The 115177-nt window shown below is 55.3% G+C and overlaps 3 protein-coding genes and 1 long non-coding RNA gene across 21 annotated transcripts; 1 reads left to right on the forward strand and 3 right to left on the reverse strand.

Moving 5' to 3' along the window:
- Positions 1 to 7411: 7411 nt before the first annotated feature.
- SLC43A3 (solute carrier family 43 member 3) lies at positions 7412 to 26268 on the reverse strand. Of its 5 annotated transcripts, none has more exons than XM_081538951.1 (13): positions 26233 to 26268; positions 25236 to 25526; positions 24735 to 24864; positions 22196 to 22242; positions 19222 to 19298; positions 18906 to 18998; positions 18076 to 18215; positions 16950 to 17047; positions 15756 to 15923; positions 15438 to 15557; positions 9752 to 9938; positions 8867 to 8990; positions 7412 to 8434 (listed from the first exon to the last, which is right to left on the reverse strand). In XM_081538951.1, the coding sequence occupies exons 2-13, from the start codon at positions 25429 to 25431 to the stop codon at positions 8333 to 8335; spliced, it is 1482 nt and encodes a 493-aa protein (XP_081395077.1). In that variant the 5' UTR covers positions 25432 to 25526; positions 26233 to 26268; the 3' UTR covers positions 7412 to 8332. The 5 variants fall into 5 exon arrangements, with proteins under 5 accessions (XP_081395077.1, XP_081395076.1, XP_081395080.1 ...); XM_081538950.1 differs by having other exon boundaries at positions 26189 to 26250; XM_081538954.1 differs by lacking the exon at positions 16950 to 17047.
- Positions 26269 to 52763: 26495 nt separating this feature from the next.
- On the forward strand, positions 52764 to 67992 carry RTN4RL2 (reticulon 4 receptor like 2). Its single transcript, XM_081538972.1, has 3 exons — positions 52764 to 53096; positions 58687 to 59165; positions 66620 to 67992. Exons 1-3 carry the CDS (start codon positions 53066 to 53068, stop codon positions 67367 to 67369), a joined length of 1260 nt encoding a protein of 419 aa, XP_081395098.1. The 5' UTR covers positions 52764 to 53065; the 3' UTR covers positions 67370 to 67992.
- Positions 67993 to 74376: 6384 nt separating this feature from the next.
- SLC43A1 (solute carrier family 43 member 1) lies at positions 74377 to 103759 on the reverse strand. 14 transcript variants are annotated; one of them, XM_081538966.1, is made up of 16 exons: positions 103471 to 103759; positions 102029 to 102195; positions 96466 to 96615; positions 90440 to 90617; positions 90272 to 90327; positions 90064 to 90140; positions 86786 to 86878; positions 84636 to 84769; positions 82935 to 83110; positions 81183 to 81329; positions 81053 to 81088; positions 80732 to 80849; positions 79584 to 79725; positions 79287 to 79360; positions 76576 to 76699; positions 74377 to 75054 (listed from the first exon to the last, which is right to left on the reverse strand). In XM_081538966.1, the coding sequence occupies exons 3-16, from the start codon at positions 96515 to 96517 to the stop codon at positions 74908 to 74910; spliced, it is 1554 nt and encodes a 517-aa protein (XP_081395092.1). In that variant the 5' UTR covers positions 96518 to 96615; positions 102029 to 102195; positions 103471 to 103759; the 3' UTR covers positions 74377 to 74907. The 14 variants fall into 14 exon arrangements, with proteins under 14 accessions (XP_081395092.1, XP_081395097.1, XP_081395091.1 ...); XM_081538971.1 differs by lacking the exon at positions 103471 to 103759 and adding an exon at positions 102872 to 103041 and having other exon boundaries at positions 74377 to 75020; XM_081538965.1 differs by lacking the exon at positions 103471 to 103759 and adding an exon at positions 102872 to 103041.
- Positions 103760 to 111349: 7590 nt separating this feature from the next.
- LOC145525571 (uncharacterized) lies at positions 111350 to 113696 on the reverse strand. Its single transcript, XR_014068296.1, has 2 exons — positions 111893 to 113696; positions 111350 to 111778 (listed from the first exon to the last, which is right to left on the reverse strand). It is a non-coding gene; the product is annotated as an uncharacterized LOC145525571 (long non-coding RNA).
- Between the last annotated feature and the right edge of the window lie 1481 nt (positions 113697 to 115177).

Genomic DNA, 115177 nt, shown 5'->3' on the forward strand with positions numbered 1-115177 from the left:
CTGAAGAGGACTGAAGGGTCCCACAGAGAGGGGGGACCTGGGCCCCCCAGGGGCTCCCCCCAGCTAGGCCTCTTTCTTGACCGGTTGTGAAGGGACAGCATTCTGATGCTAAGGATCGGTGCCCCCTTCCATCCCCTTGTTGCCAAAGAAATCAATCAATAGTCAATCTAAGCAAGAAATGAGAGATTTTATCTGAGCCAACCTGAGAATTATAACCCGGGAGACAGTGTTTCAGAAAGCCCTGAAGACTCTTCTGCCTGTTAGGGGTCAAAGCAGTGACATCGTTTTTGAGACAAAAGGGTTGAATGTCGTATGACGCATTATTGACAGTTTGGGCTTCCCAGCTGGGAAGGAATCTGCCTGCAATGCAGGACACCCTGGTTCAGTTCCTGGGTCTGGAAGATCCCCTGGAGAAAGGATAGGCTACCCACTCCAGTATTCTTGGGCGTCCCTGGTGGCCCAGACAGTAAAGAATCCACCTGCAATGCAGCAGACCTGGGTTTGATCCCGGGGTCGGGGAGATCTCCCGGAGGAGGGCATGGCAAACCACTCCAGTATTCCTGCCTGGAGAATTCCATGGACAGAGGAGCCTGGCGGGCTACAGTCCATGGGGTCAGAAAGAGTCAGACACAACTGAGAGACTAAAACTTTCACTTTCATTGACAGCTTCCACAATCCAGATCTACACGCATAGTGAGTAATGGGTCCCTGTGACCTCTTCCAAGTTTAAGAAGGAAGGTTATCGCCTAAGGAGTTGTGACCCTTTGTGAGATTAAGAAAGAATGTTGTCTCCTCAGGAGGTCCTATATTAATGCCTACACACAGCACACACCTTCACTAGCAGAGGAGGGAGGCCAAACACATGGAGAAAATTTTTACGTTTTTTATGCTTCAGTCTTTCTTGTCTTGTCATAAAATATACAAGGATTTCATCCGCTTCCCCAACGTGACACCCCTAACCTTCTCCAAAACCTCCTGGTTCAAGTCATCCTGCAGTTTCCGCAAGCAAGTGTCTGCAAACGGTGAACAGAGATCTCAGGGAGGTGGAGGTAAAAGAGGCCCCCCCTGCCTTCAAGCATTCATTCATTCCTTCCCTCCTTCTTTCTTTTTCCCCTTCCTTCCTTCCTTCCATCTCTCTGTCTCTCTTTCTGTCTCTCTCTTATATCTAGTATTTCTTGAACCTCCATACTGTGCCTCCTTGGAAGAAAAGCTACAACAAACCTAGACAGCGTATTAAAAAGCAGAGACATTATTTTGCCAACAAAGGTCTGTATAGTCAAAGCTATGGTTTTTCCAGTAGGCACGGATGGATGTGAGAGGTGGACCATAAAGAAGGCTGAGCGCTGAAGAACTGATGCCTTCAAACTGTGGTTCTGGAGAAGACTCTTGAGAGTTCCTTGGCCTGCAAGGAGATCCAACCAGTCCATCCTAAAGGAGATCAGTCCTGGATATTCATTGGAAGGACTGATGCTGAAGCTCCAAACTTTGACCACCTGATACAAATAGCCGACTCTTTGGCTATTTGACCAAAGACCCTGATGCTGGGAAAGATTGAGGGCAGCAGGAGAAGGGGACGACAGAGGATGAGATGGCTGGACAGCATCACTGACTCGATGGACATGAGTCTGAGCAAGCTCCGGGAGAGGTGAAGGACACGGAAGCCTGGCGTGCTGCAGTCCACGGGGTCACAAAGAGTCAGACACGACTCGACTGAGCGATTGAACGACAACAGTTCCGTACCAGGTAGTGAAATTCACTCAGTCGTGTCCGACTCTTTGCGACACCATGGACTGTACAGTCCATGGACTTCTCCAGGCCAGAATACTGGAGTGGGTAGCCTTTCCGTCCTCCAGGGGAGCTTCCCAACCCAGAGATCGGACTCAGGTCTCCCGCATTGCAGGCGGATTCTTTACCAGCTGAGCCACCAGGGAAGCCCTCTGTGCCAGGTAGGGAGGGGGTGAAGCCCTGAGGATACAAAGGGTAATAAAAGACACAGGCATTGGGCCTCCCTGGTGGCGCAGTGGTTAAGAATCTGCCTGCCAATGCAGGGGACATGGTTGTGATCCCTGGTCCGAGAAGACCCCACAAGGCACAGAGCGACTAAGCCTGTGGGCCATACCTACTGAGTGGAGCTCTAGAGCCTGGGAGCTGCAACCACTGAGCCCATGCACCTCAACTACTGAACACACAGCCTGAGGACATGAGAACAAGGTGCAGGGCTGGCTGTCTGCACTCCTGCCTGGACCCCAGCCATCCCTGACCCCTGGCCCTGGAAGGAATCCACAACCCAGTCCCTGGTGATTGACAGTTCTGTGCTCACAGATTCCCTGCACTGACTACTGCAGAAGCAAAGAGTAGTGCAAAAAATGAATATGAAGGTTGACATTTTTCACTGGCTTAAGGTTTGGGATAATTAGAAAGTCTTTTTTTTTTGTCTTGACGCTTTCCCATTCTGCACCATTCAAGAGGATCTGCACTGCTTTGGCAGACAGAAATGAGTTCCGGCAAATGCTTGCAGGCTGGTTTCTGCCCCAGACCAATGCAGTGACATTTCAGGCTCCCCCAGGCCTGGAGCGTCTGGCTCTGTCCACCCCCAGGGAATCACAGATGCTACTGATAACATGCGGGTGCTTGCCTGCCACAAGCCAGGCAGTTTATGTCATGTTCCCAGTGCTTTGAAGTCATTACTTCACTTAACCTTCCCAACCCCAAGATATAATTCTATTGTTATTCTCAGTTTACAGATGGAGAAACCGAGCAGCCTGAACCAAGTCCAGAGCTCTGGTGGGAGAGAGCTGGAAGCTGGTCTTGGAGACTCTAGCTGCCTGTACGTTTTATTCCCGGAAGTCCTCTCTAGTCTTTCCAACCAGCCCTCTGCCGTTTATTGTCTCCATCACAGGTGAGGAAACTGAGGCTCCAGGGATGGAGGGATGCTTTGAGGTCACACAGCTGGTCCGTGTCTGGGACGCCCAGAGCCTTTTCCCCGCACCCATGGCTTGAGTCTGCCTTCATGCTTGGGAGGTGACCCTGGACTGGGGAACAGGAACGCAGAGGACCCTGAGCATGGTCCCGGCGAGTCAGCCCTGCGGTGGGCAGCAACGGGCCAGGAGTGGTCAGACGTGGCCCATCTGGAACTCCTCACCACCAACAGAGGACCGGAGTCTGGACGGGAGCCTGTGGGCTTGGAGCCGGAACGCAAGCATTCTTCCCGCAGAACGTTCAAGGAGGGACTCAGGGCTGTGCCCGAGTCACACTCGATGCATTCGGGGATCATCTAGGCCCTGAGAGACCGGTGGAGAAAGGAGCTCCAGGCCATCCCTGCGGGGACCCCGGGTTTTGAATTAGCAGAGGATCAACCGCCCTGTGAAGCAGGCAGCCAGCACCTTCAGGCTGAACAGGCAGCACTAGACCACGTGAACGGCGCTCAGTCGTGTCCGACTCCTTGCGACCCCGTGGATTGTCCAGTCCACGGAACTCTCCAGGCCAGAGTACTGGAGTGGGGAGCCTTTCCCTTCTCCAGGGGATCTTCCCAACCCAGGGATCGAACCCAGGTCTCCCACAGTGCAGGCGGATTCTTTACGAGCTGAGCCACCAGGGATGCCCAAGGGAAGAGGATTAACCGCTGTGATGGGGTTCCCCCAGAACTCCCAGGGGGCTCCTCTGGCTGTTGTTCACAGCCCCAACCTGCTGCCCTCCGCCCCTCTCCCGAGGCACCACCACCTGGGACCCCCACCCAGGCAGCACCAGGGGACAGAAGAGACAGAGGCACCTCGTCCCAGGGTGGAGCGGGGAGGTCACTGTGCCATGGCCATCAGACGGGGGTGTGAGTGGCCGTTTAAAGTCGCGATTGTGACAGCAGCGTGATGCCGTAAAGAAGGGCTTGGAAGATGGTCTCGTCATTACACACACACTGCACTGTGGGGAGCACACAGGCCCCCGTGCTAACCACGGGCATCTCTGGGTGCTGAGATGAATGGTGGTAAGTCTTTATCACGCGGTTCTTGATTTTCTGACCTGCTTTACAGCAGCCGTTTGTTTCTTACATAAGAACGAACGCCAAGAGTGGGAAGAAAAGGCCGCGGCTTGCGTGGCGTGAGCCGCCTTATCCTCCATCTCCAGCCTCTGCATCTTTCGCAGAGCTTCCAGCAGCGTTGGGCGGGCACAGGGCAGCCGCAGGTTCTCAGCCTCTGCGGTCCACAGGAGCCAGCTTGAGGAGTGTCCAGGGAAGAATATACCACATTCAGTGGGAAACAAGCGGAGGTGACTAGCTGTGATGGCTGTGTTCTTTGGGTCTGGATGCTCAGCACCTTTCTTGATAGTAAGACACCAACTGCTTAACAAATAATCCATGAGACAGATGTGAAGAAAAGTATATGAAGAGGTGCAACCTCTAAAAAAAGAAGGATCAAAGTCATCCTGCTGCTGCTGCTAAGTCGCTTCAGTCGTGTCCAACTCTGTGCGACCCCATAGACGACAGCCCACCAGGCTCCCCCGTCCCTGGGATTCTCCAGGCAAGAACACTGGAGTGGGTTGCCATTTCCTTCTCCAAAACTCATCCTAGATGTTTGCAAATAAACTTACAGCATTAAAAAAAAAAAAAAGAACGTAAAGAAAAGGTCACACCTAAAAGGAATGTGACCTTAGGAGTCAGACAGATGTGGGTTATTTTTTTTAGTATCTGTTTATTTACTTGGCTGCACCAGGTCCTAGTGGCGGCGTGAGGGGTCCAGCTGCAGCGTGGGAGCCTCGTTCCCTGGTCAGGGGTCGAACCCCAGCCCCCTGCACTGGGAACACAGTCTCAGCCGCTGGAGCCCCCAGGGAGTCCCCGGACGTGGGCTGAAGCAGCAGCTCCACAAGGCACCAGCTGGACGGTCCTGGTGAAACTTGCCGTCAGAGCCTCGCTGTCCTCATCCACCAGCTGGTGGTGAAAGGAGCCGGTCACACACAGCCCCTGACTCACGCACTCCCTGTCCTGGGGGCAGCGGTGCCCTCCTCTTCCTCCGGGTGGACCGTCTCCTGCCCCAGAGAAGAGAAGACCCCGCCTGGCACCGCCTGCAGAGGTCCCTGTCCACTGAGGCTGGCAGCAGATAACAGGTGGCACTGCCCGCCTGCTGCTGAGCAGAGCCAACCCTCGTGAGCCCCCGGCGAGCTCGCTTCCTTGTTGGAAAGGGCGGTTGATCGCCTCTGACAGGGAACTCACAGAAGGGTTTCTAGGATGATAAAAATGCTCTAAACTTGACAGTGGTGCCGGTGGTACAACTCTGAATACACTACAAATCGGCGCGCTGTGCAGCTTAAACGGGTGAATTGTACGGTGTATGGATTCCATCCCAATAAGGCTGTTACTATAAAAATTAAGGTGCCCGGCTCTCTCAGCAAGTGCAGAGAACACCTACATCCAGAGTCAGGGCTGATTTCTGGGGAAGATGAGTAGTGAGAAGCAGCTCCCGCGCCCAGCCCTAATAGTTCTCATTTCCCTTCTGCGAAAGGCACTCAGTCGTGTCCGGCTCTTTGCGACCCCATGAACTACACAGTCCGTGGAATTCTCCAGGCCGGAATACTGGAGTGGGCAGCCTTTCCCTTCTCCAGGGGATCTTCCCAACCCAGGGATTGAACCAGGGTCTCCCGCATTGCAGGCGGATTCTTTACCAGCTGAGCCACCAGGGAAGGCCTCTGTGGATTTTCCTGCTCTGGATGTTTCATATCTGAATGAAAATCACACTGCGTCCGTGGTCTCTGTCTTCCCTCCCTCTGCATGTTTTCAAGGTTCATGCATGTGGTCACATGTATCAATACCTCACTCCTTTGTATCACCAAGCAATAGTCCACTGTATGGTCATACCATTTTAGTAATTCGTTCACCAGTTGGTGGACATGAGGCAATCTTTCCAAAATTTAATACATTACCTGTAATGATAGCTTTGGTCTGTTAGGCACACACCATGTCTGGGCACCTGACGTAATTTCTAACCCAGTCCAGAAAGGCAGGTCTATTTCTCCGATCACAGTGATAAACTGCGAGGTGGAGAAGCGGTCCATCCAAGGTCACACGGGTGACAGGGCCGGGATGCCGAAAGGCTTGGCTTGGCTCCCAGCCCACTGTTGCCCACCCCACCCCGTGTGCCCTGCTCTGTCCCTCATTAGAGCTGAAGCCAGAGCGAGACTCCACTCATTGAGTGACCAGCCAGGCAACAACTGGCACGGTGTACCTGGCAAGCAGGCGCTAGTCCCTGAGCTGGGGGTGAGGCCCAGAGGCTGCCCCCGGGCCGCTCTGTCCAAATGGGAAAAGGTCACAGAGGAGGCGGGGGCCAGTCTCCAAGAAGGGTGTGACCAAGGCCCGGGAACTCAGGGCTGCTGAAAGCCATGGAAAGGCTTTCAGAGGAGATGGCGTTTTAGGCCAGACCCCAGTGGCCCCGGCAGAGTTCCCTGACAGAGACGGGCTGAGCGGGAGGAACTGGTGGGCTCGCAGACGCTAGAGCACACACCTGGGCCCGCGGGGATGAGCTGTGCCCCCGGAGGTGCGAGGTGAGGAGCGGAGGGCAGAGGCTGGAATCACGTTGCTGACCGTCTGCACTGCCAGGCTGGAATCTAGGCTTCGCCCCATGGGCGACAGGGAGCCACCAAAAGCTTTTGAGCAAGATAACCAGATGAAAGCATCTATTAGCCTTCGTGTCGTCTGCAGACCCAGGCCCGGGCCCCGGAAAATTACCCCTCGGCAGCTCAGAGAAGGGCTGGCTTCAGGCCCTCGGGCACCTCTCTCTGACTCCGCAGTGCCTAGAACAGACCCTGCAGCAGCTCAGGGTCTGACTGAAGGCGGGAGTCCCAGCTAAGAGGAATCAAACCCCTGGCGCGTTCCAGATTTTCTCCCATCTCGCCCAGCCGGTCCCTCACCCCCTCTCCCTTAATGACCCACCTCCTCCCAGGTCTGAGTAAAACGAACGCTCCAGGGTGCCCAGCACACGCGAGGCAGTGGAAACCGCCTTCAATTCTCACAGGCTCCCTCCGGGTTAGAGATGACTTGCCGCAGTCAGCAGTTAAGGACCTTGTGGTTCAGAGAGGCTCGGGGGCCTACCCAGCTGCTGCGAGGGGAACTGAGACTTGGGTCAGACCTTCTGATTCCAGCTGGGGGGGTTGGGGGGGGCGCGTGTGGCAGTAGGGGTGGAGGTAGGGTGGAGACCAAGAGGAGGCAAGGGAAGGGATTCCTGGGGGCTTCCTAGCCCAGGCCTCAGGACCAGGTGGCTGGACCCCAGTCTGAGGCCTCACGCCGTGTCCAGCTGCCACGCCTGGGGCTGCAGTCAGACGCCTCCACGCCACCCGCGTCCACACCCCCGGGCCGGGTCTGGGGTGGGAACGCGCAGGCACTCGCGCACACACATCAGCAGGGCCCCAAAGCCTGCGAGCAGCAACTGTCTTAGACAGAAAGGCTTTATTTCTTTTAAAAAATGACTTAGGACATAACTCAATATGTAATAAAAATCATTCCCCAGAGGATGTTTTTATATCCTAACCGAAGTAAATGATCATCTCCCTTCTTGAAGAGAAAAACCTCCCCGAAAGGCTTCATCAGAAATCCTTGGGTCCAGCAGGCCAGGTGGTTCTCAAGGCTCTGAGGGTGGCCGGGCTGACACTGTTCTTAAAACTTTCTACTGGGTTGGCCCAAAAGTTCGTTTGGGTTATCTGCCCCACCTCCCGCCCCCCGTAACATCTTATGAAAAACTCAGATGAACCTTTGGGCCAATCCAATGGAACACGCAGGCCAGAGGACAGCCTGACTCCAAACCCCTTCTCCTTTCACAGATGGGAAAACCAGCGTTCAAGGGGAGAAGGGTCTGCTCAAGGCCGCTCAGCATCAGTGGCAGAGCCGGGACCCCCGCCCCAACCTGCCTGCCTCTCTTTCCCCCCAGGCTCATTCTCTGGGCCGCTGGGGGCACGCTGGGTGCCACTGCTGAACGCTGGGTGGGAAAGCCGAGGCCGGGACAGCCTCAGCCTTCACCGGGAAGCGTATCCAGCACGCAGGCTCCAGGCAGGCGCGGGGGACAGAGACCCTGAGATGCAAGAGACACACCTCACCATCCCATCACCCACCTCGTGCCAAGCGTCCACCAGGGCCAGCTGTTCCCACCTCTGACACTGAGAACCTCTCTGTGCCTCTGCTCCTGTCTTGCAGATAAGAAACCTTGGCAGGCAGGTGAATATGGCTTTTTGTCTTAAGGAAAGAATAATGGCTACTTAATAAAAGCAGCCTGGGTGGGCCAATTCTTTCTGGAAGTGGGGTCCTCCAAGGGGGAGGAAGATGATGCATCCTCAGGGCGGCAAAGGGGGGGCTTCTGATCTAGGCGACCTCAGGGGGGCTTTCCTTCCGCTGGCACTCCCGGTCCACCAGGAAGGGGTGGACGAATGTCAGGAGAGTCAGCAGCACCAGCATCACGTTCACCTGGAGGGTGAGGGGGCAGTGAGGCCAAGTGAGGCAGTGAGGCAGTGAGGTCCGGGGAGGGACCAGCCCGCCTGCTTTCTCCTCTGCATTCCACTCAGACCTGACGCTGCCCTCTTGGATGGACTCCGGGTGACTTTTCGTTCCGCCCCCTAGGGCGGGGCAAGGAGGAACGCTGTGCCCATTTCACAAGTGGAGAAACTGAGGCCTGCAGAGACCTGGGAGGCCATCCATGTTAACCTTTTGGCTTTGGGGATCCCCGGAACTCGGCAGGGTTCTCCCACGGACTCCCGTTGGAGAAGCAAGACCCAGGATGTAGCCATGTGCAGAAACGTTCCCGTGGGAACCACACCCAGGCCACCTGCCCCTGCTGGAGACCAACACAGTCGCCCCGATCTGAGTCTAAGGCCAGAGTTCCCGCCCCCCAGTACTCACGTATAACGGGTCATTCTGGAGAGGGCCTTTGATGAGGGTGAAGAGGGGGAACTGCAGCAAAGACACAATGGCCGACAGGGCCATCACGAGTCCAAACAGCTTCCCGAAGTGCTCCGAGGGGAACCTGGGCAGGGGGCAGAGGAGGTTCCGGCGGGCCCTGGGGACCCTTGCTGCACAGAGGAGCCTGGCTCTGGTGGGTCTTGGTCAGCCCCCTGCTCCCATCCTTCTAGTCTAAACCAGCCGTCACTTACCGACACCCCCAGGACCCCCCTTTCACCTCTGCTCAGGCTTTCAAGCCACAGAGCACAGAGATGGCCCCGCGCTCGACCCGGGGAAAACAGCAGGGCCCCAGGCGCAAGCTGGGCCCCAGGAGGTCTCAGGAAAAAGACACAGATATATCCACCATATGCTAAATGATGCATGCACCAGCAGAAGAAGCAAGAATAATGACTTCCTTGGTGGTCTAGTGGGTTAAGACGCTACACTTCCCATGTTAGGGGTGTGGGTTCAATCCCTGGTCAGGGAACTAAGATCTCACAAGCAGTGCGGCAGGGCCAAGAAAATATAAAAAAAAAAAAGAAGAAGAAGAAAGAAGAATAGAGTGCCACAAGGAAAGAAAAAGCTTTCTTTCTGTTCTTCCGTGGGAGAGCTACAACAGAAGTGGGCTTTGAAGGGTGAATAGGAGTTCGCCAGGCAGACAACAGAGGCAGAGGGGAGCAGACATGAAGGGCGTTCATGGATGTGAAGGCTCTGCCCCTCCCACAGCCTCCAGTGTGCCTCCCCCAACCATGTCTGGGTCTCCTCCCCTGACTTCTCTGCCCCCAGCACACCTCCCTCTGCCCCAGGGGGGTCCCCCATCGGGGAGCGCACATCAAGCCCACTTACGCAAGCGTGAGGAAGGCCGCGTTGCACCCGTAGAGGAAGGAGCGGCTGACTACTTGCAGGATGAAGGTGGCGTACTGCAGGGGGAGCACTGGTATGGAGGCGCAGACGGCAAAGCCCAGGCACAGCAGGGACGTCAGGGCCAGCGAAGGCACCGCCGAGCGCAGGGCAGCGGCCTTGGCCGGGGCCCCTGGACCGAAAGGGAGACAGGAGGCTGACACGCCCATGGGGTGGGGGGGCCATGCCGACCCCTTCTCTCCATACGCCCCATCTCCAATCCGTCAGTACGTGCGGATAACTCACTTCTAAACATTCAGAGAAGACTCTTGAGAGTCCCCTGCACTGCAAGGAGATCCAACCAGTCCATCCAAAAGGAAATCAGTCCTGAATATTCATTGGAAGGACTGATGCTGAAGCTGAAACTCCAATACTTTGGCCACCTGATGCGAAGAGCTGATTCATTTGAAAAGACCCTGATGCTGGGAAAGATTGAAGGCAGGAGGAGAAGGGGGTGGCAGAGGATGAGATGACTGGATGGCATCACCAACTCAATGGACATGAGTTTGGGTAAATTCCGGGAGTTGGTGATGGACAGGGAGGCCCGGCGTGCTGCGGTCCATGGGGTCACAAAGAGTCAGACACGACTGAGCGACTGAAGTGAACTGAACCAAAACATCATTCAAACGTGTACCCATGCCTCCACCCCCAGCGACTCATCCTAATCACAGGCCAGTGTCAGCCACTCATAGATGATCACAAGGGCCTCCTGACAGGGAGGCCCCTTAACCCACAGCCGGACACTCCAGGCAGGACCACGGGTTCCAGTAAAAGACTGGAGGCGTCCAAACAGGCAGCAGGAGGGGAGTGCGGCAGCAGTGACGTTGCAGCCTTGTAAAAGAACGAGGCAGCAGATAAAGGCAGAGGGGCTTGCCTGGTGGCTCAGGGGTAAAGAACCTACCTGCCAATGCAAGAGATGCAGGTTTGATCCCTGGGTCAGGAAGACCCCCTGGAGAAGGAAATGGCAACCCACTCCAGTGTTCTTGCCTGGGAAACCCCATGGACAGAGGAGCCTGGCGGGCTGCAGTCCACGGGGTCACAAAGAATCGGACACAACTGAGCAACTAAACGACAACAACAGTGGAAGGATGGGGTCCCCCTGTGGGGCGGCCCCAGGACAGAGAGCCACACAAAGCAAACTGCCTTTATCCAAGAAAGAGAAACTATTTACACAGAGTCTGTCTTTAAGGGTGAAAAAAAAAAAAATCAAAGCAATTACCCAGTGAGGGCGGGAAGGGAGGACAGGGGGGGAGGACGGGGGAGAGGACGGGGGTGGAGGACGAGGGGGAGGACGGCGGGGAGGATGGGTGGGGGACGGGGGGGAGGGCGGGGGGGCGGGGGGGAGGACGGGTGGGGGATGGGGGAGGACGGGAGGGGAGGACGGGGGAGGGGAGGGGGACGGGGGAGGACGAGAGGGGAGGACGGAGGGGAGGACGGGAGGGGAGGATGGGGGAGGACGGGGGGGAGGACGGAGGGGAGGACGGGAGGGGAGGACGGGGGGGAGGGGGGAGGACGGGAGGGGAGGACGGGGGGGGAGGACGGGGGGAGGACGGGAGGGGAGGACGGGAGGGGAGGACGGGGGGGAGGACGGAGGGGAGGACGGGAGGGGAGGACAGGGGGGGGGACGGAGGGGAGGACGAGGGGGGAGGACGGGGGGAGGACAGGAGGGGAGGACGAGGGAGGGGAGGGGGACGGGGGAGGACGAGAGGGGAGGACGGGAGGGGAGGACGGGGGGGAGGACGGGAGGGGAGGATGGGGGAGGGGAGGGGGACGGGGAGGACGGGGGGAGGACGGGAGGGGAGGACGGGGGGGAGGACGGGAGGGGAGGATGGGGGAGGGGAGGGGGACGGGGGAGGACGGGGGGAGGACGGCGGGGAGGACGGGGGGAAGGGAGGGGGACGGGGGTAAGACGGGGGGGAGGACGGGGGAGGACGGAGGGGAGGACGGGAGGGGAGGACGGGGGGGAAGACGGGGGGAGGACGGGAGGGGAGGACGGGGGGAGGGGAGGGGGACGGGGGAAGACAGGGGGGAGGACGGGAGGGGAGGATGGGGGAGGACGGGGGGAGGACGGGGGGAGGACGGGGGGAGGACGAGAGGGGAGGACGGGGGGGAGGACGGAGGGGAGGACGGGAGGGGAGGACGGGGGAGGACGGGGGGAGGACGGGAGGAGGACGGGGGAGGACGGAGGGAGGACGGGGGAGGACGGGGGGAGGACGGGAGGGGAGGAGGGGAGGGGGACGGGGGAGGAGGACGGGGGGAGGACGGGGGGAGGACGGGAGGGGAGGACGGGGGAGGACGGGGGAGGACGGGGGGAGGACGGGAGGGGAGGACGGGGGGAGAACGGGAGGGGAGGACGGGGGGGAGGACGGGGGGAGGGGAGGGGGACGGCGGGAGGGGAGGGGGATGGGGGGAGGACGGGGGGAGGACGGGGGAGGACGGGGTGGAGGACGGGGTGGAGGACGGGGGGAGGACGGGGGGGAGGACGGGGCACAGAGCAGGAGCCGCACGCAGTGGGCTGTGTCTTGTTTCGCAGTTGTGGCTTTGGAATAACGTCAACGTTTGATACAAAAATGTTTTTAAAAATTAAACCAGAGTAATAGGAAGAAAACAAGCAAAGGCATTCCCCCCCAAAACAATCCAACGACATGAAACCAATGGACACAACTTTTTATATCAAGTTGCTGACTCTTAAAATACCATTATTTTGACTGACGGCTCCTAGGGGATGTATGTTCAGAATGAGAAGGGGAGAAAGGAAGGAACACCAGCACTCAGCACTGGCACTGTTATTATTAACAGTACTGATCTTGCTAAACCAGCAATTATGCATAAAATATATTTTTTAAAAAGCTATATATAGAATATATATGTGTGTATATATATATAGTATACAGTATATGTATATGTAGCATATATGTATAGTATTTTAGAAACCATGATTTTCAGAAGAAAAGAGATACAAATGCAAAAATCAAGTAAAATTTGAACTAAACTATTAGTATTAGATATTCATGATTTATTTTTTTCATCCAAAAAATTATGTATATCTAACCTCTGAGGCCTAAAAGCAATGAGAGCCCAGGAGAATTAGAAACCCCAGCACCCAGACTGCCGTCTCTAAACACCATTTCTCATCCAAAGGGGGCCAGGACTATTTGAAGAAATGGCTGCTTTCACGTCTGGGCCAAGAAACACACCCAGTGAAAGGGACCCGAGCACTCTCTAAAACTAATGGGACTTTCTGTCAAGGCCACGGATGCTGGGCTGGTCACGCTCCCAGGGCCAAGGATGAGGGCATCTGAACCTCAAGAAGGATCATCACAGAGACAGACTGAAATATGTCAGACATACTTAAAATAAGATTTCAAAAGAGAATCTATGAGTGGTTACCCCTGGAAGTTGCTTAGATACCAACTCACTTTTCTGAAATTAGTAAAGAAGAGGAAAGTGCTCACTGCACATTCATGTCTGACTCTTTTGCAACCCCATGGACTGTAGCCCACCAGATGCCTCTGTCCATGGGATTCTCCAGGCAAGAATACTGGAGTGGGTAGCCATTCCTTTTCTCCAGGGGATATTTCCAACCCAGGGATCGAATCTGGGTCTCCATTATTGCAGGTAGATTCTTCACCATTTGAGCCACCAGAGAAGCTCAAACAGAGGAAAAAGTATGCATTTATTTCAGGGTAAACAAAATAGTTAATAAAGTTTGTATTTCTAGAGAAATTTTTAGCTATGAAAAGCAGAAGGAAAGACAGTAATAGAAATTCCCTGTTTTGCAACCCAAATAAAATAATGAGTCTAGGCATCAAGCATCAGTAGCTGCAAAGCCTGCAGCTGATGACAAACTTTTACAATGGGCGGATCAGACTGACAATGTCTGAGTGCCCTGATCAACGCTAACATCATAAGAACAAGGCAACGGGTACCCAGGGTCTGAGGATGAGAGCTCAGAGGAAGCCCACGGATCCACCTCTCGAGTTACTCTTGCCAAAAGATACTAGACTGAGTCTCCAATCTGCCTGTTTATGGACAGAACCCAATCAAAGGAACGTTTTAAAATGACATGAAAAGGATGCCAAATGCAGAATGTGGGGAACCTGACAGGACAAAGAACCCAGTCCCGTCAGTAAGCGAACCAAGGGGAGAAGGGGGTGGGGGATACAGAGACTTACTACACTGTGTGGCCGCTGTATGGATCCGAATTTGAACAAATCAGGGACGAAAAGACACAGACGAGACCATTAGCGAAATTCGAACAGGACTACATGAATGAATAGATGACACTGAGAAATTTTTATCGGAGGCTGTCTCAGGTGTCATAATGATATCCCTCCCAGGGATGCTTCATTTAAACAAAAGCGGTCTTATTTGTTGACACGACAAACTGAAGTGTTTACAGATGATCTGATGTCTGAGGTTTGCTTTAGAACTCTCCACCAGGAGCTGGAGAAGTGGCTCGGAGAAGCAGGGCAGGGAGAGACGAAGCTCTAGGGGTGCCGGCAGCTCCCTGGGGTCCAGCAATTAGCACTCCGAACACTCACTGCACTCACTGCCAGGGCCAGGCTCCAACCCCCAGCTGGGGAGCCTGGACCCCACAGGCCCTGCGGCTTGAGGCCCAAACAACAAAACCAACGGGCCGCCCTGTTCATCCGCTCTCGCCCCAGGATCAGGCCCCGGCTCCCTGGCCAGGCGCCGCCGCCTGCCCCTTCTCCCCTCTCCCCAGCCCCCGCCCCACCACGCCCCTGTGTCTGAACCACTTTGGGGGGGGGGCTCCTCGTCTTCCTCAAGGTTTACTCTCTTTCGTACCGTGAACAATGACCCCGCCCACTCCTGGGCCGCGCCCCCAGGGTCCACGCCTTCATCTTGCCCCTTCTTACTCTCCCTTTAGGAGCTCAGAGGCCGCACAGCGTAGGGTCCCTGCCTTGTGTTGCCATAGCTCCTTGCAGGTGTATTTCAGGGACCGCAAAGCTTGATCACTTGCGTTTCTCTACTCTCTAGACTAGAACAGCGTGAGAACAAGGACGTAACTGTTAGGCCTGTGACTGAATCTGAAACTATGGCTGGCACATAATTGGCACTCAGTGACTACTGGATGGCTGGCTGGATGGATGATGGATGGATGGTAGATGGATGGATGGGTGGATGGATGGGTGATGAATGGATAAAAGGACAGATGATGCATGGATGGATGACTGAGTGATGGGTGAATGAGTGATGGATGGATGGGTGATGGGTGGATAAAAGGACAGATGATGGATGATGGATGAATGACGGAAGGATGAGTGATGGATGGATGTGTGATGGATGAATGAGTGATGTGTGGATGAGGGATGGATGGATGGGTGATGGACGGATGAGGGATGGATGGGTGATGGATGGATGAGGGATGGATGGATGGGTGATGGACGGATGGGTGATGGACGGATAAGGGATGGATGGATGGGTGATGGATGGATAAAAGGACAGATGATGCATCAATGGATGAATGATGGATGGATGAATGAGCCATGGATGGATGAATGGACAGATACAAGTAGAAAAGGATTTAAGAAAAAAAGACGATGGGCATGGAGGTAAACAAAAATCTCTCCCACGCTGGCTCCCTGACTCTCCGGAGCCCAGGGCTCACCTTTCTTTTTCGCTTCCTCCTGGTACTTGTGTTTGAGCCGGTCCATGAGCAGGCCGTTCCAGGGTGCACACAGCACCCCAAAGAACTGAGTCACGGCAAAGGCATTTGTGTAGGTGCTGACTGCAGAGGGCAGAGAGGGGTTGGGCGGCGAGAGCTCTTCAGGACTGCCTTCCAGAGGAGGCCACCCTCCAGCCCACACCCCGGGCTCAGACCTCCCTCGGCACACAGAGCTCTGCTGACCTCAGCGCCCCACCACTCAAGGTGCCAAGTCCCCAGAGGCGATGCACAGAGAGGCTGCCTCCCAGCCCCACCACCTACCTAGTGCACTGTCCTTGCTGGCCAAGTTGTTCAGCAGGAAGTTGAGGGTGCCAATGAAGAGGTAATGCCACAACTGTATCACAGACAGCCACACCACGTGCCAGGCAAAGCGCTGAGAGAAGGCATGGCTCCAGAAGGAGCCGGGCGCCTGCTGCTGTCCCGGGGTCTCTGATGAGGGGGGAAGCCGATTTGCGCAAGAGTTACCATTAAATTGGGGGGAACAGCGTGCACAGGTCTTACCGGGAGAGCCCGAGCTCTGAGCTCACCCGCTCTTGCCTCCCCGGACTCTCCAAGGGCAACACCCCACCTCCAGGAAACATCCCAGCCCCACCACCAGGGAAGGCGCTCCCACGCTCTGCTGGCCACTACCTGACCCTTCACAGCTGGGACGCTTCTTGCACTACCAACCTTCCCGATCATTCTCAGGTAGGATGAGGAAAAGACAGACAAAGAGAGGAGAAAGTCAGAGGAGAGTGCAGGGATTTCAGCGGCTGCATACCCCTCCTCCTCTTTCAGGACCAGCATCCGAGTCTCCCACGGAAACCTTCCCCTCCCTGTTCTTCACGGTCCGGGCGAGCCGTGGACTAAGCGCTCTGCGCCTCACCCCAGGTTGCCCCATGGGATCGTTCTCCTCGAGGGGCAGACTGGCTAGGATTTGACCCTGGGGTCCCCAGGGGTGTCCTGCTTTGGCTCCTCCGGGATGTGGCCTGGCAAGCTCACACCTCCCTTCATTTGGTGAACTTCCCAGGGTCTGGCTCTTGTTTCTACCTCAGCTGGCAGTGCTCTGTGACATTTGTGACCCAAGACCCAAAACAGATAGAGGAGAGAAAGGCAAGATGGAGACAGGACAGTGAGAGAGGGCTGACCCACAGGACCTGCAGAGACTGGACGGATAAGGCACACTTAGGAGCAGGCAGGGAAGGGAAGGCGAATGATGGGGACTGAACTCTGGGGAGCAGGGGTACGGTGAGATGGGAAAGGAATCGGGGACGGAAAGGAGAGATGAAACGAGAATGTTTGCCCCTCTCTGGATCCCCTGTAGACTGAGGGGGTCGGGAAGATCCTACAGCTCTTTTCGCCACCTGACCTTCTCTGGCCCTGAGTCCCTGGCAAAGCTCTGGAGGTGAGGAACCACGCTGGCCGCAGAGGAAGGCCAGGTTCTGGGGGGAAAATGGGTTAACCAGCAGGCTGCACCTTTCTCTGGGGAAATGAACTCCTCTGACTGCAGCTCCAGGTTTTTGGACTCAGCTGCCTTCTTCTCTTCCTCTTGGGGGCTGTCCCTGGAGCACAGACTGGGGAAACAGAAGCCCTATCAGCCCAAGCCAAGGACCGGGAGCCAAGCCTGACACGCCCGCGGGATGCAGGGAAGGGAAACGGTCCCCTTCACTGCACACTGGAATCATCTTTTCACAGCCCCAGCGCCCACGTCCAGGCCCAGACCAGCTGAGTCAGAAGGTCTGGGTGTGGAAGGCAGGCTCCGGTATCTTTTTTAGAAACATCTCCAGGTAATCCCAGCAATTCTAATCTGCAGCCACATACGGGAGAGATGGAAGGGTGGGAAGGGTAGACCAGGTGTGGGTTCAAATCCCAGTTCTGCCTCTTTCTGGCTGTGGCAACACGGCTCAGACCTAACTCTTCTGAGCCTCGCTGTTCTCATCTGGAAGATGGAGATACGGATATGCATCTGAGGACGAACGTGAAATGAAATCAGTGAGCACGTGGGGCAGCCAGAGAGTAAGCGCGCTGCCAACAAGCGTCCCCGTCCCCACCGCCACCGCTCGCACTGAGCGGGAGCAAAGATGGTCCCGTCTCTTCACCTGTTCTGTTCTCAACTCTTTGCAAAGGAACTTGGCAGCTCTGTTTTCCCAACCCCTGAATCTGGGCTGGCCTCATGAGAGGCTTCAACCAAGATGACCCATCAAAAGTGACGTGCCGGGCCTCCCTGGGGGCTCAGAGGTGGGGAATCCGCCTGCCGATGCAGGAGCCACGGGTTCGACCCCTGATCCGGGAGGATCCCACGTGCTGCAGAGCAACCAAGCCTGTGTGCCGCGACTATGGAGCATCCAAGTAGCTCCCTGATCAGTAGAACTAGCCAGCTACCCCTAGACTTGGGAAAATAATAAACGCCTAATGTTTTAAGCCCTTAAGTTTTGGGATCGTTCGTTACGCAGCAGTAGCTAACTGATACATCCTTGGTCTAGTGCTCTTCTCCAGAGACTGGTTTCCTCTGCCCTCTGTACCCGTGTCCATCCCAAACCCTCTTCCCACACCAGGTCAGAGGAGGGCTCCAGGCACACTGTCCCCAGCTCACGGTCCTTACCCGTAGCGATAGTTGGGGGGCAGCGGGTAGGGGATGTGCCCCCGGGGCATCAGGAGGAAAGTGCGCCCGACATGCCAAGCGCTGCAGACAGAGATGAAGATGAAGGAGGCCTTGATGGTGACGCCCTGTTCATAAAGGAGCTGCAGAGAAAAGAGGGGAAAGGTCAGTGCAAGAGTCACGTTCACACCAGCATTACTCACGACATCCAAAATGTGGACATAAACCAACGTCCCTTCATGGATGAATGGATAAACAACTGTGGCATGTACATACAATAGAACAGTTGTCAGTCTTGAAAGGAAGGAAATTCTGATATCTGATAAAACAAACTTTGAACTTTGAAGATATGATGCTAAATGAAAATAACACAGTCACAGAAAGAAAAAAAAAAAATAGTATATGATTCTACTTAGGAGGTACCTGCAAGTAGCCAAAATCGCAGAAATAGAAATTATAATGGTGGTTGTCAGGGGCTAGGGAGTAGGTGGGTGAGGAGTGGGGAGTTTTGCTTCATGGACACAGTTTCAGCTTCACAGGGACAAGTCCCAGAGATGGACGCTGGTGATGGTCATACAACATGAATGAACTCAATGCTACTGAACTGCACACTTAGAAACAGTGAAGGTGGCAAAGTTTATGTTATCACAAACTGCGCGTTTTATCATACAAAAAGTCCACGTAAGAATCCGGGGCTGAAACTTATTTCTAAGAATGAGTCTTGGTCCAGGCTCTTGCCTTCTATGCTGGAAGCTGATGATGGACACCTGGAACTCACCCCAAGGCCCAACCAGCGGCAGGGGAGATAAACACGGGCTATTGCCACCCTCTACCTTGATGATGAGGAAGACCGCCGAGGAGGAGTCAAACGCCCCATTGTACATGGTGATGATGGTCGAGCGGTGTTTGCCAAACAGGTTCCCGACCTGGAGAACACAGGACCAGCCCGAGTCACTTACTCGTCCGTGAAACACTTCCCGTGCACCCAGCAAGTGTCAGGCCCTCATACGCAGACCCCCCTCCACCCCAGGAGCTGCCACTCCGGCGTGGGCCAACCCCATCAGAGGCCACCAAAGCAGTGGGGGTCTTATGCCTCCCCCATCTGCCCCAAGGTCCTGCCAGGCGCCCTCGGCCAGCGCGGGCTCCCACCTGCAGGTTGGTGATCAGGAACAGGATGCCCCCCACGGTGAGCATGGGCATGGCCAGAAAGAGCAGCACAGCCGAGTCTGCAAGGATCCAAGACAGAGGTGGGGTGATGCCACCCGGCAACTCACACACGGAGCCCCGCACTCTGGGGCTTCCCCCTGCTCCCCACAACCCTGCGCTCAGGGCCCCGATTCTGGGCAGCCCTTCCAGCACCCTTCAAGGGTCTCAGGGTACCGTCAAGGCTCCCTCACGTGCTCCTGCAAAGGGACCCTGAGGAGGTCTTCTAAGTCACCTTCCTCCCCATCAAAGATGACCCTTGGTCGATGGCAGGCTGGATGTCTACAGAGAGAGGCAGGACTCGACCCACTGCCCACTTCCTTCACTAAATCACACGCAATCCCTCTTTTAATCTTGACACTGCAGGGGAGAGGAGCCTGGACTGAGCCCACACACCCAGCCTCTAAGTCACTGCATTGAGCTGGATTATGAATCTGTGACTCAGTCATCTCATCTGATAAATGGGAACAACAGTCCCTGCTCTTCTGCCTTCCTAAGGCACTGTGAGATCTGAGTGAGAAAATGCCCGTGAACTGCGTTTCCTCTGTTCATTAGACTTCGAGCATTTCCTTTGTGGTAGGTGTTGTGCTGAATAAAAGAATTTCTTGCTCTTGAAAAGACCGACATGCAAAAAAAAAAAATATCATTCCAACAGCTCTGGCAAATGTTGGACAAGAAGAGCAGAACCAAGAAACAGCTAAGCGCCAAGGACTGGAGTTGGTGTTTAATCGCTCAGTCATGTCTGACTCTCTGCAGCCCCATGGACTGCAGCCTGCCAGGCTCCTCCGTCCGTGGATTTCCCAGGCAAGAATACTGGAGTGGGTTGCCACTTCCTCCTCCAGGGGATCTTCCCAACCGAGGGACTGAACCCACGTCTCCTGCACTGACAGTGCCCTTTGTAAATTAATCTTTCAGGTCACTGCCTTCTTTCTGCCCACCTTCATGATCTGGGCCATAAGCCATGCCTGTCCTGTTTGCTAAAAAAAAAAAAAAAAATTTTAATGTGAAAAGTAACGGGTGTTGCTTGTTGTGAATGTGTGTGTGTGTGTTACTCACTCAGTCATGCCCAACTCTTTGCGACCTCATGGACTGTAGCCCGCCAGGCTCTTCTGTCCATGGAAATCTCCAGGCAAGAATACTGGAGTGGATTGCCATTTCCTTCTCCAGGGGATCTTCCCGACCTAGGGATCGAACCCAGGTCTCCTGCACTGCAGGCAGGTGCTTTACAGTCTGAGCTACTAGGGAAGCCCTAACTATAAAAATAAGTACAATGAAAACAGTGTTAATACATTGTAACTGAATGCAGTTGCCTTAGAATGTTCAAAGCCTGAGTTTTGCTCTTGCCAGTGTTAAAATTACCCCAGCCCTACCACAGGCCTGAATGAGAAATAAAAACAGAATAACATTTCCGCCAGGTAATTTGACCTTAAGATAGCATATGTGTGCTTCCTAATAATATTCTCCAAAGTAACTATTATTCTAGAAACTACTGTTCCCTACCTCGAGACACACTGTAAACTTGCTCATTTTGGAGCATTCACACTTCTTACCATGCAATTTCTGTCTCTGAAAAGGTGCCTCCCCAAATGCCCTGAAGGTTGGCTGAGCTTCCTTTCAAAAATAGCATCACTGTGGCCTCAATACTTTTTCCAAAACCAAAAGGCCCCATTTTCTGGGGGAAGGGCAAATTGTGGCTCCAGTGATTCACAGATGGGAGTCAAAACAGCCAGCCGTTACCTCCACATTCAGCCACTTGAAAGTCACGTTCAGGTTTCAGGGATGAAGCCGGGCTGATGAGCAGAGTGGGTTTTAAATAACTGGCTTGAGGTGCCAGGCTACCTCCCGAGGTCTGCTCAGACAGAACCCCGCAGTCAGCCCGTGTTCACTGAACACCAATGGAGACAGCCAGCATCAAGCAGGCACTACTCACAGCAGAGTGAGGTGCTTTTACCTCCTAAGCCCAAAACCAAGCCTCACAAACTGACTCTGGGGAGAAGACCGAAAGGCATCTGTTGACCGCTATGATGAGATGCTAGTAGCAAAGAGCACGGCCAGGGGTCCCAGCCCCACTTCCCACTAGCTGGCTCTGTGGCCTTTGCTAAGTCTTTGCAAGGGGGTCTCAGACCTCAGTTTTCTCCTCTATACATTCCCCACTTTATTCCCCATGAAGAAAGTGGGGGATAAACCAGACTAGGCATTGAACGGTGGTGGCTCAGATGGTGAAGAATCTGCCTGTAATGTGGAAGACCTGGGTTTGACCCCTGGGTTGGGAAGATCCCCTAGAGGAGCGCATGGCAACCCAGTCCAGTATTCTTGCCTGGAGAATCCCACAGACAGGAGCCTGGCCGGCTACAGTCCATGGGGTCGCAAAGAGTCGGACACGACGGAGCGACTCAGCACAGCACAGCACCCAGACCAGTAAAATTGGAAGAGGAAGCTTTTGACCACCGTAGAGTTGTCAGCCTGTACCCTGCTAAGTCAGGATATTTTCAACGACTACCATTTCTATCATCATCCCTTTTCTTTCCTTTTCGGCCGTGCTGCACAGCTTGTGAAATCTTAGTCCTCCGACCAAGGATCACAAACCCGAGCAGTACCCGCGCAGAGTCCTAACCACTGGACTGCCAGGGAATCCCCTATTATTTCATTTTTTAAAAAGAGAGGACATTTTAAGACATAACAGAAGGATGCAATCTTTTGAATCAATTCCTTCTCTCTGAAGCAATTTCTCCCCCGTCCTTATTTTTCACATTTCTCACTAAGCGGTTTTTAGAGACCAGCAGTAAGGCCCTCAAGGGCCCTTTCCAGCTTGGAGTCTGTGGATCTGAGTAGTCGTGGGGCCAGTGTTCCTCCCATGCCCCTTCTGCCCCCGCCCCGTCCTCCAGGTGCCCGAGGTCACGTCCCTCCCGACAGCACTCACCTGCGGAGGTGAAGGCTATGGTGAGCGTGGCGCTGGTATAGAGAAATCTGGAATACAGAAGGCAAGACGGAGAATGTTGTCACAAAGAGAGGAACCTGGGGGACTTCCTTTGTGATCCAGTGACTAGGATTCGGACCTTCCAACGCAGCAGGCCCAAGTTCAACTCCTGGTCAGGGAACTAGACTCCACATACCGCAACTAAGGCCCAACGCAGCCAAACAAACATTTTTTTAAAAGACAGAGAGGCCTGGAGGGGCAAGGATGCGGGGATCCAAAGTCCTCCAACCTAGAAGTCCCAACCAGCCAAGCCCTTCAAAAGTGCGTGTCTGGTCTACAAAACCTTGAGTTCAAACGCCTCGTGCTGTGTGACCTTGGGCAAGGCACTGCACTCTCTTAGAAGCTTTTTTCTATCAAGGAAATGACTGGACTGATCCAGACCCCAAGATAAAGTTCTAGGATGCTATGATTTCATGACCAAGATCCCAAGGTTACTGGGACCTCTTAGAAGTTTGGGGATCTTGTAAGGCAGCAGGTAACAAAAACAGGGCTTATGTGTGAAGTTCTGATTTATAACAAGAACTACATATTTGGTCCTCGTCCCCAGGCCTTGACACAGGGGTTCTGATAATCTTATAAGCTCCTGCATAGAAGTCACTAAGAGCATCTTTTGTTCTCCTGTTCTGATGAGATAACTGTGGATGGGCTCCGGAAAAGCCACAATGAGATGCTTGGAATTTCCACCCCTGTGTCCACTTCTCTACAGAGAGGGGAGAGGGCTGGAAGTGGAGTTAATAATGGATCGTGCCTACCTGAGGGAGCCTCCATAAAATCCCCTAAGTATGGAGTTTGGAGCCAGGTTGGCAAACACCTCCATGTACCAGGGAGGTGCTGCACCCCAACCCCACAGGGATGCAAGAGTTCCTGGGCTCAGAACCACCGCCCACCTGGCCCTGTGTCTCTTCCTGTGGCTGTTTATCTATATCCTTTTTCCTGCCCTTTCAGGAACTGGTCAATGCGTCTCCCCACGTTCAGCGAGCCCTTTAGCAGAGAACTGAATCCAAGGAGGAGGTCAGGGGCATCTCAAGAGTTGCAGCTGACTCAGACAGACGTTGTGGGGAGCCTGGGGACCTACCACGGCAACTGGCATCTTAGGGGGGCGGGGGGCGGTCTGGTGGGACCCAGCCCTTAACCTGCGGGATCTGCTGCTAGGCCTCCAGAGAGAGTGTCAGGATTATAAGTTAAATTATAAGACCCCCGAGGGCTTCCCTGATGGCTCAATGGATAAAGAATCTGCCTGCAATGCAGGAGGAGACACAAGAGATGTGGGTTCGATCCCTGGCTTGGGAAGATCCCCTGGAGGAGGGCATAGCAACCCGCTCCAGTATCCTTGCCTGGGAAATCCCATGGACAGAGGAGCCTGGCGGGCTATAGTCCACGGGGGTGGCAGCGAGTCGGACACGACTGAGCACATGGCACACACATAAGACATCAGCTGGTGCCAGAGAATTGGTTTTGCCACTTCACTTCTGACACATCTGCTGACCAGAAGTACCTCAGAAGTGATGTGCTCTCTGTAAAAGTGAAGGAGTAAACACCAGTGGGAAGACTGGGCTTGGCTTCACACACTCAAGACTAGAGAAGAGGGAAAGGGCAAACGCAGGACAGGAAAGAGGTGGAGATAAGGAGACCGAAGTCCAGGAATAACGGACACGGTCGCCCAAGGGCTCAGAGAGCCAAGGACCTGCCACGCTATCGCTATCGGGCTACGGCCTGCCTGGCTGCCCTCCAGTCCCTCCGACAGCTAAACACCCCAGGCCTCCCGTGAGACGCTGGCGCTGGGTCCTAATCACGCCCCGCAGGCTGCCGCTTATCACAGAAGCCGGCCAGCTCGGCAGCATCCCTGGGAGCCAGTGTGGCCCTCCTTCTCCTCGACTTCTCGGCCTGGGAACCCCCGGCGGAGGGAACTTGAGCTCCCCGCCGCTGAAGACACCCCGGGTGCCATCCTGCCTAACTTCTGGGAAGTGACAGGGTGGCGGGGGAGGCCAGGAGGAGGGCGGTGAGGGGCCACTTGGGTGTGATGAAGACACGGGGGTCCCCCACACCAAGGCAGAGAGAGACAGCTCCATTTTTCTCTGTGGCCACTTAGCGTGCGGGATCTTGGTTCCCCACCCAGGGATCGAACCTGCGCCCCTGCAGTGGGAGCTCCGAGCCTCATGCGTGTCAGTGGCAACTCTAGGCTTTGCTAATTTCACAGCCCTGCCCCAGGCCAGCCCCACGGCAGAAAGCAGGCCTGGCTTCCTGCCCAGTTCAGCTTGTCCTGCGACCCAGTTTCCCATTGAACAGAGGAAGGAAGGGAGGAAGGGGAAGTAGGGGCTACGGAGACAAGGAAGGTCAAGCCGGGGTGCCCACACCCAGGCATGTTCCTGGCAGCGCTGCTGGAGCAAAGGTGCCCAGCTGCCTGGCCCGGGTCTCCCTGCAAACAAACCCGCGGCCCAAAGTCCTCTTGCCCAGCCCTGCCACGGTGCCCCCTAGGACCTACATGGCGACGAGGCGGGCCACGGTGGTCTTGAAACGGTCGAAGATGTAGCCCGTGGGGAATGTCATGAAGTTGTTCATGAAGGAGGCCAGGGTAAAGATGAGCGAGAACTGCTCGTCCCGGGCCCTGCAGTCTGCGGGAGAGACGGGCACATCTCAGGAGCCCAGGGCGGATGGGTCAACCCCCTGCCCGTCCCAGCCTTCCTGCCAGGCGGGCACCCGGCCTGGCCCCAGTCCAGGGCAGCCTCTTCCATCTCGGACAGCCTGCCGGAGGGAAAGTTAGCCCTTGGATGAGCTGAGCCGTGACGGCCGCTAATCACCCCTTGGGAGCGGGCACCTCCCTACCCAGGCACCTCTTAGGTCCAGGCTGAGGGTGGGGGAGGCTGACACCCCTTTTTCTCACCATAGAAAAGCCTGGCCGGGGGTGGGGGGGGGCATGGAGTCCTGTCTAGCCCTTCTCCCCACCACCTAGGAATCAGACTCAGAGAAGGTCCTGCTCCCTTACCATCCAGCCCGGTGGCATTGCCCACCGACCCGGCATCCGGTTCACACAGCTCCTCAAAGTAATGCTGCTCTTTGAAGACAAACACGAGGGAGGTCCAGCCAAAGAGGACGCCCGCGAAGCCGAGGCACTCCAGAAGCCCAGTCACCAGAGTGGCCACACGGAAGGGCAGGCTGTGGCCCTGCATGGTGCCTGGCATCTTAGCCCTTGGAAAATTCCTAGGGTCCGGGTGGCTCTCTGGTTTCTGGCTGTTTCAGGCTTGAGCAACAGTCATCCGCGGGGCTTCTCTGGAACCTGTGAAGTAAGGCAGAAGCTGCTTGGTCCACAGGGTGCTGTGGGCAAGGTAGGGCGGACCAGGGGTTCTTTGTGGGACAGAGGCTAACTGCTAGACACGGTTGCAAAGCTTCTCCATCCCACAGCTGGCAACAGCTGGGAAGGCTGGAGCTGAGCCCCAGGGTCAGAGCCTGGCCGCTAAGGAACAGAAGCAGTTCTGAGCCAGGCACAGAGGCTAGGGGACCCCGCACGAGTCCTCACTGAGCCTCCCGGTAACTTGGCTAAGCGGATGTTTTCCTATCTTCAGTTTACTGGCAAAAGCCTAGGGAATTTTGTCAACTTCCCCAGGTCACGTGGGCTGATGAGTCACGACGCTGGCAGGGCTAATGGCAAAGACATCCCCCCAATCGCCCCCCTCCAAGATCCCCCGCGATCCAAGGCTGGGACCCCCCAAAACCTCCACCCCCATCCTGCGCCCCTCTTCCCATCACCAGCCGCCGGGAAAGCACCCGGGAGCTGCTCCCCACCCCCACGTCGCTGCCCGCGGTTCCCCTCGCGTGGTCAGCCGCCCTGCGGACAGGGGCGCCCGGAGGTTTGCGCAGCCCCGGAGCGCGCCGCCCCACCGGCCCCGCGCCCTCGGCTCCGGCCCCCGCGGCCGCCGCGCCCCCGACCCTGCGCCCTACCCGCCGGCCGACTGGCTAAGCTCCCCTGGCGTCCCGCCGCTCACCCTTCCCGCTTTGCATTCGCACCGCCCCCCCGCCCCTCTCCCGCCCCCCGCCCCGCCCCGCCCCGCCCCGCCCCGCCCCGCCCCCGCCCCCGCCCCCGCCCCCCGCGCGCGCCCGGAAGCCCGGGGCGGGGCGGCGGGCGGAGATGCCGCGGCCTCGCGCTCTCCATCACTTCCTTCTGCCCGGGCCCTTGAAGTCTCTTGGCCTCTTTGACCACGCCCAGGGCGGGGCCTTCCCTTTCCCGCTCTTCCCTCCCGGCTCTTGTCTGACCGCGGCGGCGTCTGTTTTCCTTTCTGATCCTCTTTACCCCTCCCAGCTCCCGTGACCGACAGAGTTTTAATGCTGTTGCGCACACGGGCAGCACCACCCCCCCGCCCGCCCCACGGAAAAAAATCACAAACTCACAGCACACAGAGGGCTTACCTGCAGACAGACGGACGGGCGCGCACACACACGCACACACACACGCACGCACACACACACACACACACCCGCTTCCTTGGGCTCCACCTGGGACCACGTGGGCGGGCACAGGTTATATTTCTTCCCATTTGCCCACCAGCTCAATCCTTTCTCCTGAGTTTATGCTCCTCACGCCGTCAGCAAACTGTCGCCTCCCATTGCAGTGCGTGCCTGCGTGCTCAGTTCAGTCGCTCAGTCTTGTGCCACTCTGCGACCCCATGGACGGCAGCACACCAGGCCTCCCTGTCCATCACCAACTCCCGGAGCTTGCTCAAACTCATGTCCATTGAGTCGGTGATGCCATCCAACCATCTCATCCTCTGTCATCCCCTTCTCCTCCTGCCCTCAATCTTTCCCAGCATCAGGGTCTTTTCCAATGAGTCAGTTCTTTGAATCAGGTGGCCAAAGTATTGGAGTTTCAGCATCAGTCCTTCCAATGAATATTCAGGACTGATTTCCGTTAGGATGGACTAGTTGGCTCTCCTTGCAGTCCAAGGGACTCTCAAGAGTCTTCTCCAACACCATAGGTCAAAAGCATCAGCTTTCTTTGTAGTCCAACTCTCACATCCGTACATGACTACTGGAAAAACCATAGCCTTGACTAGACAGAAAGATAGCAGAAGCAGAAAATATTAAGAAGAGGTGGCAAGAATACACAGAACTATACAAAAAAGATCTTCATGACCCAGATAATCATGATGGTATGATCACTCACCTAGTGCCGGACATCCTGGGATTCGAACCCAAGTGGGCCTTAGGAAGCATCACTATGAACAAAGCTAGCGGAGGTGATGGAATTCCACTTGAGCTTTTTCAAATCCTAAAAGATGATGCTGTGAAAGTGCTGCACCCAATATGCCAGCAAATTTGGAAAACTCAGCAGTGGACACCAGACTGACAAAGCTCAGTTTTCATTCCAATCCCAAACAAATGCAATACCAAAGAATACGCAAACTACCACACAACTGCACTCATCTCACACACTAGTAAAGTAATGCTCAAAATTCTCCAAGCCAGTCTTCAACAGTACGTGGACTGTGAACTTCCAGATGTTCAAGCTGGATTTAGAAATGGCAGAGGAACCAGAGATCACATTGCCAACATCCACTGGATCATCAAAATTCCAAGAGAGTACCAGAAAAACATCTATTTCTGCTTTATTGACTACGCCAAAGCCTTTGACTGTGTGGATCACAACAAACTGGAAAATTCTGAAAGAGATGGGAATACCAGACCACCTGACCTGCCTCTCGAGAAATCTGTATATGGGTCAGGAAGCAACAGTTAGAACTGGACGTAGAACAACAGACTGGTTCCAAATAGGAAAAGGAGTACGTCAAGGCTGTATATTGTCACCTTGCTTATTTAACTTATATGCAGAGTACATCATGAGAAACGCTGGGCTGGAAGGAGCACAAGCTGGAATCAAGATTGCAGGGAGAAATATCAATAACCTCAGATATGTAGATGACACCACCCTTACGGCAGAAAGCGAAGAAGAACTAAAGAACCTCTTGATGAAAGTGAAAGAGGAGAGTGAAAAAGCTGGCTTAAGGCTCAACATTCAGAAAACTAAGATCATGGCATCTGGTCCCATCATTTCATGGCAAACAGATGGGGAAACAATGACAGACTTTATTTTCTTGGGCTCCAAAATCACTGCAGATAGTAACTGCAGCCATGCAATTAAAAGATATTTGTTCTTTGGAAGAAAAACTATCACTAACCTTGACAGCATATTAAAAAGCAGAGACATTACTTTGCCAACAAAGGTCCGTCTAGTTAAAGCTATGGTTTTTCCGGAGTCTTGTATGGATGTGAGAGTTGGAGTATAAAGAAAGCTGAGCGCCGAAGAATTGATGCTTTTGAACTGTGGTGTTGGAGAAGACTCTTGAGAGTCCCTGGGACTGCAAGGAGATCCAACCAATCCATCCTAAAGGAAATGAATCCTGAATATTCATTGGAAGGACTGATGCTGAAGCTGAAACTCCAATACTTTGGCCACCTGATGTGAAGAACTGACTCACTGGAAAAGACCCTGATGCTGGGAAAGATTGAAGGCAGGAAGAGAGGGGACGACAGAGGATGAGATGGTTGGATGGCATCACTGACTGAATGGACATGGGTTTGGGTAGACTCCGGGAGTTGGTGATGGACAGGGAGGCCTGGTGTGCTGCAGTTCATGGGGTCGCAAAGAGTCGGACACGACTGAGCGACTGAACTGACTGACTAGACGGACCTTTGTTGGCAAAGTAATGTCTCTGCTTTTTAATATGCTGTCTAATGTGCTCAGTCGTGAACTGTAGCCCACTAAGCTCTCCTTTTCCCCTTCCCAATCTATTGGACTGTAGATTCTCCAGGCAAGAAGGCTGGGGTGGGTTGTCATTTCCTTCCAGCACCCGCAGCCAACCAGATGATGCACTTAAAGGGGATTCAGAATGGAGGAAAACAGGATACTGGCCCTAGAGAGTTCCCGTCTTATCTAGGAATAACTTCAAGAAGCGGAGATTCTTGCCTGGTCCCCTACTTGTCTGGTTTTGTGATTGGCAGTAATCTTTTCCTGTGTGACAACGTGGAGTGGGTTTTCTTCTTGGAGGGGGGGGGGGTTAGGTGTGTGTGTGTGTTTTGTTTTTCTCCAGTAAAAACTCCTAGATATCCCCTCCCTTAGCTCTTTGGAACAGTTCCTCGGAGCTATCTGAGAGGCTGTGTCCCAGGCTGTCTCCTCAGAAAGATCCCTGAATGAAACATAACCCGCTACTTTTAGTTTTTGTGTGTTTTTTTTCTTTTCAGTGGACAGCACCTTTGCAGAGACCACCACCCGGAGAGGTGCTCTGCCTTTTCTCCACCCAGGACCCCTTTGATTACTTCCTGCCTCGCCCCCAGCCCAGGTTCTGAAAGAGTCAACCCACCAGACCTTGCTGATTAAGTATTCATTCACTGCTCCATTTTTTATTAATCAAAGACGTATATAATTGCCCATCGGAGCTTGTGATCAGCAGGAGAGAGCCGGCTAACGCAGCTGCCCCGCCCCCACTCCTGCCCAGACCAAGTGAGCTGTTGGCTTCTGCGGCGACCTTCTCCTGTTCCCCGTGGAGAAAGTTGAATTGGGTGAGAGAGCGTCTTGCATATTCAAGGCACTCTATAAACCCCCACACCCAGCCTCCTGGATTCCTCCTGGGGCTCAGGGACTCAAGCTATTCCAAGCCCACCCTTCCTTTTAACGAGGAAAAATCAAGAGATTAGGAGGCCAGTGGAAAGTCAGAACCAGGCAATATTTTCCGGTCGCTACCAAAACACAAAGGATAAACTGTAACCAGCCAAGCACATGGCAGGGGTGTCTCTGATCCCAAACCCAGGTACTCACGAGTTACTTGAGTTACAGAGCCCCAAGCCAGCCCTTTGGGGAGTCCCAGGTGGTACTAATGATAAAAAAAACTCGCCTGTCAATGCAGGAGACATAGAGATGCTGGTTCTATCCTTAGGTCAGGAAGATCCCCTGGAGGAGGGCATGGCAACCCACTCCAGTATTCTTGCCTGGAGAATCCCATGGACAGAGGAGCCTGGCGGGCTACAGTCCATGGGGTCACAAAGAGTCGGACACGACTTTTCAACTGAACAACGGCAACACAGGGGGACATTGAAGAAAACAAGTCTTTTCTAAAAAAAAAAAAAAAAATTAATTGATGGGCGGAAAACAAAGAAAGAAAATATAGCAGCTCAGGATAACCAGGACCTAAGATGCAAGATTTTCTATTTGATGGCAAGATACAAAGACACTGGAATGAATTCAAGCCCTTTGTCCTGCTCTGGCTTACATGTTGGTCTCTGGAGGACCCAAGGGATCAGCAAGGGAGGGAACACAGAGCCATAGCAGAGAGAGGGAGAGATTTTAGAATGTAAATCCAGGCCCGGAGCTGGGGCCGGACAGGCCATCGGGGCTCTGTCCGCGTGGCCAGTGCTTCTTTGCTCTCAGTGACCCCCACACACACAACCACAGCTCTGTCTGCAGAAGGCATCCCTCTGGTCAGGCGACCATCTTTGCTGACCCCACTGGGACTGAATAATAGGATATTCTTTGACCCATTCCCGTTCTATGTGGTTCGAGTTCCAGAAGCCAGCAGAGGCAGATGCTACTGAGATGACTCTCCAGCCTCACTCCGATGAGGACTAGTGGGGTGATTACAGTAACATCTGATGGTGGGCTGGAGGTCTTCCTTCCTTCCCTCTTCACCTCCTTCCCCTTCACCCTGCATCTTTTTTAATGGATGGATTCGCTCCACAAACGTCCGGGGGGCAGGGGCGGGGGGCGCTCTAGGCTTTGTGCCCCGTGCTGGGATTCAGAGACAAGAGATTCACCACCTGCCCTCCAGGAGCTCACGCTCTAGCTGGGGAGCCGGACAGAGGGGCCCAGGATTTCTGGATGGAGGGGACGGGCTTGCAGGCAGAGGCTGGCATGGAGCCGGGGCAGAGCTAGGGTGCTCAGGAACCAGCCAGAGCAAGGTGGTGGGACTCTTGAGGCTGGGGTGGCTGCCTGAGTACAGCCTTTGGATCAATCAGCAGGTCCTATTGGTTGTGCCCCTTAATAGCTCTCCTCTGCATCCTCGGCCACTGCCCCCTTCAGACACTCACCCGGAAGTTACCTGCTTCCAAACCGTCGCCCTTCCACTGCAAGACTTAATGTCCATAGTTCCTATTTGATGACACTGCTTACCTGTTCAAGGACTTCCCTGATGGCTCAGACAGTACAGTGTCTGCCTACAATGCGGGAGACCTGGGTTCAATCCCTGGGTCGGGAAGATCCCCTGGAGAAGGAAATGGCAACCCACTCCAGTACTCTTGCCTAGAAAATCCCATGGACGTAGGAGCCTGGCGGGCTACAGTCCATGGGGTCACAAAGAGTTGGACACAACTGAGCGACTTCACTTTCACCTGTTCCAACCCCTCCCAGGTCTCTTGCTTCCCACCCAAGTACTGGTGCTGGGGGGTGGGTTTCCTTCCCATTATGAGCGTGTCTGGATACGCAGGCTCCACCCGATGGATGTTATGACAAAGGGGTGGGGAGGCGGGTATGTTTACTTAGGTCAAGGAAGAACCGTTTGGCAAACAAGGCGATAGGAATGAGTTGCACTAGGTCACCCCCCCGGCCCGCCCCCACCCCGGCACAAGCCGTGACTGGCCCTCAGCAGCGTCAGCTTCCAGTGCAGCCCCACGTCTACACCGACCTCTCTCTTCCTCTGAATACGCTTAGCCAGGACCGACCCCACCCCCACCCTAAGGGCACCCTTGGGACAGCGTCCACATACTCTTTCCTGCCCCTCACTCCCTTCCGGATGTTTACAAGTGGGGACTTCCCACGTGGCGCAGTGGTTGAGACCCCATCTTCCGATGTAGGGGACCCAGGCTCAGTCCCTGGGCAGAGAACTAAGGTCCACGTGCTCTGGGTGCAGCCAAAACGGTTTTTGAAAAGACGATCATCTCCAAATATTTTTGTGTGGATAAAGCGTGAACCATTCCTATAAAGGGCTTTGATTTCTGACATACTGAGCACAAACAGAACAAAACAGAAACTTTTAGTCTGTTCATAATCTGGGCTTGCTGCAAATCAAACTGATTCTCCTGGCTATGGTCGTGAATGAGGTTTGAAGACCCTCCTTCAGAAGGCAAAATGCAAATGCACACATTCTCTGTTTCATTTCAACTGGGGAGAAAAATACTAATCATCTTGAGGCAATGAAAAAAAAAAAGACACTGTTATTGGGCCAGTTACTGCTCTTCCTGACCCTTCTGGGTTTCAGCATCCTGTTCTATGAAGTTGGAATCAGGTTGCTGTATGGATTAAAGATGCAAGGAAATTGTCCAATCAGTACACTAGCTAATTAATAAATAGCAGCTGTTGTTGTTAAGAAAACTTATTTAGTTACTGAAAAACAGGGAGGAAATCAGTCATATTTGAGAAGGATGACAAAGTGCCCCTAACAGTCTAAAGGCTGAGCTCTGTTCCAGAACCTCCACCCCTGAGATCTGAGCTGCAGCTGCTGCCAGCTGCATAGCCATGTGACCCAGGGTGACAGTTTACGGCACCGACTGGACTGGTCCAAAGCAGGGGCTGGGTGGACTGAACTCTGAGCTGCGGAAGGAAGTCTGTTGGGGAAGTCCGTTGAAACGATGGGGAGGAGCGGGGTCTCACCACTGGACCCTTGAGCGGGTCCTCTGGTGTGTTCAAAGCGGTCTGGGGTGGGGCAGGCACCCCAGAGCCCTGCGTGAAGACGAGGCCCCCTGCCCCGCTGGGAAGACCTTTCTCTTTATCTTAGAGTGAATGTGGAAGGACCCCTCCCCGCAAAGGGGCGTGGAGGAGAGGGGGGCGCTCTGGGGGAGGCTGGAGTCCACAGGTGTTAAGGCCAGCTCAGCCGGTCCGGCCATAGAAACGGGCGTCACGGCCCCCACCGCACTCAGCCTCCGGAGCCTCCCGCTACCGCCCACCCCCCTCCACTCAGCTCTCAGCTGATGCTCATCAAGCCACCGTTGGTTGGTAACTCGACCTCCTGCACAGACTCTGCTGGAACAGAGGGCCCTGGGTGCACTGTTGACTCCTGAATCTCCAGAGCCAAGGACCAGGCTGGGAGATGCTGTCAACACCGAGGCCTCTCCACTCCTGAGAGAAGGAGGGATGAGCGCCAGGAGCCTTCTTCACTGAGCGCTGACCGTCTGCAGGCATTCTTCTAAGTGCTCTGCGCTCGTTCTCTCTGAACCTCACGACAATCCTGTGGGGATCGGTGGTGTTATTAGCATCCATTATCTGGGCCAGCTGAGCCCCAGAGGGGCCAAGCAAGTCCCCCGGGATCTCCCCCGCAGTACGTGGCAGGGCTGGACCATAAACCCTGCTGCTCCAACCGAAACAAACATTCTTATTCTGTCTCCCACCCGTCCCCTCTGGCGGGGCTCCCGCAACTGCTGGACAGAGCATGCGCTGGAAGGAGGTGGGTGGGTATCAGTTATTAGTAATACGGATCGGGGTGGGTACCCGCTTCGGAAGGCAGCCTTGATTAAAAGGAGAGCAGAGCGTTGCCTCTCCATTCACCCACAGATCTGCGTCCCCAGCCTTACTTACCCGGCAACCCGCACCCAGCATCGTGGATTCTGCTGAAAGGAGAGATGAACCCAGGGGGAGAGATAGGATTCCCAAATGAAAATAGCAGGATTTTTCAGATGTCCAGCTCCGCCAGGACAAAAAGAACAGGGGCCGATGAAAACACATTTGTTTTGTGGAAAGGCAAAGGGAAGTGGAAAGAAAGAATCAGTCCTTAGGTTGATAAAAGTCCGGGAGGAGACTCCCCAAGGAGGAGATAGGGGTCTGGGGTTCTCAAGAAGGAGAAAGGGTTCTCCTTCTTTAATTTAGTCAATGTATCTTTATCAATGTATCAAACAATGTATATCGCTGGAGGACACGTTTCTCCTTACCAAGAACCTAATTAATCTCGTGATCTTAAAACTTGTATATGGGTCTGGTAAGACCTTTCTATTGTAAATTCTAATCTTGTTAATTTGAGATGTATGTTGGGGGAGTGGGTCTGGTAAATATACGTAAGGCCTTGCTTAGACTAGTGAGTGGGGCACTCTCTGCCCCCTTCTGATGGCTGTGCCAGAAGCTCTCTCTGTCCCTTATTCACTTTGATAAAACTCTGCTACATCAAAGCTCTTGAGTGGTCCCTGATCCCAAAGCTAAGTCTTCTTCTTCGGAGATCACGAATCCGACATCGTTCTCAGTAAGCTATCAGAACCAGAGCAGCTTCCATGGTGCTGGAGGGGTTGGGGGGGGTGGGGGGGGACGTACCGGGGGTGGGGTGGGGGGGTAGGGTTTCCGCTGCCCAGGAGAGCACGTGCACGCAGAAACCCTGGCGCCCCCCCTAACCTGTTCTCCTCTACCTCTCCTCCGGGCCCCCCAGGATCTGCACACAGAACACGGGACAGAGAAGCAGGAGGCCTGGGGGCCGGGCCCAGCCCTGGAGAACCGAGCTCGGTCATTGGGAGCATCTCCTCCTTGGGGAAAGCTGCACAGCTTCTGCAGAACCTGGCTCAGCTCTGACCCCCGGTGATGCTGGGATTCTGTACGGAGGCTTGACGGGCTCAGGGATCTGTCGGGGGGGGGGGGCAGCAGACAGCACCCCCTCCCACCCATGCAGTCCTCTCCCTCCCCACAGGGAGGAGGCCAGAAAAGGCCTCAGCGGTGAGTCCGCCCTGGGGCTTTCTGCTTGGAAGCTGAAATGGCCTGACAGTGACTCAGAAACCACGGAAGTTCTCAAGGCCAATGGGTTCTTATAGATTGTACAAACAGCTCTCCTCTGGCCTGGGAAACCGCAGGACAGGCTGTGACCACGCTCCGGAAGGAGCTGTGTACTGCAAAGAGCTTTCTGCCCTCCGGGTCTTAAAGGAAACACAGACTCAACTCATCCCTTTGAGACAAAATTGCCTCTGGGGATAGGGCAGGCCTTCACCTGCCTTCTGGATGATTTCTCCTCAATGAAAGCATCATTTTGGATGTTAACAATGGAACACTCCTGACAGCCATTCTGAGTGCAGTCTGTGGGCCCAGCACTGTGCCAAGAGCTATTTCTGTGTGATGTGTGATCATTTCATCCTTGCAGCTACCCCATAATGCGGCTACGATTGTTATGCCCACTTTAGAGGTGAAGAACCTAAGGCCTAGATAAAGGAACTTGACCGAGTCATGCAGCCAGTGAGGGGACAGAGACAGACTTGCAGGTAGACTCCACAGCCTGTGTCTCAACCTCTATACATTATCCCTCTTCCTATGCCAATGTCCTCCTCCTTCAGGAAGTCTTCCTTGAAATTCCTCCCCCCGCCCCGTCCTCTACATTCTCAAAGGGTACGTATTCATGCAATTCTCTGGACATCTTTTTTATATTACCCTGTTGGTGTTTCCCCTCCAGCCTCTCCCTGGGAACTTAATTGTTGTCATGGGGGCGGAGGGAGGGGCAAGGAGTGGGGGATGACCTAAACTAAACAACTCACAAGAGACTGATTGTTAAACCCGAAATGCAATTTATTAATTTACACTGAGAAATGAAACCATCTAGGAGACGAGAATCCTGAGGTTGGCTGGTCAGCACAATCTCTTCAGGAAGGACAGACTTTTGGGAAAGGAAATCAATACTTTGTTCAATCCAAAGTCAGAGTGAAGGGAATTGATGGGTTGACACTTAGGTGGAGGCTGACGTACTCCTCTAGAGCCTCCTACCTGCCAAGAGACCAGAATATCCAAGGCAGGGGGCCATAGGGGTGTCCTTTTCTCTGGACAGTGCTGGATTTTTCTGGCTTCTATGAAGATCCTACCTTTATGGCTGCATCATGTATCATGATCATGGCTGGCTTTTTTGTTTGATTGTTTGTTTATATTAAATTCTGCATATTTGATAGAACTGCAAGGCAGTTTCCCGTTGAGATCCACTGAGGAATTATCGGAATGTGCCGGCAGTACCGTCCTTGGCAGAACCTTCACTTCCTTGCTGTCATGTCGCCTCCACGCTGCCTTGCAATGGAGGGACAGCAAAGCATGGAGCCAGGCCGCCTGGGTTGAAATCCTGATGTCAGTTTCCCCATCTCTAAGTTAGGAAATAATAATAACACCCTCCTCATCATTTGTTGAGAGAGTTGAATGAGTTAATACATATCCAGTGCTTCGAACAGTGTCTGGCATCTGGTAAGCACTCAATACTTGTTAGCAATGATTAATAATTCATCCCATAGATGAAAAAATTGAAGCCCAGAGAGATAAAAAGTCAACCAATATCATACAGGCAGTAAGTGGTGAAGACAGAATTCCAAATCTAACTGGCTTCCTTCAGCTGCCAAGGTCTTTCCCCAAACCAATTTCTTATCCTTGATCCTTCATGAGAATCCCAAGGAAAGCCTGTTTTAAAAATGCAGATACCCACCTACTAGGATGGGGAAAGTTTGAAAGGATGAAAAGATCGTAGAATGATGAGGCTGCTGCACAAGTGGAAATAGGCACAGCCACTCTGAAAACTGTTCCGCAGGTTCTATTCGAGACAAGCACCGACACTATCAGCCAGGTTTAATCAGGGAAGCAGAAGTCCTGTGTATATGGATTTGTCCCGGGGGTTTCAACTTACCCAATATGGCAGCTGGTTAAGCAGTCTTACAAGACTGTAGTTTTTGCATCTCACATCAGAGCTTGAGTTCCATAGGTAAGAAAGTTGGGTACAGGAGGTGGATATAAAGTGGTGGAAATCAAAAACAGGCTGGACCTGGGGCTTCGCTGGTGACTCAGAGGTAAAGAATCCGCCTACCGATGCAGGTGGTAAGGGTTCAATGCCCGATCCCTGAAGACCTCACACGCCGCAGGAAGGCTAAGCCCGTGTGCCATGACCACTGCGCTTGAGCTCTAGGGCCTGGGAGCCGCCACTACTGAGCCCTGTCGCACTGGAGACTGTGCTCCGCAGCAAGACCAGCTGCCGCAATGAGAAGCCCTGAGGAGCAACTAGAGCGTAGCCCCTGATCACCTCGACTGCAGAAAAAGCTCTCATAGCAACCAAAGACCCAGCATGGCCAAACAGAGGAATAAAATTATCAAAAAAAAAACCAAAAAACCAGGCTGGAGCTCATAAGAGAATCCCACAAGGACAGACTGAATCCCTGAAACTCATGTCTGTTTTTGCTGTCTCTGTCCCTGATGCTGTGGGCATTTTGCAGGAGCCAACATCCTTCCCTACTGGAGGTAACGTTCAGCCAAGCCCTCACGTCACAAAGTCATCACGTCTATCCCTAGATATCTGCCCAACAGAAATGAGCGCAGCTCAGTTCAGTCGCTCAGGCGTGTCCGACTCTTTGCGACCTCATGGACTGCAACACGCCAGGCCTCCCTGTCCATCACCAACTCCCGGAGCTGGCTCAAACTCATGTCCATTGAGTTGGTGATGCCATCCAGCCAGTGCGTATGTTCACAAAAGGCATGTACAAGAGTGCTCCTACGAGTCTTCTTCAAAATAGCCTGGAAACAGCTCAAATGCCCACTGGGAAGAAGATGAATAAGCAGTAGTCCTATAGTCAGGCAGGGGAACACTGCTTCTCAATAGAGAGAACGAAGCCTGGGTACACATGACATAGATTAATCTCACAGACGTGATGTGAGCAGAGGAACCAGACACAAAGGGGACGTGATGGGGAGGACTTCCCTGGCGATCCAGTGGTTAAGACTTCGCCTTCCAACGCAGCCGGTGTGGACTTGATCCCTGAGGGGGCAGCTAAGGTCCCACATACCTCAAGGCCAAAACGCCAAAATATAAAACAGAAGCAATGCTGTTCAGTTCAGTTCAGTTGCTCAGTCGTGTCCGACTCTGTGACCCCGTGGACCGCAGCACACCAGGCCTCCCTGTCCATCACCAACTCCCAGAGTTTACTCAAACTCATGTCCATTGAGTCCGTGATGCCATCCAATGATCTCATCCTCTGTCGTCCCCTTCTCCTCCTGCCTTCAATCTTGCCCAGCATCAGAGTCTCTTCCAATGACTTGGTTCTTCCCATGAGGTGGCCAAAGTATTGGAGTTTCAGCTTCAGCATCAGTCCTTCCAATGAATAATCAGGACTGATCTCCTTTAGGATGGACTGGTTGGATCTCCTTGCAGTCCAAGGGACTCTCAAGAGTCTTCTCCAACACCACAGTTCAAAAGCAGCAATTCTTCAGTGCTCAGCTTTCTTTGTAAAAGTCCAACTCTCACATCCATATGTGACTACTGGAAAAACCATAGCTTTGACTAGACGGCTCTTTGTTGGCAAAGTATGAATTCAATAAAGGCTTTAAAAATGGTACACATTAAAAAAAAAAAAGCTTTAAAAAAGAGCATATGATGTACAATCTATTTGTGTGACATTCAAGAACAGACAAAATGAACTGATGGTGTTAAAAGTCAGAGAGGTGGTTTGGTTACAGGCTAAAGCGGAAAGGTGGGTTAATTGCCTCTAGCAGGAAGTGAGAAACTTGGGGTGCCTGGAGGGTTTCATGTCTTGATCTGAGAGGTAGTTATATAGCTCTATTCACATGTAAAATGTCTCTGGGCTATACACTTAGGTTTGTGCTCTATCCTATGCATGATAAATTGTCATTTAAAATGGAATGCAGACTCCGGCCCCCTCCCTCACTCCCCGCAGATTTCCGGTGCAGATTAAGGACCACTCTGGGGACATCTCTGCCCTCTACCTCATTTCTTCTCGAATCTGCTCCCCTTTCTGTAGAATCGGTCATCCTTGAATTCATCCTAAATCCAACTTCTTCAAAGAGACAGAACATCCAATTTTAATCCAACATCTCTGGGATTTGAAAAAAGCAAATTTCTGCTCAAAAAGACACCCTGAGCGTGGGACTTAATCAGACAAAGCTTCCTAGTAACGGCCTCAGAAGGTGTGTTAACAATCTCTGAAGTTGAATAGCACTTGGTTTTAAGACGCCAAGTAGCTTAATAGTTGCCCACTTTCAGGGACTGTTCCTTGGGGAACCGCTAGGAACCGGAGCCTCTCTGTGCTCATTACACTTGCCCACATCCCAGACCCAGCCGCCCCCTCCCGCTGTGAACAGACCCAGGACGGCTGCCTTCCTCTCTGGAAGCTGCGCGCTTTAGGGACTGGAGGTCTCACTCGCCGAGGGGAGAGACATCCTCCCTGGGGAAAGCTCTAGAAAACCCTCAGTCCTGGATGCATCTGCACAGTTCAAAACGAGCATCATCTGGGACTTCCTGGCGGTCCAGTGGTTAAGACTGGGCTCTTCCGCTGGAGTGGGGGCGAGGGTTCGATTCCCGACTGCGGAACTAAGATCCCAAATGCTGTGTGGCATGGCCAAATAATAATAAATAATACAGTAAAATTCAAAAGTGAACACAGCCCTCCTTCCCATCATTTAGAGCCTCCTCCTGTGGAGGAGATGATCCAATAGACGCTCAAGTCCCTGTCCAGTCCTCCCTGTACCCTCTCCCCGAGGCTGAGTTTCCATTCTTCAGAGCTGCACACGGGATGCGGCTTCCCGCCGGCGGAAAGGGAAGAGATAGAACAATCACTGGGATTTGCACAGTTCTCTACAATTCATCAGACGCTCCCCCCAGCCCCCACTCCCAAGCATCTGCCCCACCAGCGAGAAGAGATGCAGGCAGAATGTTTGCAGATGGGTTTAGACTTCCTTGTAGCTCAAACGGTAACGAATCTGCCTGTGATGCAGGAGACCAGGGTATGATCCCTGGGTTGGGAAGTTCCTTTGGAGAAGGGAATGGCAATCCACTCCAGTATTCTTGCCTGGAGAATCCCATGGACAGAGGAGCCTGGCGGGCTACAGTCCATGGGGTCGCAAAGAGTTGGACACAACTGAGCGACGAACACTTTTACTTTTCAGGAAGAGACAGACAATAAACAATAAACCAAGTAAATAAATAACTTGTGTAGCGTGTTGTAAGTGATGGAAAAAACGAGTAGAGAACACTGTCCAGCAATGATACGGCTCTGGGTTTGATCCCACCTGCAAGTCTGTCCTGATGCGTCCAAGATGATCATAGTGCTATCAGACTCCTTGCCAGGGACTGATTCAGGAGCCCCAATCCAAGTCAATCAGTATATGATACCTTTCAGGTGGCAGCTGTCTCCAGAGAGTTTTGACCCAAGATATCCCAGAGAAAAGGGAAAGACTTTTACCCTGTGGGAGGGTACAGCCTGCTTTCTCCTCCCAAAGGACAAGGAGACCCAGTTAAACCGTTTGGGTTGGATTTTCTGTAAAGTACTCTGTTGGATGAGGGGCATCCTTCCCATTCCCACTGTGTTCTGGTTTGACCCTCTCACAACTCAACATAAACATTTTCCCAAGGTCATACACAAAGAGGTCTCCCCACTGGCCTGTTCCCTCTCTGGGTACCGTGGTGAACCAAGGACGAAAGAGCAGATAAACCAAGGAGGGTCTTGGAGGGCAGGAAAGGAAAACCAGACCCTTACGGTCCTTCCCTCCCCCATGTTGTGACTGTCAGTGGAAGAGTACAATCTGTCTCCCCTTCTCCTCCGTAAGGAGAGGGCATTCGCTTACTTTTCCCCCCACCCAGTACACGCGTCTCATCCGATCAGCAAATGACAGCAAGACCCCTACCCCACTCCTTGTATGCTGGGTATAAAAGTGGACTAAGGACCCCTGTTCAACGTCAGTTCTCCCTTGAGCTGGCCTGCTGTTCTAACAGCGTCTCCCACTCTAATAAACTTTACTTCCCTCTCATTGTGTCTCATGTCTGGAAATTCTTTTCCAACCCACACCTGGACCAGGACAGGTACCACCCAGGACCAGCTGCCATCCCCTCAAACCATCCCATGAAGGATACATTATCCCCACCTTAGAATAAAGCCCTTAGACTTAGAGAAGCTACTGAAATGTGCTTTGACCAAAAGCCCACCTCTGAAGCCTCCCCGCTGCTGGCCAGAGAAGAAACCAGAGAAGGTTGTCGACTGAAAAAATAATAGAGAGAGGGCGCCTGGGTCCTTCCCATGCCGCGAGAGTCACGTCCTGCAGCCTGGAGAGCCACCATTGCTTAGGTGGGTCTTGCCTCAGGCAGGAAATTCTTCTTTTTTTAATTTAAAATTTTAAATTATTAAACAGGTAATACATGCACGGGGTGTTAAAACACAAGCATCACAAAAGGTTACATAGTAACTCCTAAGTCTCCCGGGATCCAGGGCAGGGCTGAGAGGCAGCTGAGGGGGGACCATCTCTAGAACTCTAATCCTCAAGCCCCTCAAATTACCCTGAGACTCCACACAGTTTGCTGGCCAGACAAACCCTGCACCAAGACCCTTCACGCCCGCTCAACCAGAGCCCTTCCAATACCAAATTCTGGGCAGCTACCTACCTGTTTTATTTATGTTCTTCCAGAGGCAGTCTATGTGTGTGTCAGTATATGTGTGTATAACTCCATATATATTTCATCCCACAGGGTTTTGATACAAATGGTAACATACTATTATACTGTTCTGCACTTTGCTTTGTTAACTTAGTATTTTTGATATCGTTCCATATAAGAACATATGTATAAATATATATATATTTTTTTTTACTGTGCTGGGTCTTTACTGCTGCTTGCCGGCTCAATAGTTGTGGTGCAGAGGCTTAGTTGCCCCAAGACAAGTGGGATCTTCCGGGACCAGGGATCGGTCTTCTGCATTGACAGGCAGATTCTTAACCTCTGGACCACTAGGGAAGTTCCAGAACATATTTGTTTTTGTTGTTTAGTTGCTAAGTCATGTCTGACTCTTTCGCAACCCCACGACTGTAGCCTGCCAGACTCCTCTGTCCATGAGATTTCCCAGGCAAGAAGACTGCAGTGGGTTCCCTAGGGAAGCTCTCTAGGGACTCTTCCCAATCCAGGAATCAAATCCTCATCTCTTGCCTTGGCAGGCAGATTCTTCACCACTGAGCCACCAGGGAAGCCCCTAAGAACTTACAGACCTTGTTCACTCTTTCTGACGGATGTACTAAAATTTATGTAAACAATTCCGTATTGATGATACTTAGGTTGTGTCTCCTACATCACACGTTACCACACACAAGGCTACGTTGACTATTAAGCTACAGATATCTCTGTGTACATTTCATGAATAACTGCAGGATAATTTTCTAAGCCTGAATTGAATGAATTTTGGAATCCACGAGCATTTTACATTTAATAGCTGTTGTCAAATCTCTTCCACAGTGGCTGTGCCCGTTAACAACCCCACCCATAATGAACGTGCCTCTTTTCCCCATACCCTGGAGATCCAAGACATTCAGGAGCCCACTTTGGAGGGCACAGAGTGGAGAGCTGTTGGTCTGTTTGTTGTATAACTCTCATCATTAATAAGACCCAGGACCAGAATGGTGAAAGGGACTTAGGGGTCAAACAGTATTAGACTCGGATCCGGGCTCCGTTTCTCGCCCTCTGTGTGACCTGAGAAAACGCTTTAAACTCTGCGGGCTTCGGTTTCCTAACAAAACAGAAATTAAAAATTATGTCCATTTTATAAGGTCATTATTAGGAGCCAACAGTAAAGTTTCAATTAGTCAAGATGAATACATTCTAGAGATGTACTGTACAACACTGTGCCTATGGATAATAATTTTGCCTTGTCGCCTTAAAAAATCTGTTAAGAAGGTAGATCTCACGTTAAGTGTCCTTAACACAGTACAACAAAAAGAATTCTGACCCAGAAAAGGAAAAAAAAAAGAAGAGCACCAACTGAGATCATGTGTATAAAGTTTCCAGTGTAACGCCTGGCACACAGTGGGGAGTTTAATAAAGTGTTAGTCACTCAGTTGTGTCCGACTCTTTGCAACCTCATGGACTGTAGCCCACCAGGCTCCTCTGTCCATGGGATTCTCCAGGCAAGAATACTGGAGTGGGTTGCCATGCCCTCCTCCAGGGGATTTCCCGACCCAGGGATCGAACCCCCGTCTCCTGCATTGCAGGCAGACTCTTTACTGTCTGAGCCACCAGGGAAGCTTAAATGGGAATTAATTATCGTGATGGACAGCCTTCTGATATGTGTCCTCTTTGTCCACTAATGGCTCGGTCTACATTTGGCTCAGGCAAGCCCTGGGAGCAGGGAGGGGACGCGGACAGGGCTGGGAGGAGCTGGCAGGTGGGGGGTGGGGGGGCTTGGCAGAGCCCTGGGAGGGGCTCCAGCCTCAGGAATGGCCGTAGCAGGAACAGCGGGAGCTGTGGAGGAAGGGAGACTGGAGCAGGAGACTGGGGCCAACTGTGGCATAAGGTAGTTCATTTTTCCCCCAAGAGAGGTATACAAGATGATCTTAGGTGATTTTTTTTTAATGCTATTAACACTTTTTTGTATTATTGCACATTGGAAAATACAACCAATACATTTAACAGATGATTCCAAGGGGATTCTTGCTTAGGATAATACCAGAGTAGGTATTCAAATGTTTAAAAATTGAGTTGATTTAAATTTTATTTTTGGCCACTCAGCAGGGCATGTGGGGTCTTCACTCCTCGGCCAGAGATTGAACCAGCACCCCCTGTGCTGGGAACACGGCATCTTAACCACTGGACGCCAGGAAAGTCCCCTAAATTTTAAACTTAAGTACATCTCAGTACATGATATATGAGCCATGTGCATGCAGGCTAAGTCAGTCCAGTCATGTCTGACTCTGTGTGACCCCAGGGACTGTAGCCCGCCAGGCTCCTCTGTCCATGGGATTCTCCAGCCAAGAATACTGGAGTGGGTTGCCATGCCCTCCTGTAGGAGATCTTCCTGACCCAGGGATAGAACCTGCTCTTAAGCAGGAGGATTCTTTAACGCTAGTGCCCCCTGGGAAGCTGGTATGAGCCACTGCTGCTGCTGCTGCTGCTAAGTTGCGTCAGTCGTGTCTGACCCCAGAGACAGCAGCCCATCAGGCTCCCCCGTCCCTGGGATTCCCCAGGCAAGAACACTGGAGTGGGTTGCCATTTTCTTCTCTAATGCATGAAAGGGAAAAGTGAAAGTGCAGTCGCTCAGTCGTGTCCAACTCTTAGTGACCCCATGGACTGCAGCCCACCAGGCCCCTCCACCCATGGGATTCTCCAGGCAAGAGTGCTGGAGTGGGGTGCCATTGCCTTCTCCGGTATGAGCCACAGTTATTCCCAAATCATGCTGGTGAAACACTAATGACTGAAGTTCCTTAAGGTGTGACATACAAAGGCGATCAGTGGGATTGAGCACAAGCTGTGGAGTCAGACAGCCCTGGGTGTGAAGTGATACAGGTGGCCTCACGTCACAGGATCTTAGGTCCCTAATCTGTAAAACAAGAATAATACCAGCTTTTATTCACAGGGTTGTCATGAAGATCCAGTGAAATCACATGGATGACTCACTCACTTCACTGCCTGGAATGTAGTAAACAACTAACAATGTGATCACTATTTTTAAAATTATTTCATTATTAATTAAAATTTTTACATCCATTATTAATATTTAAGTAATCATTGTAATGAGTGAAGGCTAAAGAGTTCTGGCTTTATTCTATAAGCAATAAAAATGTTTTTTTTTTATAGTGTTTATTCTGTTGCGAAAATATTTCAACAACATTAACAAAGAATGATTCTTAAACAAAAAGGAAAACTACTCATTTCCCCAACCTTAAATAATTTTCAATTTTGCATATTCTTCTCCAGACTTCGTCAACATGAATACTTACTACTTGTGGTTGCAATCACAGTATTCATGCAAATTGTGTATCCTGCTTTTTCTCAACAAACATGATGTTATGAACAGTTCCCATGCTTCTGCATATTCTTTACAATTATCATTTTTGTGGCAGCATAATGTTGCATTGACTACATTAGGCATGGTTTTCTTAACCATCTCTCTGCCTGGAGAAATACAGGAGAATATTGCCCGTGGTGTGCCTGGAGCTTTTTTCTTCTGTTGAATTGTGCTCTTAAGATCAGTTCCCAGGGGTAAGATTAATGGGTCAAAAGGTAATAATATTTTCAAGGCTCTTGTTACATTGAACTAGATTGTTTTGCAGAGTTTTCCACACTGCTTCCAGAGATGGAGGAAGACAGACTTCATCCAACCCTGCCAGTACCGAGGGGTGGGGGTTGTAAATTCTGCTAATTTAATAAGTATGAAATGCAATCTCCATACTGTTCTCATTTGCATCCCTTTGATCACTAACCAGCTGAACTATTTTCCAAGTATTTGTTTATTCTCTGCTTATCCTCTTGGGTGGAGTACTGGTCCATATCCTTCACCTGCTTATCTGTTGGAGGCTTTTCTTATCCATTTGAATGAGCATTTCAGAGTCGATAAATTTAATCATTTGCCAGTCAGACTTGGCCACTGGAGGCTTCTGAGCAGGAGGGTGCCTGATCACACGACACCTTGGGAAGATTCATTTTGAGATGAGTTGAGGAACGTGGGCTGGGAGACATAGAAGCCTGTCCACAGCTGGCCTGCCGGGGCTTGATCCCAGAGTAGGGGCTTGAGCACCCCCACGGGATTGGGAATGGCACGAGGGTCTGTGCGCCCCGTCTGGGAGCTCGTCGTTCTTTGCATAGTCCCCCACGATGCCCCTCGTGCTCCCTCGCAAATTCAGTGGCTTCGGCCCACAGAATTGCTGGGGAAAGGGACTGTTTTTGCTGTGCGGATAAGAAAAGCGTGTGGTCCGCGGGGGAACATGCGGTGAGGGCATGCCACGAGCACTCCCCTCATCTGGGGTCTCCAAGGGGGTGGGGGAGCGGTTGGAGAATTAGGGCAACCGGGAAAGGGAGTCAGGGGAGCCTTCTGTCCTACAGCGCGGGTGCCCAGGCTAATGGAGTCTAAGGCAGCTCGGCCAGTAGCCACCCCCCAGGCAAGGCTTCCTAGTCCTTCCCCCACCCACCCTCCAACCCAGAGTCCTCACCTGCTGGGTGTCAGCGCAGCAGCACCTCATGCCTCGAAGGTTTATTAGCATCCCCCTCACTAGTCGATGGTCCAGCGGGTCAGCCACACTTGCCAAGGGCCTCCTCTGGGCCCAGCTGTGCCAGGTTCATGAAACAGATGAGGTCAAAGAAGACACAGAGCTCACATCTCTCGAGAAAGGGAGGTTCTCTTCACCGGGAAGGGCACTCCAGCAGACACAACGGACAACCTGCTTTTGCTTTAAATAATTTTGTTTAGTTTTTTTTTGGCCGTGCTGGGCCTTCGTTGCTTTTCTCTCGTTGCGGTGGGTGGGGGCTTTTCACTGTGGTGGCATCTCTTGTTGTGGAGCACGGGCTTTAGGGTGCGTGGACTCAGTAGCTACGGCTCCCGGGCTCTGGAGCTACAGGCTCAATGGTTGTGGTGCACCGGCTTAGTTGCTCTGAGGCCCATGGGATCTTCCCAGACCAGGGATCGAACCCGTGTCTCCTGCCTCGGCAGGCGCATTCTTTACCACTGAGCCAGCAGGGACGCCCAGCACTCAGCTTTCCAACCGAGAGAACTCCAGGGAGCCAACAGCCTGACTTTGGCTCAGGACTGGCATGGAGCGTCACGAAACAAAGACTCACACAGACCTGCGTTCAGAGCCTGGCTCCAGGCTTCTTTGTCATGACGCCTCTGATGAAGCCACGTGACCTCTTGGCCCAGCGGCCCTTAAACTTTGTAAACAGAGGCTCTGGTACCATAGGCTGGCAGGGTCCATGCCAGGCAGCCCCTGCCCACAAGGTACCCCCAGCCTCCTACCACACCGGTATCACTCTGTCATGTTCTTCAAAATAACCTGACATTGGACGGCTAAGTTCAAGTTTAGAATGACCGACTTCTCGGAGTTCTCTACAGAAGTACAGCCAACTCCTCTTCTTCCCAAACACAGCTCCATCCCAAGCCAGGGGCCTCACCCAGATGCAAGGGAATATTTCTCTTACATGTCCAAGCTCCACCCACAGCCCCTCCAAACAGCTGCCTCCTAGCCAATCTAGGGGAACACTCAGGGGCGCAAAGGCAAACGGGAGAAGCTGCCCACACAGGTACTGGAAGTAGGCTCAGGCCATTTGATCGGGAGATTCCAGGGTTCTGGATACCCAAAGCATGGTATCAAAGGGGAATTCAGGGAGTTCTCTTGTGGCTCTGCGGTCAGGATTCCAGGCTTTCACTGCGATGGCCTGGGTTCAATCCCTGGTCGGTGAACTCAGATCCCGTTAAGTCACACGGCACAGCTAAATAAATAACTAATAAAAAATAGAAGGGGAACGCAGACTCTCTGAGGACACAGCTGCTTGGTTTCTGGACCTTTCTCCCCCATGGAAGGGTGCTGGCTGGAGGAGGACCACAGCAAAACCCTCTAATGCACGAGACCCAGGGCGAGACCCTTCTTGCCCAGATCTAAAAGTAGTACCATCTCTCCGAGTTTGTATCTCCATCTGTATGAAGGCGATATCAATAGACTCCCATTTCGTTAAGCTGCTCTGAATCTTAAATGAACCAGTGCACATAAATTCACAACACAAAGCAAACAGTTAGTAAAGGCCACTTATTAGCAGAAACGATGTAAATGAACAGAGACCCAGAAGCCAAGCAGGGGAGAAGGCACACTCTGACACCCTTGCCCTTTAAACAAGTCTAGCTTAGGATTTCTCCCGTTTGATTTGTTTTATGTCTTTATTGGCTGCACTGGGTCTTCGCTGAGGGGTGAGGGCTTCCCCAGTGTCGGTGTGCGGACTCTAGCCCTCTAGCCAGCCCAGGCGCAGTAGCTGTGTCACACCATGGGGGGTCTTGGTTCCCGGACTAGGGATGGAACCCACACCCCCTGCATTGAAAGGCAGATTCTTAACCTCCGGACCACCAGGGGAGTCTCCTTGTCTCCTGTTTCAGAAAGGATCCCTGTCCCCAGCACGCCAGGCAGAGGAGGATGGGGGGCTCATTGGCAAGGGTTCTGGGGCAGCTATTTCTCCCTCCCGCCAGAGTACACACAGGCCTGGCAGCCAGTGGGAGTGCCTGGGGGAGTGGGGTCTGAGGGATCCCTAGAAATTCTAATCTTCCTGTGGGGCCCCCATCACACCCCCAGAGCTGGGAAAGGCGGGAGCAGCATGGAATCTAGCTGAGAGGCTTCATTTTCAGTAGCTTCTGATTCCAGAGTCACAGAGGTGGGGTGTCACCAAGTCATGGCGTTGTGAGACTTTTCAAGGGTCCTGAGTCCAAGATGCACCTTTTGAAGGAAGGAGCTGGAAGCGCAGAGACAACAGCCCTCTGTCCCACATTGCACAGCCATTCAGAGGCAGGGTCCAGGCTAGAACCCAAGACGGCTAACGCAGATCTGGTTTGCCCTCGTCACACAGGGCAGACGGCCCTGGTCTGCGGCTGGGGCAGGCGGAGAGGCGGAGGTCAGACACGTGGCGTGGGAAGTTCTAGATAAGAACTGACTCTCAGACCCGGCTCTGCCACTTGGGACCTCTGAGATTTCAGGTCATAACTTTACTGTCTGCCCCTAAAAGTCAACATCTATGTCTTCTGGTTGCTGTTAGGCTAAACGAGAAAATTAATACGAATGTTATTAGCATTTACTGAGCACAGGGTCAGGCTCTCTGTTAGGTTCTTTCATGCCTTGTCTCATTCAATCCTTAAACAACCTGATGAGCTGGCAACTGCTATTGTTTTCATTGCCGTTGTCCAGGTGCTAAGTTGTCTCTGACGCTTTGTGATCCCATAGATTGCAGCACGCCAGGTTTCCCTGATTTTTGTTTTCCATTAATGTATTAATTTTTTTTTTTGTTTTTGGCTGTGTTGGGTATTCGCTGTTGCTCTTGAGCTTTCTACAATTGCAGCGAGCGGGGGTCTACCCTCTAGCTGCAGTCTGCGGGCTTCTCCTATTGCAGAGCACGGGCTCCAGGCTTAGTTGCCACGAAGCACGTGGCATCTCTCCTGACCAGGGATTCAACCTGTGTGTCCCCAGTGTTGGCAGGCAGATTCTTAACCACTGGACCACCAGGAAGTTCCAGGAAGTACTATTGCTTGCCACCCTCCTCCACCCCCATTGTTCGGAAACTTAGGAAATTTTAACTGCTAGCACAGGGTCATCTAGCTGTGACCGCAGCAAAGCCAGGACGTGAACCCAGCAAAGCTCTGCTCTTGACCACGGAGCCACCCCACCTTGTAGGCCAACTGCCCACCAAGCGTCCTACAGGGAGGTTGCCAGATAGGTGGAGAAAAAGAACCAGGAAGGTTCTGTGAACTCACCAGACAGAGTTGCCCAGAAGGAAGAGGGGCCCTGGGGTCACACTGAGAGTAGGGGTGATGTGGACAGGAAGGCCCTCATTGATGAGGTCAAGACCCATCTAGTCTGTGTCCACGTCCTGCTTCTTCTAGGTGACCTCCCAGGTCTCCACCCAGGGAACCCTCCTCCGGGAAAATCCATCCATCAGCCCGTTTGCTTGAGCTTCTGGGCGTCCCTTGGGGATGCAGATCTACCTATAGCCACCAGAGGGCGGGCCAGCTCTGTGCCAAGTTCTGGGGACACCCCACCCACAGAGCCCTGCCTGGTGTCCATGAGATGCCCCCCCTTTTACTTTGCCTCCAGGGCCATCAGCCTGGGCTTCCCCAATGGCTCAGTGGGCAAAGAATCTGCCTGTAAGGCAGGAGACCAGGGTTCCATCCCAGGGTGGGGAAGACCCCGCTGGAGGAGGAAAATGGCAACACACTTCAATATTCTTGCCTGAAAAATCCCATGGACAGGATCCTGGTGGGCTACTCACCCAAAAGGTCACAAAGAGTCAGACACGACTGAGCAACTAAGCAAGCGTACCCACATCAGCTTCCAACCCTTAGATCCCAAAACCTCTAACTGCAGAAGTTCGGTTCAGTCAGACATGGTGTCTGATTCTACCGAGATAAAGACCTTAGGGACACCACCCAAACAGTAATGACAACAGCTGCCACCACAGACACTGCGCAGAACCTCATTTTACTAAGCACTTTCTCATACCTTGACTCGCTGGAGACTTCCTGGCAAGCTGAAGCTTAACTGTGAGTGGTGTAATCCCATTGTACAGATGACAAAACTGAGGCCCCAGGAAAAGGAAGGCATTCTCTTTGGGTCACCCAGAGGACTCCGGTTTTCCGGAAGAGCTGTTTCCAATTTCCTGCCTGTCTGTAGGAGAGGCTGGGGGTTGGGGGCACTGCCCAAGGGAGAGGAGAAGCAAGGGGTCAAAAGCTCTCTTGGGAAGAGGAAATGCATTTGGGTATTTCCTGTAAACTGAAACCCCACAGTCCACCCACGCGCCATTCATCCACCCAACCTGTTCATTGAGCACCTGCTGGGGAAGCAAAGATGGATGAGGCGAATTTCCTGCCCTCAAAAAGCTGGCAGTCTAGTAGGGGAAAGTGGTGAGTCAGCAGATAATTATAGCCAACCGACGCCTGGGTAGTGGGGTACTGAGCGCAGGGAATGTTCACCGATTGGGACACACCCAAGTTCGGGGTGTCTTTTGGGGCTCCCAGGCCGGGATCATTGGCAAGGGCGCCCCCTTTTCTGCAAGTCACCCTGGGATGGGGGCTCCTCTGCCAGCTCCAGGACCCGCTTGTGTCGGGGGTCCCACGTCCCCCCTCCCCACCCCCTCTCCAAGGGCGCCGCCCCGGGACCGATGACAGCGCACACCTGAGTCAGCCCGCCGCCCACCCGCCCCTCTGCGTCTGTCTCCGCCTCGTGTGATATTTCGCTCCCGGGAGCCAGCCCCACCGCGCTCCGGAGGCAGCTCGGCAAACAAACCCAGCGACAGATTGTGCCGCGGCTCATTCCGGGGAAGGCCGCCAAATCCCACCCTGTTATCCCCAACACTCCCTCCCCGCCGCCCCCTGCGGGCCCCCCTCCCGGGAGCGGGCGCTCCGCGGGGTGGGTCCCGGGAAGCGCAGGGGCCGTGCTTTCTAGAGATGGAGGGGGGGACAGGGGCCCCGGGGACGTCCCTCTTCACTCCCACCCCACCCGAAGGCTGAGACGCGGGGAGAGGCGAGTTAGATGCTAAGACGGCCTGGGAGCCCGGGAAGGGCAGACAATGGAGCCAACTGGGGAGGCGTCCGAGCGCAGAGGGGCAAGAGGGCTGGGAGCTCCCGACTGAAACCGGGTGGAAAGGGAGCTGAGAGACAGAGAGACGACACCCAGAGCTAGAGAGACGGGGGGTCGCGAGGACCGGAGGCGAGGGACAGACACGCTGACAGAAAGAGGCAGACGCGGAAAGGGAGGGAGAGAGGGGAGACGGGGAAGGGCGCGAGGGGACGGAGACGGGACCGTGAAATGCGAATAGGCGCGGGGGGAGAGAGGAGAGGGATCGGACGGAATGAGGGAAGCATGGGATTGCGGCTGGAACCGAGAGTGAATGGAAAGCTGAGATCAGCATTTATAGAGCGCCGACTGTATGCCAGGCGCTAAGCTGTTGTTCTGGCCCGGCAGGGAGTGGAGGAGCCCGGCGGAGCGCCGAGGGCATCTGTCGCTTTGCTCGCGGGCGGTGCCGTCCGGACTCACGCGGGCTCTGCGCCGCCCGCCCAGGTCGTACGCGCCGCGCTCACAGCCCCCCAGCCCCACCCGCGGCCCCGAAACGGCGACCCCGAGGGCCCCCTCAACCCGTCCCACGCCGGGGCGCTCCCGAGCTCCGGGCGCCCGACGCCCTGGACCAGGTGAAGGCCGGGGTGAACTCCACCGCCGCCTTTATGAGAAGACGCCTCGGTGTCGGCCCCGCAGGGATCGCCCCGAACGAGGCCAGGCGGGGCGCGAGGGGGTCCAGAAGAGGTCGGAATGCACCCCTCCTGAGAAGGAAGCCCGCGCGAGGGTTCCACCGCCCTCGCAGAGGAGACACGCGCGCACCCAAACTTGCCCCCTTTGCGAGCGCATCAAGGGGCGCCCACACACTCTGGCCACCCCTCCTCAAGCTCGCTCGCGCCACAACCCCCAGCCCCAGGTTCCCCATCCGCGCGCATGAGCGCGCGGGAGGACACCTGGCGGCTCAGCGGTTCGCCCACTCAGGTGCCCGGGCCACGCCCTCCCCCCGGCCCGTATGAAAGAACACGTGCCAGCCTTGCCACACCTGCACAAGCATCCTGGAGCGCGCGCGCTCACGTGCCCCGGAGCTTGCACCCACAAAGTCTTGCTGACACTGTTCTTACACACTCAGGGCTCGGGGTCTGAGAACAGAAGCGAAGGTGGAATCTCGGAGTTCTCCCAGAGGGAGGAGCGTCCGAGGCCTGCGTTTAGGGGCCCGGGGCTGCGCAAAGGGGGGGAAGGTGACCCAGGAGCCCTTCGGGGTAGTTGAGGTGCGGGGGGGAACTGGGCGAGTCCACGGGATTCCCGAACACGACCGCACTCCCTCAGCCGGGGGTTCCTCCACCGGCGTGGCGATCCAACACAGCCCTCTGGGCCCCCCAGGCAGGGGAGGGGGCCGGACTGCCGGGGACCGGGGAGCCGCTCCGCCTCCTGGCGGCCAGGGAAGGGTTAAGCTGGCAAGCCGGGAGGCGAGGGCGGAGCCAGCGAGCGCGGGGAGGAGGCGGTGGGAAGAGCAGCCTCGCGGTCCGCACTCTCGCTCTGCGAGCGGCCGGGGCGCGCGGACCGACGGACGGGAGGACGGGCCCGCGCGCTGCCTGCGCTCCCGGGGGCGCGGGCCCCGAGCGTCGACAGCCAGCCCCAGCCCTCCGCGCCCCGCCGCGCCCCGCCGCGCCCCGTCGGGGCCGATGGCTGCTCCCGAGGCTCGCAGCCCAGGGGGCGCGGGGTAGAGCGCCGCGGCCCGGCCACGCCGCGCGGGGCCCTCCCGGAGCCCCGCGGGGTCCCCCGCCGTCCGTCCGGCGGGCTCGGGGAGCCCGTGGAGGCGCCCTCCCCCCGCCGCCCCCTCCCCCGAGCGTCGCGACAAGATGCTGCCCGGGCTCGGGAGCCTGCTGCCAGGTAGGGACCCCCGCGGGCGGAGGGGAGCCGGGCACCCCGGCCCTCAGGGCGCGCGGGTGGGGCCGCCGTGCGGGTGGGGACGGCCTGGGGCGGGGGGAACTTGCAGACCCGGGCCCCGCCCCCGCCCCCGGAGCCCGCAGGGCTGGGCGGGCGGCTCCTGAGCGAGGGGGGACCCGGGCCGGGGCGGGGGGTGGGCTCCGGTCCCGCCGTCCCAGCCCCACCTGCTCCGGGCGATGCTGAGGACTCCCGGCGGCCGGGCAGCGCCGACTCAGCAACTTCTGGCGCCCGGTGCCTCAGCACTTTCCAGTCGCCCGGGGGACGGTGGTGAGGGCAGGGCGCTGTCTGGGAGGGTCGGGGGCGCGGGGGGCGGGGGAGACCCCAACGGCCCTCCCCGGTAGGACAGCGCGGGGGGCTAGAAAGGGCACCGCTCCACGGACGGTGTGGCCGACCAGGGTGTGGGCCAGGGACCGGGGGTGGGGTGGGAAGGGGCTGGCAGCGAGGGGCAGGCAAGGACCAGCCAGAGATGGAGAGGGGTCCGCGGAGGGCGGCAGGGAGGAGGCGGAAGAAAGGTTAGACGGGGAAAGCTGGGAGGGAAGGGGGACCCGGGTGAGGACGGGGGGGGCGGGGAGGGGGGAGGCCGGGTCAGGGGCGAAGCGGGCAGACCACTAGGGTCCGGCCCGGCTCCTGGGGGTGGGAGGAACGGAGAATGCTCTGAGGACTGCGATCTAGGGATGCCGAGGGCGCGGGGAGTGAGAAGACCGGCGAGCCGAGGAGGAGGGGGTGGCGGACGGAGGTGCGGGGTCAGGGACAGGGGACCGTGAGCTGCAGGCTTGGGTTTGGGGAACTAGAGAGGAGCGGCGGGTCGGGGTTGATCAGGACGCGGCCGAGGGCTGGGAAGGGCCGAAAGGAAGGAGGCAGAGGAAGGGGAGAGAGACAAAGAGACTTCTGGTAAGCACGTCCACGTGGGGAACCCTCCATTTCCAAAGCGCCTGCCCGTCACAGGCCTTCTCGCAGGGAGTGGCCAGCCGGCCAGCCCCCCGCCCCGGGCTCTGCGCTGCGGGGCCTGGGGGGGCAGCTGTGAAGGGGTTTGGGGGAGACACCGGCATGGGGTGGCGGCCTCCAGGGGTGGGCGCCCTGGCTGACCGCACGCTGCCATTTATATCTCTGGGCCCCGCTGGCCGTCGGAGGAGGAGGATCCTTACCTCTCCGCCACCATAGTGGCCGTTTATTTCGGGGTGTTACATTCTGGAAAAGTGAGAAGCTGTTTGCAGCGGCTCTAAACCTCCGTCACCCGCGTCAGAGCCTCCCCGGGCCCCTGCATCATGCCATCGCCTCCCACCTCCTCAGCCCCTACCCCCTCAGCATCTGCCGGCAGGCCTCAGCCCATCTCAGCCCTTTGGGTGTCAGAACCCCAGGCCTTGACCCCCTTCCCAGGGAGCATTTTCCCTGGGGCCACTCTGCCCTGGCTCCTGCCTCTCCACTGGGTCCCCCACCTCCTCCTGCAGTTTCTTCTCTCCCAGCGATCTCTGGACCAAAGGGTGACTCCTGGGCTGAGAACTTTGGGAGCCTCGATGCCCCAGGGCGATCGCCCAGTGTCCTTGACAATGGGCCCACGGTGAATGGATCACGTTTGGCTCTGGGCCCCTTCGTCTTCCGGGATCGATGCCATGTTCTGATCTCTCTCCGTTCCCTCCCCGGGTCAGTTCTGGCCGCATCTTCTGGACACGGGGCCTCTCTTCCCGCCTCCCGGATGGGACGTCACCTAGAACAACCGGAGCCTGGAGCCCAGGGAGCCAAAGTTGCAGAGAGCCCAGGTCCCCCCCTCGCCTGGACCCTGAACAGGCAAACAGAACCGGCATCATTGCTGGCCCAGCCTTGTGCACCTGGGCGCAATTTCTGTGCCCTCTTTCCCCCAAACCTAGCGACTCTCACACTCAGGGGTGGCTCCCATGGCTGACCTGGGGTCTCCCAGAGAAAGGTCAGAGAGTCCCTTTAGACAGGGACTTGTCCAATCCAGGTTCTGCCTTGTACCAGCTGCATGACCCACGGCAACTCATTTCACATTTGAGAGCCTCCCTCTCCTCACTTGCAAATGGGGAGCCAGAATCTTGATCTCACAGGGGCGATACTGTGTTGATTCTGTGCACAAAGACACATACACAAATGCGGCGGCTTGCACACAGTAGGTGCTCAGTAACAGATGGTTTCTGCCCATCGCTGCTCTACGCTCCCCTGCAACTCAAGCATCACCTACCTACTGACTTTAGGGAAAAATGAAACAGAGAAGATAGGATGAGATGACCGGAGAGGGGGAGCTGTTGGAATGGGCTTTCCTTGGCCCAGATAGTGGCGGGGGGTCAGATGAAGCCTTGGAGAAAGAGGCTGAAGGCAGACTGAGATGCGGGTGAGAGCCTGAGCTGCTCACTCTATGGCGTGGCCAGTGAGATAAGGGGTCAGCCCTTGATGGCTGACAAGGTGTCCGCTGTTCTTGCTCTGAGACTCTGTACCTCTTGCCCCAGTCGTCACCAGGGATTCATGAGATGGGGCTGGGAGTGGACCTGTGGTCCTGGGAGAGAAGGCGGGGCCTGGGGGGGATGGAGTGCTGGTGGGGAGAGGCAGGGGGCGAGGAGGGGGTGGTGAGCTGGAGACACCATCCTCCCACCACCCCACCTGGGCAGGGACTGCGGGGTGCAGAGGGGGGAGAAAGGCACCACTCACCAGGCCCCGGGGGCAGAGAAGCCCAGAGCCCCCCAGCCTCCCTTGCGCCTGGCTTCCAGTGCGAGCCACAGCCTGAATTATGGATGAGGCTCCTTGGGTTTCAGCTGCCTTGCATGGCGGCGAGGGCCAGAAATGGCAACAGAGTCACTGTTAGGCAGCAGCCCTCACGGGGGGCCCCTGCCCAGGGCCCTGCATCCGAGAGGCCGCGGGAGCACCACCAGGCCGCGGGGAGGTGGGTCGGGATGATGGGGGAGATGGGGGCCGGCAGGGGGGCAGGGAAGTGTGGGCTAGAGGGGTCGAGGGGGGCCCTGCTGAACCCCCCGCCCCACCCCAGGCTGGAGGAGACCTTGGTGCACTATGGAATGGCATGCCTGCCTCTCCTGGGGGTTCTCTGTCCCCCTGTTCTTTGGGGTTCTCCTGTTCCCTCTGCCTCTCCTGGGGGAACAGTCGGCCGGGAGGCTGGGGACAGGGCTCCGTAATCCTCGGAGGGGGGGCGGTGGGGGGGGCTGGCGGCTTTCTGAACACACAGGCTGCGAGGTGATGGATCAGCCGCAGGATTAAGGACTCAGGGAGGGATTTGGCTTTCTCTGGTGTCCAGTCCTTGGGGAAGGGAGCCGGAGGGGGACCCCACCAGGAAGGGAACGGCCTGGCCGGCCACGGAGACCCTCCTCTCCAGCGCTCGCCGGCCGCTCTGCTGTGTGACCTTGGCCGAGTCACTGGGCCTCTCAGAGTCTGGCAGGTCAGCACTACCAGAACCTGAAACCGGATGAGCCTGGAGGGCTGCCCGGCTCTGAGCACCGCTGTCCTGGGCCCCAACGCTCAGCCCTCCTGAAACCCCCCTGGGCTCCCACCCCTACCTGGTGGGGCTGAGGGGCGAGAGACGCACCCCTGCAGCCCACGTGGCTCCCAGAAACCCCGGGAGGAGAGAGTGATCGTGAAACGCTGCTCGGGGGAGGGGTGAGAAGGGCCAGCAGCGCGGAGGCGGTGTGAACGAATGGAACAGCGGCGGCTGTGTCACTGAGTATTACATCACACCCGGCCCACACACGCACGGGGCCCGGCACTCACACACGCGGGGGGCCGCGGGCACACGCCTGCACGCTCGCGGGGGGCCGGGCGCCGGGGACGACCGCGCCTTTGCCGTCCTCCGGGGAGAAGGCTCCGCCAAGCCTCCCTGACGTCCCCGCCACGCACGCGGTCTGTGTGCCGGCCCGGGCGTGCGCCGTGCGCCACCCCATGTGTGCGCCGTGTGCGTGCCGTGTGCCACCCCGTGTGCGCGCCGTATGCCACCCCGGGCCCAGGAGTGCTCCGTGTACAGAGCAACTGGCTCACACACGCATTCACACCTCTGACACCGGCGTCACCGAAGCAGGGACCCCCTCAGGCTCTCCCCTCCCGCCCCTGCCCGCCGCCCCCCGCCCCCCAGGGCCCAGGATCTCAGGTCCTCGGGTCCAAGGGAGCGGGTGTTCCGCCGTCCCAGGCCTAGCGCGCTGCTTGGAGCAGAGGGTGCCCTTTCCCTGTGTGCCCAGAGAATGAGCACCTGGCTTTTGGGGGCTGCAAAACCTGCCAGAAGAAAATCCCAAGAGTTGTTGGGAAGCCAGGATCAAGGGTAGAGGTCAGGGTGGTTCCAGAACTTCCTCAGCTGCAGTGAGGGTCAGAAGGCCGGGGTCAGGATGGGAGAGGGGCCCACAGCCCCGCTGGCGCTCGGGGGTGTGGGGATCTAGACGTGACTCTTTAGCCCCCAAGCCCCTGGGCCTGCCTCTCCACCTGAACCATAGACAAGCTTCAAGAGTTACTTTGAAAAAAACAATTTTTAAAGTGACTTTGAAGAAGAGCCTGGGCTGTAAAGTGAGGTTCCCCGGCTGTCCCTCTCGGGGCGCTGATTCTGCCCAGGCAGGGCCCAGAAGCGGCATTCCTTCCAGGACACCCCCACCCCATTCTCCTGCAGGTGGCAGGTGGCCCCAGGGAGAGACCCCCTCCCCCTGGTCCCTGAGAGCCCTTCCAGGGTAGAGAGGGGAGGGAGGAGGCCTGCGGTCACCAGGGCCAGAGGGCCTTAGACTCAGAGGGTCTCGGTTTAGTGCCACCTGTTCCCAGATGGGGTCAGTTTTTCTTCCCAGGTGATACTGGCCAGGATGTCTGGAGACCTGGTTCTCGTAAGAGGGGAAGAGTGTTACACATCTAATGCGGACAGGACAGAGATGCTGCTAAAACCCCATATAGCTGCAGTCCCCCACCTTTTTGGCACCAGGGACCAGTTTCATGGAAGAAGGTTTTTACACGGACCAGGCGAGGGGGTGGTCTGGGGATGATTCAAGCACCTTATGTTTGTCGTGCGCTTTATTTCTGTTATTGTTACCTCAGCTCCACTTCTGATCATCAGGCATTAAGTCCTGGGGTGGGGGACCCCTGCTGTGTAGAACATCCTATAGGACCGCCCCACCCCATCCCCACCCCCACCCCCACCCCCAGACCACAAACCAGCGTGGTCAACACTGACATTTGGGCCGTTCTTGACAACTGGCCCAAAACCAGAGTCACCGTCAGACCCACCACAGTAAAAACCGGAATGAAAGGAGACGGCGCTCATTAAACAACTTTCAGCCTATCAGAGTGTCCTCTGGGCATTTATTTTAATGTACCAGGAGGCTCCAAAACCGGAAGTAGCCAGGGTCTCCTGCAACTCGTGGGCCCAGAATCCGGGCCCCTCCAACCTAGGAAGGCAAGGCTCTTGGCCCAGGTCCCCTTAGGGGTAGGTGGGCAGCGTCTGTGGCTGGCAGCGCCCCCAGAGCCCCTGGCCCAGGTCCCCTTCGGGGTGGGTGGATGGGGCCTGCTAAACCCCTCGGCAGCCCACCCAGCGCCCGTCTGCCCGCAGGTCCCCCGGCCTGCGTCCTGCTGCTGCTCCTGGCCGCGGCCCCCGCCGCCGCCCGCTGCCCCATGCTCTGCACCTGCTACCCGGCGCCGCCCACCGTGAGCTGCCAGGCCAACAACTTCTCGGCGGTGCCGCGGGCCATGCCACCCGGCACTCAGCGCCTCTTCCTGCAGAACAACCTCATCAGCGCGCTGCGGCCCGGCTCCTTCGGGCCCAGCCTACTCACCCTGTGGCTCTTCTCCAACAACCTCTCGGTCATCTACCCGGGCACCTTCCGCCACCTGCAGGCGCTCGAGGAGCTGGACCTGGGCGACAACCGGCACCTGCGCTCCCTGGAGCCCGACACCTTCCAGGGCCTGGAGCGGCTGCAGTCGCTGCACCTCTACCGCTGCCAGCTCAGCAGCCTGCCCGGCACCATCTTCCGGGGCCTGGTCAGCCTGCAGTACCTCTACCTCCAGGAGAACAGCCTGGTCCACCTACAGGTGAGCGCCCGGCACGCGCGCGGACACGGACACAGAAATCCTCTCCTGCTCGCCTCTCTCCCCCCGGGGACCCTTCCTGCCTCGCGCCCGGCCCGCATCTCCCTCCGTGTCTCAGCATCTCCAGGTCTCAGCCCCTCCTCCCGTGTCTCGCCCCTCCCTCCGTCTCTCGGCCCCTCCCCGCGTGGCTCACGCCCTTCCTCCGCGTCTCAGCGTCTCCCTCTATGTCTCCGTCCCTTTGTCCCTTTCGAAGGCTTCTTGTCCTCCCACTCGGTCCAAGGCCTTTCCTTTGTCCCTTCCGTTCTATCTTTCTCTGCTCTCCCACTCCCCCATCTGACTCGCTCTGTCTGTCCCTCCCTCGCGGACCCTCTCTGTCTCGCTCACTGACTCGCCTCCGCCGTCTGTCTGCCTCTGCCTCTTCTGTCTGTCTCCCTTCACGCGCCCACTCCACACACACTCCCCCAAGTCTGTCTGGGTGGAGCTGCGTGTCTCTTCCCGGGATCTCTCCTCTCCCCCTTGCCTCCGGGGGACTGCCTTTTCAGGGGCAGTCCAGCCCGAGGGCATCGTGGCGGCTTTTCTCACCCACCCGCTACGTCAGGGGCAGGGGGACGCGGAGGGCAGAGCCACTGCAGCTGGCACCCCACAGGAGGCTCCAGCTCACTGGTGCTGGGACCAGGGGAAACCCTACCCGTCCTAGATCCCATCCCCCCAAACCTACTGTCTCAGCACAATGGGAGAAGGAGACAAGAAAGGGTAATGAGCTGTGAAGTTGCTGGGAAATGGATGCTCAGAAAAACGGAACGAATAACCGTAATTGTTATTTATTGTTATTATTATTGATCTAAATATTGTTCATTGTTGTTCTTATGCTGACGGTCTGACAGTCAAGTCCTCCCACTGTTTCCCCAGGAAGCAATAACAGACCCTCCAAACCATCCGAGGAGAAAATCCTCCCTCTAGGTTTCAGGCCTCTGGATTTCCAACTGCGACCCTCTCCCCCCACCCACCTGGATGGCCCTTCTCCGTCCCCACCCCGTGTTGGGGCCTGACTGCTCAGCACTGTGTGCATCTGGTGCTGATAATGACAATAATGATAGCAGTAATAATCCAACATTTATTGAGCACCCAGTAAGTGCTTGGTGGTGAAAAAAGGGCAGTGAACAAAACACAGGAAACTCCTGCCTTTGTGGAGAGCATTCTAGGGGCGAGGAGAGACAGGAAGTAAAATAGATAGTACGTTGGGAAAATATGTTGTGTTTTATTCTTACTACATGTACTGTGCTTAGCGACTCAGTCATGTCCAACTCTTTGCGACCCCATGGACTGTAGCCCCCAGGCCCGTCTGTCCATGGGATTCTCCAGGCAAGAATACTGGAGTGGCCTGCCATGCCCTCCTCCAGGGGATCTTCCCAACCCAGGGATTGAACCCAAGTCTCCCGCATTGCAAGCATATTTGTTGCATAAATAATGATAGTAATAGCCCACTAGCCCTTAGCTTAGTGGCTCAGTGGTAATGAAAGCACCTGCTGTTGCAGCAGACTTGGGTTCGGTCCTGGGCTTGGGAAGATCCCCTGGAAAAAGAAATGACAACCCACTCCAGTACTCTTGCCTGGGAAATCCCATAGACAAAGGAGCCTGGCGGGCTACAGTCAGTGGGGTCACAAACAGTCAAACAGGACTTAGTGACTAAACAAGCCATGAGCGGGCACGCTAAGTGCCAGGTGCTGTGCTAAGGACTTCACAGGTATCAACTCGGTCATTTACAAGTGTGTGACATTTTTAACCTCCCTGAGCCTTAGTTTTCCCATCTGTAAAATTGGGGTAGTCATAGCATCCATCTCCTAGGGATTTTAGAAGCGTTAAGTACATGAATAATTTGTAAAGCACTTGAGATAGTGCTTGGCATACGGTAAGCATGCTATAAATGCTTGTTAAGATACTATTTTAAAAAGAGAAACCCGCTTCATTGAATGCTGGTCTCAGTGAAATGGCTCATCTTGGGCCCTATCCTGAAGATATGGGTCAACTTCAAGGATTCTGCTGAGACCACGGGTGGGTGCCACAACACTCCTTTTTTTTTCCCTTCCTAACTTGGCACCTCATGGTTTCCAAAGTGTACTCAGTCACCTCATCTCATTTCTGCAGCCCTGCTGGGGGACTGTTCACACCTCCTTACAGATACGGAAGCTGAGACCGAGGGTCCCAAAGACTGTCCCAAAGTCTTGTAAACACTGTCCCTGTGCCTGGGGACTTACATGTTCTCAGCATCACAGAAAGCCTCACAGCAAGCTGGGAGCAGGGACACGGAATGAAGTTTCTGAGGCCGCACAACCAGAAAGACCCAGTGGCACTTGAACCCTTGTGATCTGATGACGTCTCAGGCCATTTTTATCACTCAGAACTCTCCACGGGGGTCTGACCAGGTGCGGGGCGGTGGGGGTGGGGGGCACTCATAAGAACAGCAGAGTGGGCTCATTTCTGAAAGCACATGCTTTAGAATCTGCCAGACCAGAATTTAAATCCTGGCTCACATGTGACTTTGGACAAATTAGTCAACCTTTCTCCACGTCCATTTCCTCATCTGGCAATGATGATAGTACTTAACCATATCAATACTGATCTAAGAAGTTTTGTAAGGATTAAAATGTAGGGAATCCCTTGGCAGTCCCGTGCTTAAGACTTTAGCGCTTACTTAACCATATCAATACTGATCTAAGAAGTTTTGTAAGGATTAAAATGTAGGGAATCCCTTGGCAGTCCCGTGCTTAAGACTTTAGCGCTATCCTTCAAGGGACACAGGTTCGATCTTTGGCCGGGGAACTAAGATCCCGTGTGTCACGTGGTGCAGCCAAATAAGGAAAATAAAATTTAGCACAGGGCCACATCAATATACGGGCACTATCATTATTGTTGTTGTTAATTATTACTAGTAGCATGAGAACCACTATTACTGAGACTCTGACTTCCTTATCAACATATATCAGTTATGCCATGCAGGCTTTTTTAATGATCAGATCTTTTTTAATGATTAAAAATGAGCCGGGTGTCTCTACCACGCAGTTCCCCTCCAGTAGGTCAGCAGACCTGAGTGTGAATCCTCGCTCTGTTATTTTCTGACTTGACTTTGGCAAGTTGCTGCCCCCCACTCTGAACCTCAGCTTTCCCATCTCTAAGATGGGAATAGTAAAAAGAATACCTTCCATCAATAGCTGTAACGAGACAATGAATTCGTATTTGTCAAGTCCAGTGCTGAATCAATTTGCTCATCACGGCCTGACCCGCCATCACAAATGGCAGCTGGGGCCTGGGGTCAGGAATGACCTGGGCAAGGGGCACCTTGAGAGGTGCTAGGCTCTTCTGAAATGGGGCACGCCGGTTCTGTATGCCCCTGGCATGAATGGCACGGGCGTCCTGGGAAGGAAACACCTGGCCTTTCACAGACGGGAAGGACGCAGCTCTGCCTGTGAATGGCCTGGAGAGACTAGGCCAGGAGACGCACAGGCAGCTGGGGGTGCACGCGCGGGGGTGAGGTCCCCAGGGCGCAGGCATGACCCGCGACGGTGCCGGGAAGAGGACCGCAGCGTCTCAGGAGGAGGGCGGTGGCGGTGGGTTCTCCTGGACGTCCCGCCCTGGGGTAGGCCCGCGGCAGGCGCCTTCCTCATGGATACTCCCTGGGCACACGCCAGGCCGTGTCCTGGGTGCCAGGGGTTCAGACGTGAACGAGGACAGGGTCCCTGCTCTCCTGCAGCACCATTCTTACTGGAGCGGAAGTGGGCGATAGAGACACGGACCCTGTTTGAATCATTAGGGCAGCCTGCGTGGCACAAAAGAGCAGTCTTTCCATCAGGCAGATCTGATTTGCTCTGTGGCTTTGGGCAAATTACTCAACTGCTCTGAGCCTCAACGCACCCATCTGTGAAATGGGGACAATGACCTAAACCTCAGGAGTCTGTTGTGAGGATTAAAGGGGATGCTGCTTGAAAAGGGCTCCGCATGCCTGGTCCAGTGAAGTGAAGTGAAAGTCGCTCAGTCTGCCCGACTCTTTGTGACCCCATGGACTATACAGTCCATGGAATTCTCCAGGCCGGAATACTGGAGTGGGTAGCCTATCCCTTCTCCAGGGGGTCTTCCCAACCCAGGGATTGAACTGGGGTCTCCCGCATTGCAGGCAGATTCTTTACCAGCTGAACCACCAGGGAAGCCCCTCCAGACTAAGCATTGTTTCCCCCATTCAACAGCTAAGGACACCGAGGCTCGGAGAAGTTAAGGCATCCTGTCCAAGGCCGCCCAACTCATGAGCAGCACAGCCTAGAATCAGCCCAGGTCTGTCTCAGTCCAGAGTGCGGCTGTTTGGAGGCCTGGCTCCAGAGTTCACGTCTGCACTTCACTACCAATTGGCTGTTGCACCCTAGGCCAGTCGCTTGCCTTCTCCGAGCATCCCTCCCTTAATCTCTGAAAGGGGGAGGATAATATTTTCTGCCTCACAGGGCTGTGAGGATCTGGTTACTACATGGGATCTGTGTAGCACAGAGCCTGGCACACGGTAGGTGCTCGGTTAGTCAGCTGTTGACGCAAATGATGGTGATGATACCTGGCGTGGATGGATGAAGCCATCCGAGGGGGTGCCTGGCACAGAGCAGACACTCAGCGCAGCTTTGTTGAATGAATGAGGTACATTCCAGGACTCTCTTGCTCATTAATATCAGATGAGGATGGATCTTAATGATCAATGATCTCAAGTCCCTTGTTTCACCGATGGGGGTTAAAAAGAAAAAAGAAGAACTGAGGCTCAGAGAGGTGCCTGCAGCTGCCCAAGGTCACACAGCCCAGCAGCTGATTGGAGGCTAGGTTAGAAGGGGAGAGGCAAGGTTAAGAACAGGATGCTGACCAGGGAAGGGGGCAGGGAGGCTGCGCTGAGATTCCAAATGGATGCAGAGAGCTGTGAACCGGCCGGGGGGGAGGTGAGGGAAATGTGGTTTTTCCGAAATGGAAGAGGATGACTTTAGCAGATGCTCTCTGCCCAGAGGGAGGGGGTGAGAGGGAGGGTGGTGGGGGAGAGTGAGGGCTGTGAAAGTCAAGAGCTTATTAATGCACAGAGAACCGTTTTCACAGTGGGGAGGGGAAGGACTGCATCTCAGAGCTGCAGCCTAGGAAGTGGCAGTGGGATTTGGCAACAGCTTGGATGGGGTGGGTATGGACCCCCCCCCAGGCTGGGTCTCAGAAAGGGCAGGGGCAGGACTTTCGGGGGGAAAGACAAAGAGATTGGATTCAGGGAATTCTGTAGCAGAAAACTGGGGCTGCGCGTCAAGGCTGCCTGAGTTCCCTGGGGTCTCTGAACTTTGGGGCTCACCTTCCGGACGTCCGGAAGCCCCCAAAGTGCCCATCACCTCCGCCCTCTGCACCCCTCCCCCCATATCGATCCTCGGACCCAGCATCTCTGGGTGCATCTTACTCTTGCTGACGCTCCATTAAAGAGAAATGCTCATTAGGTGTTTGAGTGGAAGGCATTCAGCCTCCGCCCTGGGTGAGCCGAGAAGAGGACAAGGACGCCAGGCCCCGCTGGACCAGTCTGGAGGCCCCTGGAGGGAGACCTGAGCGGGGCGTGGGGCGGGGCGGCGGCCGGGAGCCTCAAGGTGGAGGGGGGCGGATCTCGGTGCGGCCCAGAGGAGGGTTCTTGGCAGCCGCGGTTCCTGTAGCGGAGAGGGCGGAAGCCAGATGGGAGGGGGCGAGACAACGCAGGAGCACAGGAAGGTGGAGGCGGTGGGTGTGGGTTGAGAGTCAGCGCCCGCCCCCCGCCCGAGAGCCTGAGACCGGGCTCCTGGGGAGGGGGGCGGGCTGGGGGGGTCATCTCGGTGGGAGAGGCACTGCCAGAAACCCGGAATCCAAGGGAGCTGGCGTGAGGGTGGAGGATGCTCCTGTCCCCCAGAACCAGACCCTTTGGGTCTGCGGACCACAGTGATGTCTTCCACAAGAGGGGGGGCCTCAGGACTGGGGCTCCGGTGCCCTCTCTGGCAAGCCCTTCATCTGTCTGGGTCTCAGTGGTCTGTAAAAAAAAGGAGGTTGGGCTGGCGCACCCAGAAGCAGTCACTGCCTAACCAGCTTGCCCATCACCAATACCTCGGTGAACCGGTTAAAATACAGAGCCCGGGCCCCCTGCTAGCTCCCCTCCATGGAGCATACTCGCCACTCCCCTCCCCTGAACCACAGTTCAGGGCCCTTCCAGCACTAATGCGACCTGATTCAGAGACTCCCCAGCCTTGGGCAGGGAGCACAGCCCCTCTGTCCCTGCGGGGTGGAGCTGACACGGTCCCCTTAATGTCCCAGCCTAGTAGCAGAACTTTGGGGCTCTAGGAAGGTCCTCTGCTAAAGGGGATGGGACCTAATTCTAACTAAAACTCTTAGTTCTTGTTTAGTAGCTAACATATCCAACTCTTCTCTGACCCCATGGACTGTAAGCCGCCAGGCTGGGATTCTCCGGGCAAGAATACTGGAGCAGGCTGCCATTTCCTTCTCCAGGGGATCTTCCTGACCCAGGGATCGAACTCTTGTCTTCTGCGTTGGCAGTGATTCTTTATCACTGACCACCTAGGAAGCCCCCATTGTCATAATAACCATCATTTATTGACGGTGATCTGTGTGCTGACTGGGTACCACATGGTACTGGATCTCATCTAGTACCCCCTCGGTCTGCTGAAAGTTGTTCTCTTGAGTTATACACACTGAGGAAACAGGCTAAATAAGTTGCAGAAGGTAATGCAGCTGCAAAGAGGGCAAAGCTGCATCTGAACCCGGACTTCACCCATCTCATCTGTACGTGGACTATCTTCTTTAACGCTCATAACAAACCCAGAAGGAGGTGCATTCACCCCCATTTTACGGATAAGGAGACAGATTGCTGGCCAAGTTCACAATAATGGCTAACTCAAGCAATGCCCGCCCCATGTACTAATACCTGTAGTTTCATTTAACCTCACATCTTACAGACGAAGGACTGAGTCACAGGGATACCGAGTGACTTGCTCAAGGGTCAGTTAATAGTAGGGCCAGGATTTGGAGTCAGAAGCCTATAAGATGTGCAGATGAAATGAAACAAGGTAAATGCTCAGCCAAATCGTAAGTTCCGTCTCCAAGTGTGGCCCTCCCACCTGCAGCATCTTCGTCACATGCAGCATCTCAGCGCCTCCCCCACCCCCACCCTGACTCCAGACCTGCTGAATCGGAAACTCGGGGGGAGGCAGGGCTCAGGGATCAGCAGGGGATTCTGATGCACCCCAAAGTTTTAAGAACTACATTGCTTTCCCTGCAGAAGTAGGTTAGAGGAGGCAGGATTCGAACCCAGGACTCTAGAAGGCGGCCCCCTTCCTGGTCTGCCACACTGCTTCCCGCCCTTCCCTAACGTTCTCCGAGGCCGTCTCAGGCGCACTCATCCGTCTTCTTCTCCCCCACGCCCGCCCCAGGATGACCTGTTCGTGGACCTGGCCAACCTGAGCCACCTCTTCCTGCACGGGAACCGCCTGCGGCTGCTCACGGAGCACGTGTTCCGCGGCCTGGGCAGCCTGGACCGGCTGCTGCTGCACGGGAACCGGCTGCAGGGCGTGCACCGCGCGGCCTTCCGCGGCCTCGGCCGCCTCACCATCCTCTACCTGTTCAACAACAGCCTGGCCTCGCTGCCCGGCGAGGCGCTGGCCGACCTGCCGGCGCTCGAGTTTCTGCGGCTCAACGCCAACCCCTGGGCGTGCGACTGCCGAGCGCGGCCGCTCTGGGCCTGGTTCCAGCGCGCGCGCGTGTCCAGCTCCGACGTGACGTGCGCCTCGCCGCCCGAGCGCCGGGGCCGCGACCTGCGCGCGCTCCGCGAGGCCGACTTCCAGGCCTGCCCGCCAGCCGCGCCCACGCGGCCCGGGGGCCGAGCGCGCGCCAACAGCTCCTCCAACCACCTGTACGGGGTGGCCGAGGCCGGGGCGCCGCCGGCCGACCCCTCCACCCTCTACCGTGACCTGCCCGCCGAGGACGCGCGGGGGCGCCCGGGCGGCGACGCGCCCACCGAGGACGACTACTGGGGTGGCTACGGCGGCGAGGACCGGCGGGGCGAGCAGACGTGCCCCGGCGCCGCCTGCCAGGCGCCCCCGGACTCCCGCGGCCCCGCGCGCGAGCCCGGGCTCGCCTCCCCGCTGCTTTGCCTGTTGATCCTGGCGCCCCACCACCTCTGACCGCGGTGCTGAGACTGAAGCGGCCGGCGTCTCCCGGCCCCCCATCCCCGACCCTCACCCTCCGTCCCCAGGGCCCACCGCGGGCTGGCGGCCTGCCTTCTCCTCCGCCCAGCGCCTCGCATCCCCAGGGACCCGGCCCTCTCTCCCCGCCTCCCGGGCCGCCGGCTGATGGCAGCCCCCGGAGGGCACGTCTGGTGGCCCAGCCACCCGAAGACACGGCCGGGGTCTTCTCCCCGTCTCCGGCCGTCAATCCGTGCCCATCCCAAGGCTGAGTGGGCACGCCGGGCCGCCGCGGACCCCGTCCCCCAGCTCCCATGGTGGACTCGAGAGGAGCTTTGTCTGCGGAGCAGCGCCCACCAGCGGAGCCCTCGGAAGCTCCAGGAAGGGCGCCGCTCTCGGGAACCCTTTGGAGGGACGCCAGGCCAGCCCTAGGCCTCTGCTTACCCTCGCCCCCCGCCTCAACTTCCCGACACCGGAGAAATACTTTTCTCCTAAGTCTACCCTGGACACTTTTGAGGGTGCCTGGAGAGAACGTTCCTCTCCACCATGGCCCCTGTGTGGTGAAGATCAACAGACATTGTTTGGGTGGGGGGGAAAGTTTATTAAAAAATTCTATTATTTTATCTCCTGTAAAGTTTATTGGCTCAGGATCTCAAAAGTGGGAGAAGGGCTTAGACCCATCATGCTTTCAGGGGCCTGGAGAGTTAGAAAGCAATCGGGAGCCATTCCACAGCATCCAAGTGCTTCCTGCTGTTGCCCCTATGAGAAGAAGCTGAAGGCTGAGGAGGAAGGGGGTGACCCTGGAGTCCCGGGCAGGTTGGGTGAAATCCAAAAGCCAGGAGTGGGTGCTGATGGCACCTCGCCTCCTCATCTGTCCAGGAGAAACGGCTGCAGCTGACCCCAAGTTGTCTGTGCCGGAGGAGCCAGGCCTGGGGAAGGCCTCCAGCCTGGCTAATGGTTCTCTCCCAGGCCCTGTTCCTTCAGGAAGGAAAAAGCAGCATCTCTCACTTTCCCCTGCAAGGAGGAGTGATAACATAGGCAGCTATGGTCACAGCTAGCCCAAACATGGCTTTGGGTAAACCTGAAAGAGACACTTCTTCCTTAGGGCAACACAGCTTCAAACCGCAGCAAACACTTTAGCAAGCATCATAAGGCTGGATTTCAGCTCACACTTGGCCCTTGTGCAGTGTACATCCTGCACAGCTGTACACAGCAACCCTGTAGACCAATGGGCTCTTCCCCTTGGCTCCTGTGAGGCAGAAGACTTCAGGAAGGAATCGGGTCAGAGAAGCAGTTCTCCAAACGGGTTAGTGGAGAAGCCAAGGGATTTTTGGTGATCAGAAGGATGAGAATCCCAAGTTGGGGTGTCTTGCTCGCTTGAGGTATGATGAGAAGCTTCATCTTTATGATGTGTGGAGGAGAGGGTAGGGAAAGGGGAGAGCCTTGGCTGAGAAGGACTTGGGTGAGTCTCGTCTGCCAGAAGCAATTGGGGGAGACATGGATGGTTTAAAGTTAGGGTTAAGAATCTAACTTGGGAGCCGGGGATGGAAAGAGGATACCGTGGTGCCAGGGCTCAAGGATGCTGAGGGTCTGTGGCCTTGGCCAGAGGTGTCAGAATGATGGCGGAGAGAGGAGGAGGAAATGGGAAAGAGTTAATGTCTAAGGCCTGAAGCAGGTGGACTTTGAATAAAGGTGTGAGGTTGGGGTGCAGTGGATAGTGCTGAGTCTGGGGTCTCATGGGGGTGCGTGTCACGCTGGGCTTTGAGGAGGTTGATGAGTGGGCTTAGGGGGCCAGCACACAAGAGCTCTGAAGGAGGAGGGACCGCTGGGGCCTGGGCAGGGAGCGGGGAGGAGGGAGGATGCTGGTAAATCAGAAGCAGGCTGTCCAGGTCACAGAATTATCGTCGTGAAATATTCATGGGCCTTTGGTCCAGATGCTATTTCAGAACGGTGAAAGTGAGCGGGGTGTGTGAGCCTCGGGAGGAAGCCGACAGCAAGGCCACTTTCCCCCACCCCCGCCCCCACCCACCCAGACAGACCCACGGATGCCCATCACGTGCATACCCACGCTCACACGCTCTCTCAAACACACTTGCACCCAAGCGGAGGCACGCCGACACCCACGGGTCCCACAAACAGGCAGATGCACCCCAAATACCAACGGGCGTGCACAGCACAGCCGCTCCCGTGACTCCCTGCACAGAGACCACCCCGGAGATCTCACACGCCCAGATCCCAGCCTCCCCAGACAACCTAGACGGATGAGCCTGAGCCGCACACCCTGGGACAGGAGGGCCTTGCAAGGCCATCCAGTCCACCCCCAGGGATGCTGCGAGGGGGGCAGTGGAGGCCCACCCAGAGAGAGCAGGGGCGTTTGTGCGAGACTGACTGCCCGGCCCGGAAAGGAACCTCCTGGACCCCCGCCCACCAAGTGCCCACCCCCAGCCTGTGTTTTCCAGCTGCCTGACCCCAGTGGCGGTGAGCTCCTCGTTTCTTCCTTGAATCTCCCATCAGCTCACCCACCCGGTCCCCCCCTCGGCCCCCGCCCAGCCCTTCCTTCCCATCGCCCAACCCCCCGCTCCCTGCCTGCTGCATCTCCTCATTACCTCATGCCTAGAATGTGGAAGAAAATAGCAGTAACCTCCTCTCCCGTTTTCCTGCATTCCATCTCTCGCTGCCTCCCACTTTGCTGGCCCATGTTGGCCGGATCCATCAGACCAGAACTCACGTTATGTCATTGTGTTACTCAGGCTCGTACCGCGGGCTCCCTGTTCCCCTGTAAGTTAAAGATAAAACGTCTTAGCAAAGCCTCAGAGGCCCTGCAGCGTCCGGGCCCCGCAGCCTTTCTATCTTTTCCCTCCCGGCCCCCCCCCCAACACCTTCACTCCAGCTGGAAAGATTGCACCACATGGGCCCTCCGCTACCATGAACGTGAACCCCTCAAACCCACTTTGCACCTCTCCTGAAGTTCCTCAGTCTCCCCCAGACATGGGACCCTCGCCCCCTGCCTCAGATAACAGACTCCAGAGCCCCTCCCCAAGGCCAAAGCTGCCTCTTGCTGACCTTAGCAAGGGGTCTGTTCTCCTTCAAAGCTGCTGGGAGAGGCCCAGGCTAGGGCCGGCTCCCCGGGGGTGGCTGCCCCTTACCGGCCACCGTGGGTATCACAGTCAGGCTCAGGAATCCTAAACAGAGCGTGAGCATCTCCCCACCTGGGGAGAGGCAGAGAAGGACACCAGATGACAAGGTCCATAAGCCCTTAAACCTCTAAGGTTCTTACACTAAGAGGCGGGGAAGGGTTCTCAGCCCTGCTTTTTGAGCTGCTGACTCCTGATGTTAGCTCCCAAATCCATGAGAGAACCCCTTTCCTATGAAAGGCAAAGATTTGTGGGGTGAGGGTGGTGGTGGTGGGCTCCCAGGACCCTGCAGAAGTGACATCTGTCTGCCAGGCTCTGAGACGCCGCCAGGCTGGGGACAGTCCAGGTGGCAGGCCCAAGGTCCAGCCAGGGTCAGGTTTCTAGATGAATTTTTAATGCTTCCAGCCAGACCTATCAGATGTTTCCCTTCCATCTCTGCACGGTCCCCTCTCCTGTCCCCATGGCCCTGGGGGTGGGGCAGGCAGGGCAGGCCTGGAGCAGCTCCCAGCAGCCTCCTGAGAAAGGCTTTGGAAGATGTAGAGGTGTGAATGACCGAGTTATTTTCCCATTTGCTGTGTGACCTTGAGCAAGTCACTCAACCTCTCTGAGCATCCCTCGTTCGGTTTTGCATTACATCCTGGGGGCGACAGGGCTTGCCTGCATGGAGCTGTTGTGGGGAGTGAGTGCAGGGCCCTTGGGAGGTGGCCCCTCTGCTTGCTGTTATCTTCCCCGAGCCCTGCCCCCCTCCTCCGGCTTTTCTTTCAATCCCAGGGGTGCCTCTGCCTCTTTCTTGGGGAGGTGGGGACTCAGGCTCTGCCGTTCCCTCCTGAGATCCAAACGGCCACCCCAGGAGCCTTTGGCCTTCCTAGAAACTCCAGATGAGGTGGGGAAGGGAAGAGAGACAGTGAGGCAAGGCTGGCGGCCTGACCGAGGACAGCAGAGCCGCTGTGGCTGAGGGCCGGGAAGCCGGCTCAGAGAGGAAGGCTGAGGAAGGCCCAGCTCAGAGGGGAGCAGCAGGCGCAGACTCACTGTTCCCTGCCTCCTTCCGTCCTTCCTGGCACCTTCTCTTCCCCTGGAAGCTGAGGTGGCTACACTGAGCAGGAGCAGTGGGCCGGGCAGGACCCTGCGAGAGGGGCTGGGAGCAGCCATTGAGGAAGGCCTGTCCAGTCCTCCCAGGCCCTGCCCAGTGTTTCTGAAAGTGAAGGTCTTTTCCATCTGATTCGGGTGGGAAACAGCTAAGACGCAGGTTCCCGAGCCCCTCAGACCCACTAGACCAGTTTCTCCCCGAGCCCTGGAATCTGCATTTTTAACACGTGGCGGTGGGTTAGGAAGGTCTCTGAAGGCGGAGAAACAGCTCCTCGGAGGTTGGGTGGTCCCGAGGGGGGCAGACCAAAGGGAGAAAAGTTGGATCCTGGCGGAAGCCACGGGCAGGACTCTTGAGTGGACAGGGCAATGCCGCGGCTGGGGGCGGAGAAGGATGCAGGAGACAGACGGGGCGGGGCCGCGGTGAGGGTCGCGCCCGAGGTAGGCCGCCACCGACGGGGACGGGGCGGGGCCGCGGTGAGGGTCGCGGCCGAGGTAGGCCGCCACCGACAGGGACAGCCACTTGCACGCTGCCCGCCCCCGTCGGGGGGAACCTGAGACCCCAGGCTTCTGGTCCCCCGACGTGGACATTGAGAGCCGCGTTCTTCTGGGGCGCAGGGTCGGGGGGCGGCCTCCTCTGCAGAGACCTGCGGGCCTCCGCGGTGGTCCCCCAACACTGCCCTGGCCGAAGCCCCCAGCCCGCCCCTCGAGTCCCTCGCCCACCGACCCCGGCACTGTGCCCTGCCCAGCCCCCACCCCAGCTCGACTGCAAAAGCTTCCAATTAGCATGTTTTCCCCCCCAGAACTCACGCCCCGCGTCCCGACGCCCCCTCGCCCCTCGGAGCGTGGGTGAGGACCCCCATTAACCCTTGCGACCCTGGGAGACTCCCGGCGGCCTGGACGCCGCCCGCTCTGCGGGTCCCGGGGGTGAGGAGCGCGCCCCCGGGGGGGCGGCGGGGTCTTCGGGGGCACTTGGGGGGAGAAAGGGCAGGCGCTTGCCCGCCCCCTCTTTCTGGGAAGAGGTGGGGAGGGGCGCTTCTCCTGGGAGACTCGGGGCGTCGAAATCCCGCGTTCCTCAGCCCCCGGCCCCCGCAGCCTCCTCCTCCCAGCCGCGTACCCTCCCCCCTCCCAGCCATCTGTTCCACTCGGCGGCGCCGCGACAAACAGGCTCCAGCTCGCGGCCGCCCCCGCCAGCCCCCTCCCCAAGCGCCCCCGCCCCGGGGACGCAGGGCGAGAAGACACTCCGCTCCAAGGAGGCCGAGATCCCAGCCTGCGTCCCCCACCCGGTCCCACGCCCTCTGGGCAGCGGCGGGGGCGCGGTTGAGACCCCCTTCTTCAGCCTCGAGGGTCGGTGGCGCCGTGGTCGGGGGGCACGGGGTATCTCAGGGGAAGGGTCTGGAGATGCGACCCAGGAGAGGTGGACGAGCCGGCAGGGGCTGTCGAGGGACGGTGTGGGGTACCCCCGGTTCCCCCAACCCGGTCCCAGTCGCAGCCACGCAGCGCCGCCTGCGGAGTGCAGAGTCCGGGGCGCACAGCCGGGCTCCTTCCGCCAGGCCCTCTCCGGTTCATCGCTTGTGATCCTTGTGATCCGCTTCCACCGGATCGGACGGAAAGTCAAGGTCCCCGGGCACAGAGTGGAGCGAGACCCGGGCAAGGCCGCTGGGAGCCCGTCCAACCCGTTGGCGGATGCGGTCCAAATCCGGTTTCGTACTTTGCGAAAAGGACACCGTGGGAAGCCAGGAGCCTGGGCTGCGAGCAGCCAGGGATGCGCCATGTGGCTTACTTAGTCACGTCTCCAGACCCCACTGGACATCCGTTAAATGGGTGGGTCAGTCTACTGTATCAACTTCTAAAGAGAGTTGCAGACAGAGGGAGGGCTCCTCTGTGATACTGTCCTCCAGGGCCACTATTTCAGGGTTCTCCTAGGTTTGGGGGGAGTAGGGTGGTGCATAAGGCCTTTGTGGTTCCTCTCCGCCCTGAGAGGGCAGCAGAGAGCTGGGCTGACAATCTTGGAACCTCCTTTCTGCCCGATTGCCTCGGCAGACTCAGCGGCCACAACACCCGGCCCCACCACCTACCAGCTCTGTGCCTTACCCTGTCTGAGACTTCCTCTCTCTACAAAACAACCTAGAGACACGACCTCTATGGTTAGGATGCAGTGAGGTACCTGTGTAGCAGAGCTTGACACACAGGCCCCACCCTGCCTCGGCCCTCCCTTCTGTGACTTTCAGGTTTATGTCCCAGGACAGAAATAGATACAGGAGCGGGATAAATGAGGTATAGCTTCCTGGAAGGCCCCTAGTGCTCAAAGATGGTATCTTCCCTTGATGCAGGTAACTTTTAAAGTCTCCCTTTATTTCTGAAAGTAAATATAAATATAGCACATGATGAAGCTTGAAATGTACATGAAGTTTTAAGATAAAACATGACTGCTCCCCCCAAAATGTTACTTTCAACAGACCTCCAGAGATGCCCAACAAGAAAGTTCAAGAGGCGCTCCTTAGCATTTTTTCCAAAGCCTCCTACCTTGGTCGTCGGTAGGGAGAAAGGCCAACCTCCCTCCCAGATGTACCCCAAACCCTGAGAAGTGGGGGGGGGGAGCAGAGGGCAGGACCTCCACCCCCTCCAGGGCACAGCTGAGAACAGGAAGCTGAGGCAGGCAGCTGGGGGTGGACGAGCTGGCACCTTAAGTGTCCTAGTTAATGCCCAGCTGAGCCTGGTGAGGAAGGGTGATGGAGGTGTGGGAAGACACTACCCCCCACCCCAAGACACAGGCAGGCACAGCGCAGCCAGTCTCTCACTTCCCTTTTTATTTCCTCTGAGATCTGCAGGCAGCAGTATCAGTGAGAGAACCCGCCCTTCAGCCCCCAGGAGGGGCTTCCCTCCCACGTGGCGGCCTCAGGATGCAGCAGGCACACCTCTGGCCCGTTTCCCCTGAGGAGAAGGGAGTTCCACACGCAATCGTGCATACCCTGGGCCCTTGCACAGCTGAGGGGTCACCTGTTCGCTGACCCCACAGGCCCCCAGGAGGAACCAGCAGGCAGGCCCCTCGGACGGGGCCCAGAGGAAGCGCGGGGCCGCACCCTGGGCCCTCCAACCCCAGGCTGGAGAAGGTTCTATCCTGGCACAGGAGTGGGGGTGGTGGGGCAGGGGGCGCGTCTTCAGTCAATGGAGCGTGGCTTCGGGGATTTTCTTTTTTTTCTTTTTAACACGTCCCCACAAAAATAGAACTTCTCCTGGTATTTATAAATCCGCGGTCCCCAGCGCTGTGCGGAGGTCACAGGTAGAGTCAGTCCCTCTGTGCCCCGGGACTTGGGGGGCCTAGGCTGCCACCTTGGGGCTGCCAGGCGCCTTCACGAGGGCCCCCCAGCGGGCGACGTCTGCCCTCTGGAGCCGGGCGCGGTAGCAGAAGAGGTAGGATGGCAGCAGGAACCCTAGGAGTGAGAAGAGCAGGAGGCCCAGATTCACCTGCAGGGCGGGGAGAGAGAAAGAGGGGGCGAAGGGGTCAAGCTGTCCACCCTCGTCACCCTTGGGGGCCGCTCAGCCTCCCTCGGGGAGGAGAAGGCAGCCGCCTGCACCCCTGGTCCTCTTCAGTTCAGTTCAGTCGCTCAGTCATGTCTGACTCTCTGCGACCCCATGAACCGCAGCACGCCAGGCCTCTCTGTCCATCACTAACTCCCGGAATTTACTCAAACCCATGTCCATCAAGTCGGTGATGCCATCCAACCATCTCATCCTCTGTCGTCCCCTTCTCCTCCCACCTTCAGTCTTTCCCAGAATCAGGGTCTTTTCCAATGAGTCAGCTCTTCGCATCAGGTGGCCAAAGTATTGGAGTTCTAGCTTCAGCATCAGTCCTGCCAATGAACACCCAGGGCTGAGCTCCTTTAGGATGGACTGGTTCTGGGCCGGAAGATACACAGAGCACGCAGTGGCTGGGGGCAGCTTGGGGCAGCCGCTCGCCGCCAGTGTCCCACAGGATGCCCGTGAAGCTCCAGAGCCGGGTCTGAACCCCACCTGACGCCAGGGCCCAAATGACCTGGTGTCGTCTGGGAGCCTGGGCCTCTGAGGACGTGGGTGGACGGGTCTCGTGGTGGGGTAGTGGCGGGCGATCACGGGCACCGTGTGCAGCAGGGGCAGCAGGCCCAGAGACCCCGCTCAGACCCAGTGCACAGCCTGCCCCGTTCCTCACGGGGTGGCTCATGGGCCAGTCACCTCGGGTCTACATTCCCCCTCCTCTGGGCCATGGGGGCCACATTCAGTATAAATACACTAACGACTGATGCTGAAGCTGAAACTCCAGTACTCTGCCCACCTGATTCAAAGAGCTAACTCATTGGAAAAGACCCTGATGCTGGGAAAGACTGAGGGCAGGAGGAGAAGGGGACGACAGAGGATGAGATGGTTGGGTGGCATCACCGACTCAGTGGACATGAGTTTGAGTAAACTCTGGGAGTTGGCGATAGACAGGGAGGCCTGGTGTGCTGCAGTCCATGGGGTTGCAGAGAGCCGGACACGACTGAGCACCTGCCCTGCACTGATGTGGGCACTCGGGACACGGTAGCTCTCATGCTCTGGTGGGAGTGGGTGGACGCCTGGGGCAGATGTCAGCTTTAGGGAGGTGAGGTCAGTTCGATGCAAGGAAAAGCCTCTCCTACGAGACCAACAGCTGGTGCCCCAGCACCCAGGGGTGTTTCAGCTCAGAGGGTTTGGAGGAGCCCCTTTCTAGGAGAGACGGTCCCTGCCTTGGATCAGGACTGGGTCAATCCCCAGGTCACTTGGGAGCTTATTACAGCATCCTGGGCCCAGGCTGGGGTGTCTATAAGGAGGTCTGACTGACTCCCAGTTGGGAACCCCCAGAGGAGAGACCTCCACAGTGCCTCCTGGCTGAGATGAGAATGAAAGATTCCGCCACATGAAGGAGCCCCCCGCCCCCAGCTGCACCCAGGCAAGGGGGTGGTCCCGTGGCCCCCACGCCCCACTGCCTCTTACCCAGAAGGGCTCTCCTTTCAGGGGCCCCACCATGGCCATGAAGAGTGGCTGCTGCAGCAGGGCGAACACGGCACTGAGGAGGGACTGCAGACCCGTTAGCGTCCCGAAGTGTCTGGACGGGTACCTGCCGGGGAGAAGGGGGCCCCGCATGAGGGGCGCGTGCTCCGGCCCGGCCCCGTGCCCTCCCGCCCTGGACGCCATGCTCTGTCCGCCGGGCGAGGCCGAGGTTAAAAGTTCAGGCTCAGGACGGGCTGACGGTCCAGTGCTGAAGACTGCGCTCCCCGTGCTGGAGGCGAGGGTTCCATCCCTGACTGGGGAGCTAACATCCCAAGTGGCATGGCACAAAATTAAAAAACCTGAGGCTCTCTGCACATGCCCTGGCCTCGGGGGTATATGCTATGGCTTGAAGGCTACAAAGCTGGTTTCTGGCACCTACTAGCTGTGTGATGGGCTTCCCTCATAGCTCAGTTGGTAAAGACTCTGCCTGGAGTGCAGGAGACCAGGGTTCAATCCCTGGGTCGGGAAGATCCCCTGGAGAAGGAAATGGCAACCCACTCCAGTGCTCTTGCCTGGAGAATCCCATGGACAGAGGAGCCTGGTGGGCTACAGTGCATGTGATCACAAGAGTTAGACACTGACTTAGCGACTAAACCATCACCACCACCAGCTGTGTGATAACAGCAAGTAACTCAGCCTCTCTGAACCTCACTTCCTTCCCTAAAAACAGGGAGAGTGCTAACCTCACCGGGCTGTTTGTTGTTTCTTTTGACACATTATTTATTGAGCTCCTTCCATGCGCCAGGCACTGTTCTAGGTGCGTGGAGAGAGAGCAAAGAACCAGACATGGGGGTGGCATTCTGGGCGGCTGGGTAGTAATCACACAACAAGCAAAATAAACATAGTTGGGACTTCCCTGGTGGTCCAGAGGTTAGGGCTGCAAGCTTCTACTTCAAGGGGACACAGGTTCAATCCCTGGTCAGGGAATTAAGATCGTGTGTGCCACTGGGTACAGCCAAAAACCAAGAAAGCACAGCGTGTTAGAAGGTGATAGTGCTGAGGAACGAAGCTCAGCAGAGCAGGGGGTTTCTAGGCAGGTGGGGAAGGCCTCACGAAGAGTTCCTCTGGGTAAAGCCCCGAACAAGGTGCAACAGCTGGCTTGTGGTCATCTGGGGGGAGAATGAGCCAGGAAGAGGGCCCCTGGGGGGGTCGACACACGGGGTTTCCGCAGCACGAGGCAACTGCAGCGGGAGACGGGGGTGAGCGAGGTGGGGAAGGGAAGGGAGAGGCCCCCGAAGCCAGACCCTGCGGGGCCTCTTTATTTGTTTTAATATATTAATCTGTTTGGCTACAGCGGGTCTCTGCTGCGGTACGCGGGATCTTTGCTGCGTGTCGCACTGCGGCGCACAGACACTCTAGTCGTGACAGCGGGGCTGAGCTGCTCCACAGCTTGTGGGATCTTACTTCCCTGCCCCGGGATCGAACTCGCATCCCCTGCACAGCAAGGCAGATTCTTCACCACTGGACCCCCAGGGACGTCCCCTGGCAGGACGTTTGGAGCCATAACAGAGCCTTTGGCTTTTTTTCGAAGTGAGACGAGAGAGACAGCCATGGAGAGATGGGAAGACGCGTATGTCCTAACGGGTGTCTCCAGCTCCTGCATTAGAAATACCCGAGGATGCAAGGGTGGACTTGGGGAGACCGCTGGGAGGCGATGGCAGCCATGATCCAGGACGCAGGTGGCATCACCAGGGATGCTGAGCAGGGCTGCGCGTGGAGTCTGCAGAGCATGGAGCGTGACCTGGGCTGTGAGCAATGAGTGTGTGGAATTCAGGGTGACCCCCGGCCCAGGTTCAGCTGCCCCCCAAGGTCTGGATAGGGAAGGGGGTCAGCGTCTCACCCTGCACCTGGCAAGGAGTAAGCGCGCCACAGCCGTTACGGTGTTGCCACCCCTCTTTCGCCATCACACGTACAGCAGAGACACGTGGCGTGGAAACCAGAAGCCACAGGAGAAAGGGGATGGGGTGCCGGCTTGCCCCACATGAAGCAGGGACGTTATGAGGCAGAGACTGTGGTCTGGAGATTCCAGCAGGGCTGACACGGGGAGAGGGGCCATTCCGGGAAGGGGAGCAGACGTTGTGGAGGGAGACGCAAGACCAAACCAAGGATGTCAGCTGCCCCTAAGGGAGGACGCTCTGATGGCGGAGTCGTCCCAAGAGGGCTGCCTTCGAGGCAGGGAGCACCCTGTCACTAGGGAGCTGGGAGAGGGCAGTGAGCTGGACAACCTCCAGATCCTCACGACCCTGCAGCTGCTGCTGCTGCTGCTGCGTTGCTCAGTCGTGTCCAACTCTTTGTGACCCTGTGGACCACAGCTCCCAAGCTCCTCTTTCCATGGGATTCTCTAGGCAAGACTACTGGACTGGGTTGCCGTGCCCTCCTCCAGGCGATCTTTCTGACCCAGGGATCAAACCCATGTGTCCCGCATTGCAGCTGGATTCTTTACCATCTGAGAAACCAGGGAAGCCCAAGAATACTGGAGGGAGTTTCCATGCCCTCCTCCAGGGGATCTTCCCCACCCAGGGATCAAACCCGCATCTCTGACATCTCCAGCACTGGCAGGCCGGGTCTTTACCCCTAGCGTTCCAGGGAGGGAGGCTGGGGAGGGGTGCGCCAAGGGGAGCCCACGGGAAGGCCGGCCCGCCCGGCTGACTCACACCGCAGCGTAGAGGCCTCCGCAGGCCGAGTGGTAGAAGCCACGCACCATCGTGTGCAGGACAAAGGTCAGAAACTGAAAGCAGAGACAGCAGAGGTCGGGGGGGGCGGGAGCGGAACAGAGCCCACGGGGCTGGTCTCCTCGCCCACCCGACCTCTCGGAAACACCTCCTGGAGAACCCGGCAAACAGACCCAGAGGACAGGGACTCCGCTGCAGGAGGCAGGTGCTGGGGGAACTGTGCCTTTGGCGGTAGGAGTACCCCGAGGCAGGGAGCACAGGGCACGCAGAAGTTGGTACCTGGAGGTGTAGGTTGTTGATGAGGCAGGTGATGCCAAAACCCACGAGCAGCAGGTTGGTCAGGGTGAAGGCGTTGATGGCGTTGGTGAGCTTCTGGATCTCGCGGTATCGTGGTCTGACGGACTTGGTGGCCGCCCCGTCCCTGCGGAGGACAGGCTGTCACTGGCTGCCGCCCCAACCTCCTCAGCGGCCCTCCTTCCCATTTCAGGGCACCAGGAAAGGGAGAAAGTGTCTCTTCCAGCCACGTGCTTCTCAAAGCATGGCTCCTCCAGCAACATCTGGTGTGCGTGCGTACGTGCTCAGTCGTGTCTGACTCTCTGCGACCCCTTGGACTGTAGCCTGCCAGGCTCCTCTGTCCATGGGATTCTCCAGGCAAGAATACTGGAGTGAGTTGCCATGCCCTCCTCCAGGGGATCTTCCCCACCACGGATCAAACTCAGGTCTCCAGCTTTGCAGCTGGACTCTTTACCATCTGAGCCACAAGTTCTATGGGACGACAATGAGAAATATGCCACCTTGAAGAAGGCCCTCACCCACCCATGCTGGCACCCCGCTCTTGGACTTCCAGCCTCCAGAACTATAAGAAATAAGTTTCCACCACTCCTAAGCTACCTTGTCTGCTATTTTGTTATACCAGTCTGAACAGACTCAGAAAGACTCTGAGTGAAAACTACACCGCTAAGTCATTCCCAGATTACTGACTCCCAGAAATGATGAGATAATAAACGTTGTTTAAAGATGCGAAGTTTGAAGGTACTTTGTTACACAGCAGTAGATATCTAATACACTGGATCTATCTCTTCCTAACCTTAAGAAGGCTCAAGAGTGTGCTCATCATAACAAAGGTTCTGGAACCTCCTACTAAAAGCTGTGTGATCTTGAGTAAATTCCTGAACCTTTCTGCGTCTCGGCTCCTCTGCGAACCGAGGATAATAATATGTGTACCTAGCTCAGGGAGCTGGTGCAAGATTAAATAGGGCAGTGTAGGTGCCCGGTGCACAGGCGGCATTTACTGCCAGCTATGCTCATCATCAAGGCAGCCACGGCCCCTCCTGGTCTCAGTCTCCTCATCTGTAAAATGGGCATGGGGAGAATGAAATAAGACACTGGGTGTGAACGCATAGGGCAAGGACCCGGGGGCAGGGCACCTGGGAGCGGGGGCATCCACGCAGTCCTTGATCCGCCAGTCCATGACGTAGCCGATGAGAGGGCAGGTGAGAAGACACAACAGCTGCACAGCCCCAAAGACAGAGGAGCAGAACTCCACTGGGCGGGCGGGAGGGGAGCGGGGTCAGGGGCCAGGACGGGAGCCGGCAGCCCGGCCTCCGCAGAGGCGGGGGACACCCAGATCTCCCCCCTCTGACCCCCAGATTCTCAGATCCCCCACACAGCCAGGCCATGTGACCCAAGGATGGGTCACCCAGCGGCAGGGAGGGTAGGGGTCCGGGCCCAAGCTTTTGTCCTCCTACCTGTCTCTGTGGCCCTCTGCTTCAGGTCAGCTGTCTCTGTTGGGCAGGGGCGGGGGGAGCCAGGGTGAGGGGAGCTCGGCCAGGGTGCCCCCCGCACCCCCAGCTCCCCACGGGCTCAGCAGCACCTCACCATGCTCTTGGCCGCCGGTCACCAGGTACTCCAGCATCTTGTTCATGGCAGCCATATAGAAAATGATCCGCAGCTGGGTCATGCCCATGGTGAGGAGGCTCCACAGGAAAATGGGGGAACAGAGGCTCCTGCGCAGGGGCACAGACTCTGGGGGGACAGCGGGGGGCGCCCCTGAGCCCCAGGGCTCCAGTGCGCGCGTCCCGGGGGGTGCTGTTCTGGTGTGCGTGCCGCGGTGGCCTTGGAGAGGGGCTGCTTTAGCCTCTCCGGCCTCTGAGTCGCCGAGCTCTGTAACTGTCTCACTAGGAGACAGCCACTGCGTGGCTTGTGGGATCTCAGCTCCCTGACCAGGGTTCGAACCCAAGACCTCCACAGGGAGAGCGCGGAGTCCTAACCACTGGACCCCTAGGGAGTTCCCTCACCAGAACATTCTCAGGTGACCTCCGGGTGCGGACCCTGGGCTTGGCGTGGTGGCAACTCCGCCTACTATTCACGAAGCACTTGCTGTGTGCTGCGCACTTGACGTGCATTATCCCATGTTAGGAAACTGTGCTGTGCTTAGTTGCTCAGTTGTGCCCAACTCTTTGCAACCCCACGGACTATAGCCCGCCAGGCTCCTCTGTCCGTAGGATTCTCCAGGCAAGAAGACTGGAGTGAGTTGCCATGCCCTCCTCCAGGGGATCTCCCCCACGCAGGGATTGAACCCAGGTCTCCCGCACTGCAGGCGGCTTCTGTACGATAACCCAGTCTTCAGCACATCCTACAGATGGGGAACTGCAGCTCAGGACACCCAATGAAACTGGCCCAAGGTCCCAGGGCTGGGAGCCGCAGGTCAGACGGACTCAGCTCATGCCCGTAACAGCTCTGCCCAGGGGAACCGTCAGTGGGGAGCATCTCAGAACCTCACAGCATGCCTCAGTTTACAGAGAGCTTGCACGTTCCTCCCTTCGTGCAATCCTCCCAACTAACTTCCCTGTGAGGTGGGTGCTTTTCAGTTCAGTTCAGTCGCTCAGTCGTGTCCGACTCTCCGCGACCCCATGGACTGCAGCACGCCAGGCCTCCCTGTCCATCAACAACTCTCTGAGTTCACTCAAACTCATGTCCATTGAGTCCGTGATGCCATCCAACCATCTCATCCTCTGTCGTCCCCTTCTCCTCCCGCCTTCAGTCTTTCCCAGCATCAGGGTCTTCTCAGTGCTAGTTTAAGGGACGGGGAAGGTGAGAGCGGGGGTAAGCGACCCACCCAAGTCACGTGGCCTGGAACCGGGGAGATGGACTCAAACGCCCGTCTGGGGATCCCCATACTCCGAGCGCTCGGCTCTCGACTGACGCCCCGCCCAGCGGCCCGGGCGGGAGGCCGGCGCAGCTCCCCGCCGCGGCCAGCAGGGGCGCCAACCCACGCGGCGCGCGCGGACGCAGCCTGAGGCCGGCTCCGCGGGCGGCGTCTGACGCAAGAGGCTTGGAGGTTGCACGCAGCCCCGCGGAAAGAAAGCCGCTCTCCCACAGGCCTGGAAGGGACCCGCCCCGTTCCGGAAGCGGCCGCCGGATTCCAGGAATCCGGCCGAGGACCGTGACCCCGACCCTCCTGGAGTTCTCTGAGCTTCGACTTTGCCCCCGTTCTAGAAACGGGAGGCGGGCCCACTATCCGGCGGGAGGGTGTTGTGAGAACTCAGGAGGGAGAACGAGCACCCAGGCGAGGCCCCGTGAGGCCCCGTCCCCTCCACCCCGGAAGCCGGCCCAGGACCGGACACTCACTTTCAGCAGAGCTCTCTGCGCCGCTGCGCACGTCCTGGGATGAGATGAAGAGGACCCCCTCCTCCAGGCTGGGCGCCTTCTGGCTCAGCCGCTGGCCCACGGTGCTCACATAGGAGTAGAAGCGGTCCCCCGTCACCCTGTGGTCCAGGGCCAGCTCTCTGAGCTTGGTCTTCTCCCTGCCGGGAGCCGGGCGGCAGCTCGTGGGAAGCAGCCCCACGGAGCCCACCTTCCGCAGCCTGCCTCTGGCGGGTGCTGTCCCGGGGGTGCCAAGTCCCCCGTACCCAGCACTGACGTGCTCCCCAGCGCGGGGCTTGTGTCTGCGCGGCTCGGAGCCCAGGGCCCGGCTCAGCACCCGCTAAGTGGATGAAGCCGCTTTCCACTTAGGCTGTTGCCGTGGAGGCCGCGCTAAGGACCCAGATTCTGGCGAGGGACATGGCAGAGGAGATTGATTAGGAGTCTGGGATCCACATATACACACTGCTCTGCTACTGCTAAGTCGCTTCAGTCGTGTCCGACTCTGTGCGACCCCACAGACGGCAGCCCACCAGGCTCCGCCGTCCCTAGGATTCTCCAGGCAAGAACATTGGAATGGGTTGCCATTTCCTTCTCCACACTGCTCTAGGTCCACATAAAACAGAGAACCAGCAGAGACCCACTGTGTAGTACAGGAAAATGGCCCCAATATTTTATAACCCCCTAGCAGGGGAGAGCAGCAGAAAAAGAATAGGTGTATATCTGAGCTGTTCTGCTGCGCACCTGAGACCAACACAATGTTGTAAATCAACTCTACTTCAATAGACACAGTTTTAGAAAAAGAACTCAGGCTCTCAATTTCTTTCTTCCTTTCAGCTGCGCCACGTAGCTTGCGCGATATTGGTTCTCTGACCAATGGTTGAACTCAGGCCCTTGGCAGTGAAAGCATGGAGTCCAGGGGGGCCCCCGGCTCTGGAGTCCTGATCCCAACCCTAGACTCCCCATGCGGCCCCCACTGCCGCCCCGCTCCAATGGTGTGACTCCAGGAAGGGGGCTGTGTCCCCCTGCGCCTGTTAGGAATGGAGTTAATAACAGAGCCCACGTCCTGAGTCTGAGGATGACGCTGAGCACAGGGCCTGGCACACAGAGGACGCTCAATCAGTATCAGCTATCTGACTGGCGCCTGAGGTACCTGGTTGTGGAGCATCACCCCAGTGCCCTGGGGAACTGACAGGGGCAGGGCGTGCGTGCGTGCGTGCGTGCGTGTGTGTGTGTGTGTGTGTGTGTGAAAGCTGACATTCAGGGGCAGGGCGTGTGTGTGTGTGCGTACGTGCGTGCGTGTGAGAAAGCTGAATTCAGGTTGCCCCACAAAGGGTGGGATGTCATTCCTTTGTAGGCTCTTTTTCTGGGTCCCCGTGGCATGTGGCACTATGGCAAGAGTCCCAGCTACTCTGACCCCGTCCTCCAACCTGGACAGAAGGATCATGGACCCCATGTCTGGCTGCCAGTGTCATGCCCCAGCTATGCAGAACCCCTGCAGGTGGATCGGATCAGGCCCGAGGTTAAGGTGAGAAAGCAGAGCTCGGAAAGTTCAGGTGGTTTGCAGAGCTCGGTTTCCCTGACTCCGGGAGCTGCTTCTGCGCATTGGGGCACCACACCCGGCTTCCAGGTCTGCAGGGGGGGGTCCCCTCCCATCTCCCCCTCCCCCCAACCGCCATGGGCGCTCACTTGTAGTTGACTTCCTCGGGGGAGGGAAAGGCTTCCCTGGGCCAGTTGAAGGCGCAGTTCAGAAAGATGAGGCAGGCCAGGCCTGACCAGGCAAACATGATGACCATGAAGGACACACCAGCGTCGTAGATCAGCTGTGGGGGGAGCGGGGAGGCCCATGGCGGAGGCTGCCCGGCTCCAGGCCCGCCCCCTCCAGCCAGAGTGTAGCCTGGGTCCCAGAGGCCGTCCGTAAGGTCTTTGCGAGCCCACCCCTTGTGCCCAATTCACAGATGAAGACACCAAGGCCAGACGCTAAGACCGGATCTAGAAACCCCACCGCCCTCTCCCTTTTTCACCCCCACCCCTCCCATGAGACTTGACGTGATTCCCAGCAGGTGCCAAAGAGGCTGGCCACAAGCTCAACACATCTTTCGAATCTCAATTTTTATCTTAAGAAGATACACCAGTGTTGCCTTTGACTCCACACACGTATTCGTTTTCACACACAAGTCGTTTCATTTTCATGGACAGGAGAGGAGGGTGGAAGCTCCCAGCAGCGTCTGTCCTGCCCCTTCCTGCCACCCTGGGGGGGGGGCGGGGAGACAAAAGCTCCACTGGAGAAGTCTTAGCTCAGCTCTCACAGGCGTGGCAACCCGGGGCGGGGGGCGGGGGGCGCGGGGTGCGGTGCAGCCTCAGGGCCAGCAGGCTCTGTCCTGACCAATTCTGTGCCCCGTGGGTGAAGAAGCTGGTGGGCGGAGATGTCCTGCCTGCCCCTCTCTGCTGGGGAGGACCACTGCCTGTCCTGGTCCCGGGTCCCTGCTCGGAGCCCCGGTGCTGCTCCTCCTGGACTCCGGCTTCAAGGCTCTGTCTTCCCTGGAAGGACAGAGCTTCAAAGGGCCACACCCCCTAGGGTCTGACTCCTCAAATCGCTCTGCCTTAGTCGAGGGAAGGGAGACACCCCCCTCCAGGCCTGGTCCCACCTGAACAACTGTCAGCCACTCCATCAGTGCACACTGCACCTCCACGGGGATGGAGGCTGAGCAGAAAGTGAGGTCGCTCAGTCGTGTCTGACTCTTTGAGATCCCACGGACCGAAGCACGCCAGGCCTCCCTGTCCCTCGCCAACTCCCGGAGCTCGATCAAACTCACATCCATCGAGTCGGTGATGCCATCCAACCATGGCATTTTGCCTGTTCACTCGATGCCAGCCCCTATGTGCCAGCTACTGTACTGTTCTATGGTGCTTTTCAAGCTACTGTACTATAAGATTAAAAATGTTTTCTTTTTTGTGTGTTTTTTTTATGTGTTATTTGTGTGAGAAGTATCATAAATCTATTACACACCTATTACATTACTATACAAATAGTATCAATACTATTTCATACATAGCCGATTGTATTAGTTAGGTATGGAGGCTAACTTTGTTGGCCTTGCAAACAAACAGGATTTAACAAACGTGCTCTTGGAATGGAAGCCGCTCCTTTGTAGGGGACTTACTGTAATAAATTAACTGCCCAGGGCAGACTCTGAAGAGCATGCTTTGACCCAGCTGATGAGGTGATTTGCTATCGGAGGCAGGAAGGAGGCCCCAGATTTGCACACAGTGGGGACGCAGGCCTTTTGGCCCTAGGTGGACCTATCTTACAGTTGGCCTCGCCTGGACTAGCTTGGCGACCTTGGGACCCAAATTGCCCAGCCTCTCCAGGGCAGGGAAAGGAGATGTAGTGTGAAAAGTGGGGTGACGTCCAAGAGCCCAGGGCCTGGAAGGCATGTAAAGGGGTTGTTTTTGATTCCGCAAGGGAAAGAGAGCAGGTGGGTGAGCTAGTTCTCCATCTAAGATTATTCTGGAAGTCACGTGGATGACCGCTCAGAGAGGGAAAACACTGGAGGCAGGGAGACCGGCTGAGCAAGCACTGCCTGGGGGACAGGATGAGGGCCTGGACTCGGACGACGGGAAAGGAGGGCGAACAGAGACCCGCTGGTCTGCAGCAGCGCCTCGACTCTTCCCACAACGCCACGGTGCTCGTCCCTGTGGTGGCGGGAGCTGACCTCCGCATGGCAGGAGATGGGGCAGCAGACATACCAGCCACCAGGCACCCAGTTCTTGTGTAAAGGCAGAAAGAAGACCAAGCAACCTCACAGACCACCACCCACTCCCCGACAGCCTCATACCTTGATTCCTGGGTATGTGATGGCAGAAGAGGCGTAGGAGCCGATCATGAGGGCCATGAACGTGGAGCGCAGGTTCCCAAACATGTTGGGCAGCTGAGAGAGGAGGTGGGTGCCCGTGAGCAGGGGAGACCCTGACACCCGCCCAGGGCTCCCCTTGCCCCACCTGGAAAAGCTTGGAAGCTTCTAACCCTGGCAGTCCTCAAAGCGAGCTCCAGGAACACGAGCCCCAGAGTCGCAACAGAAAAGTTCTAAGGCAAAATCAATGAAGGAAACTGCTGTAACCCCCTCCCACACACAGCACGTGTGCTAAGTTACTCAGTTGTGTCCGACTGTTTGCGATCCTATGGACTGCAGCCCACCAGGCTCCTCTGTTCTTGGGACTCTCCAAGCAAGAATATTGAAGCTGGTTACCATGCCCTCCTCCAGGGAATCTTCCTGACTCAGGGGTCAAACCCGTGTCACCTGTGTCTCCTGCATTGGCAGGCGTGTTCTTTTCCACCTGGGAAGCTCCCTCATCCCCACCCTACACACACACATACGCACACAAAAGCGCCTGCAAAGAGAAATTCTGTTTAACCCCAGGGTTTCCCAAGTTAGGTACTTATGGAGTCCCTTAATCATGACTTGCCTCTTAATAAGCCATGGTTAGGTATTTAAGAAATACCAATCTAGAGCAACTCCTGTGATAGCTGAGCACTGGGACTTGGAAAAGGAAAAAAATGTACTTAAGTTCACGGAGCTCATTAGTGACTTTCTCCCCAGTTCTGGCCATACGAGCTCTATCCCAGACTCCAAGGCTGTGACTAGCAGGATGGTGCCTTTCAACCTTCTCAGTAGCCCCAAAGGCCACAGTCCCTGGTTTCAGCTGAGCCAGGACAGGTAACAGGAGGGCTCGGGAGCTGAGGATGGGGGTGAGGAAGGGGATAGGGCCAGGGCCAGGCCTGTGTCCAGAAGAGGAATCTCTGACACACAAAGCAAGCCTAGAATTCCCGCCAGTAGAGAACTGGTTGTGCTTTTTCCAGTAAGCGGCCTGAGGTGACCTCTAAAAATGGTGCGCTATTCCCTTGACCCAGAAAACCCCATAAAATCATGCAAATCAAGAGGTTCAGATCTGCAATTCACCTTAAGAACACTCGTGAAACTGCTCAGGCCATTAAGGGTATGTACATCTGAAAAGCCCCAAGTATCTGAAGGATGTCACTTTAAAGAAGCAATATGTGCCATTCTGTTGTTACAATGGTGGAGTTGGTAGGTGTCCACGGGCCAAATGGCAGGGCTGGACTCAGGGTCGGTGGCCCCACAAGACTGCTGAATTTTTACTGCACATGCTCAAAAATGCAGGGAGTAATGCTGAACTGCAGGGCTTAGGTGTAGATTCTCTGGTCATTGAGCACATCCAGGTGAACAAAGCCCCCAAGATGTAGCAAAGGACTTACAGAGCTCATGGTCAGATCAACCCATACACGAGCTCTCCTTGCCACACTGAGAAGATCCTTACTGAAAAAGAACAGATGGTTCCTAAAGCGGAAGAGGAGGCTGCACAGAAGGAAAAAAATATCCCAGGAGAAACTGAAGAAAGAAAAGCTTATGGCCCGGGGAATAAATGCCACAAAAAATAAATGCAAATAATAGTTAAACAAAAAAAGAACTGGTCTGTTCACTGACCTGAGACAGGCCCTGGAGGGAGGGGAAAGCAGAGTCAGGTATCCCCCATCCCGACCCCTACCCTCCTCTGCCAGTCCACAGACCCCACAGCTGGAAGGGTCTTAGACGCCACACAGAGCTAAAACCCTCTCCGCAGAGGGGAAAACGGAGGCTCAGAAGGGATCTAAAACACCTCTGGAGAGGACAGGGAATAAACACAGAGACATCCACGACCTCCATCAACCTCCACGCGGCTGGGAAACAGGCAGGGCCGGGATGACCCCACTCGGGCAGGGGTTTCCCTGGAAGCCTGGCTCTGCAAGGCACGCTTGCCAAGGACGCCAGGGAAAGCGCCAGGGCCGGGAGAGTGGCCCGGGCCGCGGCGCCCCTCAGTCGTGCACCCACACCGGCTTCCCGCCAACCGCCAGAGTCCGAGCGCCGTCTCCGCCCAGCACGGCCGGGGCCGGCCTAGCTAAGCCGACGCTACACTGGACTTCCGGCCGGGATCCACGCGGGCGGGCTAGCCCCGAGGCCCGGGGCGGAACCCGGCCCTGCCATCGGCTGGAGATTACTAACGGCGGGGCGGGGCGGGGGCGTGGCCGGACCCGGCCCTGCCATTGGCTGGAGAATTACCAACGGCGGGGCGGGGCGGGGACGGGGCCGGAGTCGGGCCCTACCATTGGCTGGAGATTGCTAACGGCGGGGCAGGGGCGTGGCATCCCCTGGGCCCCCGGGCAGGGTTCGAGGTTAGGCCTCAAGGGCAGGGGAGGGGAGGGTTTCGGGGCCCTGAGCCAAGCTGCACGGAGTGGAAGAGGGGCTGCGGAGCGCGGCAGGGAGGAGGGGACCCGCTTCCTCACGGAGTTGTGAAATGTCCTGGGCTGGAATTAAAGGCAGCTGCTGGGTGCGGTGAAATTCAGCCAGAACACCCAGTCTGGCGGTCAGGCTCTCTCCTCTAAGATAAACACCCTGGGGCAGCCCAGTCTGCAGCCCCTCCCGGCACCACGCACGCTACCCATAAGCCTCCATCCCTTCTGCTCGCTCACACACACACACACACACACACACACACACACTCCGAGGGACACACGCCAAGCACCCGCGTACGAGGCCGAGCCAGGCGAAAAGGCACTCTTTGAAAGTCAGGCACCGTCAAGCGTCGGCAGTTTTGCATGGTTCGGTCTAACACATTAACCTGCCACGGACAGCACTGCACACACACCACGCGGCAAACACACACCCGCAATCTCAAGCTGCCGGCCCCTCTTACTTCTGCATCACCCACGTTTATTCTTTCCAGCACTCAGGACAGCATGCATTAGTTTACTTGTTTTTAGGGTTGTCTGTTCCCCCAACCCCTGAATGTAAAGTTCCAGAAAGGGGAAGTTATCAATTCTGTCTTTGCCATGGCCCCAGTGCCTAGGATGGGGTTCGACAGATGTACGGGCTTGGGAAACACACACACCCAGCATCCACACTGACAGCCTCATCTACACACACAGCCTCACACCCACCCTTCTCTGACACACACACACGTGCATTTGATCTGCGTCCCTCTCCACCCTCACCCTCACTCGCCCTGCCGCCCACCCCACTCCTGGGTGCCCAGCAGCCAGGTCAGGGCCTGTCATACTCACCGTGAGTGAAGAGAAGGTTAGGCAGATGCCACCGAAACCATTCATGGACAGTGCCAGGAATATCAGCGGAGACAGAACTGGGAAGGGGAGAGGGATGGATGAGGGCCTCTGGGAAGCTGGGGGAGGCTAAAGGCAGGAGCTGGGGCACCATCCACCTTCATCCCACCCATTTTCTTCCTGTGGGGGCACAAGATGCCAGACATCTCACCTTTGGTGTTCCAAGAGGCCAGGGCCATGAGGGAACAGGATACAGCGAAGCAGGCGCTATGGAGAGGCAGGGAAGAGGGAGCGGTTGCCTCCCTCCCCCTGCAGCACCAGTTCCACCCTCCAACCCCCTGCAGTCCCTTCCAGCTCCCCCACAGCCCAGCCGCCTCACCTGCCCATCAGCCGCGTGGGCCGGGGCCCGAAGCGGTCCATGAGGACCCCCAGTGGCAGAGTGGTGGCGCTGAGCACGAAGGAGCCGATGGTGAAGCCCAGGTTGAGCATCTCTTCCTGATGGTTGCAGCTGGGCCACCTGCGCAGCTCGTCCCGGGTGGTGTTGGTGATGTTCTCAGCTGAGGAGGGGAGGGAAGAGGCAGCACGTGACCGTGGGAGCCTCAGGACCCAGGAGCGTGTGCTGGGATCAGTGGCCCGGCCCTCCAGTGCACGGCCTCTGCTTGCCTGCTGACTGGGGGACTTTGGAATCAAACCTACTCTGATGGAGAAAGGGCTCCATAAATGGTAGCGACGGGTATTGGGCTTCCCTGGTGGCTCAGTGGTAAAGAACGTGTCTGCCAATGAAGGAGGCCTGGGTTTGATCTCTGGGTCAGGAAGATCCCCTGGAGAAGGGACAGGCTACCCACTCTAATATTCTTGCCTGGAGAATTCCATGGACAGAGGAGCCTGGTGGGCTACACTCCACGTGGTTGCAAAGAGTCAGACATGACTGAGTCCGCATGCATGCAGTATCTGACCCGGGCGGGTCATACCCCCAACCTGAGGCCTCAACTAGCTCGAACAGGATAACAGACATCGAAGTATTCACTACACTGAAATATTCACTCAGTGCCCAAGGTTAGGGGGTGGTAGGTCCCCAATAGGAAGCACCCTTGAGTCTGGGACAGCTTCAGTGAGTGATGTTCAAATGATATAACAAGAATTCCCTTAAAACTTAGAGGATCCTTTCCCCATAAATGACATTCTGATAAAATAATAGCTCGTATTTTTAGATTAATTAATGTGGCTGTGCTGAGTCTTAGTTGCAGCACGCAGGCTCTAGTTTCCTGACCGGGGATTGAACCTGGGCCCCCTGCAGTAGGAGCATAGAGTCTTAGCCCCTGGACCTCCAGGCAAGTCCCCCGAGAGCTAATATTTGTTGAGCGTTTAACCGTGTTCTAGGCATATTCTCAACAGTCACTGTATTAAGTCATGACAGCCCCAGGAGTTAGCTAATAAAGTTATCTCCACTCCCAAGATAAGGAAACCAAGATACAGAATTTGGAGCATGGCACTGCCCTACAGGACTCCTCCAGAAGTCATCCCCCAGGTAAGATGCCACCTGGGAGCTGTGACAGGTTAGTGAGAAAGGCTGACGGTGAGGGAAGGAGGGGGTTTTCACTTCATTCAACACTCAATGAACCGTGAGGCTGGGACTCCCCTCCGTCCTGCTTTTACTTAGGCATCGTGGCCAAGGGCAAAGTCAGGGTGAGCCTGGAGGGCAGACAGACCAGGGTCTGAATTCCCACCACCACCCCCACTGACTGTGCAACCTTGGACAAGTAACTTCCTCTCTTTGAGGCTTAGGCCCCTTGCCTGAAACAGGGAGCGGAGAATGGCTAACCCAGGCTCCTTAGGAGATTCAGTTGGAGAAGGGGCGCGAAGAGCTCTGTAAACGGCCTGGCCCCAAGAAGATGCTCCTGGAACAGCTGATGAAGGGGTCAATGGTGGTTCACGATCTGGGAGCCTCTCCTCTAGGTGCTGGAGACCCCACAGTGAATAAGACAGCTCTCAGCTCTCACGGGGTTTGTATTAGATAATAATCAAGTGGACGCTGACATACAGAAAGTCCCCGACATACGAACCTCAAGTTGCAAACATGTGATCCATAAAAGTCAGGCGTGAGTAACACTGCAGCTTGCCCTCTCCTATTGCTGATGACCCTTCAGCTCTACTGTCTCCCACCTTTTCTCCCTCCTCCAGTCAGTAGCTTTTCTTGCCTGTTCACTCGATGCCAGCCTGTGTGCCAGCTGTTGTTCTGTGCTGCTGCTGCTGCTAAATCGCTTCAGTCATGTCCGACTCTATGCGACCCCATAGTACTGCACTTTTCAAGGTGCTGTGTCGTGCTGTGCTAAGTCACTTCCAGTCGTGTCCGACTCTTTGCAACCCCATGGATTGTAGCCCGCCAGGCTCCTCTATCCATGGGATTCTCCAGGCAAGAATACTGGAGTGGATCGCCATGCTCTCCTCTGGGGGATCTTCCCAACCCAGAGATCGAACCCACGGTCTCTCATGCCTCCTGCACCAGCCCCACCTGTACTGTAAACATTCAAAATATTTTCTATTTTGTGTTTGTTTTTCATGTATTATTTGTGTGAAAAGTATTACAAGCCCATTACACACAGTACTACGTAGCCGACTGTGTTGGTTGGGTACCTAGGCTAACTTTTTGGACTTACTAACAAGCTAGACTTAAGAATATACTCTTAGAAAAGAACTCGCTGGTATGCAGGGGGGCTCACTGTAAAGAGAGACAGGTGCTCTGTGCAGGCTGAGTCGCTCAGTCCTGTCCGAGTCTGTGCGACCCCACAGACTGCAGCCCACCAGGCTCCTCCGTCCATGGGCTTCTCCCAGCAAGCATACTGGAGTGGGGTGCCATTCCCTTCCCCAGGGGATCTTCCGAACCTGGGGACTGAGCCCACGCTCTTGGTCTCCTGCACTGGCAGCCGGTTTCTTTACCACGAGTGCTGCCTGGGAAAACAGGAAGATGTGATCGTGTCGACTGTATCTGCCCCCGGTGAGGACTGTGATCCCTGACGTTAGGAATCCGAAGGGCAAGCGGGTGGCCAATGGCTGAGATAGGAAGAGAATGAATTATTGTCAGAGCACCAGAGGAGGAAGTCCCTTGGGCAACGGACTGCAGGAATGCCGGCAGATGAGGTGGGGGACCGGCGCAGGCACCTGGAAGGTGGGATCAGGAGGTTCGAGCAGAGTCTCCAGGGCCCAACGCGTGTGTGTGCTCAGTCGCTTCAGACGTGTCTGACTCTGTGCGACGCTACAGATGCAGCCGGCCAGGCCCCTCTGTCCGTGGGATTCTCCAGGCAGGAGTACTGGAATGAGTGGCCACGCCCTCCTCCAGGGGATCTTCCCGACCCAGGGACTAGACCGGCATCTCTATGTCTCCTGAGGTGGCAGGCAGTTCTTTACCACCAGCACCACCTGGGAAGCCCCTCTGGGAGTCAGGCTAGCCCCCTAATTTAGTGATCTTCATTGTCACGGTTTACTTCTCTGCCGGATTTCTTTGCACCTGTCCACTCCGCCTCCACACACTTCAGTGACATCTACTGTACTGCAAGCACTATGATCTGACAGGAAGAAATTTGAGGATAATTTAGACCAGAGGCTGCAAAGAGGTGACCAGCAATGAACCCTACAGGTATTTTGCTTGGCTTACAAATTTTAATTGGCTGCCCATTTGTTTATTTAGCTGCACCGGATCTTAGTGGCGACATGTAGGATCCAGCTCTCTGACCAGGCATTGAACCTGAGGCCCCTGCATTGGAGGTGCAGCGTCTGAGCCACTGGACCACTAGGGAAGTCCCTGGGTACCAGTTTAAAATCAGGAGTTATCATCTAAAAATCCTGAAGTCTGGCTTTTCTTTACTATGTTAGAAGATCTGGCCACTGCTGGAGGTGAATGGCGGCCACTCCTTTTCATCAGGGCCTGCCCTCTCTAAGTCACCCAAGTCCTCACCTTGCTATTAGCTCTCCACCATTCACCACCCTATAGCTGCCCTGATTGTCCTAATTATTATTATGGTTTTCATGGAAGTGTACTTGACACACAATATGTCATTTTCACGTGTACAACATAGTACTTTGACATTTATATATATTGCAAAATGATCATGACAATGTCTAGTTACCATCCGCCATCACACAAAGTTAATGTACTATTAATAACTGTAGTCCCCTGCTGGATATTAACGGCCAGTTGTTATTAACTGCCAGGCCTCTGAGTCTGCAGCCCCTGAATTAGACACGGGTCCTGCTCCCAAGTCTTTCGCAATCAAATGATACTTTCTCTCACTAGCTCTCAGCTAATCAACTGTGTGCCAGGCTTTTCCATACAGTATATCATTTAATCTTCATAGCCCTAAGAAGTGAGCGCAATGACCCGGATAGATAGATGGTGAAGCTCTGGGGAACAAAGCACGTCACTCAGCTTCTTACAGGCAGGCCGAGTTCCAGCTCCAGACCTTCTCCAAAGTCAACACTTCCTGGTTGCTCCACTGGGCTGCTCTCTCCTGAACAGAAGAGCTTAGTAAGTTTCGGAAGCCAACGCTAGTGCTGGCAAGGACATGCGTTCTTCCACGGGTGGAGAATTCTAGCCCAGTGGATAGCAAATAACTGAAGGTTAATTAATGCATTCACTTCTCTGGTTTCAGTCGGTCCGCCTCTTGTGTGTTTGACTCACAGGAGCTAGTTCCCGAGGCCTGATCATTCTGGGTGGACGGATAAAGCCAGACCTTTTTTTTTAATAATGCACTTTTTCTGGCAGTATAGTTGAGTTAGTTTCTGCTGTATAACAAAGTGAATCGGTTATCCATATACATATGCCCCCTCTCTATTTTTAGAGTCTTTTCCCACATAGGTCATTACAGAGTATTGAGTTGAGTTCCCTGTGCTGTACAGTAATGTCCTTGTTAGTTACCTATTTTATATACAGTATTGTGTATAAATCGATTCCAATCTCCCCATTTACCCCCTGCCAACCCTTTCTCCATGGTAACAGTAAGTTTGTTTTCTACATCTATGACTCTATTTCTATTTTGTAAATATGTTTGTTTATACCACTGCTTTAGATTAAGCCAGACTTCTGAACCAAGGGGGAGCCAGCCCAGGATGCAAAGACCTCTTAGACCTCTGTCTGTGTCAGTTACAACAGGAGAGATCTTTGAAATCTAATTTCTCCCATTTTATAGACAAACGAAGCATGAGGTATGATGAAAGAAACATATGCAGGCTCTGAAGTCAGAGGAAACAGTGTTTTCCAAGTGTGGTATGCATGGCATGTGAGCACTCACCTTGGGTTTAGAGGTGCAGTTGACCCTTGAGCCACAGGGGGTTGGAGCCTCAACCCTTCCTCCTTGCGTTAGAAAATCTGCCTGTAATTGAGTCAGCCTGACCTACTCAGGGTCCCTCCACATCTGCGTTTCTGCAGCTGCAGATCCAACCCACCAGGAAGTATGTAACCTTGTACGATTTACTACTGAAAACAATGCTGAGCGGTTCAAACCTGTGCTGCTCAAGGGTCAACTGTACATGTTTCACAGTTATTAGTTATTTGAAAGTATATCTTTTTTATAGTTATTAGTTATTCAAAAGTATATCAAACACATACATGTACATATGTATGGGAAATATATACCCCTTCACGGGTCACAGCCTCGTCGTGGGAAAGGGGCTTGTGTAACTCAGTGAAGCTATAAGCCATGCCATGCAGGGCCACCCAAGACGGACGGGCAACCTGATGCCAAGAGTCGACTCATCAGAAAAGACCCTGATGCTGGGAAAGACTGAGGGCAGGAGGAGAAGGGGACGACAGAGGATGAGATGGTTGGATGGCATCACCAACTCAATGGACATGAGTTTGAGCAAACTCCAGGAGATAGTGAAGGAGAGAGGACCCTGGCACGCTGTCGTCCACCAGGTCACAAAGAGTCAGGCCCAACTTGGTGACTGAACAGCAACAACAAAGAGATATATATGTGTGATGTGTATCTGTGAGTAACATCAAAGCCAAGTTTCCAAGAATATCACACTTTAAACTGAGGCTTTTTTAGGGGGCTTCCCTGGTGGTCCAGTGGTGACAACTCTGCTCTTCCAATGCAGGGAGTGTGGGTTCGATCCCTGGTTGGGGAGTTAGGATCCCACATGCAGCGTACCCAGAAATAAAGAAATGAAATGAGGCTTTTTAGTATGTATACTTACAGCTGATTCACTTTGCTGTCCATCGGAAACTAACACAACCTCGTTAAGCAACTACACTCCAATAAAAAATAACTTAACAAAGGAAAAGAAAATGAGGCTTTTAAAACCTTGTTTTGTTTTTCTTTGTTTTCATGAGGCTTTTTAAGTGGACTGATTTAAAAGGAAATAGGAAGTAAATAATAGTACCTAAGGCACACAGAAATGTAAACTCACGCAGGTGAGCTGCAGATGATGAGGTCTGGGAAACACTGAGGAAGAGGATCATTGTTTAGCGTTCTCGGAGTCCGAACTCTGGCTCCACTGTCTGTGCGGTGAAGCTGAGGCTCTGTTATCCCATCTGTGAAATGGGTTCCGTGGTTGCAACTGTAGGAGAGGAGGGCTGTATGGACTGCTTCATGCACACACAGTACTCGCAGAAAGATTCCATTTTCCTTGTCTCCAGGCCTGTGAGCCCTTCCTCACCGTCACCCCCTCCCCCCAGCCCCCAGATTCACCATCCTGCAGCTGACACAGCCACAGTCCCCCAAACACCCACAGGTCTGGGCTCTGGCTGGCTGTCTTGTCTGTAACAGGACTCCCCCAGGAGGACTGTTGAGCTAAAGGCGAGGGGAAAAGGTTCTGGGGTCAGATCTGGGGCTGAACACTCACTCTGCTCCTTATTTATTAGCTGTGTGACCTGGGGCAAATTACTTAGCGTCTCTGAGCTTCAGCTTTCTCCTCTTTGTTTTTAATATTTATTTTGTGCTTGTATGCTCAGTCATGTCCGACTCTTTGCGACCCCGTGGACCATAGCCCTCCAGGCTCCATTTTATTTGGCTGTCCCAGGTCTTAGTTGCAGCATAAAGAATGTTTATTGGCAGCATTCAAATGCTTAGTTGCAGTATTTGAGATCTAGTTCCCCGACCAGGGATCGAACCCAGGCTCCCTGCATTGGAAGCATGGAGTCTTAGCCACTGGACCACCAGGGAAGTTCCAGCTTGCTCTGCTACAAAAGCAGAGTTGTTGTGAGGACTAAAGATCTCACTAGCAAGTAGTCAATGCTTGGTGAACGTTAGCTACTGTTTTATTATTGTGGCATTTATGCGGCATACACTGTGTGTCATCAACTGAATCGCCTCTGCCTACCTTCTGAGTAACAGAGTCCTCTTTGGCTATGATGCCCCTACGGGTGGGTGAGCCATCCACCAAAGCTGAGAAGAAAGGAGGTGAGGTCAGGGAACCCCAAAGCTGATGCTAATAAGCGCCTCGATAACGAACTCAACGTCTGTTAAATGGCATCACTGGTCCCCACGTCATTTCCCTGAAGCAAGAAGGATGAGGGTTATCCACTCTGCTGTACAGACTTAGACGTGGAGATCCAGAGAGGTAAGGAACTCGCCTAAGGTCACACAGCAAATGCTGGGCAAGCTGGGTGCAGAACAAAATAAGAGCGTACACCAGGAGTCTGAAATTTGTATGCCGGCTCTCATTTCACTTTACCAACAGCCTCGTGAGGTAGGGATTGTCGGTCCTACTTTATATACAGGGTAATGGAGATATTATTGGGCTTCCTGGGTGGCTCAGTGGTAAGGAATCTGCCTGCAGTGCAAGAGACCTGGGTTTGACCCCTGGGTCAGGAAGATCCCCTGGAGAAGGAAATAGCAACCCACTCCAGTATTCTTGCCTGGGAAATCCCATGGACAGAGGAGCCTGGTGGGCAACAGTCCATGGGGTCGCAAAAGAGTGGGACATGACGTAGTGATTCAACCGCAGCAACAACAATATTAAGACAGGTAAGGAACTGGCTGCACCGAGCAGAACCGGAAGCCACGCTGTCTGTCTCCGTCCACACACAGTGGGGACAGGGTCCCGCTCTGAGTCTGCGTTCTTGGGACCCTGTAGAGGGAAGCTTCAAGAAGCAGAAAGCAGGTGTGTTGGACGGAGCAGCAGGACTGATGCGAAGCGGTATAGCAGCCCCCAGCAGCCAGATGTCCAGAGGCTGAAGTCCTCTGAAGAACGGAGGGCTCACTTTGGTCACCACTAGTGACCCCAAGTAACCAGGCCCCAACACACACTCACGTCTGGGCAACCGAAAACACCAGTGGCTACCTCACACCGCCCACAAAAAGTAAGTTCAAATGGACTAGAGATCTCCATGTAACAGCTAAAACTTGAAAACTCTTAGAAGAAAACACAGATGTGAATCTTTGTGGTCTTAGATGAGGCGATGGTTTCTAAAACATGACACCAAAGCACAAATGTCAAAAGCAAAGATAGCTTGGACTTCACCAGTATTAACACCTTTCATGCTCCAGACCAAATTTATGGTTACCATAAACCAAATTTAAGGTTACCAAAGGGGAATGGGAGAGCGATGAGAGGGATAAATTAAGAGTGTGGGATTAGCAGCTACATACTATTACCTATAAACTAGATAAACAACAAGGACCTACTGTGTAGCACAGGGAACTATATATTCAATATCCTGTAATAAACCATCATGGAAAAGAATATGAAAAATACTTATAGATGTGTATGAATTAACAGATAAAACCACACCACTTTGCTGTTCGCCAGAAACTGAGGAAACACTATGAACCAACTATACTTCAGTTAAAAAAAACAAGTTCCGTGCTCCAAAGAACACTACAAAGAATGTGAAAAGAGGGCTTCTCTGGTGACTCAGGGGTAAAGAATCTGCCTGCCAATGCAGAAGACACGTGTTCAATCCCTGGGCGTGGAAGATCCCACGTGCCCAGGAGCAGCTAAGCCAGTGCGCGCGTGGCTTTTGAGACTGTGCTCTAAAGCCCAGGAGCAGCAACTCCGGAGCCCACACACCCAGAGCCTGTGCCCTGCAACATCACTGAAGTGAGAAGCTCCTGTATCCGACACAGGACTTGTACCTAGAATACAAGGAGCTCTTACAACTCAGGAATAAAATATAACCCACTTCAAAAGTGGGGAAAGGATCTAAATAGATGTCTCCAAAAAAAGGTACATCAGTGGCTGAGAAGTACATGAGAAAGATGCTCAATCATCATTAGCCACCAGGGAAATGCAAATCAAAACCACAGAAAGATAACAATGTCCACAATAAGGCAGATGAGAAATAACAAATGTTGTCTAGGATATGCAGAAGTTGGAACACTCGTGCGCTGCTGATAGGAATGGAAAATGGGAAAGAGCTAGCAGTTCCTCAAATGTTAGAGTTACCCTATGGCCCAGCAACTCCATAGGGAAGGGAAGAACATGTCCACCCAGGATTGAACATGGGTGTCCACAGGAGCATCACCATCACAGCCCCCAAAAGGAAACAACCCAAATGTCTAGCAACTGTTCAGTGGAGAGATAAAATGCGGTAGCAAAGGACTTGGAAAGGAACCAAGTCTTGATACCTTTGCCAACATGAATGAACCTTGAAAACATCATGCTAACCCTAACACAAGATCACCTATTACAAGATGCCATTTACACGAAACGTTCAGAATAAGCAAGTCTGTGTTCGTCATAGCAAACCTGTAACAGGACGTAGACGAAGGGTCGCCTAGTGTTGGGGGGTGAAAGAAGAGGCAGGGAGGATAGGGTACTGCTGGTGGGTCCAGGGTGACTTTGGGGGGCAAAGAAAATGTTCTAAAAGTGGTTGTGCTGATGGTGGAACAATTCTGAATAAATTAAAAACCATTAACTTGTATACTTTTTTTTTTCCTGGCCATGCTGGGTCTTCATGGCCGCAGGCGGGCTTCCTCTGGATGCGGTGAACAGGGGCTCCTCTGTGGCCATGCGGGGCTTCTCTGCATATCTGCATATGCATATCTGCATATCCGTGTGGGGATTCTCTCTGCAGTGGCTTCTCTCACTGGGCACACAGGCTCCAGAGTGTGCAGGCGTCAGCAGTTGTTGCCCATGGGCTCACCTGCCCCACAGCAGGCGGAATCTTCCCGGACCAAGGGTTGAACCTGTGTCCCCTGCGTTGGCAGACGGATTCTTAACCACTGGACCACCCGGGAACCCCCAACTTGTGTACTTTCAATGGGTGAATTGTAAGCTGTGAGCCTTCTATCTTAATCAACCTCTTATCCGTATTTTTGAAAAGCTGGACGACGAGCAGCAAAAGGGAAGGAGTTTTGGAGGTGACGGAAATATTCTAAATATTGAACGTGGTGATGGTTCCTAAGGTGTATAAATTTGTCCAACCTCATCAGAATGTGTGATGTAAATTAATCTTCAATAAAGTTGATTTAAAAAGACAAAACAAAACAGGTGCGAAGCCACTGGATAGGCAGAGACAGGCATCAAGGCCAGGAGGCAGCAAAGGGCAGGTCCCCCCCGTCTCCAGGGCAAACAGCTCAGCTCAGACCTAGACTGCTGGCCTTGCCTGGCACAGGGATGCCCTGGCCCTCTGCCTGGTTCTCCCAGCCACCCTGGGACGCCCAGCATGCCACCCCAAGCCAGCTCCTCCTGACCCAGCCTGCCTCTCCTAGCGAGCTGCCAGCTTGAATCCCCACCTCCTCGGGCCCCCCATCAGGCTGTGCATGCCCACGCATCCTGCACCCCCCCACCTGCCGCTTACAGATTAGTTGGGCAGGGGGTTGGAGCTGAGAGGGTGCAGAAATCAAGGGCGCCCCAGTTCCACCCCCGTGAAGGCAACGGTTTTCTCCCATAGCCAAGGCAGGCGGCTGCAGGGAGTAAAGTCAGGAGCTGGGAGAAGCCAGGAAGGACACTCACGCGGATCACGTACTGTTCCCTCTCACCGCATAGACACGGCTCTTTTTGCCACTTTGCAGACCAGGCGACTGAAGCCCAACAGTTTAGCCTGCATTCATGCTCTCTACAATCATGCCCACTCTCTGCGACCCTGTGGACTGAAGCCCACCAGGCTCCTCTGTCCACGGGATTGTCCAGGCAAGAACACTGGAGTGGGTTGCCATGCCCTCCTCCAGGGGATCTTCCCCACCCAGGGATCGAACCCTCGCCTCTTATGTCTCCTGCATTGGCAGGCAGGCTCTTTACCACTAGCGCCACCTGGGAAGCGCTCAGTGCTGTAGAGACCTTGCTAATGTCAGACAGCTCCTGGGATTCTAACCCAAGCTGGCCCTCCTCCAAAGCCAGTTCCTCGGCCAGGCGTTTGGAGGGAGAGGATAAGCAGGCCAGGACCAAACTCCACATCCCTCCAGCTCCTCGGGCTGAGCCTGTCAGCTCAGCACCCTCCTTCCCAGAAAAGAAAGATCCCCGTGTCAGACGGCAGGAGAAACTCAAGTCCCAGGCAGCAGGAGGGGCGACTCCTTGTCTCCCGGCACTTGAACGCCGACAGCGCTCCCCAAGATTGCTAGAATTCTCACTCCAGCCTTCAGTGTTCCTCATACAAAGCCAAGGTGACCAAAATGGGAAACAGAGACCCCTATGAGCTGGGGCCCTAGAGGAAATGAGGCTACTAACTTCGTATGAGAGGTGACTTGAGGCCTCCAAGGGCCTGGAAAATGAGGCACATCACCACCCCCAACCCCACCTTGACAATCAAATCCAGCTTGAAGACTCTCCTTTGCCTCCTTCAGCCTGACAATAGCCCCAGCAAGAAAACCCTCACCCAGCTAGCAGCGGCAGCACGCCTTGCTCTAGCCCTGAGGTTGCCAAAGTCTGCTGTGGGGAACCTGGATGCCGGCAGGACTCTTGGGGTTCAGTGCAAACGGAATTCGGTGAGTTCTTCTCTAGAGAAAGTTTGGAGGAGACGTGGGGGTGCCCAAGCCCCTGCGGGGTGCTCGCCCCCTCTGCCGCCCCCGCTGGTCCCTTCTCGGGGTACCTGAGCACATGCTGGAGTAGAAGCCCTCGTTCTTGAGCATGATCAGCAGGGAGCTCCAGCCCAGGAGCACGGCGGAGAAGAACAGGTTCTCCAGCACTGCGGTGCACGCCATCCACCAGCGCCGCTGGTACGCCCTCTCCAGCGTGGGGGCCATCCCGGTGGCCAGCCTGCCGGGGCACAGAGCACTGAGCCAAGCGCCCAGAGGACCCCGAGAAGCATCCTTTATCGTGAGGGCTCTAGAGAGCCCCCTCGAGCCCGCCTGCGACGTGAGGGGTGCCCTTCACGGAGACCCCCATCACGTCCTGGGCTTCCCAGCGGGTCCCGCCGGGCTGGCTCTGGGCGCACTGGCAGGGAGGGGGGCGCACGCGGCGCTGGGGTCCCCCCCGCCCCCCGGGTCACTATCAGGGACCGGAAGGTCCTGTCTGCGCGCCACAGACTCCCGGCGCGCCGCCAGGCTCCTCCACCGAGGCCCAGGCACGCGGTGCCCGGCTCCCGGCGTCCAAACCCGGCTTCCCCGAGTCCCCAGAGGTCAGCAAGGGGCAGGGCTCGCTCTGAAGCCGCCGCCGGGCGCCAGCCAGCCTCCAGCTCCAGGAAAGACTCCCCGAGGCGAGCAGGAGGAGGAAAGGGAAGTCGGATGGCAGCCCCAGGACACCCCCCGCCTCCCTCCCTCTGCCTGTGGCCCCGGGGAGACCACTCCTCTCCCCCGGGGCCGGGCTCCCGCGGGCCCTGCCCCTTCCCGCGCCGGGCGACTCAAGTGCCCGCGGGCTCTCGCTCCCGGCCGGCAGCTGCCACGTGGAAGGGGCCCCAGGCGGGCCCTCCGCACACCCCGCGCCCCCAGCTCACCCGAGGCGCCCGCCAGTCCTCTCCCGTCCGGAGGGGGCTCGGGTCCCCGCAGGAAGTCCGGCGGCCGCTGACTCAATAAGGGCCGGGGCGGCGGAGGGGCGGCGGGCGGCCGTGTTTACCAGAGGGAGACAAGCCGCCCGCGCTCCCCCGCCCGTCCCCGCCCCAGCCTCGGGCACGGCCGCCGCCGCGGAAGGGGATGGCAGGCGGGCGGCGCCGGGGCGAAGAGCGGCCGGGGGTGAGGGGAAGGAGAGCCCGAGGAAATCGCAGAGGAGAGGGGCGGGCCGGGCCGCTGAGAAAGGGTGGGAGGGGGCGGGGGAAGCCGCGAGTGCCTGCGCCCGGGAGCCTCAGTATTCCCATCTGTGAAATGGGCCTGGGCCTTCGGGCGCGGCCGCAGGTCCGTCGGAGGCCCGCATGGCCTCCGACGCGAGCGTGGCTCGGAGCGGAGGAAGCACGGCCGGAGAGGGCGCAGAGGGGCCAGACCGAAGGGGCGGGAGCCGCGCGCTCAGGTGACAGGGTTTCTTGGGGAGCCTGGAAGAATCGGTAGGAGCCACCCGGGCAGCTCTCAGGGACTCCCCAGCCCAGCCCCGCCGGCCGCTCACCTCTGATCCGGGCAGGCGCGCCTCGCTTGGCCGCGGGCCCGTCGGCGTCCGGCGACCGGTGTGCGGCGGGCCCAGCTCGGGACCGTCCCGGCGCTCGGGGCTCCTCTGAGCGCCGCGTCCGGGCGGCCTCGGAGATTCCGCCTGGGGCTCTCACCGCCCCTGCTCCATCGGAGGAGGTGGGGGACACGACGCCTCTGGGCGGCCCCCAGTCCGCGCGGCGAGGCTGGGACGAGGTGGATCGACGGAGCGAGCCAACAGCTGTATTGACGCCCGTCCGGGGTTGCGCTCCGAGCTGGGGGCGGGGGTTCCCTCCCCAAACCCTGCCCCTAGGTCGAGTTTCACGCGCACGTGACTCGATCCCGGATACCCAGACACTCTCCCCGGCACACGGCCTGCGCCTAAAATGTCCACGCATCTCCCTGCCCCTAGCCTCCGCCCCGGGCCCCCCAGAAGAACGATGCGGCCCTCTCTGTATCCTCGGCCACAACAAAGAACAACTCGGCTGGAGCGCGCTGACCGCGATGCCGGGCGGACAGGTGGGGTTTTGAACTGTGCAGCTGGGAGCAGAGTTTTCCGAGAGAGGCAGAGTGACACGGATTTCCTTGCAGAGGTAGTCAGGTCGAGCTCTGAGAGTGGATGTGAAAACTGCCCTGGGCTACCTTGAACAAGTTGCTGGGCCTCTCTGGGCCTCGGTTTCCTTCTGTAAGTTGTAATAACAACAGCACCTACCTTACAATGGTACCTACGGTAGGACTGCTGGAGAGCTGGGGGCTGGAATTGGGGGTTATGAGGCGGGCAAAATGCTCACGGCAGCGCTTGGCACAAAGCAAGCATAATCAGTGTTCACTGTGGTTGTTACTGCTGTCATCATCATTACTATTACAGAAGATGTGGTGATGGGAGCCCTCCACACCACTGATTCCTGGGAATTCTCTGGACCTCCCTGAGCCTCAGTTTCCTCTTCTGTAAAACAGAGGGTGAACTGTGGTGTGGACTCATGGGATGAGGACGAGGGCCCATCAGTACAGATGTGAGCTAATCACGGTGTCTGGAAAGTGATGTTGATGTTGTTCCCAAAGCTCTTTGGGCGTGTGAGCAACTGCCTAGGACGTACCAGGCCCCAGACAAGAGGGACTCTCTAAACAGCGGGGCCACTTCGCCGTGAGAGGAACTCACATTTGCTGAGTGGCTAACTTACGTTGGGCACTTTCCAAGCAAAGTGTTTGTCGGTCGCTCACTCGTGTCCGGCTCTTTGCGACCCCATGGACAGTAGCCCTCCAGGCTCCTCTGTCCATGAGATTCTCCAGGCAAGGATACTGGAGTGGGTAACCATTCCCTTCTCCAGGAGATCTTCCTGACCCAGGGATCAAACCAGGGTCTCCCACAATGCAGGAAGACTACTGTCTGAGCCTCCAGGGAAGCCCTAATTTTTCCAAGCAAAAATTATCATTAAATCCTCAAAACATCACAGGCTCATTTAAACCTCGGAGCTTGTCACAGGGGGACAGGCCTGGGGGCTGGCAGCTGGGAAATGGAGGTAGAGATGGGATGCGGAGTCAGGGCTGGCTGGCTTTAAAGTGTGGCCCTTCCTGTTCCTCCAGGTCCGGAGGAACCAGCGAAAGCAGAAGCTTAGCGGCTGAAAAGGCACAAGGACTTCTCTGTGGCAGGGGTGCAGTGGGTGTCAGGCAGTGATGGTTTCACTTCTCAAAATCCACGACTGGCTCCCAGAACTTCCAGATCAAGGTCAAATTGCTTAGCTTCGCACCAGGGGCCCTAGAATAAAGACCCCGTGACCCAAGGCGGTCATAGGTCACTTCGAGAATGTAATAAAATGCTATGAGGCCACTCCCGGTGAAAAGGCCTGGGTGAAGATGCACACACACATTTATCTACATTTAAATTCCAGGGTTTTTGTGGACCCAGCTCCACAGACTCTAGGGGTCCACGGGCTCCCCAGTGGCTGTTAATGCTTGCCTTTCTCTCCAACCCACATTTGCCTCTTTTCACCTGGGGAACTGTCAGCTGCATGGGGACAAGGGTCTGGTCTGCAGTGTTCACTGCAGTGTCTCTAGTGCCAGAAACAGCCCCTAGCAGCTAAGAGCACTCGGGAAGCACCTGTGGAATGAAGTGTGAAGCCGACTGCTTCCACATCGTCTTCCCTTTGCGCCTGTGATTCCTTCTTGTGGTAAAGACAGATTCCCTCCTTCATCTCCGATGTACTCATCCTTCACAACTCTCCCCCAGCTTCCCCTTTTGGCTGGAAGCTCTGAGCTCCTAGGCTGCGTTAGAGGTGCACCCCCCCGCACCCCCCCCCGCCCCCTCCTGCTCAGTGCTATTCTACCCTGAGACGAAGCGCTCACCCTGATCTAGAATCAGCAGTATTGTTGCCTGCTCCCTCCCTAGGAGCTAGAAGTCTCTGGAGGGCAGGCACCTTGGGAACTACTTTGTGGCTGGTTTGTATTATGCCTGCAACCCATCCCAGGACCTGACCTGTAACAGCCAGTGGTAAACGTCTCTCCACTAATGGGAAGAGGGGAGTGAGAAAGGGAGCTGGGAAGGACGGCTGGGGTCAGTTTGGAAGGACCTCTGCCAGTATAGTCCAAACCAGTTCAGTCGCTCAGTCGTGTCTGACACTTTGCGACCCCATGGACCGCAGCACGCCAGGCCTCCCTGTCCATCACCAACTCCCAGAGTTTACTCAAACTCATGTCCATCCAGTCCGTGATGCCATCCAACCATCTCATCCTCTGTCGTCCCCTTCTCCTCCTGCCTTCGATCTTTCCCAGCATCAGGGTCTTTTCAGATGATTCAGTTCTTCGCATTAGGTGGTCAAAGTATTGGAGTTTCAGCTTCAGCATCAGTCCTTCCAATGAATACCCAGGACTGATCTCCTTTAGGATGGACTGGTTGGATCTCCTTGCAGTCCAAGGGACTCTCAAGACTCTTCTCCAACACCACAGTTCAAAAGTATCAATTCTTCGGCGCTCAGCGTTCTTTATGGTCCAACTCTCACATCCATACATGACTATTGGAAAAACTATAGCTTTGACCAGATGGACCTTTGTTGGCAAAGTAATGTCTCTGCTTTTTAATATGCTGTCTAGGTTGGTCATAGCTTTTCTTCCAAGGAGCAAGCATCTTTTAATTTCATGGCTGCAGTCACCATCTGCAGTGATTCTGAAGCCCCCCAAAATAAAGTCTGTCACTGTTTCCACTGTTTCCCCATTTATTTGCCATGAAGTGATGGGACCAGATGCCATGAACTTAGTTTTCTGAATGTTGAGTTTTAAGACTTTTCTCTCTCCTCTTTCACTTTCATCAAGAGGCTCTTTAGTTCATCTTCACTTTTGCCATAAGGGTGGTGTCATCTCATATCTGAGGTTATTGATATTTCTCCCGGCAATCTTGATTCCAGCTTGTGCTTCATCCAGCCCAGCATTTCTCATGATGTACTCTGCATATAAGTTAAATAAGCCGAGTGACAATATACAGCCTTGACGTACTCCTTTTCCTATTTGGAATCGGTCTGTTTTTCAATGTCCAGTTCTGACTGTTACTTTCTTGACCTGCATATAGATTTCTCAAGAGGCAGGTCAGGTGGTCTGGTATTCCCATCTCTTGAAGAATTCTCCACAGTTTGTTGTGATCCACACAGTCAAAGGCTTTGGCATAGTCAGTAAAGCAGAAGTAGATGTTTTTCTGGTATTCTCTTGCTTTTGCGATGATCCAGCAGATGTTGGCAATTTGATCTCTGGTTCCTCTGCCTTTTCTAAATCCAGCTTGAACATCTGGAAATCATGGTTCATGTACTGTTGAAGCCTGGCTTGGAGAATTTTGAGCATTACTTTGCTAGGTGTGAGATGAGTGCAATTGTGTGGTAGTTCGAGCACTCTTTGGCATTGCTTTTCTTTGGGACTGGAATGAAAACTGACCTTTTCCAGTCCTGTGGCCACTGCTGAGTTTTCCAAATTTGCTGACATATTGAGTGCAGCACTTTCACAGCATCATCTTTCAGGATTTGAAATCGCTCAAGTGGAATTCCATCACCTCCACTAGCTTTGTTCGTAGTGATGCTTCCTAAGGCCCACTTGACTTCACATTCAGGATGTCTGGCTCTAGGTGAGCGATCATACCATAGTGATTATCTGTGTCGTGAAGATCTTTTTTGTATAGTTCTTCTGTGTATTCTTGCCACCTCTTCTTAATATCTTCTGCTTCTGTTAGGTCCATACCATTTCTGTCCTTTATCGAGCCCATCTTTGCATGAAATGTTCCCGTGGTGTCTCTAATTTTCTTGAAGAGATTTCTAGTCTTTCCCATTCTATTGTTTTCCTCTATTTCTTTGCAATGATCACTGAGGAAGGCTTTCTTATCTCTCCTTGCTCTTCTTTGGAACTCTGCATTCAGATGGGTATATCTTTCCTTTTCTCCTTTGCCTTTCACTTTTCTTTTCACAGCTATTCGTAAGGCCTCCTCAGAGAACCATTTTGCCTTTTTGCATTTCTTTTTCTTGGGGATGGTCTTGATCCCTGTCTCCTGTACAATGTCATGAACCTCCGTCCATAGTTCTTCAGGCACTCTGTCTATCAGATCTAATCCCTTGAATCTATTTGTCACTTCTGCTGTATAATCGTAAGGGATTCAATTTAAGTCCTACCTGAATGGTCTAGTGGTTTTCTCCACTTTCTTCAATTTCAGTCTGAATTTGGCAATAAGGAGTTCATGATCTGAGCCACAGTCTGCTCCCGGTCTTGTTTTTGCTGACTGTATACAGCTTCTCCATCTTTGGCTGCAAAGAATATAATCAGTCTGATTTCAGTCTGGGCCATCTAGTGACGTCCCTGTGTAGAGTCCTCCCTTGTGAGAATCTTATTTTGTGAGACGGGTGATGGGAACTCCCGGATTTTGTTTTCTTTTGGTTTAGTTTGTTTTTAAGGAAGGAGACAGATATGGTCGGGTTTGTGTGTTTAAGGAATGGAAAGGAGAGAGACTTGAGAGCAGTTAAGAAGCCACAGTTGGCTTAAAGCTCAACGTTCAGAAAACTAAGATCATGGCATCTGGTCCCATCACTTCATGGGAAATAGATGGGGAAACAGTGGAAACAGTGTCAGACTTTATTTTTTGGGGCTCCAAAATCACTGCTGATGGTGATTGCAGCCATGAAATTAAAAGACGCTTACTCCTTGGAAGGAAGGTTATGACCAACCTAGATAGCATATTGAAAAGCAGAGACATTACTTTGCCAACAAAGGTCTGTCTAGTCAAGGCTGTGGTTTTTCCAGTAGTCATATACGGATGTGAGAGTTGGATGGTGAAGAACGCTGAGCGCCGAAGAATTGATGCCTTTGAAGTGTGGTGTTGGAGAAGACTCTTGAGAGTCCCTTGGACTGCAAGGAGATCCAACCAGTCCATCCTAAAGGAGATCAGTTCTGGGTGTTCATTGGAAGGACTGATGTTAAAGCTGAAACTCCAATACTTTGGCCACCTCATGCGAAGAGTTGACTCATTGGAAAAGACCCTAATGCTGGGAAAGATTGGGGGCGGGAGGAGAAGGGGACGACAGAGGATGAGATGGTTGGAGGGCATCACCAACTCGATGGACATGGGTTTGAGTAAACTCCGGGAGTTGGTGATGGACAGGGAGGCCTGGCGTGCTGCAATTCATGGGGTCGCAAAGAGTCGGACATGACTGAGCGACTGAACTGAACTGAAGAAGCCACAGTAATGGTTCAGATAATAATAATTTTAAAAACAGGACTTCTCTGGTGGTCCAGGGGTTGAGAGCCTGCCTGCCCATGCAGGAGGCACAGGTTCAATCCCTGGTCCGGGAAGATCTCACTTGCTGAGGAGGAACTAAGCCCCTGGGCCACAGCTACTGAAGCCCGCACACCCAGAGCTGCTGCTCTGAGACAAGAGGACCCACGGCGAAGAGAAGCCCTTACACAACCAGGGAGTCGCCGCCACTCGCCACAGCCAGGAAAATCCGCTCACAGCACTGGAGACCCAGTGCAGCCCAAAATAAATAACTCCATTTGGAAAAGACAGAGACTTTCGCAGGGCTGGTAGGGAGCATGGGGGAATGGCATGTGGTCCCAGTTCCCAGACCAGGACTTACCTCTTGGCCCCTGCAGTGGGAGCCTGGACTCTTAACCACGGGACCCCCAGGAAAGTCTCAGAGAAGAGACTAGAGCCCCACTCCCGTATCAGAGTCGATAGGGTTCACCCACCCCTCCTCCCGCCCCCATAGTCACCCCTTTCTAGACTCTGTCCCAGAGCTTGAGGACAACAGGGCTGTTGCGTTGCATGTCCTGTGAGCTGCTGGCTCGCCCGCCTCCCTGCTGGCGTGTCAGGAGTGCTTACCCGGATCACAGCCAGGTCCCTTCTTGCCCTGCAGCGGGTCATGTGTACGGGTTTGCCCGAGGCACTCGCAGTGCTGAGCCTCCCTCTTGCAGGCTGTCGTGTGCTGGAGATAACAGTATCCAGCTCACAGCAGAGAGATGATTTATTCAGCCCCACAAATAGTTATGGTAAACTTTTGCATTAGGAATGTAAATAAAACGGTGCAGCGACTTTGGAAAAATGGTTTGGCCGAGCTTCAAATAGTTCCAGAGTCAGTGCTAAAACCCAGCAGTTCCTCTCCTAGGTATATACTGCAGAAAACTGAGAACATTCAGTTCAGTTCAGGTGCTCAGTCGTGTCTGACTCCTTGTGACCCCATGGACTGCAGCATGTCAGGCCTCCCTGTCTATCACCAACTCCCGAAGTTTACTCAAACTCATGTCCATCCAGTCGGTGATGCCATCCAACCATCTCATCCTCTGTCATCCCGTTCTCCTCCCACCTTCAATCTTTCCCAGCATCAGGGTCTTTTCCAATGAGTCAGCTCTTCACATCAGGTGGCCAAAGTATTGGAGTTTCAGCTTCAGCATCAGTCCTTCCAATGAATACCCAGGACTGATCTCCTTTAGGATGGACTGGTTGGATCTCCTTGCAGTCCAAGGGACTCTCAAGAGTCTTATCCAACACCACAGTTCAAAAGCATCAATCCTTTGGTGCTCAGCTTTCTTTATGGTCCAACTCTCACGTCCATACAGGACTACTGGAAAAAACAAAGCTTTGACTAGATGGACCTTTGTTGGCAAAATAATGTCTCTACTTTTTAATATGCTGTCTAGGTTGGTCATAGCTTTTCTTCTAAGGAGTAAGCATCTTTTAATTTCATGGCTACAGTCACCATCTGCAGTGATTTTGGAGCCCAAAACCATTATGTGGACACAAAAACTTAGATACAAATGTTCATAGCCCTGTTATCCGTAAAAGCCAAGAATTGAAAACTACTCAACTGTCCAAGAATAAATGGACAAATAAGAATGTGTGTAGCGGGAATTCCCTGGGGGTTCACTGGTTAGCACATGCCTTGCTGAGGGCCTGGGTTTGATCCTTGGTTGGGGAACTAAGATCCCACAAGCCCTGCACAGTGACCAAAACTAAAATAAAATAAAAAATGCGTAAGTAATATTCAATGTATTATTATTTGGTTATAAAAAGGAAGGAGGTCCCGACACATGCTACAACATGGATGAAAGTTGAATGCTGAGTGAAAGAAGCCAAATGCAAAACATCACACATTATAGGACTGGCGTGCATACGAAATGCCGAAAATGGGCAGATACATTGAGACTGAAGGTTTGTCATCAAAAACCAACAATGACTAAAACTAACAGCAGGAGAGGGAGAAATGGGAAGTGATCGCTAATGACTGTGGGGTCTCTTCTGCAAGGGGGGTGAAGAAAATGTTGTGCAATTAAATAGTGGTGATGACTGTACAACTTTGTGAATGTACTGACATTCACTGAATTGAACACTTCAAAAGAGTCGATTTTCTCATCATGTGAATTATGTCTCAGTTTAAAAAAAATTTTAAATACTTTTACAAGCATCAGGCACTAGGGAATTGGAGGATGAATAAGGCACAGAGTCTATCTTCAGAGAACATGAAGTCCAGTGGAGGAGAGGCGTCGATGAATCAAATTATCACACAGCAAGTGTAACTGCATCTAAAGGATGTGCCATGGGGGACAGAGAGTCTGTGTTGTCACGAATCACCCGGGAGGCGCGGTGATCCAGACTAGAGGGCAGGGCGGAGTCCCTGAAGAGGCTTCGGTGCCCAGATCGGAAGATGAGAGGCTTCCCGTGTCTAATTTATCAACCCTCAAAGGAGGACGGGCTTCCCAGGAGGCTCAGGCGTAATGAATCCACCTGTCAATGCAGGAGACGCGGGTTTGATCCCTGGGTCGGGAAGATTCCCCTGGAGAAGGAAATGGCAACCCATGTCAGTACTCTTGCCTGGAGAATCCAAAGGACAGAGGAGCCTGGGCTGGGCGACAGTCCGTGGGGTTGCAAAGAGTCAGACTTGACTGACCGACTGAGGACAACAGGAGGACACACCGCACAGGAGGGCGCCCGAGCCGTCCGGAGCTGAAGGCGAGCCCGCGTCAGAGGGAGGTGGGCTGCGGCGGGCGGCTGCAGGGGAACAGTCAGGACGGGATCTGCTGGACGCTGAGTGCTCAGTGATGACGGAAGATGACCTTGCTCCTCCCTCCCTCGCTCTTCCTCCATTGCTGCCTGGGTCTGTAAGAGCGCCACCTTGCACGCAGTTGTTTAAGCCCAAACTGAAATTATCTGATCTCTGCTCCCAGCCCCCCTTTCCACATTGAACCTACCCGTGAGCCTGAGGTTCCGACCTTTGATGCTTGACTTCCTGGTGGTCCAGAGGCTAAGACCCCACACTTCCACTGCAGGGGCATGGGTTTGATCCCTGGTCGTGAGTGACATGGACAAAAAATTTTAAAAAGAGAGAGAGAGAGATTCTCTCTTCTCCATCCACTGCTGTCCCACAAGCCTGGGTCTCATCAGATCCAACCTGGACTCCTGCAGCCTTTTCACCCTGACCTTCCGGATTCCACTCATACATCCAAGTCCACCTTCCAGGGAGAATTACGTACCAAACACAGCTCTGAGCAGGCCACTCCCCCTGGAGGTTTCCTGTGCCTGTTGAGCAAGCGTCTAGGCTCCCAGCAGTGCCTCCTGGTCCATCTGGGCCCTCCCACCGCCCCTCCCCACTCTGGGGTCTCCCCTCTCCGTGTTTTCACCGGAGGGACCTGTTCCCATCCATCAACACCCCGTGTTCTCCCACCTGGGCCTGGAACATTCTTCCATCCTGCTCTATCTACTGATCCTCCAGATTTTGCCTAACTGTCACTTCCTACATGAAGGCTCTGTGACTCCAACAACAACCGCCCTGATGATGGTCCAATGGCTAAGCCTCCACACTTCCAACGCAGGGGGCCAGGGTTCAATTCCTGGTCAGGGAACTAGACCCCACAAGACGCAAGCAGGAGTCCACATACTGCAACTGAAACATCCTGCGTGTTGCAGCGAAGACCTGGTGCAGCTTAATTAGTTTTTTAAAGTGACTGGTTTTAATATCTGTCTCTCCCCAGATGCTTTAATTTCTGTCTTGCTTCTCTTTGCCCCAGCATTCAAACTGATGCTTGTTACAAAATGTCCCTCAGGTCAGCCCACAAGAATTTTTATGAAACTTCCTGAAAGTGCATACAAAATGCTGTGTGCCCATACAATTTTCCAAAGAACCAGTCTGTGGCTTTTGTTGGGAGTTTCAGAGTGGTTCAAGAGCTGAAAGGTTAAGAACCTTCTCCCTTCTTTCCTTCAAAATAGCATGACGTCTATGTAAAAACATTGTTCCAGAATGTAAATTACAAGTTGGCAAGGATCTTTATCTGTCCTGTTCATTGGTGTACTTCAAACGCCTGGACTGGTGCCTCGAGCCTTCCAGGTATAGGCGTAGAATGACCAAGCATATTCTCTGATAATCGTAATGGTTGTGAGAACTGTTAGTGGTTGTTAACTCTTGCTGTGCAACAAACGACCCCAGAAAATAATGGCTTAAAGCAACCTCCGTTATCTCAGTTTCTCTAGGCTGGAGTCAGGGTGCAGGTCCATTGGGCCCTCTGCTTCAGGGGCTCTCACAGGGCTGCAGTCATCTGAAATCTCGACGGGGAAGGATCTGCGTCCAAGCTCACTCAGGCGGGTGCTGGCAGGATTCAGTTCCGCGCTGACGGTGGGCTGGAGGCTGCCCGGAGGTCCCCACCACACGGGTCTTTTCCTAGAGCAGCTGACAACATGGAAGCTTGCCTCCTGAGAGTCTGCAAGCAAGAGGAGAAGGGGGGGACAGAGAGGAGGGCGGGGGGTGAGAGGAACGCTACGAGGACGGCCACTACGATCTTCTGGGCCTGAACCTTGGACAGTTTTCACTATCTTTGCTGTGTTCTGTTCGTTAGATGCAAGCCTCTACTAGGAGGAGTGAACACTGCTGTCTTTAAAGTGGGTAACCAACAAGGACCTACCGTATAGCATGGAACTCCGCTCAGTGTCATGTGGCAGCCTGGATGGGAGGGGGACTTAGGGGAGAACGGATACATGTATATATATGGCTAGGTCCCTTCGCTGTTCACCTGAACTATCACAACATTGTTAAACAGCTATGTTTTGTTTAGTTGCTAAGTCACCTCCAGTTCTTTGGCAACCCCATGGATTACAGCCAGCCAGGCTCCTCTGTCTGCGGGACTTCCCGGGCAAGAAGACTGGAGTGGGTTGCCGTGTCCTTCTCCAGGGGATCTTCCCAATCCAGGTATCAAACTCACATCTCCTGCATCAGCAGGCAGATTCTTGACCCCCGAGCCACCAGGGAAGCCCATTAATCAGTTATACTCCAATGCAAAATAAAAAGTTTTAAAAAGGAAAAAAAAGTCCAACAAACAAAAGCCTCTCTCGAGGCTGGGTGCACAATGGAAGAACATACTGGTGATGAGCAGGAGTGGGCAGAGCGGGTGGGTGGTTAGGAGCCACCTTGGAGACCGCCCGCTCCCGGACAGCGAGGACATTTTTCTCACTCAGCGACCGGCTCGGCTGAAAACCCAGGAGCGCACGGTGCAGCCCAAAGGCCTCCAGGCCAGGCAGCTGATGAGGAGGGAAGAAAGAGGCAATGGGAGGGTCGGGGGACGGCGGAGCCTCGGCCCGTCCTCCAGCAGAGCCCCGCCAAGCAGGAATGGAGGCCAACTTTGCAAAAGAAGCCGAAGTCCTGGTTTCTCAGGAGACACTCCTTGATTTGTAAAACCGACAGTCTAGCGAACGCACGAGAGGATTTAGTTTTTGACTCTTCTCTTCGGCAGAGAAGGCGGGCCTCACCTATTCCACCACCCTTCACGGGTCTGTTTGTCTCTCCACGCCTCCCTTCCCGCCCCCCATACTGTTCACTGAAGGCAGCGTGCATGCCAGCTCATTCATCGTGCCCGACTCTTTGCAACTCCGTGGACTGCAGCCCGCCAGGCTCCTCTGTCCATGGGACATACTGGGGAGGGCTGCATTCCCTCCTCCAGGGGATCTTCTCAACCCAGGGATTGAACCCGCATCTCTTACTGGAATTCCTTACCTCTAGCGTCACCTGGGAAGCCCTCAATGAAGGCAGGGACCTAGCTAATTCACTTTGTACACTTTCTATAGCTCTCCATACGTGGCAAGGCAACAGGAGATATTCTTGAATGAAATATGACTTTGCTGACATGTACTGCATTAAGGAAGACTCCCCGAGTCCACCCTCACCTCCACCCGAGAGGAGTGGGTAAGT

The sequence above is a fragment of the Giraffa tippelskirchi genome, chromosome 11 (assembly GCF_054371585.1).
Source record: "Giraffa tippelskirchi isolate mGirTip1 chromosome 11, T2T-mGirTip1v1.2.pri, whole genome shotgun sequence".
Lineage (NCBI taxonomy): Eukaryota > Metazoa > Chordata > Mammalia > Artiodactyla > Giraffidae > Giraffa > Giraffa tippelskirchi.

Coding starts and splice junctions, on each gene's coding strand:
- SLC43A3 (XM_081538951.1), bottom strand. CDS start 25,431: ATGCCAGGCACCATGCAGGGCCACAGCCTGCCCTTCCGTGTGGCCACT. Junction 18,999..19,221: donor TCCTGATCACCAACCTGCAG/GTGGGAGCCCGC, acceptor TGTGTTCTCCAG/GTCGGGAACCTGTTTGGCAA. Junction 15,924..16,949: donor GTTCATTTCCCCAGAGAAAG/GTGCAGCCTGCT, acceptor CCCCCTCATCAG/AGACCCCGGGACAGCAGCAG.
- RTN4RL2 (XM_081538972.1), top strand. CDS start 53,066: ATGCTGCCCGGGCTCGGGAGCCTGCTGCCAG. Junction 53,097..58,686: donor GCTCGGGAGCCTGCTGCCAG/GTAGGGACCCCC, acceptor GTCTGCCCGCAG/GTCCCCCGGCCTGCGTCCTG. Junction 59,166..66,619: donor ACAGCCTGGTCCACCTACAG/GTGAGCGCCCGG, acceptor CGCCCGCCCCAG/GATGACCTGTTCGTGGACCT.
- SLC43A1 (XM_081538958.1), bottom strand. CDS start 102,182: ATGGCCCCCACGCTGGAGAGGGCGTACCAGCGGCGCTGGTGGATGGCG. Junction 81,089..81,182: donor GACCGGCGGCCAAGAGCATG/GTGAGGTGCTGC, acceptor CCTGCCCAACAG/AGACAGCTGACCTGAAGCAG. Junction 79,361..79,583: donor TCAACAACCTACACCTCCAG/GTACCAACTTCT, acceptor CTCTGCTTTCAG/TTTCTGACCTTTGTCCTGCA.